Genomic DNA, 144,179 nt, shown 5'->3' with positions numbered 1-144,179 from the left:
CATGTTTCTGTGATTAAATGTGGGAGTGGTAGGTTAAACAAAGGACTTCACTGAATCTTCAAGGTGCTAGGGAACATATAAATCTCCCCTTGTGGGCTATAGTACTGTTTTTGTCTTAGAGCATTCTGATAGATTTGTATCATCGGAAACACAATTTGGGAAATTCCCGTCTAGTTCACTGGTGGTCATGTTCCCATTGGATCAGACCCCATAATCTTTTTCTAAGTCCTTAACTGTTTGTATTCCAAGGACGACTTGATGTCTCTTCATTCTTAATATCATAGCATCACCTGTTTCTTAAACAAGAAACTCCAAGCAGTTATATATTTGATCGCCTTTTATTCTACTTTCCCAGCCAATTGTCAAGTCGTACTTCATTTTTCTTCGCCGAATTTCACAAATATTTCTCACTTTTTAATTTTCTGGAATTACCTCCTCAAGAGGGGGGATATTTTTTTTTTTAAATATTATTTATTTATTTGGAGAGAGAGTGAGAGAGTGCAGGAGCAAGGGAGGGGCAGAGAGAGAGGGAGGAGAGAATCCCAAGCAGGCTCCGTGCTGTCAGGGTGGAGTCAGAGGTGGGGCTGCATGTGGGGGTCCATCTCACCAACTGTGAGATCGTGACTGGAGCGGAAACCAAGGGTCCAACACCTAACTGACCCATTGAGCCCCTCCAGGCGCCCCAGAAGGGGCTTTGATCAACATATGCCTTGGTTGTTTCAGCCCCCTTGACAGGCCTAATTTCTCTCCAAGGAAATTTTTTATTACTGATAAAGATGTCATTCCTTCTTCTTTTGACCATGTTGCCTTTTTGGTTTCCTTGGAGGAAACATCTGTTACCTGATAGTCCTGCTAAGTGTAATTTTTAAAAAGTCATGTGCATGTGCATGATTCTCATACAAGTAAAATGAGTAACATGAATCAAAGACTTTATTCAATTTATTTATTCTTATTATTTTTTAAAAAATTTAATGTTTATTTATTTTTGAGAGACAGAGTACGAGCAGAGGAGGGACAAGAGATACAGGCTCCAGGCTGTGAGCTGTCAGCACAGAGCCTGACGTGGGGCTTGAACCCACGAACTGTGAGATCATGACCTTAGCCAAACCTGGTGCTAAACTGACTGAGCCACCCAGGCACCCCAACTTTGTTCAACTTCTTAATTAAAGGAGAAGCTAGTAAGATGTTAAAATTGGTTCAAAGTTTTATAGTCAGAGATTATATTTTCTACTAGATAAAATTAATCTGCATTACTATAAATATGAGTAATTTGCATTGTGACTAACTGGAATCATTTGCATTGCTACAAGTTTTCTATTACTTAACCTCTACCCCTGTAGCGTTGTAGAATAGCCTCGCCGACAGAAAGTCAATCATGGGTGCAAGCTCCCTTACAATCAGGTAATACCCAGAGTGTCCATTAGACAATGCCCAGTCTCCAACCAGGGCACTCCCAGTAATCTTTTTGCCTATTTTTAAGTACTGGGTAATTTTTTCTCAGCAGTCAGTAATTCTCCACTGACAGTATTTATTTAATCAGTGTTTGTGTTACTTTGTTTCTACAGTGGTGCCACGGCCTGGGTTGAGTAACTTCTAGAGAAGGATTTATGTGGGTTTAGCTTGCCAGGTGAAGGCCTTGCATAGTTCCACTGGAGACAGGAATTTTAAAGCTTTCTGTGAGAACATGAGAGAAAAACTTTTCCTAATTAAAGAAAACTAAAAATAAATTCCCACATAGACGTAACTAGCCAGTGGATTTTAACCTCCTAAATGTGCTCCACTTCCCATTCTCCAGCCTTCCAAATACTGAGCTAAGTATACAGTCCCCTCATAATCACTGCACACTGCAGATGTGAGATGGCCGTGGAAGTGTGCCTTCTTGAACGAGGCTGTGGTCTCGCATGATTCCTCTGTGAGTAAGGATAGCTGATGCTTGCAGAGATGAAACCCACGTATTTGGGCTCTTCCATTACCAAAGTGGGTAGAAGTGACAGCATAGTTCAGTTATAGTGGGATTATTGATTTGAATCAAACAAACAAAGAAATCCTATCAATGTTAGTGAAATCCTATCAATCCTTAGTGAAATCCTATCAATCTCTTAGTGAAAGAGATCAGGTCCTTTCAGTAAGCAGATACCTCTGGGAGGCTGGATTGTTTATGCATAAATCAGTCTTTTAACCAGTGCCTCTTAAACTGTCTGCAATGAATAACCGCACATATAATACCCAATGTTATGGACCAAGATAATAAAAATGAATTTCTTGAAAAACAAAACAAAAACCCCCCACAAAGGCCAAAACATAAGTAAGTTCCAATTTTTTAATTAGTAGATTAAACAGATAAAAACTACATTTTGGTAAATATAATTAGCATAATATAAGAAGAAAAAAACTCTAATTAGAAAAAATGTTTATTGAATATGTTCATGGGAATAGATGATAATCACTAATTACTATTTAAATTCCACATTCATAAGTAAACTAAAAGTTGAATCAAATAGTCATTCCCACATATAAAATGCTTATATGCATACTTTGAATGAGCATAGTGCATATCAGTATTAAAAGTGTCGATATGAGGGGCCCCTGGGTGACTCAGTTGGTTAAGCATCCGACTCTTAATTTTGGCTCAGGTCACGATCTCATGGTTTGTGAGGTTGAGCTCTGGGCCGGGCTCTGTGCAGACAGTGTGGAGCCTACTTGGGATTCTCTCTCATCTTCTCTCATGCTCTCTCGCACCCTTTCTTTCTCTGTTCCTACCCCACTTGCTCTCACTCTCTCTCTAAATAAATAAATAAACTTAAAAAAAAAGTTTCTATCTTATTTTTCCTTCCCTTTCCCTATGTTCATCTGTTGAATTTCTCAAATTCCACATGAGTGAAGTCATATGATATCTTTCTCTTACTGACTTATTTCACTTAGCATAATATGCTCCAGTTCCACTCACATTGTTGCAGATGGCAAGATTTCATTCATCGCTGAGTAGTATTCCATTATATATGTACCACATCTTCTTTATCTATTGATGGACATTTGGGCTCTTTTCATAATTTGACTATTGGTGATAGCACACTGTAAACATTGTGGTGCATGTGTTCCTTCAAACCAGCACTCCTGTATCCTTTGGGTAAATCCCTAGTAGTGAAATTGCTGGGTTGTAGGGTAGCTCTCTTTTTAACTTTTTGAGGAACCTCCATACTGTTTTCCAGAGTGACTGTCCAGTTTGCATTCCCACCAGCAGTGCAAGAGGGTTCCCCTTTCTCCACATCCTCACCAACATCTGTTGTTTGCTGACTTGTTAATTTTAGCCACTCTGACCAGTATAAGGTGGTAGCTCAATGTGCTTTTGATTTGTATTTCTCCGATGATGAGTGATGAGCATTTTTCATGTGTGTGTTAGTCATCTGGATGTCTACTTTGGAAAAGTGTCTATTCATGTCTTTTCCCATTTCTTCACTGGGTTATTTGTTTTTTGGGGGTTGAGTTTGGAAAGTTCTTTATAGATTTGGGATACTAACCCTTTATCTGATATGTCATTTGCAAATATTTTCTCCCATTCCATCAGTTGCCTTTTAGATTTGTTGGTTGTTTCCTTTGCTGAGCAGAAGTTTTTTGTCTTGATGAAGTCCCAAGAGCACTGTGTGTCATATGTATGACATAGTTACTGGGTTCTACTCCTGAAGTCAGGACTACACTGTATGTTAACTAACTTGAAAATAAATGAATAAAAGAAAATATATAAAGCACATGAAAAAGAAGTTTCAATTTGACAAACGAGTTTGCCTTTTGTGTGTTACTTTATCTAAAGTAGGGTGGATTGATAACTTGTGTTACACATAAGGGATAATAGACATCTAAAATGTTTTTATGTTTTGTTTTAATAGCACCATAGTGGAGAAAACAGTCTTATGGAGGTATATTACAAGAGTGGTAGAAAAGATTTTAGAGGAATTTCACATGCTTGGGATATTCATTTTTGGGTAACATTTTATGATGATGTAATTTAGAGATTACAAAATAATTGCAAAAATAACATAAGGAAGTCTTGTACATCCTTTACCACTTATGCTCTATCAAAGACACTATTTAAATTTGAAATAACCTAGTGCCATTATTGAAATCAGGAAATTAACATTATATAACACTATTATCTAATCCACAGTTCATGTCTGAATTTTGTCAGGTTTCCCTTTGAATATTCAAAGTGTGTGTGTGTGTGTGTGTGTGTGTGTGTGCGCGCGCGCACATGCACACACGTGTGCATCTATGTGTGTGTGTATTTTACCCCTCACAGTCCAGAGTCATGCATTTAGCTGACATATCTCTTTAGTCTCCTTTAACATTTTATTTTTTTTTTTATTTTTGAGACAGAGAGAGACAGAGCATGAACAGGGGAGGGGAAGAGAGAGAGGGAGACACAGAATCGGAAGCAGGCTCCAGGCTCCGAGCCATCTGCCCAGAGTCCAACGCGGGGCTCGAACTCACGGACCGCGAGATCGTGACCTGGCTGAAGTCGGACGCTTAACCGACTGTGCCACCCAGGCGCCCCTTTTTAGTCTCCTTTAATCTAGAACAGTTCCTCAGGTTTGCTTTGCCTTTTTTGAAGAACACAGGCTAGTTAATTTTAGAGTATCCTCTTTCTTATTGAGTTTTTGTTAGTTTTAGCATTCATTAATGCTTTTCTAGCTTTCTTGTTTCTTCTGTCTTTATTAGCGGGCATTCTAATATAAGGAAGATGTTTCCCTTCTCCTCTATTTGTTTATTAATTCACTTATTTATATTAAAATGTACTCATGCATTTGTATCTTTCAATGGGTTATGTAATCCATTACTAATATGATTTATTCTGATCCTTGAGGTGTCCCAGATTTTGTGAGGGGCTCTCATGTCTTTCTGACATGTTTCCATTATTTTTTTGAGCAATTTCTTACTTTCTGGAGCAACAAGATACTCTAGGCTTATCCCTGTCCCAGAGCCAGAGTCAGTCTTTTCTCCAAGGAGGTCTGTTTTTATAAATTAAGATTTAGGAGTTAAGTGTGCTAATTGCTTCTGGCATGTAATTGCTTCTGGGCCCTTTCAGGAAGCCAGACTAGAATGGGCACACATATTCCTGTAGACATACCTTCCTGTATTTATTTCTATACATATTAAGATTAATGTGTTCAGGCTGATGTCCCCAATTCCTATCCAATGCCAAGGCCTAGTGTTCCCTCCTTTCCATACTTGTAATTCTCCTTTCTATCTTCTAGCTGTCTGTTGTCATTGATTGCTAATTTAATTTCCTTGCTGACAGGGAACATACTGTGAAAGCTTTCAAACTTTTGAAATTTATTGAGACATTCATACAACCCAGTATAATGTCTGTTTTAGGGAATAGTCCATGTGCACTTGAATATAATATGTATGATGTGGTGTTGAGTGTACTGTTTATAAATATTGATGAGGTCCAGTTGGTCAATAATGTTGTTCAGCTACTCCATATCTTTACTATTTTTTTGTGTAGGTAGTTTTAAAGGTGTTCCATTAATTTTTCATAGAAGGGTATTTAAATGTGCAACCATGATTATAGATTTGTCCTTTTTCTTTAGTTCTGTCAGTTTTCCTTTATGTATTTTGAAACTCTGGTAAACATTTTTTACTGTTATACTTTCCTGATAAATTGGCCCTTTTTCATTTTGAAGTATCTCTGTCTTTTTTTTTAAAATTTTAATGTTTATTTATTTTTGAGAGAGAGAGAGAGAGAGAGAGAGAGAGAGAGAGAGGCAGAGAGAGAGGGAGACACAGAATCTGAAGCAGGCTCCAGTCTCTGAGCTGTCAGCACAAAGCCCAATGTGGGACTTGAACCCACAAACCATGAGATCATTACATGAGCTGAAGTCAGACGCCCAACCAACTGAGCCACCCAGGCACCCCTGAAGTGTCTTTGTCTTTTAGTAGGAATGTTCAGTCTATTTACAGTTAATGTAAATATTGGTTGAATTTACATCTATGCGTTAGCTATTCATTTTCTATTTGTCCCCTCTGGTTTTTATTTTTCTGATATTTTTTTCTAGCTTTCTTTTGGGTTCATTGAATATTTGTCAGTGTTCTATTTTCAGTATTCAGTATTCTTTATTGCCTTTTAATCTAACCTTTGTATTTTTAAAAAAAGTTTATTTATTTTGAGAGAGAGAGCCAGAGTGCAAGGAAGTGGGGGAAGAGCAGAGAGAGAGAGAGAGAGAGAGAGAGAGAGAGAGAATCCCGAGCAGGTTCAGCGCTGTCAGCACAGAGCCTGATGTGGGACTAGAACTTGTGACCTGAGTTGAGCTCATGACCTGAGATGAAACCAAAAAACTGGACACTTAACTGACTAAGCCACCCAGGCGCCCCAACCTCTATATTTTTAAATTGATTTCTTTAGAAATTACAATGTACGTTCTCATTTTACCATTGTCTACCTTGATTTAATATTATGCCACTTTATGAAATGAGAATTTTGTGACCATATAGTTTCGTTTCTCCACCATCGTTCTTTTAGCTATTGTAATCATTAATATTACATCTACATACATTATAAACCACATGATATGACAGCAAATATATGAAATATTATACATCCAAGGCTATTTGTTGCAGCATTGTTTATAATGGTAAACCAAGGAAAACAACCTAAGTCTCCGTCAGTAAAAAGCTGGTTAAATAAACTGTGCCACATCACAAAATGGGATTCTTTGTGGCCTTACATGAAAATGAGGAGGTTCTTTGCGTACAAATATGGCATGATCTGTAGTTCAAGGAAAAAGAAAGGTGTAGATTAATGCATGTAGTATGGTACCTTTCATATATAAAAGTGGAAAAATATAAGTAGGTATTTGTATTTGTGTAAAGAAATACTGGGAGGATACGCAAATCTGCTGAAGTGTGCTATCCATAAATAAAATTTTGGAAATGAGGAAATGAGGAAGAAAATGAGGAAACAGGAAGCCATGGGAGTCCTAATTATTTTGGTTTGACTTTTTGAAAACATTTGAATCTGTTAACTATAAAATTAATTTTAAAGCAAAATGAAAATATTTATGTTCTGTGGTTAGCTGTAAAAGAAATACATCATTTATTTAGAAGTTCTGCTCATTCAGTGTTGAATCAAAAGATGATGACTCCAGGGGAAGGTGGCCCTGTGCTGCTGAAGGTATGTGCCACACAGCTTTCCCCTTTCTTTTCACTTGATCATATCCACCACCTTTTATCTTTGATTTTAAATGACCATCTTGTGTATCCTGGCCTTTTATTCTCTCAGAAGAATATTTATTCAGGAAATAAATGCTACCAACTATTGATGAAGGATGTATATTTACTTTGGGCTATTAATTTTTGTCAATTGCTAGATCTTTTATTCTCTTAACTTTTTTTTTAAAGTTTATTAATTTTGAGGGACAGAGAGTGCAAACTGGGGAGGGCAGAGAAAGAGGGAGACAGAGAATCCCAAGCAGGCTCTGTGCTGTCAGCATGAAGCCCCACATGGGGCTCTATCCCACAAAACATGAGATCATGACCTGACCCCAAATCAAGAGACAGGTGCTCAACTGACTGAGCCACCCAGGTGCCCCTGTTCCCTAAATTCTTAAATGTGTTTTGAGTAAATTGTTCTCCCAAATGTTATCAAAAGTGTATATAAGTACTGAGAAACAAGTCTTATGAATATTTTCTGAATGGATTGTTGAGAAGACTGCTGGTTTGTGTGTATAGACTACACCCATCTCAGCCCTGCATGAGGCATTGTGAGTCCAGGAGATAATGGGTTCTCAGTAAGAGAAACATACAAGACGAGCAAAGAAGGCTAAGCATGACCATGAAAGAAAAGATCTGGGCCACTAGTTAGAAACATGAAATAGGGGGAAAAGATATTCACATTGTTGATAAACTACTAAGGAATCTTGATCGTAAGTTTGTGAAACCTATGCAAAGAGAAAACACAAAATACAGTACAGTACTTGGGCAGCCTGGGTGTCTCTGGGTTGAGTGCCTGACACTTGATTTTGGATCAGGTTGTGATCTCACAGTTCATGGGATCATCTCCCCTTTCCTCCTCCCCCCAACCCCATCAGGCTGTGTGCTGACGGTGTGGAGCCTGCTTGGGATTCTCTCTTTCCCTGTCTCCTGACCCTGCCCCCTGCACGTGCACTCTCTCTCTCTAAAAATAAATAAATCAAACTAAAAAAAAAAAAAATTACTGAAACCACTTCCCTAAGAAGAAAAGCAGACAATTAAAAATGTAAATTCTTTCCATGGGCACCTGGATGGCTCAATTGCTTGAGCATCTGACTGGCTCAGGTCATGATCTTGCTTGTGGGTTTGAGCCCTGTGTCAGGGTCTGTGCTGACGGCTCAGAGCCTGGGGCCTGCTATGGATTCTGTGTCTCCCTCTCTCTCTGCCCCTCCCCTGCTCATGCTCTGTCTCTCTCTCTCTCAAAATAAATAAACATTAAAAAAAATTTTTTTGGGCGCCTGGGTGGCGCAGTCGGTTAAGCGTCCGTCTTCAGCCAGGTCACGATCTCGCGGTCCGGGAGTTCGAGCCCCGCGTCGGGCTCTGGGCTGATGGCTCGGAGCCTGGAGCCTGTTTCCGATTCTGTGTCTCCCTCTCTCTCTGCCCCTCCCCTGTTCATGCTCTGTCTCTCTCTGTCCCAAAAATAAATAAACGTTGAAAAAAAAATAAAAAAAAAATAAAAAAAAATTTTTTTAATGTAAATTCCTTCCAAAATGATGGACACATTTTGTGTAATATCCCTCGAAATTCCAAAGGTGTTCTTGTGGAACTTGGCAAATGATACAATTCATCTGATAGAATAAGAATTAAAAATTTTTAAAAATCCCTAAGACTTTTAAAAAGTCCTAAAACATGGGATGGATTGATTGTTAGTGAGGCACAGGGATGATTAGATAAGAATAAAGTGGACATAGCAGCAGGTGAATTGTGGAACCCACATTATGCATATAGGATCTTTTATGTACAATTTTTTCAACTGTTTTTCTTGTTTGAAAATTTTCCACGTAAGATGGGAAAATCTATGCCACAGCTCCCTACTTTTATCACATTGAGTCTAAATGCCTCTGCCTGGCTGTTAAAACTCAGAGTTAAAAAGTTGTGCTATACCTGTCCAACTTTATTTCCACTGCTCCCTATCAAGCCCTGTGCTGTAACCAAGCTAATTTCCTCACTCTCCCTCACTTGTGCTATGCTCATTTCCTCTTCCACACTTTTGCTCCTGCTCTTTCTCCTGCCTAAGATGCCCTGATATCCCCTTTCCACTCATCCTAATCTTGCAGTCCTCCATTTAGGCCCTGCTGAATGCAGCCCTCACTCTGGTCCATATATGTGGATCTATTGCCATCCTTATGATTTAACGTAAACTCTGTGGTGCCTTACATTGTTTATTATCAGTCTAGTCATACATAATTGTGAATCTTAATGCTTCTTTGTGTTACTCAGTGTCTGGTATAGTACTGAGTAGTAGATGATCAGCCAGTAATTGCTAGATGGCTAATGGATGAGCAGTAACCATAGTCACAAATTCAGTCCTTGAATGATTACTGTCCTTTGTTTTTTCAGGGGCACACTGCCTGCCATGGTTATGGCATCTGGCCCATTGGAGATTTTCAGTAATTTCTGGATAAATAAAAATTTTTTTTAGGTTTCTGCCCTTTCTCTTTTTGAATGCCTGTTTTTCTATACATTATGTCTACTGAATAGGCTAGAATTCCAGTTGCCATATATTATACAAGCATAAACAAACAAATATGTAAGCAAATAAGTAAATAAGCATCCACAGATTCGCTGGGAGATTAGTGAAATTTCAAAGTTGGAAGTACTTTTTCCACTTGTGTCTAGAAGGGATGCTTGCCTGGGGCTACTGTAAAAGAATTGCAGATTATATATTAGTTTCCTATTATTTATGTAACAAATTATCACGAATTTAGTGACTTAAAACAGCACAAACTGGGGCGCCTGGGTGGCGCAGTCGGTTAAGCATCCGACTTCAGCCAGGTCACGATCTCGCGGTCGGTGAGTTCGAGCCCCGCGTCAGGCTCTGGGCTGATGGCTCAGAGCCTGGAGCCTGTTTCCGATTCTGTGTCTCCTTCTCTCTCTGCCCCTCCCCCATTCATGCTCTGTCTCTCTCTGTCCCAAAAATAAATAAACGTTGAAAAAAAAATTAAAAGAAAAACCAGCACAAACTTATTATCTTCTACTTTCTGGAGGTCAGACATCCACAATGAGTCTTCCAGGCCTAAAATCGAAGTGTTGGTGGAGCTGTGTTCATTCTGGAGACCCTAAGTGGACCCAGGTCTGGCACATTTGAGAATAGCAGGGAAGCCGGTGCGGCTGGACAGAGCTAGGAGAGTTACAGAAGATGAGCTCAGAGAAGTAAGAACTGGGGCAGATTTTATAGAACTTTCTGGGCTCCAAAAGGACTAGACCTTTGACTGTGTGAGGTGGGGAGCCACTGGAGGCTTTTGAGCAGAACACTGTTTTCAGAAGGATCCTTCTGACTGTTGTGTTATGAGTAGATTTTTAGGGTAGGGTAAGAATGGAATCCGGGAGACCAGGAAGGAGGCTACTGCAGTCATCCAGGTGAGAGATGATGGTGATTTGGGCCAAGGTGGTGACAGAATGGGGTGATGGATATATTTTGAAGACTGAGTCGACAGGGTTTCCTGATGGAGAAGACATTAAATGTACAGAGAGAGAGAAAGAGAGAGAGAGAGAATCTAAAAGGAACAACAATTGAATCCCCTTTGAACTACTCTTGGAGCACGGAAAGGGTGTGCAGCATGAAAAACTTATACCGAACTGTTGTCAGTGACATGAAATACAAGAGCCTAAATGGCTGTGAAAGGAATCTTCCCATTTTGCTGTGTGCTGCTGAGTATTTGAATCTTTTACAACAACAATATAGTCTTATGTTACTTGCATGATATAAAAAAAAAAAAAGTTACAGATGAGACTGACAACTTTTGTCAAGGACACTTCTCCCTTCATTTGGGCAACATGTATGCAATTTTAACATGAGTTTTATCAGAGATGTAGGTTAATTGAGACAAATAGTTAGCACCTACAATTGGCAAGAACACTGCAAAGTGCCATGGAATCATCTGATAAACAGAATTATAAAGAAAAATGCAATCAAGAGTGAACAATTAAATTCGTTATTGACTCAGGAGATTGAGGTTGAGATACAGTTGAGGTTAACAGATGTATAATTATAGATCATGGTGCATTTTTTAGAAGGGAGAAAAGTTTACTGATTGAAAGAAATAGTGATCAAACCATATTGTTAGAATGCTTAAGGAGAGAGAGGTACAGCCTGCCTTTTTTTTTTCCCTACAGAAGTCCCATAATCCTGTACCATTTGATGAATTCAATATAGATTTCAACATCTTCCACACTGATATGGAAGTACACCAGTTAGACTTCATGTGGCTCTATAGATTCTTTTCCCTAGATTAGCAAGCCTTTCCCTGTACACAGAGGCTTTTCTTATATTCAGTGCATGTTTTCAAACATTACAGATGCAAAAATAAACTGACTGCTTCTTTTTGAATTTAAAGTTCAGCTAAGTCTATGAGTACATTCACACAAAAAATCCCCTGGGGTGGTTCAGAGGGCTAAGTGGTATAGTTATAGGACAGTGCTCCATAATCTCTAAAGCACACGACAATATAAGCAATTACTGTTTTGATTTCATTTATCTAGCTTTAAAGAGATTTGAGATATTCTAGACACATGGATTTCTAGATAGGTGTAATGTGCCCATTTAGACACCATTTTAAAAATGAATTATTTTGTTTTTGTTTTTTATTTTAGGGAGAGAGTGTGTAAGTGGGGGGAAAGGGGCAGAGGGGGAGAGAGAGAGAGAGAGAGAGGGAGGGAGGGAGAGAGGGAGAGAATCTCAAGCAGATTCCACGCTCAGCACAGAGCCTGATGTGGGGCTTGGTCCCATGACTCTGGGATCATGACCTGAGCCAAAATCAAGAGCCGGACACTCAACCGACTGAGCCACCCAGGCGCCCCCAAAATAAATAACGAATTGGAGTATTCCTGAGCCCCTTTCAAGTGTTCCTTGATCTCTTGGTTCCCTCTTCATCATTCTGGATGATGAGAGTTTTTATTGTCCTAGACCCAGGCCAGAAATGAGATTTGTCTCTCTCCATCACATGCAGGTACAAGTCTTGATCTCCTTTACTCTCTTGATGCTGTGGCTGTTTTAAGTCAGGGCAGGCTCTTGGCTCTAGTTTCATAGGGCCACAGCCCTTTATCCAAAATCCTTGGGACCAGACAGATGTGTCTGTGAATTCAGATTATCCTGATTTTAGACAAGGAATCTGGAACTTGAAGCACACATTCCATAACATCACCAGCAGGAGCTAGAATAGCAACGAGGAATTGGATCCTTTAATATTTCTGCAGCAAAACATAAAGTCACACAAAGGGGAATGACTAAACATTATGCAAGATTTATCATATCAGCTCAGGGCTGGTTTTGTCATAAATGACTAGATCAGGTCAGGTTTTGCTACCGCATCAGTCATTAGGAATTCTTTTTTAGTTTTCAGAGCTTTTTGGCTTTGGAATTGAGGGTAATGGATTTGGGACTTACAGTTAAAAAACTCAGTGCCTGTTGTATAATAGTTCCAGGAAAGCTTGATGCTATAGTCCTCCCATCTCTAATTTATTCTTTATACTAGCACATTTCAACATTTTGGGCTTCTCCACCCTTGCTACTATTGCTTTACATAAAGCTCAGGCTTATACCGTTGAAGCCGTCGGCACCCTTAACCTTCAAGTGTGGGCTGCCTACTGGCACCCGAAAGATCAGAGGTACAAATCTATGTGTTGTTTTTCCACCAATTCTGTCAGTGGCTCCCCTCTGCCCACAGGAGAGAGTCCTAACATGACAAGTTTGCAATTCAGGGTTGGCTTTGACCGACCCCCTACCTGTACAGTTGTACCTCCTCTGCTGTTTCTCTCTTCCTCCTTCACTCTCAAGGTTAGACCTAACAGTTCTCACTGTCCTCACTTTTCCAGCTTCGGAGCTCATCTGTTATTTAAATGCCCTTCCCTTAGGTCAGCTTTGTGAATTCATACATGTTCATGGTGCAATTCAAACATCTCCTCATCAGGGAAGGCTTTTCAGCTCTGCCGAGGTAGAGTTGATTGTTCTCTTTTTGTCACCAGTGTGCTTAGAATATGTATAAATATATGCCAGCAGAGTATCGATGGCATTGTTGCAGATTTTATCTACCTGTCTGTATCTCCACCTGGGCTGCGGGCATCCCGAGGGCAGAGGCCATGACTCCATCATCTCTGTATTCCCAGCATCCAGCTCAGGACCTGGTACATTTTAATTTTTTTTTTTTAACGTTTGTTTATTTTTGAGACAGAGAGAGACAGAGCATGAACAGGGGAGGAGCAGAGAGAGAGGGAGACACAGAATCTGAAACAGGCTCCAGGCTCTGAGCTGTCAGCACAGAGCCCGACGCGGGGCTCGAACTCACGGACCGTGAGATCATGACCCGAGCCGAAGTCGGACGCTTAACCGACCAAGCCACCCAGGCGCCCCAGGACCTGGTACATTTTAAAAAAACATGATTTGAAGGAATGAATAACTGGGGTGCAGTCATACCTTCAGTTCAGCGTTCTGAAAAGTGATTCAAGGGCTTACTCTTACAAAAATACCCAAGGTCTCTTAAAAAACTTCAGGTTTCTGGGCCCAACCCTAGATGGCCCCAAAGAGAATTCCAAAGGGAGACTCTGAACTCTGCACTTTAAACAAACTCATGGGGTGTTTTGAAAGCTAAAAGCTGTTATTTTGGGGGTCTTTGAAGCACGTGGGAATTGTAGCAGAAAGAAACTGTGTTCAGGTGATTGTCTTCTCCTACCCGCTTTATAGTTTTTCTGCCTACCACTCAGCCATGGCTGTTCTTTAGATCCCCTTTCCTTCCTATTTCCCAGTCTCCAATTCCTAATCTGTTTTATAACCAGCAACCGGACAATAGTAATCAAGAGCACCTCATCTTCTGATCCTTGCCACAATCCCAAGGTACAAGGAACCGCAAGTTTATGAAGGTGTGAGGGACATAATATTGCTTATTACATAGATTGACTCTGCTTCGGGGTTTGAGGGCATTTTCTGTGGAATAAAGAACAGACTTACGTCGATGGCCTTGATGGAGGTTACTTTGGCCCCTCAAGTCCTTTTCACTCATTTCTCTCTGTAACTCTGTTCTGGAGATCTGAGGTGGCTGGACAGCTAATGCCAAGAAAATGTCAGCCAGTGGTACAAGAATTCCTTTATTAGAACAGGATTTTTCTGCCCAGAGATGGCTTCACTAGAATGGAATGAGGCCTTCTCGTGGACAGTCAGGACTGATAGTCTTCACAGACTCATCATCAACGGACAAACAGACTTCTCATCAAAGGGCAGAGTTGAAAAAGGAAATGGGGCTTTCCTTCCTTCTTCCTTCTTATTGCTACTCTATATAATGACCCCCAAGAGCAACAAAACAAAACAACAAAAAATTACTTAGTTTTCTAAATAAAAACAAATCTGGGCCTGAGCTCCCCTCCCTCCTCTCCCTCCCCTCTCCCTGCCCCCCAGGTTTGGAGAACAGTCCAGTTTGGTCACTGTTGCCAGGGAGTCGATTATTTTACTTTGTAAGAATCCAAAGGTCATCGTCCAGAAACTTGGAGACACTCATGGCTATGGCTGTGCTGAGGAGGGAGGGTGGGAAGCATATACCGCCCAGGCCTTCATCAGGTCTGGAGTGCTTTTTTTTATTATTATTATTATTATTTATTTTTAACATTTATTTATTATTGAGAAATAGAGAGAGACAGAGCATGAGCATGGGAGGGGTGGAGAGAAAGAGGGAGATACAGAATCTGGAGCAGGCTCCAGGCTCTGAGCTATTAGCACAGGGCCCAACACAAGGCTCGAGCTCACAAACCACAAGATCATGACCTGAGCTGAAGTCAGACGCTTAACTGACTGAGCCACCCGGGTGCCCCAGGCCTGGAGTGCTTTTGCAAAGGCATCTGCTTTTCTGTTCTCTGCCATTCACTGGGAGCCAGACAGAAGCGTTCCTGAGTCCCAGGGCCCTGGATGGGGTAGAGGAGAAATCTTTCTCCCTTATAGAAATGCTCAACCTGCACTTTTCCGAAACTCAGGGAACCTGTGGTGCAGACCGTCACCTCCACCTGCAGTTTAAAGCATTAGCTCTGTCTTCTGTGCTTCTGATAGAACACAGTCTTGGTAGGTCTGAAACAGGCCTGTTCACCAACCCCCTTGTGGCAAGGAGCCCACAGAGTTTTAGAGACGGGTGGAAGTAGGCAAATGAAATTATTCCTTTTAAATCCCTACAGGTAAAAAAGCCCCGAACAATCGTGGGTTGTTTTTCTTTTTGTTTGTTTTGTTTTTTTCCTTGCTAACCCACATTATTATATAAACACCAAAGGAAAAGCAGGGTAGGGATAGATTGGTTTGAGAGGCTTGCCAGACCTCAGGTGTAATTTTTGCCTATGACTTGGTAGCTCTAGAGATCCCTTTGCCTTCATTTTGGTCCTCCTTTGTGTGAGAGATAGGCAGGCAGATGCTCTTAATAAGCAGAGTTGTGTCTTTGCTCTCTAGCTGGTGACGTTAATAGTCATCATCTAGAATAGGTCAAATGCTGTCTGAGAATCTACCTTTAGTTCTTACAACACCATGAGGTAGTAGCATCCCCATTTAACAGATTAGTCTCACAGAGGTTAAGTCATTTTCTCATATAGCCCCATTAAATAGTAGAGGCAGAATCTGAAGTAATGTCTATATTAAACTCCTAAACCCATGCCCTTTCTAACATTTTCCCAAGTGTTTTCCCATTAGGTTTAAAACACAACCTCCCCTAATGGCCTTACCATGAACTTTGAATTGGTGCAATTTTCACTAAAATAAAGCCCCCTAGCTCTCTGGTGTAACTTCTTGTTATTGTGAATCCAAGGAATATGGAATAACTCGAACAATGCTTGCTGCATTACAGGGGAAAATATTTTATTAGCTTATTTTTATTAACATCCTGTAGTTAATTCCCTCATTTCTTCTTAGAGTCTTGGTTTGCATATAACTAAACCCATCCTCCTCTCTGCTCATGGGTATAAGCTGGGCATCGTACTGAGGGCTGCAGGCCACTTGTGTCATTCTTTGCCTTTCTTCTCCTAGGTTTGTCTTCATAACATCAGGGTCAGGTGGTTGGAGGACTCTGCTAGCCCAGTCAATAACACAAATGTTTCCAACTCAGCTACTCAATGATTTCCTCCTCTACTGAGGCTTGGCAGATTTATTCTTCTGTGTTGTCTAATTTTCTTTAGATTGTAAGATGGCTATTTTAATCACAGTACACTATGTTACTTGTCGAGGTCATCAAATCACAGTTCCTAGGGAGAGTGCTGGAAAAGCGTCATTGAGTTTGGTTCATCTCCTGTCCATTGTATTTTCTGGGTTTCATATTTAAGCTTCTGTATTTTTTAGCAATGACTGTTTTGCAGATTTCCCCATAAAAGAAAATTGGCTGGCTCGCTTTTTGGTAACATTCTTTAAAATGTGACTGTTCTGTTTTATAGACTAGGTAACAGGTAGGAAATTGGAAATTATTGTATTACAAGGGGAAAAATAGGAGTGCTATTTGAAAGAAATGGCTTTCCTTAACAGAATAGTAAGTCAATAGATTTTTTACCTTTTCATATAAGGTGCTGATTAGACACAGTACTGAACACTTCTTAACCTGTTACATGAAAATTCTTCTTCTGTCCAGGGACCCAATGGAAGTTGGAGGGTACATTCTGCACAGTCCACACAGCTGATTGGATTGGGATGGGCATCTGGCCTTACCATGGTAGTGGACCATAAGAGGGGCTCAGAACAAAATCTCTGCCTAAATAGGGAGAGTATGGACCAACTACCAACTTGATCACCATCTTTTAGAAATCTGAACAGGGTAGTACAGCAAAGGTCAAGTAACTAGTGGCAGGTGTAGAAGATGGAAGTCCATGAAATAGAGAGAGGTTACGGTGGACCATGAGTGAGAGTGTTACGAGTAAGGAGAACCTGGAAAGAAGCCAACTGGTAGGTGCAGGAGGAGTTAAAGAAGCACAGAGAGGAACAGGCTGAGAGGGAGTAGCTGGATCCCATGGATGATCAAACCCTCTAATCAAGGTGGAAGAACTGTTGCCTGCGTAACCTCAGATCTTAGATTTGTTATGAAACTGGGCTTTTCTTTTTGGCTTCTGGGAAGTCTACTTAGCATTTGTGATTCCTCCTTACTCATTTTGTGTGCCTCCTGACAATAAACTCCATGTTCTCTGAAGGAATTTGAGGACATTTTTCAACAAACCAGCATGTCTAACACTCATTTTAAATAGTATTTTTATCATTAGTTCAAATTCATTCTTTTATTCATTAGTGCAAGATATAGAAAGGAAACAGCAGATATGTATTTTTAAGCATAATTCTACTAGCATGAAGGACATAGTGTTTGTTCATTTTAGCCTTCTTTGGCAGGAACTTAACGTGACATACGTTCTCTGGGTATGAAGGTAAGCCAAGAGAAGAGACAGCAATCAATATATGGTGATTGTGTCTTATAAGATCCGGAATGATCCTTTAGGTAAGCATTAATCATGTTAATGATGAACTATACTCACAGGTTAAAATGTTTATTCAGCAATGTCTCCTGTACTCTGCATTATAGATTAGTGAAGTTAGGAGGGGTTGTCCCTCGACAAGGTTAGAGTTCTGTTCACCTTTTTTTTTTTTTTTTTTAAATTTAACTTAGGAAGAACAATCTTGGACATAATGCAGGCATGATGGAGATTTGCTCTTACATTTCTGGAGTAGGGAAGAAATAGAGCAAGTGGCTGAGAATATGGACTGTTGATTCAAAAATCCAGCTCTGCCATTTACTATGTGTGAGCTTGGTCAAGTCCCTTAATCTTGAATTTCCTTATTTGCAGAATGGAGATAATAATAGTATCAAGCATTTAGTGTTGATGCTGTAAGGATTAAATGAAATGATATATTAAAGGACCAAACAATACTTAGCATTCAGTAAGGGTCCAAATGAATAGTTGTGATGGTAGAATATGTCATAGTTATTGTGTTTGTTGTAATTATTACTGTTGCTGGATGGTGTATTCCAGAGGGTGGCTAGCCCAACCCAACAGCCAAATTTGGCCTGCCACCTATTTTTATAAATACAGTTTTAATGGGAGACAGTCATGTCCTCTCATTTGCTTATTGTCTTTGTCTGCTTTCACACTACAGCAGAAGAGCTGCATGGTTCTGACAGATCGTATGGTCCACAAAACCTAAGATATATACTACTTGGCTGTTTGTAGAAGCTGTTTTCTGATCTTTGGCATAGTGGAAAGAGGAAACAGTAAAAGCATAACAGTCATACAGCTCTGAACTTGAATTCTGATTGTAGTCGTTAGCTTAGGGAAACTGGGCCAATTTCCCTTTGAGACCCAGTTTCCTCACTGGTTATAGTGAGATACACTATAGACAGATGGACATACGTATCACTGTGATTACATATGTGAAAGCCCTTAGTACCAAATAGTTGCTCAATAAATAGTAATGTCAGTGTCTTCCTTTTACATTCTTCCTTCTGCTTTCCTTCCTACTGTAAGGAAGAAAGATTGGATAGTTCTGGGTTTAATTCCATGATTTCAAAAAGATGGCAAAACACTGTAGTTTATGTTCATATACACGTTATCATCTACCTACAAGTAGCTGGCTGTACTTTGCATGAATTCTTAGAACCAAGTAGGACCACTCAAAACCCTTAGCAATGCAAGTTATTATTGAATTCAAATAAAAAAAAATTCTTCTCCAAGGGGGAAATAATTTGTCTTTCAAAGTCATTGGCAAATTCAAATTTGTGTTTCAAATTCAAAGTATTAAGCAAATTTCCTAAACCAGAAGATTATATAAATGCACCTATAGCTTCAGTGTTTTATTTATTATGCTTAACATGAATTGAGATAACATGATATTTGCATCATGATTACCATTATAATTCTAAGGGTGACAAGAATTATTCCTTTTGAGTGGTGCAAGTTGGTTAGGTCTATCTGGTGGACAGATGGAGGACCAAATGTGAGTCAGAACTTCACATACTACTGTAGACAAGTACAGGGATGAATTTATCAAAGACGATTTCTCTGGTGAACTGAAGGCTGAGAATAGCATGACATTTTCATGCAAATCACTCTTGCTCTTCAGTCTTGGAAATGTTTAGTTGAATTAAATTTGTCATACTCATAATCACTCATGAATAACGAACATTTCCTATTTCCTGCTAACTCAGAAAAAAAACGCACCATCTCATTTTTAGAAATTAAATACTTCTAGATATTTCTCATTTTCAGAGTATCAGACAAGTTATTAAATGAGTACATGCTGAGCAAATTAGTTTTGAATTTTATCATCGTTTTATTTCTTTTTAATTTTTTTTCTTATTAAAAAAAAATTCTCTGTTTGCTTGTCTATGTTGACTCAGTTCCCAGCTTTTGGATAGTCTTCTTTATATAAACTATTGTGAACCTGTGTTGTAGAATGCAGAACATTGATAGTAGAGCCTGGAGATAATGATATTGAACATTATATCTAGTTTTAATTTTTCCCCCCTTTAAAATTAACTTCCAGTTTCAATATTTTTAACACTTTTGCCAGTGGCCCACATGAATCTGCTTTTCACTAGGGTCTACAGTCACTGAAACATCAGCGTGAGAGAGGTCGCATGCCCTGGGGACACCTATCAGATGCAGTCTCTCAAGAAGAATCATGGGTAAGTGTGTCAATTAGAGAGAGGAAGATAGAGAATCCCAAGCAGGCTTAGGTGCTGAAGCCGGACTTGGGGCTCAAACCCATGACTTGTGAGATCATGACCTGAGCTGAATTCAGATGATCAATTGACTGAGCCATCCAGGCACCCCGGGAGTAATTTCATCTTGAGACTTCCTACACTAGACGATGTCTGAGATATAACATAAACATAGTAGACCCTCACTGACAAGCATGTTGAGAGAGTGTTGCAGCACTGGTTTCTCAACCTTATTTAAATATATTTTTGGTTATATGAATAAATACGCCATATAAACCATGGACCAATGGGCCCTTCTTAGATCCTTTTCTCATATAAAAGGAGAAATCTAGAGATTGGAAGATGTGAGGCCCTGATCCTATTGCTGGCTCTGATCAGCTGCTTGGCCAGGTGGCCTTGCATAATTTCTCTTATTTCCCTGGCTCTTTATCACCATTTCTGCTAAAAGAGAATCCTGGATCAGATGATGTCTAAGCTTATCTAGCTTTTTAATTTATTGAGTATGTTCCTTTTTGTTCCTTATATTTTAGTAGTTTAGAACCATTACATAGGCTAAATAAGTAGAGCTCATACAGAGAATTAGTCACTTATGTATTTGGATGTTAGAGAACTTTTCTAGGTCTTCTGCAGCTCCTGTGGGAATGGTAATGGCTAACCAGAACTGTCTTAGCAAAGCTGGAAGGAATTACTGAGTTTCATTCTATAAGAAATGTGTTTGACGGTCTCAGTAATAATTTTAGACGTGATTGTACAATATGAATGTATGTTCGTTTAAGTATTGTTACTAACCATAATAACAGCATTTTCTGTTCAGGATGCATATTGATTTTTGAGACTATGGTTAATCACCAACTGAGTAAAACCTTCATGCAAGCTCAACCGGTTGCTTTTGGCCCACCTTTGATTTTAGTTCCATCTGCAGTGAAGAGTTCCAAGGCATCTCCTGGTAGGGGAATTGATCCCTAACTGTCTGTGGATCCTTGGTACCATACCCTTAAATAGACTTTACTTATTCCCAAATTCTATCTGCTTCTTGGGATCATGCTCCACCTAAACAATCTGCACTCAAGTTCTTGTCTTGGCTCTGTACTTGGGGTCACCCCAAGTAGACAAGATCATCAGAATAATAGCATATTATTACCTTTCAATATGTGAAATAAATGTAGGACAGGAAGTACAGATTGTGCTGTTCTCCAGAAGCCAGAATAAACACCTTTAAAGATGTTATAATCTTAATTATAAATAAAAACTTAAATGACCTTGGCTCACTTTCAATAAAAATCTAGCAGTTAAAAAGAGACCTCCTCTGCTCCATGATATCTAAATCTTTTTGAGCTTTAAAAATTTAACCCTTTAAGGAAATTGAACTTAAATAGTGAGAATACTCGTTCTTCAGGAAGCTCGGGGGCTGTTATAAAGTGCAACCTGATACCTGGTAGCAGCTAGAAACTGTGCAGAAGGGAGGCTGATTGTAAGAAAAATGCCACGTTAGGGATCATTTATGTTGATAATCTGACTCTTGGTCTCATATCGTAGAAACTCCTTGGATCATTAAAAATTTGATTTTTCTCATAATATTCCCATATAAAACTTAAAACTGTCATTTATTTGCAATTCATCTAAAAGAATTTAAGAGAATGTGAGTATTGTTCCAGAATGTTCTTTGGTCATGAAGCTGTGTCTTGGTTCATCAAAGCCTTGACTGGACTCCGTAGCATTGAGATGAGCATAAACCTAGAAGAGAACTTTTGAAAAGATCAGTGACTCTAGTCCCATAGTATACACTCAAGGGAAGAGAGGCTTTGTTTGTGCAGGTTCAGAAAGTAGCAGCAGACTGAACCTCGGTTTCCTTCCTCAGTCTTCCATGACAATAGGTTACATCAAATCCTGAGGCTCCAATTGGGGGTGAAAACCGCCCATCATGTGTTAGCTAAGGTGGATATACTGTTGTTAAATATCTAAAACGAAGAATAGAGCTAAGACTGGGGTATGTACCACTAGGGAAAATAGGGAAACCATTTGTTTTAGCAAGCCACCTGTTAAAATAATAAAAATTTAACAAAATTTTTGTCTTACTGCATAGCGACTGGGGCAAATGTCCATTGGGTATTAAACTTGAGATAAACTTAGTAATATTATTAGTGTTCTCAGTTAAAATCAAATCTTAGAAATCAGATGTTTTCTTTCAAATCGCTGTTATTACTATGGATTGAAATTTAATATTAAGTTATAAAACTTTAGATAAATTATGGCGTTTCTGAAGGTGCTTGTTTTTCTGTGGGTCATTTGAGTGATACCAGGAGACTATTTCTTGTCCCTAAATTTCTTTCTCACTTGTCTTCCTGGTGCTAAAGTTTTACCTTTTGGATTAATATCATGGTGAACAGCTAAAGGGACCTTGGTGATAGACAATAGTTTATCAGCCTGAATTACTTATTGGTGCTCCAGCAAAGAGGAGAAACCTAATGGAATGGGTCATAGAATGGGCAAGTTTTGATGTGAGCAGGAAGAAAGAGTACCAGCAAAGGGAATTCTGTATCATGGTGAGGACAAAGCAGAAGTAAAAAAAAAAAAAAAAATTAAAAATGAGAGTATTCACAGAATGTGGAAGCTATTGAATAATAATATTGACTATCCCACAATTTGTCTACTTTTTGCTCTGATAGCTAATAATATATAATGGCTGTGGTTTGTTTTCTTTTTAATAACAACAGTTATTGCATTTACATAGTGCTTTACAGGGTATCAAGCACAGCTATAGTCATGACCTCATTTAAGTGATGCTGTCAGTCAGGACAGGTGCTAGTAGCTCCATTTTTAGAGACAATGAAATTGAGACACGGGGTTATTAAGTGATTTGTCCAAGCCAAGATGGGATCTCGCATCCTTTGGTTCTAAACTCAGTTTTCTTTGTTCTCTGCCAGATTGGGTAGAAACAAGAACTTATTTTTCGGAGTCAGATGAGCCAGGCTTGAACTTGCCACTTTTTCTTTTTTTGGCAGCTGTGGGACGTTGGCCACATTGCTAACTGTTCTGAATCTCAGTTTCTTTAGCTATGAAAAATAAGGCATAATAATACCTACTTTATAGGATTGTTGTGAAGATTCCATTAGGTGAAGCAAACAAATCGAACAGCTTAATGCCTGGCACGTGGTAGGTACTCAATACAGGGAGCTATAAACACCTGGAAAAGATACCTGCTGTCCCTATTTCATAAACTTTTCCAACATTTAGAGGTGAAATGACAAATCAAGGCAGCTTTCCAGTTTATTCAATGATACTGTGTCTTGGTTTACTTTAATTCCTGAAATTATCTCCTGTGAAGACGTGTGTACTGTTTGTGTGAATGCACCCGTGCATGTCTTGGGGTACGCCTGTACACACGTGGCCATCAGTACCTGTGTGCATGTGTTGGGGTTACAGCAGCAGTTCTCTATGTTTCTGGGCTGTGTGCAACCAGACAGAGTGACCAAATGTGGAGTGTCTCTGCTGCAGATAACTGGAAGCTGAATCATAAGCAGGTAAGTCCTAGTTGAGTCACTGAACTTCAGAAGAACAGGCTTTGTTCTCTCAAAATATCTAAATGATACATGGAGTTCCTAGTGTGAGTATCTGAAAGGTGTGGGTCACTCCCTTTGGCAGACAAAACTATGGACTCACATAATTGCATTGATTTTTGAGTAGACTTTATTGATAATTATTCCTTCTTTCTTGAAATCTTTTAGAATCACCTTGATTAAAATCATTACACAAAATAATCTTCACCGTATTTATTATATATGGCACAGAATAATTTAACACTTTATGAACATGTTTCATAGATGCGCAAATGGGAAAAGCACCCTTTGCCAAAAGCAGTACAGTAACTTAGTTCAATTTGGCTACGGTAGCACTTTAAAAAATGACCATGAGGTGGCGCTGTGGCCAAGTAGATTAAGTATGTCTAAACTGAGTGTTTCCCCTAATTAGGTATGGCATTTAATTCCTTCCTTTAAATATAGAAGAATCTACCATTCAACTTAAAGTAGAGTAAGGTTGGTCACTGTATTTTAATAGTATTGACTAGGAGTGAGTCCTTTAATCACAGATCCATAAATCATTCAAGCACCGTGTTTCACTGGGGCTGGGGGTGTATTTTTGAAATCCTTAGTAGTCAGAAAGTCCCTAGACTAAACAAAGGGCCCAAAGGTACCATTTTATTCAAGATCACTCAACTGTATATAAGGACTATTGTTTTCACCACCCTTACAGAATTGTGTTAAAGTCTTCCCATAAAATCAGGTGAATTTCCAGTTTATTTAAAGAGCTGATACTTCTGTTACATTTTAATCTGCCTTTGACCGCAATGGAAGGTCATAGAAACATTAGAACATGAATTCACATTTTAATGGACAGGATACAAACATGCACACATGTGTATATATTGAAGGTTTTCATTAATGACTTCTTGCTTTTTCTCCATATAAATATATAAATATCGAATAAAGTGCATGAGAACATGTCTGTACATGTACGCAGATACATGGTTGTCTATATACACTTGAATAGATACTTATGGAAAGAAAACACATACACATTTGTAATATATATGTAGTCAAAAGATATCTGTCAGGCAGTATTTATGTTCATTCTGATCAAGATTGAGTGTATGGGGATAGAATCTGGAATTTTTTCTCTAATATTTAATGAGATGTGCAGAGTTACAAACTAAGGCAAAATACAGTAGAGAAGAGATTTTTTAACATTTGTAGTTTTATCACTTAGTATGGTGTAATCATTAAAGTAGTTCAGTTCAAATGCAGCCTTGATACAAGTGGCTTACTATAAATTCTAGCTTTGAAATACATATCTTTCAATGTATCTACAAGGACATAATTGGATAGCCTTAATACATTTCCAAATTACACAGTGGCATCTCCCACATTCTTTAGTTTTCAAATCCATAATATTTTTCAAATGGCTTAGTGCAAAACACTATTTTTCATTCAATAGAAATGCTTCAGTATTGTAATCTCATACCTAACTTCTATTTTAGTAAGGATATGTAATTTAATCTCGACTGACGTCAAGGTGAATTAACTGCTGTTAGTCTTTCTCTCTTTAGCAAACTTTTTTACATAGCATTATATTATTGCTTTTTTTTTTTATGGAGTCCAGTGTTAGTAAGTAATAAAGAAGTTAGTTTTTATGGAAATGAACCAAAATTTTGCTCCAAACTTTGGTAGTCATAGGTTGGGCCCAGGTTGAGGTGTATATTTCTAAACTAGTTACAAATTTTGACCTCATGTAATATTTCTCCTCTCGGTCATTTGGTTGATATTCATCGACAACCAATCAGGAAACTTACTGAGAAAATTACCCTCAGGGTCAAAACAAGCCTTTTTCTGAACTACATAGAAGGAAATAGTTTGAACCAATTCTCAAAATGTCTGTTAATTAATATTTTTGACAAAGACTCTTCCAATTAGGTCATTTGCTTTAAAAGCAGGGATCTTGTTTTAATTATTTTTATATCCTCAGTACCCAGGAAATTTCTTCACAGATAATGTACACTCAGTAGATGATCGTGAGACCAAAGCTGAACAATTTTGGCAAATAATAGAGATTAATTGATCAGAAAGCATCAATTTACCTGATGGGTGCCAATGGGAAAGTCACCTGCATTTATTTTACAGAGATCTCCTAAGACTGTACTGCTGGCAGTAGCCAAAAACCTGAGTTTATTCCTCAATCTTGACACAGTTACATCAATACTGCTTACTGCTCGACGGAGCGCATGCACGGTGCAGTCATTAAAGAGCAAGTTACCAAACACCACTATGGTGTCGTTTAGGAGAAGCAATTTCTAGAAATGTATTTGGTAATGTTAAGTTATCCTTTTGATAGTTTACCTATGAGAAGAAACACTAAACAAGACCACATTGGAAATTCAGAATAAAGCACAAATAGTAGAAGAGAAAGCAGCAGTAGTTATTAAATAACATTTTAAAACTTTTTCACTTCTTTGAAGAATTAAGTTGAAATGCAGCAAATGTCAGCAACTTTGTGAATATTTCAAAACGACATCTGTGGAAAAGCAGGAATGAAAAAGTTGTCAAGTATTTCATTTAATTATCTTAACAATACAGATTTCATAACACCGTTGTTAGTGTCTTTTTTTTTGTTGTTGTTCAAAATATGTAGCATGATAAGTTTTAAAGAGGATTTTTCTTTAAGAGGTCATTATATTATATTCACCCAACTTCTCACTATTTGTAGCTATTGTTATTTACAGCAATAGGTAACCAACTCATGCCATCAACTAACGTAGGAGCAAGGTTTCCACTTGGAATAGAAGTTAATTTAGACTTATGTATGGCCTCATTATAATTTTACAATAAAAGCTAATTATTTTAAAGATGTATATCATTTACAATGTTAAAAATAAGTATCATAAAGCTCACAGCTGAAATGCTGTCAGAACATTTTTGAAGTGCACATTTTGTGTCTTTTAACCCTGCCTTTTTTTTTTTTCATTGACAGAATAAAATGAGGCATATAAATATTATTGTTGGTTCTACTAGATCGGCCTAATTTTTTTTTCCAGTCTCCCCTTTGTCTTTTTTTTTCCCCCAGATAGGTAAAAATTTGCCCAGTGTGCCCTCCATGGTTGCTATGGCAACCAGTCTATCACACACAGCTAACCTTTTCATTCACTGTGTTAATATTGTCTGTAGGAGCATCTTCTGAATGTTGTTTTCCTAGAGCAACCATACTGTAGTCGTTATCTGTGGTCTTGGCATCTTTCTTTGAATTCTTTTTTTGTCCCATTTGGAGTTGACTAGATTTGTAGGCCAAGGCCGGTATAGTGTTCACTAAAATTAACTGCAATGGTTTTTTATTTTCCTTGTACTGACACTGAATATACCGTGAAAAGGCCGACCTGTAGGTCTTGTTGAACAGTGTATACACAAGTGGGTTGACCGCTGAGGAGAGGTAACCGATCCAAACAAACACATTGAGCAGGGCTCCGATGATATCCTCGTTGCAAGACTCTTTGCAGATGACGGCCATTATGTTCGTGATGAAGAATGGGCACCACATCACCACAAACAGAAAGAAGACAATGCCCAGCACCTTGCAGGCCTTTTGCTCATTGCTGATGGACTGCATAGTCCTTCTGCCATAGGACCCTGGTTCCCTGTGGATTGACCGCTGGAAGAGTTTTTCTGAAGACAGGGAACTCTGAGGGAGGAAGCTGAAAGAAGCTAGTTTGGCCCGTGTGCCAAGATCACTCACACACAAAGTAGCTTCTTTCTGGAGTGACTTGATAGTTAGAAAGTAGGTGATCACCATGATGGTTAAGGGAATGAAGAATGACACAAAAGAGCCGATCAGGACGAAATTATCGTCAGCAAGTAAGCAGCTCCCTTTCTTAAAGACCTTGGAATCATCCTGTAGTCCAAAGACTGGTATTGGCATAGATATCCCTGGAGTTGGACAGAAAACGAAACATGATTATGAAGGAATCGTCTGTGAGTATCGCTACATCATGGTGGCTGTGCAAAGGATTCTGTATTAACATTGTTTAAAATTTCAACATATACCTTCAATGAGAATTTAAAAGTCTCCTGTCTTTACAGGTATTATGTGGTTATTATATAAAATTTAATATATGGTTATAATATATAGTTATATGTAGTAACATTATATGTAGTGATAATATTATACTAATGTATATAATATATATTTACTATATATAATGCATAGTTTCTTAAACTTGTATGTTGTTTGCCCTATAGACATAGTCCTTTACTTAAAAAGAAGTACAATAAATCTAGCTTTAATTTTTCATGTTTTTTCTGATTATAACATAATTCTTGTTAATTGCAGAAAATACAGAGAGTCAAACAAAAATAAAAATGACCAATGATGCTATCACACAGAGATAATCACTATTAACAATATGATGCTATTTATTTTAGATACACACACACACACACACACACACCATTCACACCCATTTTATAACTGAATTTCACATTCAGTTCTGTAACTATTTTTCCCCTAACATTATGAGTATAGTTTATAAAAAGAACTTTCTGAAATTGTAAACATATTTTCTTTTTTTTTTAATTTATTTATTTATTTATTTTTTTAAATTTTTTTTTCAACGTTTATTTATTTTTGGGACAGAGAGAGACAGAGCATGAACGGGGGAGGGGCAGAGAGAGAGGGAGACACAGAATTGGAAACAGGCTCCAGGCTCTGAGCCATCAGCCCAGAGTTCGCGGGCTCGAACTCACGGACCGCGAGATCGTGACCTGGCTGAAGTCGGACGCTTAAATGACTGCACCACCCAGGCGCCCCAAACATATTTTCTTTTCAGAACACTTGAAAAATAGAAAAAAAAAGTAACAATAAAGAATAATAATATATATTCTTGTCAGCCAGGGAAAATTCTGATATACATTTTATGTAGTTTTTCTTCCATTTATATGCATGTGTAAATAATTATGTATCTGCAGTATTTTATGTGCAGTTTTAGATCTTCCTATTCCATTTAACATTCAATCATGCAAATTGCACATATTTTAAAGTATTTTTGAAAAATATAATTTTCTAATGTGAATTAAAGTAAGTCACCAATTATATTTTATATTTTATTTTTTTTAAATCTAGCTAATTTTGATTCTTTTTTAAAAAAGCTTTTTACTATCAAAAAGTTCTCACACATACAGAAAAAGTACCACCGAAAAACCAAAACAAACCTAGCACAATGAACCCATTACCCAGCTCCAGCAATAATTAATTCAAGGGCAATCTTGTTTCACCCATACTCCCACCTGCTGCGACTCCTCCCATGTTATTTTGAAACAAATCCCAGACAGCATATCATCCAATCTGTAAATATTTTCATATATAGATATAAAAGCTATGCATTCTTTTATATTTTAAAGTTTATTTATTTATTTTGAAAAAGAGAGAGAGAGCAGGGGAGGGGCAGAGAGAGAGAGGGAGAGAGAGACGATCCCAAGCAGGCTCCATGCTGTCAGCATAGAGCCTGAAACAGGGCTCAAACTCACAAACTGTGAGATCATGACCTGAGCTGAAATCAAGTCATACGCTTAACCGACTGAGTCACCCTGGCGCCCCAAAAGCTATGCATTCTTAAAAAAAACCCCAAATATTACAGTATCATTCCCACTCTAAATAGAAATTTAATATTTCCTTAATATTTTTAAATATGGAATCAGCGTTCAAATTTCCAATTGGTCCATAAAAATCGTTATATGTTTTTAGTAGTAGAACATTCATAAGGGTGGAATACAAAATCATAAGCAGCCACAAACTTTTCTTTTATTGATAAATACGGGAGTTAGGTATGAGATGAGAGAATACATGGGAACACTAGCCCATGGTCAACTGTTCCATCATTGAAATTTAGAGAACCCATGCAGCTCCCTTAGGCACAGGGGTTAGGCAGAAGAGAGAACAAAGTGAGTTAAAGGAACACTTGGCCTCTAATGGTGCTAATTTCTCCCCCATGCTGTAGGACCTTATTTAAGGGAGATTGAGCCGGCCGCTACCACCACTGTGCAGTTTTGGGGGACTGGGAATGTCTTCCTCTACTGGCCTGGGACAGACCAAGACAATCATGTGATTGTCATAAAGGAAGAGTCAGGGAGAGAGGAAGGAGAGAAAACATGAATCAAATAACTACTTTGTATAACTTAGTTTAAGGTGGCTTCTTTCATGAAAGGGTTGATGCCACAGGGGCACCCTGGGAGAACATCAGAACAAAGTTTCTTCCTACCCTCTCCCTCAGAGCTGTGTAACAGGGAGCATCTTGCTCACTGCTTCTGGCCATCAGTTAGAGCCTAATAAATGGTCACAGTCCAGCCAAGAACACAGGTTCATTTCAGATTTGGAGCTGCTGCTTGTTGGACTCTTCTATCCATCTGGGAAAACTTCCTTTGAGGCTCTGTAATCTAGTTTGTGCATACTCAGAACACAGTTCAGCTCCATCCAACCACACACCTGACTCTCCTAACCTCACATTGGCCATCCTTGCAAGGAGGGGACATTAGCTTGAGTTAATGTTTAATGCAAGTCTTTCTCAGTGGCATTTGCCATTATCTTCACAAACTTAATTGACAAGTATTTGTCACTTGCCCATGCCGGGCCATCCCAGTATTCTTGGAAGGTGGAAATAAATGACATCAGAGCTTGGTCTTAAGGACACTGAGTGTGGTTAATGACTCTTCATTTCCTTTATTCCTCTCTGTCCCTGGCCTGTTGTTGGGAACATTCTATGGCCCGGGGACATCCTCTGAGACTGTATACATACCAGTTTTGTTTAGCCTTCAGAAAACTCTGGATCACAAAAATTAAGAGATGGTTTCTAAGAAGAATGTTTTGTTTTCCAGGTGTTTGAGTATGTACCTGTGACAGGTGTTTCCTGTACTCATCTAGAAGGTCTTTGTTCGACAGTGTAGTTGCTCATTGGTTAGAATGGAGGCTTTGGAGTGAGACAGGCCCTGGATTTGAGTCTGTGTCCTGGCTCTGTGCTCCTGGGCTGGTGACTTCATTTTCATAGTTCCTCATCTATCACCAATGTGCCTCCGTGGATGTGGGGAGGATAAAATGAATCCAGTGTGCAAACACCTAGGACAGTCCTTAGTCCAGAGTGGATGTTCTGCCAATGGTAGATCCACATGGGAGTAGCCTGCTCCACAGAATTACTCAACTTGAATACATTAACTTGATTTTGTTCTATTTTGTCTTAAACCAAAAGAAGTTAAAAAAATTTGGCTACTGGCTATATTGTTAATAATGATGTAATTATTAGCTTCTGCCAGGGTAGACAAAAGTTCTCAATCAATTTTAATTTTCTACAGCTAGAGCGGTTGATTGCTTTTCTGTTGTGATGAATTACAGCCATTACTATTAGTCATGATACACATAAACAAAATACCAACTGTGTAAAAAGGTATATGGTTTTGTTATTAAACTCTTGGGTGTGCGTTTTCCTAATGCAAAGGAAGTTGCTACTGTGAGTCTTTTGCCCTATTTTGTTTGCAGCCTGGTTGGTGGTTTATATAAGTGGCAATTCTCAATTAACCAGAATAAAGTACTACTTAAAACACAAAACCCTTCAGTCATTTGGAAGTCAGGTGAGTGTACTTGTTTGGCAAGAACAAAAGCACACACACCCTCCAGGATGGCTCAACTTCTGTAGCCAGGGAGAAAAAGGGATGATGGAGCCATTTTACAAAGTGGAGATTCCCTCTTTTAGCTGCCTGGGATAAAGAGCCACTTTAAAATGCATATGGCAAGGAGCGCCTGGGTGGCTCAGTTGGTTAAGCGCCCGACTTTGGCTAAGGTCGTGATCTCACAGCTTGTAAGTTGGAGCCCCACATTGGGCTCTGTGCTGACAGCTCGGGGCCTGGAGCCTGCTTTGGATTCTGTGTCTGCCTCTGTCTGTGCCCCTTCCCCGCTTGTGCTATGTTTCTCTCTCTCTCTCTCTCTCAAAAATAAATAAACATTTAAAAAAATTAAAAAAAAAACTCTTTATAAATTGGATATGGAACGAAGACACAGGCAGGCTGTCTGGAAGGGGGACCTTGATTTGGAAGAGGAGAATCAACCTGATTGTTCTTTAAATGACCCATTCCTCTTTACATTTAACACCAATGTCCTGACTATTGTCAATTTACCATTCTTTTTTAGTGCCTCACTTGTAGTAAAGGTCAGCAAGGGTTTATGGAAAGAAAAACTAGACAGTTAAAGCAATACTCTGTAAAAGAGGGGAAAGAATTTTATGTCAAAGAACTAGAACATTTAAGGAGGCTTTGTGGGTAGGAGAGAGTTCAAAAACTCTCCTACCAAGAGAGACGAAGACACTGGCTCGTATCCAAGGTTGCGGTCACAGCCATCTGCAGTGCATTAATTTTCTGGCTGCTTTGTTTGATAATAGCTGCTTTTGGAGACCTGACATCTCCTCTCACTTGAAATTTCTGCATATAAAGCATTTTCCTTTATGAACAAATAGACAGTAGCTTAAACTACGTGACTCTGCATTTTGTTTAATATATTTTTCTGAGGAGCGGTAAATAGCAGTCAAGATTCAATATCAGTACTGGCTCCTCCATGCACATTTTCATTTTGTTTTTTTCATTAAAATTCAGACAATGAAATGCATGGGAAATACTGACACCCAGGAGCATGAAGACTTGGGCCGGTGTCGTGTTTTAGGGTGCCTCTGCTTACTCTGCACATTAAGTTTGCACCTCTGGTTAACATCTAACCATGGTCTGGTGAATGGCCTTAACTCTGGAGCACTGGCTGTGAAAGATAAGCTTTATTCTTAATCCTAGCTTTTTACGCTTTAATATCTTGGGACTGAGTGTGCTTCTGCAGGAGCGTTTCCTTGGGAAGTAAGAAGGTTGCCTTACTAGGTATGATCCTCTGATAGGGAACACGACAGTGGAGTCCGCAGGGCCTCAGGTCTTGTGGGGGGTAGAGGGGAAAGAAACAAATACTTCAGGGCTTTTGTGAAAAAGACTGAATTTTGGTTCATGGGTTTCATTTCCTCTGGAACTACTTCCTTTCCTTTGTATTTTAACTCACACCGAAGGTTCTCCAGTAATACGAATGGCTTTACTATCAGTTTGACAGAAAGCGCCATTCGTGAATACCGCAGGATAGTCATCATACGGCAGGGAGAGAGAGAGAGATGGGGTATCTAAGGGCAACTGGGGCTGGGACTCATCCTTCTAATAGGAAGTGTAAAGTTCAAGAGTTGCTATATTTCTTATAATCTATGGTCTGCTGACCAGGCAGATAAAAGTGAGAGCTAGATCAACATGTCAGTTACCCAAGAAATTATGTTTCTTTTTAGATTAATTCTTAATATATCTAATAATAAATCATAACTTCTCAAAGTACTTTCACATGTATTCATTCACTCTTGACTTTTTTTTTTTTTTTTTTTTTTTTACAAAATCGTAGAAACACTACCCACACTGTCCTATGGGTAGATAAAAATTTCAGTTTGTGGAAAAGCTGAGGGCTAGCAAGCTTAGGTGATTTATTTACACTCATAGCAATTTAGGGGCAAAATCCAGACTCCTATGTAAATTTCTCATTTCTTATGGATGATTTTTTTTTCCTACTTGCTTATTTACAAGAGTAGCTACAGAAGTCTACGACTATACCAGAGGTCCTTAACATTGGTTTCAGGAAGTCTGTGATGTTTCTGAAATCTGCACAATTTTCATATATGTGCTTACTTTTTGACACAGATTATCAAAAAAAGTTCCAGGCCCCAAGGCAGTTAATAAACACTAAATTATATTGCTTCCCTGTGTCAAGAGCACACACACACACACTCTAATGATTCTCTGTATTTTGATACTTTCTTTTTTTCATTATTCTTTGAAGTCAGACAGCTATTCTAAAACTAAAATCCTTATAATCAACACCTAGTTTCCTCTTTTGTATGGTAGTTATTCTTTTAAAAAAAATTTTTTTAATGTTTTATTTATTTTTGAGACAGAGAGAGACAGAGCATGAGCAGGGGAGGGGCAGAGAGAGAGGGAGACACAGAATCTGAAGTAGGCTCCAGGCTCTGAGCTGTCACCACAGAGCACGATGCGGGGCTCGAACTCACCAACCATGAGATCATGACCTGAGCCGAAGTCGGACGCTTAAGTGACTGAGCCACCCAGGTGCCCCAGTATGGTAGTTATTCTTAAATTTGGCTGCATATTAGATTTACCTAGGGAGCTTTTAAAAATTACATTGCATGGGCACCATTCCCAGAGGTTCTGATACTGGTACTTTTAGAAAATGGTAATGTTCGGACCCCACATGAACATTGTTACTCAAACAAAAGAACCCCTGGGTGATCCTGATATGCAACTAGTGCTGTGAACCTGGGATGTATAGGGTGAAAAGCATAGTACAAATGTCTTTATTTTGAAAGAAGAGTGAATAGAGGAAAGTCTTACAGCTGCTCCCTTTGCCTTTATTAAACAACTCTATTAATTTCCAAAAGGCTCGGGCTCACCTCAAGTGGAGAAATGATGGAGAGTTTCCAGGGAAAGAAGCCTGCCTCCACCCCTCCCTCAACTTGGCTATGAGTTATCTGGGGGAAAAAATGTGTTGTGTGAGTTATTGTATAAAGCTACCCATCCTTGTTTTAATAGTTTGACTGTTATGGCTAAATGCCCCCAAAGGCTTAAAGCTTGTGTTCTGTCCCAGGAGATAGGAGATACTCGGAAGAAATACTCAGTCTCCCTGAAGTATAGCCAGTCGGGAACTACCGAAAGCCACTGGCCCAACTGCCCTGTCATGGATTCCTGGAAAGATGGTCTCTTGCTCTTCAGACCCTCATTCTGTTTCCTTTCAGTTTCATAGCCTGGAAGTTGTGCTTTACTATGATGATCTTGCATTGAAAGATAAAGGGACTGAATTCTGACTTGCAGGATGTGGATTGTCAGCTGTCGCTCTGACACCTGGCAGCCCATCATGTCTTTCCTTCCAAGGCAGATTGACTTCCATGTACCATCTTTTCCCGTCAATGTGTTATGTATCCCACGTAGAATCTGAATGATATGTTGGCATGTGGATAAATGATCAGAGCCTCATTTTGCTGTTGGAATCACAATTCATAGAGAAACTTCTCAAATTCTTCAACTTGTCATCCACTGACCCTTTTTTAAATAAGCAGATATTACACTATTCACCAACAATGGAAAAGTTTCTTTTAGCAATATGCTCACAGAGGTTTATTTAGAAAAAAAAATCATCTCTGCTTCGTATTACTAAACCTCATCTTCAAAGTATCACATCCTTTCCTCCATTTGTTTTAAAAGATCTTGGAGTGATTCTTTCTGAAAGCATGGGGAATGGGTCTCACATGTGACGTCTCATTTCAGAGACTCTGGTCTAGAGTGTGTTCAGCCACAGGGATGGTAGCTGGAAAGTTGGCTTGCAGCAGGTGACCACATAATCCAGGCCCACAGGTTGTCAATTCTCCTTCCCTTAGCCTCTCTTATACTTTCCCAAAGCAGCATTTATCATATGACATAATGAAGGACCACAGTTGCCCTAATGCTCAAGCCATTACCGACTACTGAGCCCATCCTACAAGGTCTTTGTGATCTGGCCTTAATGTGATCATTCAACGTTGTCAATTTTTGACATAGTCATGTGGCAGTCTCTCTCTTCTTTATGCCATCTCTTGAACGATTCAGAATGGAGTTACGTATAGCTTGATTTCTCAGCCAATCACATAATATGATCTGAAGAACTCTCAAAATCTGCCGGCTCCCACCTGTGTCTTTTCCCAGTGGCTCGCTTGCTGGAACGTTGCAATGTGCCACTGCTAGAATGAGAGAGGTCCCATTGTTTTGTACCTGTAACACCTCAGACAGTTAACTAATAATCCAAGCCCAAGTTGTAGTGGCACAGAGATGCACAGCCGGGAAGAACCCTGGGGGCATGGCCCTTGGAAAGGAAAGCAGTCACAGGAGAGAAGACACAGGCTATAGCTCAGGGATGCAGGTCAGAGAGGATGTGGTATCTGTGGCATGTCGTGTTTCCTCTGGGGGGACGTGTACTGTAAATAGTAACTGAAAGGTAGACTCACTTCTCCATTTTGCCCTGGTTCAGTTCTGATTCCATCCTCTTTCCTGAAATACTCTACCAACCAGTGGGGGCTCCAGAACGTCTCTGTAGCAGGGCCCTACGGGTGGTATCTGGCTGGGCATGGGAGCCTGAAATAACCTCATTTTGTGGCTCCATTTGCAGAGGAAGCATACTGTTTTTGCTTTGACTCTATGATTGTTTGGGTTTGGGGGGCTGCAGAAGGAGGTTATGTGCCCAAACCGCTCCCTGCATTTAAGCTATATCTCATGACATCTTTAAGGACATGCCCTGTATGAAGCTTTCCTAAAATTCTCCCTGTAATAAGAGCTCTTTTAGTCTATATTCCTTCATCACCTTCATAAATAATTTATGCTGTGCTAATTCACACTTCTAATACCTTAGAATTTTTCTCTGGAAGTGTCATTTCACCCACGAGGCGATAATCTCATTAATGGCAGGGGTATCTTTTACTTACTGGAAGCCACACCAGCATTTTGTGGGATTGATGAGTGAGTCAGTGAAAGGGAGAAAAAAAAAAAAAAAAAAGAAGGAATCATAATCAACTTTAGTGACACAGCTTGAATTTACTGCATTATTTTATAATGTTTCCCTTCATTTTCGCTGGGAAAACACAATAAAATGGGGCTTCCCAATTAGCCCCTGAGGGCAGAAAGAAGGAAAGTGGGTATTGCAATGATACTTAATAATTTGTGTACTTTTCGGAGAGAAGAACATATAAGATTAACTAGCACGTGCACTGACTACTTTGACAGCTAAAATCACCAGGGGAAAGATGCTGTAAAATACAGTGCCTGAGTGGGAATCAGGAGACCTGGGCTTATTCTTGTATGTTTTGGCTCATAGTCTGGATGTAGGGCTGTTATTTTTCTCAAAGCTCTCTTTCAGATAGACTGAATGAGTGTGTGTTGACAAATAAGAGCCTGATGCAGTGAGGTAAGTACAGACTGGGCCACCCCAAGAGGCACGCATGCGCCCTGGCTGACAGTCACCGACTGTGTGACCTTAGGTTGCTTAACTTTGAAGCCTCCCTCTGTGAGGTGCAGATACATAAACAGAGGACCTTCCGTAATTTACATATAGGGCTTTGGTGAGAAAACAGTGGGGCCACGTGTCTGAACTATTTTGTAAACTTTTGAGATGACAGTGATTATAATTTACTTAGTGCTATGCTAGACTCTTGGGTACCTCGAAAGGCCTTTGAGAACCTTCATGGAGCCTAAGATCTTTATCTCCTAAGATAAAATACACACACCTAATCTAGACAGACAGTGGTGCGGAGTAGAATGAGATCAAGAGGGGGCGCCTGGGTGGCTCAGTCGGTTGAGTGTCCGACTTCGGCTCAGGTCATGATCTCAGAGCTCGTGAGTTCGAGCCCCGTGTCGGGCTCTGTGCTGGCAGCTCAGAGCCTGGAGTCTGCTTCGGATTCTGTGTCTCCCTCTCTCTCTCTGCCCCTAACCCACTTGCAGTCTGTCTCAAAAATAAATAAACATTAAAAAAATAAAAAAAAAAAAAAGAATGAGATCAAGGGACAAAAGCAGCCACATGGATAAAGATGGATGGATGTGTGAGCTCTGCATGTGATGCTCATTGTGGGTTACCGTCTCCGGGGGAAAAAGCTGGGTAGGAGACGAGTTGCTGATTCACGTCCTGTGAGTGAACAGAATCCAGATGGCAGTATGATCTGGATGGGGGAAACAGGTGTATGATTGCTGTGCACCCAGGACCCCGGTGCACCTGGCCTTGCTGGGTTGAGTTCTGCTGTGTTTAGCATGCACCTGTGAACTCAGGAGCAAGCACACATGTTACTTCTCAGAGGCATCAAGCAGGCCTCTCTGTGTTAGCAATCAGTTTCAGTTATCCACCCGTTAATCGAATATTAATTGAATATACAGTGAAGTAGGTACTTTAGGGATTTGAGAGGAAGGAGGTGCTTGAGTCTATAATTGCTGCTTTCCATTCCAAGACTTTTTGCTGTCACGCATGAACTCCTCAGTCCAAACCAAGACTAGGGAGAAAGACGGCACAGAGATGTAAGCTGAAAAACTAGGTTTAACAGGGACATCAGTTGGTTAAAAATAATACAATCAAGGGAAATCTGTATTTAGCCTGGATTTTTTTTTAAAGTTTATTTATTTATTTAGACAGAATGTGCATGAGCATGACCAGGGGAGGGGAAGAGAGAGAGGGAGAGAGAGAATCCCAAGCAGGCTCCATGCTGTCAATGCAGAGCCCTACGTGGGGCTACAACTCACGAACCAGTGAGATCATGACTAGAGCCAAGATCAAGAGTCAGATGCTTAATTGACTGAGCCAGCCAGGTGCCCCTGGGTTCTTGTTTTTTAAAGGCAGCTATAATGAGAGATAGCAGTTCTCAAATGTTTTGGTCTCAAGACTCCTTTACACATTTAAAAATGATAAAGGACTCTAAAGAATCTTTATTTCTGTGGATTATACCTATAAATATTTGTGGTATTAGAAATGAAAACCGAGGGCACTTAAAATAATGATGTATCAATTCATTAAAAAAGAAAACTAATAAACCCATTCCATGTTAACATAAATAACATTTTTTAAATGTTTATTTATTTTTGACAAAGAGAGAGTGAGAGAGAGCATGAGTGGGGGAGGGTCAGAGAAAGAGGGAGACACAGAATCTGAAACAGGCTCCAGGCTCTGAGCGGTCAGCACAGATCCCGATGTGGGGCTCGAACTCACGGACTGTGAGCTCGTGACCTGAGCTGAAGTCAGACGCTCATCCGACTGAGCCACCTCGGCGCCCCAACATAAATAACATTTTTATGGAAAAGAATTATATTTTCCAGAACAATAGAAGAATGGCAAATGTCAAATGTCAATAGAAGAACGGCACTATTTTGTAGTTTTGAAAGTTTCTCTTATGGCTGGTTTAATAGAACACAGCTGGATTCTCACAGACGCTTCTGTTTTAGTCTGTTATATCACATACAACATATCCTCCAGGAAACTCCACTATACCCTTATAAAAGGATGAAAGGGAAAAGAGAAGATAACACCTGATTTCTTGCCAGCTTTATGGAGATATAATTGACATATAACATTGTGCAAGTTTAAGCTGTAGTGTGTGATAATCTGAAGCACCTATACATTGAGACGTATTTGTCACAATAAGGTTAGTTAACACATCCTTCACCTCACACAATTCCCGTTTCATTGTTATTGTTGTGGTGAGAACATTAGAGCTCTACTCTCCCAGCAACTTTCCAATATACAATACAGTTTTGTTAACTGTCGTCACCATGCTGTACCTCGGAAACCCCAGAACTTATTTATAACTAAAAGTTTGTACCCTATGTCCAACACCTCCTCATTTTCCCCGCTTTTCAGTTCCTGGTAACTACCATTCTTCTCTGTTCCTAGAAGTTTGATGTTTTTAGATTCCACATGCAAGAGAGGTCATACGGTATTTGTCTTTCTCTGACTTATTTCACTTAGCATAATGGCCTCAAAGTCCATCCATGTTGTCACAAATGACAGGAATTTCTTCTTTTTCGTGGCTGAATAATGTCACATTGTATCTATCTATATCTATATCTATATCTACATACATACACATATCTATCTATCTATCTATAGATATAGATATACAAGCCACATTTTCTTCATCCATTCATTGTTGGGCAGTTAGGTTATTTCCATGTTTGACTATTGTGATACGGCTGCTACAAACATTGAGGTGCAGATATCTCTTTGAGAGAGCGATTTCTTTTCCTTGGAGATTAGTACTGTTGTTGTTCTTGTTTTTGTTGTTATGAAAATAGTATCAATTTCTTGGACATCTTGAAAGCATCTCAGGTATCCCCAGAAATCCCACTGATGTAGGAGGAAAACTATCAGCTTGGGATCAGAAAACCCTCGTTTGGATTCCCTATGACTTTTAAGCAAGCCACTTAATCCCTGTGAGATCTTTCACCTTGAAAATGGGGAATGTTCTATTATTTAATAGTATCCCCTTTAACAACTTACCATGAGGGACAATGAAAATTGCTGTTCTCTTGGTAATAAATACAGTATTGTCTAGTAGATGGAAATCATAGAGAAGAATGCTCCACAGCCTTCCTTAATGTGCTGAGTTCTTTATTCTGTCTAAAAATCCCTTCTGTAGCTGAGACCTCCAATGCCCCTTGTTTGGATGTCATAGAAATCCAAACCAGCCTGATGTCATCTTTACAGTTTAGCTTAAAAATCTGTGCCTCGCTTGCTCATGTAGAAGTCTGTTAATATGGAACCTGGTTATCACTTACCTAGAGGCCTCGTAGAGCAAGACCATCACCCAGAATGGTTGATAATGGACTCCTCAAAGCTGTAATTTTCCATAGCTGACTAGCAAATGATGAAAATTTAATGGCCTCTTCTGTGAATGGTGACAATTAAGTCAACTGCCAGGAGTACTGAGTAACAGGTGTGTAATATGATATTGCTTTAGAAAGTACATGCTAGGATTCACAGAGCAAGGATAAAGAGAGATTTCTACTGCGTACTTCCTCTGTGGGAACAAGGATGGCCTTACAAAATCTGGGGTTTCTTTCACAGGTGTTAGGGTTCACAGATATCAGCGTGATTGGCTTTCTCCCAAGGCACCCCAATGAAAGGAGGGTCTGCCGTTGCTTGTTTTATCAGTCAGGGTGCTTTGGTTTGAAGCAACAGAAGCTGATTTGGGCTGATGTAGCAGAAAATGAGTTTAATAAAATGATATGGAGTAGTTCAAAGAATTCTTGACAGGGCTGGGCTCCAGGCTAAAATTCCAGGAGTAAAATTGCATTACAAATTTGGTTTGATGAGGAAATGTCTGTTTTCCTTGTCCTCTGAGCACCAGGGGCGACAACAACAGAAGGTCTTGCCTCACCAATGCCACTTCTACATCAGGGACTCAATTACGCAACTGCTGGAAGCCGGACACCTCAGCCACCTCCATGCTGGCAAAAATAGAGGTGGTTTGCTCACCTATTTGTTCACTTTGCTCTTTTCTACATCACAGTTTTGCCAGGGTACTGCTATTTGGGTGAATCTAGGCGATGAGCCAATGTTCTAGCTATAGGGAAGGCTTGGAATTTGAGTTCTGCTTCTTGGGAATTTCCCTAAATATAGAAAGGTTAGTTGAAAGAGACAGGCAGCCACAAATATGTCAAGAACCCATTTAACTTGACCTTTATATGGCATGATTTGTAGCTGCTGTAACTGAGCTGGGCCTGGGAGATGCTTCTCCCAAAGATGGCGATGCTAGAATTTCTGACATTTTCCTATGTTCATCTTTTTTCCTGTGATTGTTCTCTTTTCTCTGCCATCTCTGTGGTCAGCGTACGTTCAACTATTTAATATTTTAAAATGAGCCAATCTGGAAATTACCTACCGGTACCTGTGAAATGTTTGTGGGGCTAGCGTGGTCATATAACTGAGCCATGTTGTGGGGTATAAGGTGATAGATACAACAGTACTTGGTAACCTGGGAAGTGTCTAAGGACAATCAGGTTCAGTTAAAAAAAATACACATTATACAAGCCAGAGAAAACATATCTCTGGGCTAGACAAATTTTTCATTATTCAGTTAGCTTGGCACAGGTTTGGAACTTTAAATAAACTTTATTTGGGGTTCTTCTTTATTCATATCTCTTATGGGCTTCTTACCTTGGCTTTGCTCTTGGGGTCACTGGTCCTGCATTGATAGATTGACACTATTTCTATCACAAGGCTCAATCACGTTTTTGTTCTGGTTCCTAAGCCCATCGATCAAGCAGGGTCTTGATCTCAGCATGGGTGTCAGATGCAATCCCCTTGGATTCAGATCCAGTCACACAGGTGTCACAGAGGGTGGATAAGCTCTTGTTCTCACAGTGTCTGTGGAGGAGGGGACACAGAGAGTCCCCAACTAGCAACTCATTTTTCTAACCTGAGCTAAACTTCAGGATCTCCCTCCTGGCTTAGCCACCATCTCTCTGAGCTGCTAGGATTCTAGAAATTTACCTGTAGTTCCACCTTTCCCATCTGGTCTGGCCCAGACCTCCAAACTTCCCATCCAGTTTAGGAAGCCTGAGATGAAGAGCTTTGGGTTTTGATTCCTCTCAGACTGTGTTTGTGGTGAGATTTCATTTACTCCATCTTCTGCATAGTCGTTTGTATCCTGAAATTTTAGTGGTTTGGGGGAAGAACATTTTTGTGACATCGGAGATACAGTTCTCTGGTCTAATTTCTGCTTCTGAATGCCCTGTCTTCTTTGGTCTAAGTGGTTTTGCGGAAAGATGCAGCGATATCAGATTAAAAAGCAGCCTTCACCAAGAAGTGTTATCTGGTTGTTATCAAGACGATCATTTGTTGTTGTTGTTTTCAAAGACCTAACATGGAGCTTAACGATCAGCTGGTGAAGCATCTTCCTTTCATAGTTGGTGAACTAAGGTAGAGAGATATTAAATGCTTCTCACAAGTTTACACTGATAAAAGAGTGGTGTACTGGCAAAAAGAGTGACAAACCCTATACTTACAGGTATCCGCCATATGTCAGACACTGTGTAAGCCTTCCACAAATTTCATCCCCACAAGGTACCCGTAAGGCAAGAGTTATTATCCCCATTTTCAGGTGGAGAAAACTGTGTTTCCAAAATATTCTGTAATTGGCTCTAGGTTTTCAGTTAGTAAATGAATGGACTAGGATTCCAATGTAGACCTCATTGGTTTTCTTCTGTACCTCGCTTTGTGTTAGGACCTTGGCCTTGTGATCCTTAGTCTAGAGGGCCTTTGACTACATCAGCATTTAGTCAGCTTTTTCATTTGCTTTCATTTTATAACAAATACTTCGTTAGGCTTTAAGGATTATGAGTGTTTATTTGTAACACTTGAGATGTTGAGATGCACTTGAACGTTATGTGAGATCTTATACATGGGAGGTAGGAATAGAAACTGGAGATAAGGAATGGAAAACAAATCAAACCTCCACCTCAGGGCTCATGAAGCTCTTCAATAAAAGTATTCTATTCAAGGTCACAAACAACTCTTTAATAAGGAGTAAACAAATATCTAGCTACCTATGTCGCCTCTCAGCTTGGATGTCTTGAATAGGCACCCGTAGCCTTACACGGTCACAATAGAACTCTGGAATGCACACTGCCTCCCTATCCCCTGAATGCCCACTTCCCATCATTTCCCCATCTTAGCTAATGGTGCTACCATCCTTCCAGGTGCACGGCTCAAAAACTTAGAAGTCGTTCTTTCCATTAGCCTCCCCTTGGAAAAACCTCACCCACATCCTATTAATTCTATCTCTGAAATATATTTTCTGTCCAAGTCTGTCCACCTCTCTCCATCTCCACTGCCGTCTCAGTACTCCAAGCCATTAAGACTCACAACTGGATTATAGCAAGATGCAATCCCCTTGGATTCAGATCCAGTCACACAGGTGTCACACCAGGTGGATAAGCTCTTGTTCTGACAGTGTCTGTGGAGGAGGGGACACAGAGAGTCCCCAACTAGCAACTCATTTTTCTAACCTGAGCTACCCTCACTGTTTCTACCCTTACCTGTGTACTCCCACCCCTGCTGAAAACTCTCAGAGGTCCCCCACTACACTCAGAACAATGTCCGAACTCCTTACTTGGTTATAAGGCTCTGCTTACCTCTCTTTCCTTGTCTCCTACACTTATCCCTTCTTGATGAATTGCTCGAGCCACATTAGCTTCTTTCTGATCCTTCAACCCCAAAAGCTGGTTTCCACAGTAGGGCCTTAGACTTTCCTGATCCCACTGCCAAGAACATGCCCTCCACTGACAATCCCAAGGCTGGCTCCTTCTTATTCTTCAGCATCAGTTTTAATGCCCTCTCCTCAGTGAGGCCCTTCCTGAGACCTTCACATAAATTAGTCCTTCCTCACCCCTACCTGAGTCACTCTATAGCACATTTCCCTGATTTGTTTTCTCCATAGCATTTGTGACTCCATGACATTTTTTGTTGGTCTATTTATTTGCTTGTTTGTTGTCTGTCTCTTTTCATGAATGTGAACCCCATAAAATCAAGGCATTCTCCTAAGATAGTGGCTGCCTGGCACATAGTATTTAAATGGTAAATACTAAATAAAGATCTGTGGAATAAGTGAACAGGCAAATTCAGAGGCCTTTGGGAAATAAAAAGAGAAATTGTGACTAGATGGTAGACATCTTCATTATCTTGGTTATAGGGGTAAGGGTAAGAGTTTGCACAGAAAAGAGGTCATTTGGGCCAGGAAAAATTCTGGTAAATTAGGGCTTTTTAGGTGAAAGGTAAAGTTATTAAATATGAGGGCTTTCTACAGATATTACTCTTTCTCTAATATCCTGGAGTTGATAATACTTGATCTTTACAACCTAACTACTTCAGGGACACTATGCCACGGTGGTAGTGATAAGGACAGTAAAAATAGTAACAGCAAATCCTTGTGTGATGTTTCCGATGTTTCAAGTACTAGCCTGAGCACTTTATACCAATTAGCTCACTTGATCCTTAGCAGCAACCCTGTGAAGTACATACTACAGTGTCTTCATTTGCTGATGAAACACTTGAGGCACAGAGAAGTGAAGTTTGCTTCCTGAAGTCACACAGTAACTTGCCTAAAGTCACACAATCCTAGGTAGGAACTAGGACTTTGAGATGCACTCGGCCTGGCTCCACAGTCTGTGAGCTGTTTTGCTGTGTGGCCTCAGCTTAGCCCTCAGGCCCGCAGGCTTGTGTGTGTGTGTGTGTGTGTGTGTGTGTGTGTGTTGGTGTTGGGTGGGGGAGGGATCAAACTACCCTGCTGCAGAGAATCTGCTGCTTGACGAGCCCCATCAGTCAGGCCTGGTTCCTGCACCCTGCAGCCTCAGGTCTGGATCCCGACATCCCTGCCGTGCTCTACTGATAAAGTGAGTGCGACTAGCTTGAGTCTCCTTCTTCCTGTGTTTGGGCACACGTTTCACATTTAGAGTCACACAGGTGCTCTCCACAGGAAGGCCAGTCATGGCCCTGAGTCATGAATGAGATACGATACGGGACGTGCTGTTGCGGGGCTCATGGTTGTGGAGTCATTATGTACTATAAGCCTTTGATATCCACCCCTCAGGAGTTTTTTTCCCCCTAATTTAGCATTTTTACATTAGTATTAACAATGTTAACATTTAAAAAATTATAATTTCCTCCACTTAAAAACATTTTTTTTTACATTTATTTATTTTTGAGAGACAGAGAGGGACAGAGAGTGAGCAGGGGAGGGGCAGAGAGAGAGGGAGACACAGAATCCGAAACAGGCTCCAGGTTCTGAGCTGTTAGCACAGGCCCTGAAGCGGGGCTTGAATTCACAAACTGTGAGATCATGACCTGAGCTGAAGTCAGTCGCTTAACTGACTGAGCCACCCAGGCACCCCTCCCCCACTTTTTTAAAGTGGACACTTAAAACTTATTGAAGTGTAACACCCACAAAGAAAAGTGTATAATCAGAGGGTAGAGCTGAGTTACTGAAGGTGAGTGAATCCATGTGCCTGACACACAGCATTACCAGCACCTCAGAGGCACCCTGGAGACTCCTCCCGGTGGCCACTCCTCCTCTCCCCCTCCCCCTGCCCGAAGATCCCGGGTTTTCTTCCTCTGCAATAGATTAGCTTCGTGTGCTTGTAAACTCTCTATATTGGAGTCACTCAGCATGTATTGTTTTGTGCTGGCTTCTTACTAGCAGTATATTTGGAAGATATGTTTTTAAACATCTGCGAAGTGTTAAACTCGCTCTTATTATGGTTTCAGGTATTTTAGAAAATAATGAGAGTTTACAGGCACTAAATGTTGGAAGAAATGGAAATTTATACCCGTAAGGCACTCTGCATTCTCTTTTTTATTGTGGCAAAATATACATAATATAAAATTTACTATTTTAATCATTATATTCTTTTTTAACGGAATTTTATGCTATATCTTTGAGGCATATTGAATAAGACTTGTTGGCATGATTTCTTACTATGCTTATTTTCTTTTCATGGGTTCCAGAGGATTAGCGTCCTACACCCGTTCTGATGCTGAATGCTTTTCTTCCAACTTAACCTTTATATGATTTCAGGGGTAGGAGTGGGGCAGAAACCCCCTGAGAATGAATAGAAAATTTATGTTGTTGTGACTGTGTAAAATTTTCATTAGACAGGTAATCCCCTAATACTCTGTAATACAAAATTGATTCTGAATCACTGAGAGTGGGTGTACAAAGGCTATGTTGTGTGTGTCCCAAAAAAACCAAAAAGACAACAAAAAAAAAACCATCTCCAGAGTTCTACTTCCCCCGGATAGTTCATTTCTGAAAATGTGGAAGCAATCTGGAGCCTTGCAAGACATTAAGGAGACAATTCACAGTCAAAATATAATGAGCCAGATAGTTTCAAGGAAATGCAGGAAAGTGGTAAAGAATGAGTTCCTTTATGAGTCGTGTATTCAGGTTAAAACCCACAGACGCACACTCCACAAAACACATTAATTCATTCACTTTGGTATCCTGTGGAGAAGTTAACTTGCCAGGCTAGACACATGTTAAAATTGAAGCACTTAGAATAAGTCAACCCAAAAGATACTTTCACACAGGATATCCCTATCTAATGGGAATAGGAACATGTGAAAAATTGGTTCAGCTTTCCACCTGGCCTTATAAAGTTAGGATGGTTTTAAGCTAACTGGGAGAGAAGTCCTCCTTTTAACAGTATTTTAGGCACCTGGGATGGTTGTGGATCAGCTAAATAAGCTGTGAACTTACTCGTGTTGTACTCATCACTTTTCTAAAGTTTGTGACAGTAACAGGGACATTGTTTAACCAACTTCAGCCCGCTAAACATTTGACCCCAATGCATCTTGTGGTAGAAATAACGATCCCCCCCAAAGTTTCCATCTGTCTCCTGGAAACTGAATACGATGTGTTCCACAGCAAAGGGTAATTAAGGCTGCTAATTCGCTGACCTTCAAATAGGGCAAGGATCGTGGGTTTTCTGGATGGATCTGGTTTAATCACTAGCGTTCTTAAAAGTGGAGGAGGAGGGCAGAGAGGTATGTCAGAGTGCTTCTGTCTTTGCAGAGAGTGGCGGGTGTTCTCTGGAGGCTGGAAGTCTCAAGTGGACGCTTTTTCCCTTAAAGCCTCCGGAAGGGATATAGCCCTGCTGACATTTTGAATTTGGCCCAGTGAGACCAGTTTTGGACCTTGAGCTGAAACTGTAAGTTTTGAATTTACGTTTTGTTTTGTTTTTTTAGCTAACAAAAGTGCTAGTGTTTTAGAGCAGCAAAATAAATGAAAGTATGTTGGCTGGCCCCATTCTTGCTCCAACATTTGGATGTTGCTGTAGGTGTGCACACTCCTGGAGAGGGTGGGGGGCTGCTCTTCGGCCTGGGAGGACTAGGTTTGCTTGTGTGGAGGGCTCCCCTGCTCCCACTGTTTTGAATGGCATTACTTTGCGTTTGGAGTGATCTTCACTTTGAGAATCCTTCAAGGGGATGGACTTGGGTTTTTATGACCTTCAGACTTCTGTATTAACTTTTAAATTTTTCTGTGAGCAAGCTGTAAGTAAGCAATGCTTTTCACTTTTTCTAGCCTATTAGAATGTAACTCAGAGCTGTAGACAAGTAGGGTAAAGTGAGGCCCAGTCTGGGGGGTGAGGACCCTGGCTTTTCCCTTGTTCCTTCCTCTGCCCCAGGCAAGCTGTGGTTATTTTCCCAGAAACATCTTTACAGGAATTTCATCAAGTTCAAGTCCTACCGGCATTTGAATTGACACCATCAAAACCGTGGGCTAATTTGGGGAAGAACAAATATCTTAGTCCTGTAACGTACAACATTAAACTATCCCAGTACAAACGTGTTGTATTGAAAAGGCTAAGTCTTTGGTGTCCTATAATCTTAAGGTTTCATTGTTCCCCCCCCCCCCAAAAGATCTTGTAAGTTTTAATGTTAACCTGTCTTTACATCCAGTATTGCTGCGTTATTCTTTTTGCTCATTTTGTTCCTTTGTGTCGTGTATTACTTCTGAATTGTGGGGTAGAGGTTGGTCTACTTGTTACGTGTCTTTTGTAGAGACTTGATTTTCCTATGCTGAAATATTTTTTTCTTGTGTGTTAATACTGTTCTGGGGATATAAGCTACCACAACCAAGTCTATATAACAGAAGAAGGGGCTGCAGCTGAAGCCCTACTCTGTTCCCCTCCTGGTGATTCTGGCTGGAGTGGAAGGAGGAAATGAGGGCAGAGAACACCTCTAGAATTAAAATGTGGGCTTAAGGCTCCCTCCACCCCCACACTCCCCATTTACCTGCATCCTTCCCCGATCCCTCTACGGACACCTGTCTGGGCTGCTACTCTAGATTCCAATTTCTTGGGTTGGGAGGAGCAGGAGGAGAGAAAGCTAAGACCAGACAGGTGGTCTTTCACCCTCCACTTGCCTAAATTCTGTGGTTCTCGACCCTGGAGCATGTTGGGACCACCTGGGAGCTTTAAAAATATTGATACTTAGAATGAACCGAGTCTCTCAGGAGCTGCAGGTGAGGCCTCAGGCATAAGGAGGCCTTAAAACTCCACAGGTGATACTAATGTGCCACAAAGCCTAAGCTTTATCTAGGTGGCTCTGGGCCTATCCTGAAGTTGCTCAACCAGCTGGAGGAGGACCTGGGCCACCACTGTTGTTTGTCTTGGCTTGGTCCTGGGCTGGTGGGCCCCTGCCAAGGGCCTTGTGGAGGTTCCAAAAGGGAGCCAACCACCCTGTCTGTGGCTCTCTGGCTTTTCCATCTGGGTTACGTGTCTGCCATGTATGGATCTAATCCCTTTCTCTAAGGTTTTTTCCCAAAGCTTTTATGTTCCAAGATTCACCAACTTCCCTCTTAGGACTGCCAGTTGCCTCTTGTAAACCTGATCCACTTGCCTACATGACAGCACCTGGAGAACTGAAGGGAAACCAGCCTGAAGGGTCCTGGTCTTCGGTGTCCTGTATATTTTGCTTCAGAACATTATCCAGTTGAGGGGTTATTGGAGAAGACCCAGGCCACATAGTGCCAAGTCTGGGATTAGATACTTCACAAAACAAATTTATCCCTGAGTTCTTGTGAGGATTAAATGGGATAAAATAGAAAAGTATGCACCAGCAATGGGCTCCCAGGAGGTAATCCTAGATATTAGCTGGAGGTTAACTGTTGTGGGGGGAATAGGATAGAAACATTAACTGATGAGTGACCAGGGATCAGTTATCGGAGAATAGAAGAACCATCTAGTAGGTGGTGGTAAAAAATCACAGACTTAGGGGTTCCTCAGTGGCTGTGAGCCACACCTCAGTGCTTCCTTCTGTTAAGATCGCTTATTAGAATTGGCTAGAATTTAGTTGATGAGATTCCTCTGTTAGGCTACAAGAGGGGCATTAAACCTCCTGTAACTTCAGGCTTGGATTGGCTGTTGGTAGAAGGTGATAAAACTTTGTGTCTGGACTTAATGGTTTTTGTTTTTGAGTCCGTATTAGAATATATTGGAATAAAATCTCACTGTTCCAGGTCTGGCCCTATCTGACCTCAAGTCTCTGCAGGCTGGAATCTGCCTTGAGGTTATTAGTCTACCTAACAGAACTCAGATGTGGTAAGAACATTTGAGGCTGAAACTGATGGGGGCTAGTAGACCATAGATGCTTTTCTGTCCGCGCCCCCCCCCCCCACCTCTCATGTTGAGATCCTAACCCCTAGCACCTCTGAATGTGTCCTCATTTGGAAATAGGATCTCTGGAGATGAACAAGTGAAAATAAGGTCATTAGGGTGAGCCCTAACTCAATATAACTGGTGACCTTACAAGAGGTGAAATGATGGTGGGGACCACACAGGGATAACACTATCAAGATGAAGGTAGAAGTTAGATGATGTCCATCAACTGAAGAAATGAGAAGATTGTCAGCAAACCATCAGGAGCTGGGAGAGAGAGGCATGACATGGATTCTCTGAGCCATCCTGAAGAATTGGCCCTGCCAACATCTTTACTTTGGACTTGTAGCTTCCAGAATTGAGACCGTAAATTCTTGTTTGAGTTGCCTAGTTGGTAGTATTTGGTTATGGCAACCCTAGGAATCCAACACCCTATTTCTGTCTGCCTCTCAGGAGCAGGGGTGCCATGGATTGGTTGACTTCAGAGACCCTCATTGAATAGTTTGGAAGGGAAAAGGCTGGTATTTGACCTTCGGGAAGGGTAGTATCCCATGATCCACTTAAAGACTTTTCTAGTGAGGGGACCCTTTTGTGAGACCTGAGAATCTCCGGGTAGGTGGGGGTGCCTGCTGGATTTTTCACTTCCTGTGGGGTGAATGAGGGAAGTGCTCTGAACTGGGGGACATCCTGGCCACCTATTTCTTAGGCTTTCCCTTTTTGTGGGGTTCTCCTATCCCATATGGTGATGTAAAAATCTGGTGGGATAAGGGAGGAGGAACAGAACTCTAAAGCTTTCCCTCCCTGCAAAGGTCTGAGGTGGGTGGGTAAGTGGGGACCTTTTGGTGTTCTGAAGGGCCTAAGAAAATCTTAAGACTTGGAAAAAAATATCCAAAATATATGGAACCTCAAACACTTGAATATCTAAACTATAACCCAGCCAGATCGGTTCAGATAATTACAGATCAGTAGACCACATGAAATCCTATTTAAGCTATGATGTGGGTGAAGTCTCTAAATGTAACAGTAAGCAAAAATCTTCAACAGCCCTGGGCATCGGGGCAAGTGGTTTTTCCTCCTCTAGCTACTGCCGTCTAGCACCTACCCCCCCCTTCCTCGCTCGTACACTGACCTCTGAGATGAGAGACTTTGTGAATGGAGCACAAAAGACCTGGAATAAAGCAATCCTTGGTGCTACTTCATCTCTGATACATGGGGAAAATGGACTGTCATGACAGTGGGCTGGGAACAAGATTCAGGTGATTTTTCTCCCTGCCAGTGCTTCCTTCTTTTGTAAGAGTCCCCACTTGAAGTAGTCGATCTCCATTAAAAAATTTTTCATTAAACAAAAACCCAGCAATCCCCTGTGGCTTTGTAATCAAATATGCAGTTTAGAAAAGATGTGAAATGAAAGCACATACATAGGCACTATCTCCTAAGTGGACAGTGAACCCTCAATAAGTGGAGGTAGCCTCTATTTTTCCTAGGCAGACAAGTCGGAAGTAAAGATGTAAGGTGTTCCTTCATTCACTCTGATCCAAGCTTCTGAAACTCAAGAAGTTAAAAAAATGCAGAGTTTTTAATAGCAGTCCTCGAAGTGGACATGAAGCTTGGTTATCCTATCCTTTTAAGTGGATAGGAGTCTGAGACCCTAAAGCTGGTAAAAGGGAAGATAAACGTGTTCTTTCTTAGCAGGCTTCGACTCTTACTAACAACACAAGGATGAAAGGACCCCTAGAAGAGTAGAGTGATGGTTGTGGGTTTTGTTTTTTTGTTTTTTTTTTAAATGTTCATTTTTTGGGAGACCAAGCATGAGTGCGAAGGGCAGAGAGAGGGAAGATGCAGAATCTGAAACAGGCTCCAGGCTCTGAGCTGTCAGCAGAGCCTGGCCTGGGGCTGGAACTCACGAACCAAGAGATCATGGCCTTAGCTGAAGTCTGACACTTAACTGACTGAGCCACCCAGGTGCCCCATGGTGATGGTTATATTTACGATCCAAGTACTTTGATCCTGGGATCAGTTTCTTCTTAAAATCCTCATAACTTAGGTTAAAGGGATTTCATGATCTAATTACTGACTCATCCTGCAAATCCTTTCTGGATGTCAACTAAGTGTCACGCATGATGCTAAGCAGGGTGGATGCCTGGCCAAAACAGCCAGTCTCTGGCCTCATGAAGTTTATAGTTCAGTAGGAGGCATTAAGAATTCATGGTAACAGGTTCATGGTAACTGGTGCTGTGAAGAAACCATGGAGCACATTTGACTTGAATTTGAGGACTGATCAAGAACGCTTTCTGTAGAGAGGGACTCTAAGTTATGACTCTAAATAAGAAGGGTATATATTCAGGCAAACTGGACAAATTGCCTAGAGGCAGAAAAGCACAGCACATAATAGGAACTGAAAGTAATTCACTAGGCGGATCCTCAAGAGACAAGAACTTGGAGAGGTATGCAAGAAGGGCATTGTGAGCCATTTGAAGTTTTACTTTTATCCTGAGAGCAACCGGTTGCCATTAAATCTTAGTGAAAAGGATCAGAGGAGTTGCCTGGCAGTGTAAAAAAAAAAAAAAAAAAAAAAAAAAGGATTAGAAAGGAATTAGGTTAGTAATGGGGCTGATGCAGTAAACAAGGGGAGAAGTGACCAACAGTGGCAGTGTGGGATACAGGAGCTACTAAAAAATAGAACTGGTAGAATTTAGTGGGTATGAAGGAGAAGCAGAAGACTGAAGTGTGTTTCTGTTTCTTAAGGTTATTAGAGTGGTACACCCCCCTCCCCCCCCCCCCCCCCCCCCCCATGGAACTTGAACTCCAGGAGAAGGATCAGTTTTCGAGAAAAGGAAAGGAAGTTACCTCGAGACACACTAATTGGGAGACAGGGCATATCCAAGTAGAGCTCTCAGGTAAACAGATTCATGAGACCTGGAGAGGGAAGGTGCTAGAGACTCTTGCAGGAGGAGGAGTCGCTCAGAACTGCTGTTGGAGGAGGACCCCAGAAAGCAGTACTGAGCTGAGTTTTGAAGGATGAATAGTAGTAGTTGGGTGGTAAAGAAGGTAAAGGTGCTCCAGAAAGGAGCAGGTTGGTGAAAGAGACCAGAATGCATCGAGGAACTGTACATGGTATAGGGGATTGAGATGGAGTAGGAAGGCAGGAATCATGAGGTCTTCCATGGCCTGTTCTATGCCTAAGGGACTAGGAAGGAGCCAATAAGGTTTCAGACAGGGGAGAGACCTCCTCTCATTTGTGCTTTAGAAACCTAAGTGACTAGCAGGAGTACAGGAAGTGGGAATAAGTCACGCTACTTAGGAGAACACAGTACTACTCCTGTCAAAAAAAGAAGTTACAAACTGAGGCAGAGGGGATGGAGAAAGGGTGAATCCAGGCACTACTGAGACAGAAATGGTAGATGGAGCCATGGACTCAGGCAGGAAGGCAAGAATGGTGCTCCGGGTTCTGACTTGGCTGATGGCGGGTCACTTGGTAAGGACACCAGATGGGTGATGATAAGAGGGAGTTTTAGGGAAAGCAGTGTAGGTGGGTCACAAACCTCGGTTTTTTGTCTGACTCAAGTCATGAGTTACTGAAGCATTAGAAGTGGCAGTCACTATGAGAAAAAGCAACTTTTACTTCCATCTGCAGTAAAGAATTTGCAGTGATGTCCCTTTTACCTGTTTATATCCATATTGAGGCTTCGGAATTTTCACTCTGCAAAATTACTTTTTCTTTTTTTTTTTTTTTTTTTTTTTTTTTTTTTTTTGAGAGAGGGTGAGAGAGTGTGAGCAGGGGAGGAGCAGAGGGGGGGAGAGGGAGACACAGAATCTGAAACAGACTCCAGGCTCTGAGCTGTCCACACAGAGCCTGACGTGGGGTCCAACTCACAGACCTCGAGATCCTGACCCGTGCCAAAGTCGGACACTACACCAACTGAGCCACCCAGGTGCCCCAAATTACTTTGTTTTCTAAAGAGGTATCCGTATTCAACACGTGGAGGGAAAAGTACTAGGGCTTAGAATTGGTAGGACGGATTTCTTTCCCAAGTCAGATACAGATATCGGTAAGAAAAGCTTTTTAATAACTTGTCCAAGGCCTCAAGATGTTATATGGCTGCTCTATTTTTAAAGTTTCAGCTGAAATGTGAAAAGCTCTCCTTGAACACCTTCTCTAAATAGTATCATAATAGTGGGAACTATGGACTATGTGTTCAGAGCACTTCCGTCAGCTTCAAATCCTGCTTTTTGTTTATATAGTTGTCATTCTTACTGAAAGGTCCTTGGTGTCTGTGTTGAATAGGTCAGTGAAATCTTTTGACGGTCCCCTGTGACTACACTCCTAATTCACGGTCAGAATCTGCTTTATGCTGGTTTATGATACATGGAAACCTTTAGAATTTGAGATGGGCAATGGTAACATGAAAAACGGAAGAAAACCTGTAGTGTCAGAAATGGTAAGCGGGTGGGTCTGTGCGTGTTAAGGTTGGAGATGGGGAGGTCTGTGGCCAGGGAGGATTGCAGAGCTATCACCCTTTGTTTTGAAAGAAGGACAAAGTTGCCTTGCTTTCGAAGAGGAGAGCTGTATGGAGTACAAGTTTCTTAAGTTTTTTAAGGTTTATTCATTTTTGAGAGCGTGTGAGTAGGGGAGGGGCAGAGAGAGAGAGGGAGTCGGGATCTGAAGCAGGCTCTGGGCTCTGAGCTGTCAGCACAGAGCCCCATGTGGGGCTCAAACTCCTGGACCTCGAGATCATGACCAGAGCCCAAGTCAGATGCTTAACGGACTGAGCCACCCAGGCAGCCCAGTCAAGCTTAAGTTTCTACGACTGAGAGATCCTGAATGAACCTTCCTCCAGAAGCTGGCTTAATTGGATCCCCACTGGGCAGAATGAGTTCTTAATCAGAACATATTTTATTTGCTTAAAATTAATATTGTTGAAGTTATCCCGTATTTATCAACAAAGTGGTCATTAATGGCCATCAGGGGCTGACTGACAGATTCCATTACTGAAATAGTGAACTATGATGGGTTACTATTAACATATGCTAATAGTTGGACTTGTGCAGAGCACATGAGCCTGGAGTGAAATTCGTCTGCTTACTCAGGTTAACCCACAGGGAGGAGGTGAGGAAGGAAGTAATGAAAAGCACAGGGAGCTTGATGAAAAATGAATGGCTTGCAGGAAGAATTCCTACAAACGAATGCAAATCCAGATATATATCTTTTAATTACCATATTGGAAAGGTTGATTTAAAATTAGACATGCCAGATGTTTTTGTTGGAGGCAGGAATGGGGAGCTGACTGAGTGTGTGGGGGGGGAATAGGAATTTATCCTTTCAAAACGTCCTAGTTATTTCATAACAGCTGGTAGGAAACTGAACTGAAATCACGTTCAGAGGGAAATGGAGGAGAAAAGCTTAGAAGTGAGAAGGAGAATAAATCAAATCCTATGGAGTGTTAGCGTTTCTGAAGTCGGGAAGCTTGGGCTACTGTACACAAGAATGCGATTTTCTTCTCCTAAGCAGCTTCCTCCTCCCTGACATATTTGGAGATGGTAAAAATTTTTCTTCCCTTATCCCCCAGGCCATTATTAAACTTGGATTATCTCCAGGCACATGACCGGCAACAACAAGTACTTAAACGGGTTCCCCTCCTCCCTCCATGGACAACCCCCAGTCAGCTGTGGACAAAGGAGTGAACCTGCTTCTAGGATATAGTTTGGGAGACCATGGAAAGGCCTGTTCTCAAATGAGCTCTCCCACCTTCCTACAATTTTTCAATCAGATTCATTCATTGTATCAAGCATCTTGATTCCCCCCCCCCCCCCAACTTCCTAGTTCTTTGTTCCTGAACACTCCTTTCTGGAAGAGGTAGGAACTTGGAACCTACTAGCTCAACTAAAACCTTAACCCAAATAGAAGTCCTGTGGGGACTGAAGCAGGTAGAATGGATGATTGGGAAATCAGCATATGAAAGAGGGGGAGACTAATACACTCCAAAGGGAGAAGAGTGGATTTTTCTTTTTCATGGTAAAGAGCATTTATTTATACAATGAAAATCTTTTTCATTGGTATCATAACGCACTGGCTTTTTTTTTTTTTTTTTTTAAACTATGGCATTCTGCATAAACGGTATCCCAGTGTGGACCAAAATATTTAAATGCTGATTATATACTAGATAAAGGACATTTGCGCAAACCCCACACTTAACATATTCAGACCAAAAGCCTTCCCCTTAAAATAAGGAATAGGAAAGGATGCCTGCTTTTACTGCTGCTACTCAATATTTGTACAGAAAATTCTAGCCAGAGAAATTAGACAAGAGAAAAAACATCCAAATTGGAGAGAATTAAAACTACGTCTATTCATGGATGGCAGGATTCTATATTTAGAAAATCCCACAGAATCCACAAGAAAGCTGCTAGTGATGGTGTGTTATAGCAACCTCAGAAAAGTCCGTCACATTCTGAAGTGCTGGGTGCAGGTGAACGTGGGATGGGGAGAGGCACTATTCAACCCACTACACTGGGCTTTCAGATTCCTTTACCAACAATTATTCTTGTATTCCTGTGCGTGTATGTGTAGAGAACTTGGTTTTTACCTGCTCTCCTCTGAAGAGGAGGCTCCTTCTCTGGCTCTGTTTCTACTGCCAACTTCCCCAATCACTAATTGTCCAACTCAAGTCAATTTCCATTTTTTTTTTTCTTTAAACTTTCTTTGAACGGGGAGGGGAAGGGGGAGGAGGAGAGAATCCCAAGTAGCTTCTGCACTGTTGACGCAGAGCCCAATGTAGGGCTCAGACCCACAAACTCCCAAGACTCCCAAGCCCTCCCAAGACTGGGGCACACAATTGAGCCACGCAGGCTTACTGATGGCAGTTGTCATACCTTGATATATTACTGAAGAGCTTAAGATGGTAAATACTGAATTTATTAGGGAGGCAACCTCACAGACAAGATTCTGTGTTGCTGTTGCCTGTCCTTTAGTTTCTGGATCAGGGGTCTAAGACCTACTAGTTTATTTCATAAGAAATGAGTTGGTTTAAATGATCTCTATCCAAGCATGCAACAGAGTACTTGATGAAGATGGGGAAGTTTCTTGTCTGACTCTGTTCTAATGAAGGAAATTACTGTACCTTCTGAAAGTATACTTAAAACTCAACAGTTACTACACAGCATGTAGGAACTACATCTAGAGTTGGGAACCAAGCAGCTCAAAGCTCAAGCATATCACACGTTGGAAGAAATAGACTCGTGGCAAGCAGTTCTTAGGGGGCAGTGGTGGTAGGGATTTTGTGTATTAGATCATTTCGAGCCTACTGTGGTAGGTATCACAACCAAAGAGTCTAGAGGTAAGCACTATAAGATCAGTTCAATCCAAATAAATGGGGAAGATAAACTGTTTCACTATACAGTCTAATATAAACAAAAGAAAATTAGCTGGAAAAGAAGTAGAACTATGGTTTTAAATGTGGCATACTGGGACCTAGAAGCCCCTAGTGAGAAACCCCAGAAATAGGAAGAAGAATGAGAATTTGGCTGACCAGTGAGGGGAAATAAAGTTGTGAGTGGTTTCTGTTAAACTGATAATGACTTACGTTGGGTTCACTAACTCCATGTCCTCTAGCTAGTAGTGGCTCCAGTAGTAAAACCTAGTAGTTTAAAAAATTTGGGGTTCAGACCTAAAGGAAGAATAGGAAGTGAAGTGAATAGTGGGTGGGAGAGGAAGTCCTTGACCCCTGAAGCAGGAGCAAGACTGGTGTGGGAAAGTCAAGGCAGGTCTGAAGGGAGATATGGAACAAGTTGGGTAAAAAGAGGGTGGAGACATGAGCAGGTGTCGGGGCGGGGGGTGGGCAGAAGGACTTTCTTAGCATCTAAGCCTAGTGAACACCTCTCAAACTCCTCCTAAAGTCTGGTAAGCCTTTGGAAAAGTTACTAAAAGCTCTTTCAGAACCCTTCCCTCTCAATTCTGAGTACCTAAAATAATCAAACCTCTGGGTGTTTAAACATTCAACTATTCAACCACAAATTAACTGGGTTAATAGGTATATGTATTTAAAGAGTATATAACAATCTTGGTACTGTTCTGACCACTTGATTGTCATTAAGATCTCTAGGAGCATGAAATATGTGGACCATAGCTGACTGCTCTTGAGGTGAATGATGCTAGGACTCCTGACTGATGTTTATCAAGTACTGGAATCAACTGCTAAGAAATAGGGTTGTTTGAGTTTGCCTACACAATGACAAAGCTGATAGGAGTGCATCATTGTTACATACGACATTTTCAATAACACAAGTCAGACCTATAGTAAGGCCTGTCATGCAACCCATCCAAGAAAAATTAGGTTCTTCAGTTCCTATAATAAAACTATCACTACTTCACACAAGTATTTCTCATATATGCAATCTACAAAATGACATTTCTATAACCTCAAATAAGTTATTGGAAATATTAAGATGTCTACACTGCTTTTAGGTACATGGTCCGCATTGGTGTGAATTCACTACTTACATAACTGTTTAATTCAGTGGGAGAAGATATCAAGGACCTATGTTCACTGCCTTCTCTTTGGTATAACCCTAGTTTACTATGTGCACATGAGGGTAAAATTAATAGGCACTTAAGATGCTTTAATTCAGATTTGCTTTCCCAACGATTAGATAAGGTTTCATTATAAGTCAAGATACAAATTGGAAATAGCCTATTGCTTATGAAGACTTGAAGGACAAATACAAGTGAAAAAAGGCTTAATTCCCCTTAATAAGGGGAGAGACCTTCCCCTTCCTTTTCTTAAGGCATTTTCTTTGATCAAATTGTTATGGTATATTCTTTCTTGGCCTTGTTGAATTTTAAGTCATCTTACAAGCTTATTGTGAGTCTTAAAACTAGGGGATATCTTAAGGATCAGGAAGCCATCCTTTTGAAATGTAATTATTAAAGGAGATCTTACAAGAGGGATGCTACATCTACCAGGTTCTGTAGGAAGGTGGAATCTTTAGTTTGGCCAATACCTCCCACTGATGTGCAAAACTGCCTCCTGTCGTAAAGATGAGAAATTCACAATTGTATACAACAAATTAGCTAACACAGATAGTTAGGTCATGTCAATTACCAGGTAAGTCTAGGATGAACTTTGTGAGACAAGTGTTGCCGGCAAATCCTGTATACTTAAGGACCAGTTGCTTCAGACCACATGGGTAACCGGCTGTCCCTGCCTGGCTAAATAAAGGAAAATTCACCCTGTCTCCTCAGTCTTAAGTTGCCTGTGATACAGAGTATGTGCTGACCAATGCTTCTTAGTTAAGAACTCTCGGTTGTTTTGTGGAGAGGTTTTCTGGGTTGGGAGAACCTGTGTTTAATTTCTCACCAAGATCTAAAATTGATGTTCTATTTCCTGCTGTTAAAATATTCTGCCAGGCCTCCAGCAGATGTGAATACTTAAACAAATGACAAGAGATTTTGAGAGACGTTAGGAGACTGGTCTATGGGTTAACCATGAGTACCAAACTTGAGTTCTCCTATTTCCATATCTGGCTACTTGCTATTGGAAGAGATTTTGCTACCCCTCCCCATATTCTGGGATTACAGCTAATCCTGTATTTTGGACACGGAGACCCTGATGCATCAAAGAAGGAGAATAGCAAACTAGATTGTCCTAAGTCTCATGTGGCCAGGAAGTGCCAGCTGGCTGACAAAAACTAGTGCATGTGGGGAGGGAACAGTCTCAGCTGTTGAGGACTCGAGGTCAACAAGAAAACCCTGATGGAGAGTAAAACTCTTGCTGTCCTCATAAGACTGTATGAGACCAAGCAATGCCCCAAAATTCATAAGTGTTGAAGGGACTATTGGGCACAAGTTCTAGCACCAGGACTTCCCACAGACTGCCATACAAAACCATCGTAGCTCTACCAGGTTGACATACAGAATATACCTGTTCACATGGGCTGTACCTGGAATGGTGCTGTCCATTGGAACTTTCTGTGATGGAAGTGTCCTATATCTGCTGTCCTACACAGTTGTCACTGGCCATATGTGTCTACTGAAAAGTGAAAATGTAGCAGTGTGAATAATTACCTCTTATATTTTCAAGTTTAAATAGCAATGCACGGGTCGAGTGGTTCCTTCATGGGTAGCTTTATGGAACTATTTGATTTAATGGAAATCTTGGGTTCACTTAGGGTATATGTGAAAATATACATCACTTGTGCTATGAGGGGGAAATAAGTCTAGGATACTGGTGAGGACCTATGAATGACAGCAGGATATGTAGACACTGGAGTGGAAGTTCTAAAAGTTGTTAGCAGTGATGGGAATATTGGGATGCTCAGACCGAGGTAAACTCCTTTGGGCTTTCCAGCCATCTCATGAGGCCTTTTTGCTGTTGGTCTCACTTCATTCTTTTCAAGTTCTGCTATTTTGTCTACATCCTGGGAATCCTAAGAGGATTCGCTTGGGAGAGTTTTAGAAATTGCTTTGTAGATTAAAATTCAATATCAAGTGTTTATTACTCTGGGCAGTCCTGACTTGGAGAGATTAGACTTCTGAAAGCTCACCTTTGTAGATTTCAGAGATGTGCATCTGTTACTAACCCAGGAGGCCAACACATACATACGGCTGGATCAGGTAGTCTGTTTACCCGGAAAGCTGACTTATCCTTCTGCTGCCTCCTAGTCCCCCCTTTTCCTGGGGTCATTCAGCTCCTAGGTCCAGCTAGCACAGACCATGCCTAGAGGCCTGAGGACAGGTAGAGGTAGAGATAGTAACTGAGCCAGAAGATCTGTATCTGCGTCCCAATCCTACCTCTTTAGGAAATCCTGTGCCTCTGTTATCTCCTTGAACAAACTGAGCATCAACTGTGGTGGATAGACATTGTTGGGGGCTGGAGATTGATCAGGTACTAGATTACAAACTTCTACCCTCATGGAACATAGATTCCAATGGGGGAAGCTGAAGATAAACATAAATACACATAAAAAGAAGGTAATAAGCTGGGTAGGGTGGATGGAAGGGTAGACAGGAAAGAATGTGAGAAGTTCTCCAGATGGGGTCAGGTAGGCTTCTCCAGAAAATGAGCACGGGAGCAAAGGCTTGAAGGTACACGTCCTATTGGCCCATTTCCTATTTGGGGAGGAGCTTTCGAAGTAACACAGTTCTGGATCCAGAAACAGGAAAATACAAAACCTACTTTGTTGTATATAAATGAGTTTTCATAGCTTATATATTTTATATATAGTTTAATGTATTAAACCACACTTTCCTGGACCTAATGACCTTGAAAACAGCTCCTCCAAGATGCTCATTACATGTGAGGCCCAGAGTAGATGAAGTACTTGGCATAGATGATAGCTAAAATAGTGTAGATCTACTTTACAAGCTGGTACCAAGTGACCTTCATCCTAGAAAGTGAAGGCAGCTCTCTTGTCCCCTGATACTGATAATTTGCCATTTTTAATTTGAAATCTGTCTTGTTGTAGCATTTTTTTTCCTCGCCAATTTAGATCAACTTTGTGACCGCCTGGTACATACGATGTGCAATATAGCGTAAAAAAGAGCCGGTCTAACACTGTGGGTTAACTACTCTGGAATTAAAATTTTAAAGGGAGAAAAAAATTAAACTGGGGAGACCATTCTTCACAGAATTCGGAGTTGTCATTCCTCCAGAGCATCTCTTCAAGGCTGTCTGAAAAGTGAACAGCCTTGGATGACAGAGCTAACCTCTTCATGTGGAGCAAGGGGCTGGTTGCTTACTGCTCACGAGGAATGATTTGGGTTTAAGCTCAGTTTCATTTCCTGTAATGCAGTACACTGTGTGGTTGTGAGATGGCTCTCTGGGTGGCACACTGTGGGAACTAGGGCTCGGGCAACAGGTATAAGAATATTCTGATACTCTATGCGAGGAATCTCTGACCCAAGAGTTTAATATCCTCTGCCAGCATCTATAAAACTGGCAAGCTAATTTGTTAGCTTTGCACGTAGAGGTAAGCCTAAGATCCACATTAATTCTTCACATCTATTATTTGAATTAATTAGATTTTGCTAGAACAGAATAGTTAAATTTAAGAAATAATAAACTTGAAGTTACAGAAGAATCTACACCTCATTTGTCCCGAGGTACAAAATAACCAGATCATAAAGTAGAATATAAAGAGGATATTTCATTAATTGTCTCAGTATTGCAGAGAGATGGTCAATTCTTAGGTAGCTTGTTTCCTTAGGCAATTAGAAACCTAGATGATATAAATTGTGAATTTAAAAGCTGATCAGTGGAAATCGTTCCCATTTTAAAATGTTTCCTTCCCATCTCTAAAGCCATGCGGATGTCCTCTCCCTCGAGAGGTCAGGCTTCAGGAAGCACATAACCTTTGCATCATCTGAAAGCTCAGCATCCTTGGATGTGCAAAGCTGCCAGAGCTGGGTCAGAGTCCAGCCGAATGGAATCACCGAAGGCTGCTGTGTGGCTGGAAATGCAATCTGTAGATGAACTAGATGGCAAAGCTCTGACAGCTTGGTATTGAGATTTAACCTTCCTATAAGGTCTTGGAGGGTGAAGCCAAGAACAAGTAACTATTCAGAAGATCATGTATTGGAAGAATCAACCATATGAGGAAGAGCAAACTCCGACTGAAGGAATTAGACTACCTAACACTTGACTAAAATATTGCTCGATTCTTTTTATCTCTTAAATGAAGGAGTTAGCACCATCAAATGTGTAATTATACCTAGTTCTTTTGAGAGTGTTTTCACACAGGTGTAGAATATCTTAATTTCTCTATATTTGACTGCATGGGTATTTCATTGTCTACACCTTATTTTCATGATCTATCATGAGGTACTTCCCCAAAGAAATCTAGGGTGGCTCTTTATCCTTGAAGCATCCAAAAGTGCTCTGTAAACAACATCAACACTTGCCAAGTGCTGACATATTGCCATGTCTGAAAATGGAAGGGTTCACTTCTATTAACAGTGCCACACACGATTTCGACACTTAAATGAGAGGAAACAACTTTTTGCAAATCTATTTAAACCTTGATAATTGATTGACTATATAACAATAGTATAGCTTGTGATAAACCTTAGGGAACATGAAGGGAGGAAGGAAACTAGATGAAAGGAATAAAAAGTGATTAAACCAGGACACTAAAAGGACAAGCAACAGAAGAAAAAGGTAAATTGGACTTAATGTCCTTCCATGCACAAGTGTAATTTTGATTGTCAAAAGGACAACCTATAAGGGAAAATATTTGCAAGTGTTGCCTGAAAGGCTTATGTCCAAAATACGTAAAGAATTCCTAGAAATCAAAGGATAAGCATCCCAATTAAATTTTTTTATTACATTGACTTATTTTTGAGAGGCAGAGAGCATGAGCGGCAGAGGGGCAGAGAGAAGAGACAAAGAATCTGAAGTAGGCTCCAGGCTCTGAGCAAGTGTTCAACACAGAGCCTGATGTGGGGCTTGAACCCACGAACCGTGAGATCATGACCTGAGCTGAAGTTGGACACTTAACTGACTGAGCCACTCAGATACCACTAAACATCCCAATTAAAGGGGAAGAGTTGGGGTGCCTGGGTGGTTCAGCTGGTTAAGTGTCCAACTTAGGTTGTTGAGGTTGTGGTTCGTGGGTTTGAACCCCATGTTGGGCTCCGAGCTGACAGCTCAGAGGCTAGAGCCTGCTTCGGATTCTGTGTCTGTCTGCCCCTCCCCTGCTCATGTGTGCTTGCTCTCTCTCTGAAAAATAAACATTAAACCGTTAAAAAATGGGCAGAGGACTGTACAGTTCGTCAAAGACACACAAAAGTCAACAAACACATGAAAAAACATCGGTCGTTAGGGAAATAAACTTCAAAGCCACAATGAAATACCACTTCACCCTTACTAGTATGGCTACAATAAAAAACAAGGTAACTTTGATACGGGGAAACTGGGACCCTTACATGTTGCTGATGGAAATGTAATGCTGTAGAAGACAGTGTAGCAATTCTTCAAAAAGGTAAACCTAGAATACCTGCAATTCTACTCCTTGGTAAATACACAAAAGAATTGAGAATGTGACTCCGACAGAACCTTGAATGCCAAAGTCCATTACAGCAGTTGGCACAATAGGCAAAAGGTGAAAATAACCTAGGTGTCCGCCACCAGATAAATCAACAAAAAATGTACCTACAATAGGCTACTGAGCTAGAAGGAGGAATATAGTTTCTAGATACATAGCGTAATGAACCTTGAAAACCTAAGTGAGGTAAGCTAGGCTCAAAAGGACGAATCTATTTCCTCTTCTATGAAATGAAGAGACTGATTCAGAGAGACCAAGTAGGTTAGCAGTTAGGGGCTAGGGTAGGAGGGAATGTGGAATAATTGCTTAATGGTCAGCTTCTGCTTGGCATGGAAGCTTGGAAATGGAAAGCTGTGATGGTTGCACAAGATTCTGAAGGTGAAACTGTGAGATTAGATGCTTAATAGTGAAATGGCACCTTGGATGTTAAAACTTGGTTTCGAAAAGTACATGCCTTTGTGACCTTAAAAAAATGAAAACAACAAAAAAAAACCTTGGTCAGATTTGCTTAAACAGGAAAAGAGTGAAGAAATCATTTGGACAAGAGTAAATGCACCTGAAGGAAATATGGGCAAGTGAAACTGAATACTAAACTAAAAAGTAGACAACCATAAGGACAGAATATAGTAAATGCTATTAAGTGCCAAATGAATGTCCTGAATATACTACTGTTGGTCAAAAGTAGAAACCACGGGGAGATTGCTAACACAGTATGCGTTACCAACATGAGGGAATAACTTGTCTCTGTTAAAACCCTGTAACAGAGCCTGTAATGGAAAAATAGAAAAACATCAAAACAACGTTATGAAAGTATTAGGATATAGAATCACATGAAGGGTATTATCTTTGCTAAAATACTTTCTACGTGGGAGACTGATGAAAATAGTTCTAGGATTAAAACTGCAACTGTTTTCAACTTTTTTTTTTCTTTAAAGAGGAAACCTATTGCCTGGCTCAAAACCTTGTGTATATTAATAATGACCTGTTAATTACCTATTGCAGTTTTGAGCCATATTTTAGAGCTATATCAGTTATACTCGATTTTAATCTGGTGAATTCTATCTAATTTGAGCTAAAATGTGAAGAACAGCCAAACTGGTGGTTTAGAGATAATAAATTTTAATTAAGCTTTACTTGGGCTCTCCCTAAATATTCTCCTTTGATACCAAGACTTCAGGGTTCAATTTTACAGACTTTAGGACTGTAGTCCAAACTTGGCACTTCGCGAGTACATGGACACAGCCCACATGCTGATGAAAGGTGGATGGTAGCCTAGGTCTCCTGGGTCTCCATACCCAGCTCATCCTGCCGGTGAAGCTTCCTACCTGGTTGGTGCTCAACTCTGAATGTCAGTGTACCATGGACAGAGGGGCTTGGTGCTGCAAGGCCGCTCTAAAATGTTGAACTTCTTGCTATGAGCCACACCCATCATCCCTACTCTCCTTCTTTTTAACTTTTAGGCGTCTTTGACGTGGTGAGAATTATTTCAACTTAGAGTAATTGGACCTTAAGCTTCTAGCATGTATTAATGTGGAACAATCTTCCTAAAGAACTCTGAAAGCAATCTGATTCTGACTTCTTACTTTATCCTTGGGAAAAATCTGTCAAGAGCCCCTACACCAGTCAATTTTGACCTGACAAACCAAGGGATATCAATCGTAAGACCCTATCTTTTATGATTGCTCTCTACTGAGTTCTGCTTGAAACTGGATCTGGGCTAACCAAAACAAAAAACCCCTTTAGATTCGTTACTCCTCACCTGCTCTAATTCTGTTTATATCCTCTTTTGCGCTGCTGAGCCACTGATTGGGTTGCTAAATAAGCGATGTCTTCTCTGCCTTCAATCTTTATGGAAAAAGAAAAGCAAATCATTCTGAAGCTAGGCTATTTAGCATTACTCTTTCAATAGGGTCTGTAAATTAGTCACCCAAGAGCCATCCCCATTTCAAAATAATTATGAAGAGCTGACACACTTTCCAAATAGGGGAACAGATAGTTGGAGGTAACACTGTCTGGGCAGGCCAGTAAGTGGTTTCAGTGCTCTGACATATTTTGACACACAACTTGTTCTGAGCATGATTCTGAAGGTTGAATGCAGATCTAGAATTAGAATTCTTTGCTACAGGAACAAAAGCATCTTTGTTCAGAGGCTTGCTGACCATTCTAGGTCTTGAGACCCAAGAGTAGAAAGTGGAATTAGAAAGTTAGGATCATCAAAATGTAATTTAATTCTAGACAAATCCCATGTAAGATGTAAAATTTTCTAAACCCTTTCAAAAGAGCTCCAGGGAAATTAGGTCTTAATTGTATTTTACCTCTTAAATTCTGGTAATATTACTGATGGGTCATGATATCTGTAAAATATCATAATCTTCCTTTAGATGTGAGAAAGTACTTTATTACCTTGACAGATTTGAAAGGAAAACTGAGGAAATCGGGATTGGCTCGTTATTGGTCAGTTTTGCAAGAAATTAGTGACTATCTACTGTTATTAGTAAAGAACACAGACCAGTAAGACCTGACCCTACCCCTCCCCCCCCTTGTTAAAAGCCTAGTATGTTCTTCATGGTTGAACAGCTGTGTACCAGTGGAAATGCTGACCTGGTTCTTGACAAATACGTACAATCTGAAATCTTAATACATGTAGTATGATACATGAAAATATACATTAAAAAAAAATTCAAATGCCAAACTGATAGTCCAGGCAGTGCTTCTTGAGGTATACCAATTCCTGGGCTTCTCTGTTCCTATTGAACCAGACAATCTGGGAATGGGCCCCAAGCACGTGCATTTTACAGTAATTTTAAGGTACTTCCATTGTTACAGAAAAGTCATCCTTCAGACACAAAGGAAGTTCTCCTCCAAGGGTGGAAATGGTCTTCAGTTATGGGTTGTCAATTTTGTTGCACATGGTTTCAGAAACTGGTCTGAGAATGGCTACTAGGGATGCTTAGAGAAACATTTCACTTTCACAATTCAGTCATCTTCTTTGAGTCTTTCAGTTTTCTCTAACAATCCAAGTGTTTAGCTAAACCATAAAATACCTCAAAATATGCAGATGAGCAAGTGGTGGCTATGACAGTTCACGGAGAAAAGGGCTGGGTGGGGGGCGGTTCTGAACACCATACCCAGAATCTGAAAGTTTTCCATTCCCTAGAGGAACATTACCAAGTCACACTGTTGTGTGACTGCTGTCAATTTTACGAGAAATCTAAGTCAAAAATGAAACCTCATTAATAACGATTTTTTTGCTTGACTTAATAAAGCTCTCCTGCTGAGTTTAAAGCACCAAGTTATAGAAGAGACCAAAGTGTGACTTTTAACATTTGCCTGAAGTTAGTGTAATGCTTATGGTAGGTCTCTGCTGCTGCTTTGACGTGTCTTTGCCAAACCTGTTTCTATGGTAACAGACCTTACATCTGAATACTGAAAAAAGCTACGCTTGGCTAACTGAGGTCCTGTATGTAAAACAGCTGGCATAGGGGACCTATTACTTTAAATATGACTTGGTATCAGGGAAAAACTATAAGGGCCTCTGAAGAAACCCTATTGCTTTCCCTCCCTTTGCTTCCCTATCCATTCTTCCAGGTCTTCCTCCATCCTTTTCTAGTTGATTTACTTAGTTGAAACAACATGATTGAGCTCCTCTATATGGCTAAATACACTCTGCCTTTGTCTCCTAGGTGTTTGATTCCTTGATAGGTGGCTTTAGGAGACCAATCAAAAGAAATAATGTCTTCAGGCATACGTCGGGGGAGCATGTGTGTTAAGCCAGAATGATAGGGCAGACTTGGTGACTTTTCATCATGGCATCCAAAAGGTAATGCCTCAATATACATCTAAGAATGGTGATGCCTGAATAGTGATGGGAGCCACAATAGAATGCTGGTTGGAATGTAAAGGAAGGTGCTGGGAACTTAGGTAGTTGGGAAATGTAAGAGGACCCTCTCCTTTCCCTCTGAGTAGAGAAACCACAGGTACATGGTTTATAGTACAACATGGGCATTTATGAGGGGTTCATTAGCCAGTGCGTAAGGCAGACACAATAACCACTGGGCCAAATAAGACAACCAATGAGCATCAACTTTCTCCCAGACAGGGTGGAGTATCTTTCATTGGATGAAATGAAATTTTAATTAAAATTAGAAAAACAACAAAAACAAACAAAAAACTACATGGGGTAACTGCTGTATTGGAAGCAAAAAGGATCCCTGAGTAATCAGATCTTGGGTTCCTATATCCTGGGTGGTTTCCAAAGTTCCTATACCAAATGTGTTAACTAAGTGGTATCCTTAAATGTGGTGGGAATTGGTCATGTCTTAACTCTCTGAGTGTAGCCTGTAAATACGATTCCTCATATAAACCTTCACAGTGATTCTTCTGGGAGGTAGTAAAGGAACAGAGGAATTTTTTGAAGAAGAGATTAATCTGAATTAAATACATAAAAGAATAGACAAGGAATGAGAAATCTCTTTGAACCAGGGTTGTGTAGACAACCCTAAAATTCCTTTGATCAAAAAACAAAACGCACAGGTCAAAATTAACTGGAATAACCCACGTAAAGAATGTACACTCATTAGTAATTCACAAATGATGGAGGACAGCAGATGGGATCTGGTTTAGAAAATGCAGAACTTGAAGAAAGAGCCAAACCAGAGCAACTGCAGCGAAGGCCAGCAGGGTTTAGAAGGAACAGCTTGAAGTGCAGAGTCCAAGGAGAGACAGATGAAAGGGGACTGAGGGGGCATTGTCAAAGGGCTTAAATCTGAGGGATCTTTGCTCGGTACTACTCACTTGCTCCTCTCGTGCCTGTGCTCCACGTTGAATGGTAAGGTGAGGTTCAAGGTTACCCCAGTGGGTTCTGGTCAGGAAAGGCAGAAGAGATGAAAGCGACTTTGTGTTCTCTGTAGTCCGAACTGCTTGACTTTCACATTGAGAAGGTATTTACATATTACTTGAGTATATTATTAAAGCCTTCCAGATACAGGAAATGAGAAAGGCTTTGGTGACCTTGGGAACAATGAAAAGGAGGGCGGCCAAAGCTGGATGGTGCTTTGAGGGTGAACAATGTGACAAGATGGAACAAGCAAGGGTGGAATTGTTAAGGAGCTAAATCAGGATGGGGAGGAGTTGAAGACACTTTGGGGAAGGACAGGAAGTAGAGACAAAGTACAGAAGAACATGGATGGTCCTAGAATGCCTATTTGGAAATTGGAAATGGGAAGTAGAAGTAGGGAAAGGGGGAATTGGGCTTGATGGCCTTTTCTTAGAGGAGAATGGGATAAGGTTATCTATATGGACAATGAATGTCTGAGGTTGAGAAAACTTAAATAGGAAAAGACTTGAAAGATCCACTAGGGACAAACCAAAGCACTGACCAGAGTGAGGGTCCAGGCAAAGTTGGAAACCAGGGATCTATGGTGCCATGAAATTCAGTGGGCTACTTTCTCCAAAAGCTCTTGGTTACGTGGGTGCAGCAACAGTGAGGGCTGGTGGTCTGAGTGATCCAGGGTTGGAGTTTTGTTGGGCCAACGAAGAAGCAGGTACTAGGACATGAAGGGTGCTGGTGATAACCTATCAATCAGATGATCTACCATAGTCTCTGACTGGAGGGTTCCTACCGTCTACCCCAGAAGGAATGGTTAGATGTGGAAAAAGTAAAAGCCTCCATACCTGAAGTTTCCTGACACAGCCCATGGGCATGGAGGGGCAGTATATGGATGCTAGTCCTCTGCTTTAAATGGCCAGAAGTGGGGTGCTTGGGTGACTCAGTCACCCAAGGCAGAGCGGCTCTTAATTTCAGCCCAGGTCATGATGTCACAGTTTACGGGATCAAGTCCCATGTCGGCCTCCATGCTTGGGATCTTCCCCCCCTGCTCTAGGTCACCCGCACCTCACGTGTACACGCTCTTTAAGTAAAACTTAAAAAATGGTCAGAGGCAACAAAAGTCCGAGCCCTGTCCCTCCTTTCCTTCCTCATTTTCCTTGAGGGAGTGATAAAAAGAGCAAAAAAGTCCATAAGCAGGCCACAGCAGCAGACAGACAAAGTATAAGCCCTTCTTCTTTACCACCCAAATCAGTTGTTAATGTTCTCACCAGTTTCCAGTAACCCTGGAGAGTATATGCTAAGTGTCATTTTATTGAGCATATTGTCCCATAGCTATGGCTGAGTCTGCCATGCAGAAAGAAGTCAGCTGTTAGTCTGGCAGGTTTTGAGCTGCGTGGACCATTAAATGGCTTCCTATCCATGGGCGAGCATCCTGGAAGGACAATCAAGGACATGTCCTCCAAAAGCCTAGCCTTTCTGTGGTGTTCCTAAGTATGAGAAGTGCTGGTCAGCAGAGAAGAGGTCCCTAAATTCTGCACCTGTGGGCAGAAAAGGAAAGGACTGTGGAACTCAAGGGATAGGAGAAGGTGGGTTGAGTGGGTAGAGGCCCTGCGGGGGCTGGCCACTTGGCAGCTTGTCTGGCACTGTGCTCCTCTTGGGAAGGACAGCCATCTGTGTGTGGCTGTGAGCATCCCTGTTCGTGGACACTGGCCCACTCACCTGCAGGCTGAGGTGGTGCCCAGAGCTCCTGGATTAAGACAATGCAGGATGGCAGAGGCAAAAAAAAAAAAAAAAAAAAAAAAAAAAAGTTGGGGGGGGGCAGTTTCACTTCACCCAGGAGATGAAATGACTACAGAAACCAATGGGAAGGAAGATGTAGATTAGTTCGTCAGGTTTGCCTTTGTGTCCTGGTAGGTGCTAGCCTACATTGTGATCTCCCAGCAGTGGGAGACAGAGCAGGTGACCCATTGGCTTCCTGTCCTGGTTGCTTGAGTCTCTGGACCCCACTTCCTGGGCTGACTCCTGGCAGTAAGGGAGTTGGGCATAAACCTGTCAGGTCCCAGAGGAGAGAAACCCAGGCAGACTCCTTAGATACTTGGTTTCAGGCAGTGGAGCTGGGAATTGGCCCCAGCATAAAGGCCAGCAGAACACTGGTGTTGAGCTCATTTGATTCAGTTAATTCAGTTTGTATTTTGTAAGTTTTTTTTTTTCCCCCAGAAGATAGGATCTGATAGAAAAATGAAGCTTAGTTCACTATTGTTTCTCTTGGACCTATGTGCATATGGCTTTTTAAAATGCCAAATGCTAGAATTTTAGATAGTTATATTTGTTTCTATACGTTCAGTTCATTCCATATTGAATTGGAGTCTGCTTACAAAAACACAGAAAAGTAGAAAAGACCCAAAAGATACACTATACCACCCAAAAGTTCTAGAAAGTTGATTAAGCTAAATGCAATTTCAATAAAACTATTTTTTTCCCCCCTGGAGCTAGGTGTGATTTCTAAAACTCAAAGCAAGTGAAAATGGTCATGGTAAGTCTGAAAGAATGAGGGAGTTGATATAAGATAATAAATGCTATTTATTCTTAATCCAAAATACACCTTGGGTAAAAGAATAAACAGGTGAACAAAACAAGTCCAGAAATAAACCCAAATACATATATGGGAACTCAGATTATGATAAAGTGGCATGTAAAATCAGGGGGAAAAAAGGCATAAGTAGGAATGTAGAAAGAATAAAATTGCAGGTTAAATTCTGTAAATGGCTCAAAGACTTAATCTTCCATTACTTTTATTGATTTTATATTGTTAATAACTTAGGCAATTTTAGTAACTCAAAATTCAGAAGACCTAAAGAAGAAAAGAACATACCCAAAAACAAAAATCCCTGTGGTAAAAACCACCAATGTCAAGTGACCAGTAGTAATGTACTGGGAATACATAGATCAATCCTGAAAAGAGACAAAATGCTAATCCCGATAACTTGTTAGGAAAAAAACCCAAGAACCTTACAGAAAGGTTTACATGTTGTAACACTTAAGACACAAACACTATATTGACTCAATCCCTAAATGTCAGGACATAGGTACTATTACTGTCATCGTGCTTGGGAAACCTAAGGTACAGAGAGGTTAGTAAAAACTTGTTCTGTCACAGAGATTAGGAGCGACAGTTAGATAGCGATACTCCAGGCTTTTACCTTATAACCCAGATCTGTGACCGACTGACCATACCAAACAAGATAGAAAATTGTCTAAAGATACTCAAAGTCCTATACAAAATATTAAGGCTACACCGAGATCCTTCCACTGTCCCTCAGTTTCTTTATCAATCTGCACTAAGAAGGTAAATTTTTGACTTGCTCGAAGGCAAGAGGTTGTACCTAGTGGCCAAGGCATATAATTTGAGGATTTCTGCCTGCTGTCAGTTTGTGAAAACACAGGTTCTGAATACATGTGACACAGCTGGCCTTTCTCCTACTATAAAAGTAGTAATGTAGAGAATACATAGTCAGGCATAGCCTTGAGGAGGGAGGCAAAAAATCTTTCTTTTTGGACCCCTGATACTAAAAAATGATTCCATGAGCTGCAAATAGATTTCTGAAATGCAAGAAAAAATTTACATAGGTGTCTTTGCCTGTCACGTGAATGACTGTGAAAGAGAGTCTATTTCACTTTTTCCATCTAATCTATACTTAGACTTGTTAAAGACAGTTGGGGAATAAAGTATTTTCTCTTGTTACATGACATAAGCAAGGCAATCATTGAGGGGAAAGGGTTTGCTTATTTTATACGTTGTAGCGAAGTCATGGTTGCCTCTGATCATGGGAATTGGGTTTATGAAGGGATGATGAAATCCAAAGAACCCTGGGATCATTCTTAATCTAATGCCTCAATCTTTTCTGTCATCAATTCTTGACTCAAAGAAGCTCACGAATAGAAAGTGCAATTGATTTGTAATTACGTTCATTTGCCTCAGAATTGGATGAAAGCCTTGGCAAGGGCAAAATGACCAAGCTGGTAGCAGTAAGTAGGGGAGGCAGCAGCAAATCTCAGCAACACCAAGTGCAGGAGAAAATGAGCTATCTAGGCTGTGGTTCCCAAGGTTTGCCGTATGCTAGATTCGAGCCAGCTTGGAAGGTCTGCCACCGTCTCCATGAAGCCCCTCCCATGCCACAGATGGAAATGTTTCATTCTTGATCATCATAACAATATTTGGGACAAAACTATACAGAAGAATACAAGGGAAAATACGATAATCCTGCCATTTTTCCCCCCCTAATTTCACCTTGTTGGCAAATGTGAAGTCCTCAGATTCTCCTTGCTAATAGATCTCCATAAATTCCTACTTTACCAGCAGGGGCTCATATCGTCCACACCATGCTGAAATCTTTTTTCACTTAGAACCATGGCCAGTTTTCCAGTTGAATATCCAATAACCCCACCTCTGTATTCTTAAGAGCTATAAAATGTTCTGTAATTAGGATAAAAACAATACAACAAACCATAATCCAACCTTCTTTTCTGCTACTTCCCAAGACTGCTGCACCTCTTAATATTGTAGGCATAGATTCTTACATCTACTTTGTTTTTTTTGTAGAACAGATGATCTGAAGTAGGTAAAATTCTAATAACTTTGGCTAGACTGTCCAAGAGCAATTCATATTCACACAAATGTGAGTACACGTGGCAACACCTAGTGTGGTGCCCTACTCATTTTAACTTTGAGACAGGTGAACAATGGTAATGCATTGTTTTAAGTTACAGTTCCGTGATTATTACAGAAGCTAAGCATTTTCCAGTCGATTTATTGTCCTTTTTTCCCCAGAATTTATCGTCCATTTTGTTCCTGTTCATGTTTATATTTTTCCTAGTTTTTTTATGGGTTGTCTTTTTGTTTTTCAAAATGTAGGTACTTACTGTAGGTTGGAAATGTCAACCCTTGATCTCTTCATACACACAGAAATTTTTCTTTTGACTGTTCATATTGATTTTTTAGCCATAAAATTTTTTCTCAGGTAGTCAGTTATGTCTGGATATTGACAGTTTGTGCATTTTTTTGACTTAAAAAGCTATTTCACTACTAAGTTCTTTTAAAGTTATGGAAAAATCTGTGATTTTGGCCTCAGGGTGAACGAGGAAATGAAACAACCTTAGAAGGATTATTTATGATATATTAATAGAAATATCAGTGAAATGATTTGGGATAATGAAAGGAATGGAAAAACCAGCTAATCCAAACTGCTGGGATGGGGTGAAGGAAATGAAGGCCTTGTACAATTGAGTAAACCTAAGAAACAGGGAAAATGAGCTACTACAAAGGAAAGCATATGAAATAGAAGAATAAAATTGTCAATTGTGACAGTAACATAGGCTGAATTTCTTCCTCAAAAGGCAGAGGTAGGCAGATGGTGTGTTAAGCACAAGTTGTGAAAATATAAAAGGAACAATGACAAAAATGAGAGGAGAAAAGATGCACTGGAGAATTTCAAATGAGGAAAAGGTATGGTAATAGTAGTTTGAAATAAAGCAGAACTAAAGGCCCAAAGCCTTGTCTCAGGAGTTAGGGAGATCAAAAATTGGAGTTAGGGCTACTAAGGCAGCCAGGATTTCAGGAATTAAGATTCAGGAGTGAAGGGAGCACAAAGAATGTATTAACGTTATCCACTTCTGCCAAGTAGTCATATACCAGTTAGTTAGAGGAATAGACTGAGAGGCTGAGTAACTGAAGAGTCAGCAGCAGTCCTTAAAGTGCTGAGAAGATAGGTGGTCAGAGTTGCGCCAAATAGAAAACGCTTGAGGCTTTCATTTGAAGTCATGAAGGACTATACCCTTAGGTATAAGGGTAAACTAAAAATAAGTGCTTATGAAGTCAGACTAAAATAAACTCAATCCCTGATTGGATTAAGGGGATTATTGTAACTGCCTGCTGAAGCTAAAGAACCCCTATCAAGAGAGAATATTCACAATTTTTCTCAGTGTCCAGTATTAAAAAAAAAAAAATTACCAGGCATACTAAGAGCCAAAGGGAAAAAAGATCCCAGAAAATAGAAATCCCCAGGTAACTCAGCTATATAGACACCTGTCATTCAGTATTTAAGAAAACTGTTAAAAACATGGAGAATTATTCCAGAGAACTAAATACATACAAAAGGAATTTGATGGAAATATCAAAACTGAAAACACAGTGAACTATTAAGGCTATAATACGTAGGTTGAACAGCAAATTAGAAGTAGCTGGAGAGAGGATTAATAATCCAGAAGAAAATGCAGTAAAACTGCCCAGACTAAAGACTTAAAGATGAAAAGTAGAAAAGTTGAGTCCTAACCATGAAAGGTCCACCATCCATGAAACTGGAGTCCAAGAAATGTGCTGGGGGGAGAGAATGTGGCAGAAGCAGTACTTGAAAAGACAATGGCCAATAGCGTTGCTAAATTAACAAAAGACATTGAGTAACAAATACAAGAATAGATAAAAGGACCATGCAGGACAAAACCAAAGTTAAACCTCATGTACGCCCATCATAGTAAAATTGCTAAGATACAAAGAAAAAATCCCAAAGCAGCAAAGGGTAGCAAGAGATATGGTGGTTTCTAAGGAACACCGCTAAGTCAGACAGCTGAGTTCTCACAATCAAACAAAATCCTAAAAGCTAGAATTTGAGAATGCCACTTCGAAGTTGCTGGAAAACTAGAAACTTGGAATTATTGACTGGGCAAAAATCCTGCTTAAAAAAAGACAGCAAAATAAAGGTGTTGAGAATAATAAGCTGAAAGAAAACTACATCCTTAGGCTAAAAGAAATTCCTCAGAAGTAAGGAATGTGAAGGCCAGCAGAATCATGGAAATGACCAAAGTAATGAACAGCAACAGAAATGGTTAGTATATGGGAAGTAGGGAGAAGAACGCTTAAGTCCTAGGGGTTTTAAAAGGATTCTTGAAATTAGGAAATAGGAAAAAATAATAGGAAATCTAGGGGTACGTGGGTTAAACTATTCCAAAGGTTTTCCACTATCCAACAAATACTAAGGTAATTTGTGTTGTACTCTATTAGGTAAAAAAAAAAAAAAAAAAAAAAAAAAAAAAAAAGAATATTAAATCACTAAAAGGATTTAAAAGAAATAACAAGCTTATAAAGGGAATAATGAATGAATAATTCTTGATGAGGCCACTGAAGCAAGGATAGAAACCAGAATATAGAATAAATGTGATAGGGTGCCTGGGTGGCTCAGTCGGTTGAGCGTCCAACTTTGGCCCAGGTCATAATCTCATGGTTCGTGAATTTGGTCCCTGCATCAGGCTCTGTGCTGACAGCTTGGAGTCTGGAGCCTGCTTCCGATTCTGTCTCCCTCTCTCTCTGCCCTTCCTCCACACATGCTCTGTCTCTGCCTCTCAAAAATAAAGAAAACTAATAAAAAAATTTTTTTAGAATAAATGTGAAGATACAAAGAAAAATAACTGGGTAAATTTAAACCCAAATACTGCATATATGGGTTACACGAAATATAAATGGAGTAAATACTCCAATTAAAAGGTAAAGATTGGATTACAAAGAAAACTATTTGCTGCTTAAAAAGCAATATACTTTATTAAATCAAAAAAGTAACAGTAGTAAGATGGAATAAGATAGATCCAGAGTATGATAACCAAAAGGGAACTGGCATAGCTATACTAAGATCAGTTGACTTTGATGTTAAGGCAAGAATTGCATTTAATAATAATCAGTATGAAAGAAAATTTTAACTTTGTAATTACTAACCCAAAGCAAGGTAGAAAATGTAAATAACCACTGAAGAAAGGTTAGGGTTGCAATTAAAGATAACATTTGGAAGGGTAGCAGGAAGAGAGATTTAGAATTAAATTCTATATAACTTTTAAAGAATGTTCCTACTTAAATAAAGACCATGGTGGAAGGAGGGAGTAATGCCCCAAATTTACTTACTGTAGCTAGAAAAAGAATCTAAGAAAAACTCACTAACAAGGTCCTCCAAAAACAATTTCATTTAGGAATGTATTGCAGGAATGCAAGGGCAGTTCAAATTCAAATCTAGGAAGAAAACAAGATACCAGTTTTTCCCCTTCAGTTTATTGATCTATCAATAGATGCTGAAAAGGCTATGTTCATTGGTACAAGAACCCTACGACCCAGTAATTGTGCTACGAGGCATTTATCCGAGGGATACAGGTGTGCTGTTTCGAAGGACACATGCACCCCCATGTTTATAGCAGCAATATCATAATAGCCAAAGTATGGAAAGAGCCCAAATGTCCATCGATGGATGAATGGATAAAGAAGATGTGGTGTATATATATATATATATACAATGGAGTATTTCTGGGCAATCAAAAAGAAATGAAATCTTGCCATTTGCAACTACGTGGATGGAACTGGAGGGTATGATGCTAAGTGAAGTTAGTCAAAGAACCCGTTATTTTGTATACACAAAATTCTATCTCAACTAAGTATCTAAATGTAAAATAGAAATGGAAACACAAGAAAATTCAGAAGTTAGGCTAAGCTCCTTTGGGTTCTTAAGAATTTTTTCCCCCAACTGTCCTCTACTCAGCCTTACATCTCAGACCTGCGATATAGAGCCTAGGTAAACTCCATTTTTGTCTTCTTACCTGCCTTCCCCCACCACCTTGTTGGAGGTCTTCAAATACATAACTTGGTCCATTCAGTGCTAAGCACATAGTAGCTATGCTGTAAGCATGGCTTCATTGATGATGACCCCTACTAGCACTCCCACAACCTTTGCAGCCTGCCTTCCTCCTGGAGTGATGGCTGAATGGAGTGATGTCGTCCTGTGCAACCTCTCTGCACTTGATTTCCTGTAAGGTGCTTTAAACGTTGCCGGGTTGGTAGTCTTTGCTCAGAAACAGCCCTTACTTCTAGTGCTATTGAGCTTGACTAAGATGGGGCAAGGGCTGTTAGTACAGCAGAAGGTAAAAGATGGGTAGTGCTCCTAGTGTCTGTCTCACCAATGGGACAGTGTACAAGGGTAAAACTTGACTATAGCATGGTTTACTTCATTTGCATTATTGCCTACTTTTGCTAATTACCTCTTGCTATTTGTTTCAGTCCTCCTCAACCCTAGTTGTACTCTTAGAATCACCCTCCCATAGAAGAATTAAATCACAGTGCTCCCCAGGGGTGCAGCTGGGATTGAGAGTCACTAGTCTTTCCCTTGAAAGAGAACGAGTCTAAGATTGCATAGATGCAGAAACAACAAACTTTGGTAAAGCAAATATGGTTTTATAAAGAAGGTGGTCATTCAGCAGTAAGTGCAGGGCTTGGTGCCAGAAGGGTGGGAGTCCCAGTCCCGCCATTAGTTGGAGAGCTGATCTGGCAAGCCCACAAGACCTTTCATTGCTCTGGCTCCCTAATTGATCAAATAAGCTTCATGAGATCTATCTAGTTCAAACTGCAATAGGAAATTTAAAATGGAAAATAGAAGACTCTACACAACTTAAAAAATCATGCAGATTGTTAGCATTTCCATCATAATTTGGCACGGTCCTATGTGCTAGCTGTGGGAGTCCTTTTGGCTAGCTGTGCAGGAGTCTTTTCACTTGTTGAACCCTACTTCCCTCATCCATAAGATGGAGTTACCTATTCTGCAGAGGAATCTGTAGCAGCAAGGCAAACAATGGGAACTCAAAAAAAAAAAACCCATCCTCGTGTTAGCTATGAACTAGGATTTCTATTACACGCTGTGGGGTAGACTCAAGCCTGCTATCAAATCCCATAGTCTCTCATGTTAGTAGATGCTGGTACCCATGTGACCATAAGCAGGTGCAGTGTTATTGCCTGTGAAGTTCTGCAGCTTTAAAGTAAACCCCGGGGGAATCTGGTTATAAACCAAGTCTGCTGAGGTGACAGGTGCAACTGACTTAGTTACCTGGGAGCTGCCCCCCTGGCTTCCATTACCGGGCTTTCCTGTTTGTTGGGTGTGTGACAGAACATCAATCCTGGTGAGCGGTGAATGTGTGTGATCAACATAAGGGGGTTGAGATCTTCTGGGGTGTGGTGACATAACAGGACCAGGGTTTACAGAGGCATGAGGCAGGCAGAAACGTCTTGACCCTGAGCAAGTACTGCCTCTGCAAGTCTTCTGTCCTCTGCCTCTGAGTTACAGAATCCAGCACCTTTCCCCAGTTTCCAGAAGCTGTGTGTTGTTCAGCGTGGGGATCTGTAGTCTTAAACTGACCACAGTCTGGTGATGACAAATGCTGAGGTCTCCGGGGGAATTGTAGAGAACTGAGTTTGAAAGTGTGAGATGGGGAAAAAGCATCTGGAAGTGGCTTTGGCACAGTTAGGTCTAATTTTGGCACTGTAGGTATGTATGGTCTTAACTGTGAAAGCTTGACATTGTCAGCTAGTGACGTTAATAGACTTTGTTTCCTAAAGCAAACCTGATAATGACTACATTATACCTTCTCTCGCAACAACAACAGCAGAAAACACCCAGAGATTCAGGGTGTCAGGTTTCAGGGCAACAAAACAGGACCAGTCCCTCTGGAAGGTGTGACCTGTCCTTTCAAATGAGACCCTGAAATCCTGTACCCAACTTACCCACTGATATGGTCCAAACAGCAATTATTTTCAGGAACGCCTTAGTTCTGGAGTTGAATCGGCTGTGATGGATGGGATTCTGGATGGCAACGTAGCGATCCAGCGAGATGGCACAGAGGTGCATGATGGAGGCCGTGGAGAAGAGCACGTCCAGGTAGATCCAGACAGCACAGAGTTTGCTAGGTAGAGGCCACCGATAGCCTGTGATGCAGAAGGTTAGCGTTAGTAAGGGACCTCTGGCGCCTCGGTGGGTGGCACTTACTGTGCCGGAAGGGTTTCCATTCTGGGCAAAGGCACAGGTGCTGGCAAAGGGCAATTACCACAGATTTTCAATATATTAAAAAGCCTTAAAAAATTGTGTTTACAATAAGCCCAGACTAGCTGAGGAACACAAGGTTTGGAAATTTCTTGTGGCTGCAGTTAGGCCAGGGTGTGTTGTGGTTAACGTGGGTTGTCTTCAGGGTTTCTCTTGATCTATCTCCTCTGCCTAACGGAATCGACCTTTATTGTCTTTAATGAGCTAGCAGCCTCAATGTATTTTGAGCCCCTCTATTGAAGCTCCTCTTGTAGTGCACTGCCTTCAGTTCACCTCTTACACATGTTGTAGGGTCCCGGAGGTTCGACCCACCTGCGAATCACTAGAACCCCTCAGTCTTCCACAGTGATTGCATTTGGTGGTCTCCCGATAAATGCTATTGGTGTGAATGAATAAATGATTAAAAGGTCCAGATGGACAATATTTTTATTTGGAAAGACAAAGTAATCACATAATATTTGGGGATGTTTAACTCCAGTTTGGGACGTGCCTGTGGGTAGGGGAACCTGCAGAAAAGCATGGTGTTCTTGCTCTGACCATTGTTTCAGGGAAGTGGCTCTCAAACTTGAGGGAGCCTCAGAATTTCCTAGATGGGGTCTTAAAGTGGTACTGCCGGACCCCACCTGGGGGTCCTGATGACGTGAATCTGCAGTGGGGCAGAAGAGGCATTTCTAACAAGTCACCAGGTGGTGCTGCTGGTCGAAGGATCACATTTGGGCAGCAGCTGCTACCGGCAGTGGTTGTCAGCCCGCCCCCCCCCCCCCCCCCCCGCACCTTGCAATCAGCTTGGAGAGCTTTTCTCTAGGGTCCCGGGGCCTAGGGGTGTGGGTGGAGGTGGGCCCCAAACAAAGTGTTGCAAATCTGCCCCTGATGATTCCAATATGAAGAGCTCTGCGGGAGGAGGGTCCATAAGGCATATTTGAAGTGCCCTGTCTTTGTTGGAGAGGGGTTCAAACAGGTAAACCTGTATTAGTTTTGATAGCTGTGTAAGCAGTGATGTTGCATCTGTGTGCTTGTGAAAAGGCAAGTCCTAAAGATTGCCTTTCTTTGCGATATTCCAGACTGACAAAGCTGAATGAACTACAGTCTCAAACAGACTCTGTGAAAATGCCATCACCTATATTTAGGAAAGTAAAGGGTGCAGGATACCAGCCTAACATAATGCTGTTCACTCTGATTATTTGGAGGGGGGAAAAAACCAACAACGAAAACCTAAAACAGGAGCGTCTTCATTTGCAGTGCCTGGAGGGAAGCCCCGCTTCGTCTGGTCGGAACTGATGTTTGCCTCTGGAGTTTGCTCTGCAGGGAGGAGGCAGTTGGGGCGGGCCTAGTCTGGTTTCCGAGGCAAGGATAGGGAGGGAGCATTTCCTCACCCTGCGGTGATGGGTTCGGGGAGAGGTGCAGCCTGCTGGAACAGGCTGCACGCGGAGTGGCCGCCGCCAGGGGGCGCAGTTGGATCCCGAGCGGGAGGCCCTGGCCAGGTCCTAGCTTCTTAACCCAGCTGGCGGGTGCCTGCCCCCCACCTGCCACTGGGGTCACCCCCCCCCCCCCGCGCTGTGGTTTTGGTTCCCTGACAGAACCTCTGGGAGTCGTGCGCAACTCCCAGAGTTCGCCTTCCAAGGGGGTGGGGTTTGAGGAAGCCAGAACCTTTGCAGCCTGTCTGGGAAATGACGGCGAATTTAATGAAATCATCCCGGTGTGACATTTGAGTGGCCAAACGGAGGCTGGCCTTGCAAGGAAGCATTATCGACCCTGTGCAAACCGGCGCCTGCTCTGCGTTGCCCATCTCCCTCCTCCTCCAGACTGGGCGCTGGGGTGATACATATATAGCCCCTAAGACCTGGCCAGAAAAATCCCCTCTTACACTGACCGTAATGTATTTCCAGCTCTGAGTGACTGTGTGCCTATGTCAGTCTAAATATTGTTTTAAAAAGAAACCCGGCTGTGTTACTCCTGACTTGAAAACCTCACATTCTGCTTTCCGCTGAAGCCGTCCCGGTGTTTGCTGACTTGCTAAGAGGTCTGACTCTTTGAAACTGTTGGAGACAGCAGGATTAATGTCTTCCCGTTTGTTTTCTACCCTCCAAACCAGACGGGAGGAGTTGGTGTGGCTATGTTTTTAAAGAGCGGAGGGCATAATTCAGAGGCACACTTCCGAATTAGCTTCTCTGGGTAGGAACAACTGACACTGGAGTAATTCATTTATTCTAAAGGAGATTCTGCATATTTTAACATCACACCCGCTGCACCACTGAGATTGTCTCTGCACATGTTCTAAGGCAACTGGGAAGGTTTTACCACTCCAGTAGAAGTGCTGAAAACTGTGACAAAGATACCACTGTGCTTTGTCCCGGAGGCTGGAATACTTGGGAATCTACAGAAGTGAAAATCAAGGGGATTCCGAAGGACAGATTACTGCTTTATGACTTCTTTGGGGGCATTTAAAATTACTAGATGAAATGTACGTGTCCCAAAACCCCGAACTCTCCAATAATAGGTTGTCAGATCGTGTAATATGTGAAAGTTCACTTTAAATTTAACGAGTATGACACGGTAGACCCTTGACTATAAATAAACCCTGGTGTTGAGTTTGTCCCTTGAGCCCCAGCTCATCTGCTCCTCACATGCACATGCTATTACCAGGGTGGGTATAGCTGGGAAACTAACGCCACTCACCATATAGGATGGTTAACATGGACACGGGCATGACAAGGAAACCCAGCAGCATATCAGCTATGGCAAGTGACATCAGGAAATAGTTGGTGGCGTTCTGCAGCTTTTTCTCTAGGGACACTGCCATGATGACGAGTATGTTTCCAGCAATGGTTAGAATAATCACTACAGCTGTCAACAAAGCAGACCAGTTTTTTTCCTGGAGATGAAGTAAGGAGAAGCAGGGTGGTGAGAGGCAGCCCTCACAGGAAAGGTTGGTTCGATTTTCCGAGTCCACTGTCCAGTTAAACGCATCTGAAGTGTTAGCTTCTCCGTTGTTAAAGTCATTATTGTAGAGCCTTGTGTCGTCATGTAATTGCACTAAGGAGTTTGTAGTGGAGCTCAAGGAAGCATTTTCTTCAAAAAGAACATCCATTGCTAAGCCGGAATTTGTAGCAGCTGAAGTAAAGGAAAACTAACAAGTCAGAGCCTCAGCCCGCCATTCATCTTTCTGTCCTCACGCTCTGTCACACGGAAGCTGGTGTACATGCTGGGCTCCTTGGGTTGCCTTTTTTCCCTCATGATCACAATGGTTATTGAGGAACTGCAGTGGCTTCTTTTTCTTTCCTTCACAATGTCAGGGGAGTCTTGTTGGTTGCATTTTTTTTTTTTCCTTCAAAGCAAGGTCAAAAAAGCAGAACGAACTTTTTAACAGAGGTTGCAGAGTTTTGAGGATTCAGGAAGAAACAAGGTGATCCTGGCCAGAAAAGAAAAGTTTGGTGATTACCAGGAATCTCCCTGAGCTCTATCTCATTCTGTTGGTTATGTTGATCACACTAGTTTAGCCACAGCAGTATTAAAATAGCATGCAGTCCAAAACAGTGGGGCGGGAGGCATTCTACATTAAGAAAATCCATTAAAAATACATCCAGTGTTAATCCCATAGTAATTGAATCTAGTTGGGGTTATAGTTCTAAGTCTGAGGCTGAATGTCGGGAATTTCCCAGCTGCTGTCGGGAATTTCCATTTGCATTATTCTTAGTTAATAAAAGAAGGAAAAAAAAAAGTCTTAAGCAAAGATCAGACAACTTTCCACGCTAGCAATTCTCATGGAAATGGTAACATTTTGGCCAAGCACGATTTCAAGCCAGAAAGGAAATTGCACGGCAGTAAAATACAGCAGCATGAGAACTTACATTTGTCTTCAGGGTCCCCACGTTAGACATACTTTGCTGTTCTGTGACTTGCCGCATCTCTCATGGTAATTAAGCGAGCGTAGAGTCCCTTCTTGAGCCTCGACCAGCATAATAGGGTAGTAATTTGATTTCTGTTTTGCTGACTTCAAAAACTGCATGCACGAGTAGAACCACTTCCAGCGCTGCGCGGTCTGTGTTTGCTGGCTCTGCCCCCACTCAGCTGGGTTACTCCCTCCCTGTGCGGCTTGCCTGAGCCAGGCACACGTTGAGAAATCATTCATGAGCCCCTCTCAAAGTCGCACAAAAGAAATCCCGCAGGAAAGTAGGGAGAGCTGCCTGTGCCCAGGGATTCGTGGTTTCCACGGGAATGGACCAGCTCTCCGGCTGCCTTGTTCACTTCACCAGACCTCCCTCTATCTGCATGTCATAAACTGCAAGGTAGCAACAGCCAGGGAGGGCGGACCAAAGAGGCTTTTTTTTTTTTTTCTTTTTCTCTTGTTTCTCCTTTTTGCTACATGTTAACACTGGGAAGTTTTCTATTGTTAGAAACGGGAGAAATCGCCTTCTGTACAGATGGCTAAAGCAGGTAAGCTGCTCTGTGGTGTTTTTAGGGTGAAGAGCTAACATAAATAAGGCTAGAAAATGGCATATCCCGGGAGCGCTGTAAGCATGCCATGCTTCCGTCCAGAGCCCGTAAGCGCTTATGCCCGAAGCGCAGCTACTGACGTCAGTGACTTGGGCTCAGAGTGGCCAAGCACCTCTTGGGCGATACTCAAACCGTTTGTAGCATTTTTAGTTCTTAAAAGCATAACGCCATTCAACTAACTTACTTTGTCCAGACTTGTACCGCCTAGAAGTAATTAAAAATCTCACATGTGGAAGACAGAGTTAGTTTCTCAGAGAATTTTGAAGGCCTCCTGCCTTCCTTGTAAACCAAACAAAATGCGCCTTCTATAGTTTCTAAAGAAAGCAGCTATATGGCAGACGCAGAAGCGTATATATGCATACACACGCTATCTGCTTATTTTTACAGAAGAAAACAGGAGTCTTTGCTGAATAGCACAGTTTTCTCGGTTTCTGTCCATTGTCTTCACATTGTCTCTGGACACATTCCATCACTTGGGTCCCTTCAACATATCTTGGGACAAACCTGTACCTTCTTAGCAGATGGTTTCTCTCAGCTCTTGACTTGGACATTCAGCTGCCCGACTCCCTTCGTCTGTGCCCTAGAAGACCTTGACTCTGCACCTTTCTCCCTACCCCGTGCCCACTTCTTGGTGCTTATCTCCACCCATTCTCTTAGTCACAGAATCAGAATCTCTTCAGACAGCTGGCTGTTAGCAAGACTCTTCGTTTGTGCTCACTACCAGAACTTTGTCCACAATGCCACTTGGGTGGACTCAGATGTCCTATCCTCCGGCCCATGCCCTACAAGCTTGCTGGGCTGGAGCGTCTCCTTAGTGGGAATTTTCCCTTTCTGCCACCCTCCTCCCCCTCTGCATTCCTCAGAGAAGGAGGGGGGGTGATGCCGAGCACCTAGAGCAGGCAGCGGAGAGCCTGGGCTCTGGGTCACGACTCCTTGGTTTTGAATCCCGGCTCCTTGACTCAAACAGCAGAGCCCTGGACAATCCAGCTGTCCTCCTTGTGACTCCGTATCCTCCCTTGTAAAAATGGGATAATTGTAGTACCTCCCTCAAGGTGGCAATGAAACTAAAAGGAGGTCGTGCATATAAATAATTAACCCAACATGCTTAAAGGATGTTGTTAATGTCCGTGGCTTCTATTAATACTAGTGTTGACTTTATTAAAACAAAATTGACCTCACTCCCAATCAACTTGTGCTTCCATTCGTTCAGTCTCTCCCTTGTGAGGCACAACTCCGGTCTCTTCTGCCCCCACCGTTCTCACTTCCCAGGCCTGGATTCCTGTTTCCTTCTATAGGCAGCCTGAGTGCAAGTGAACTTGCAGGTTTGATCCTTTCGAAGCATCTGTACTTGCAGTTCCCTGTGTCTGGAATGCTCCCCACCCCCCTCCTAGTATCCATCTGGCAAATTCCTACTCCATTGTCAAGGCTCCGTTCCAGAGGTAAGTCCTCTGAATCCCACTCTTGACACTCACTACCTGTGTGACCTTGAGAAGCTGCTTCATCTTTGTGCCTGAATTGCCTCATCTGTAAATAGGGAAAAATCGTATCTACCTTAGATAATTGATGTCAGAGTTAAAATGTACCAGGCATGGGGTACCTGGGTGGCTCAGTCCGTTGAGCATCCGATTCCTGATTTTGGCTCATGTCGTGACCTCTCAGTTCATGAGTTTGACGCTGCATTGGCTCTGTGCTGATGGTAAGGAGCCTGCTTGGGATTCTCTCTCCCTCTCTCTGCCCCCTCCCCTAAATGTGTACGTACGCATGCTTGTGCGTGTGCACTCTTGCTCTCTCTAAACAAACAAAAAATCACCAGACACGTGTAAACTTAAGAGCTCTGTAAAGGCTGGGTTGTTGGCTTACAGTTATCAAGCTTTCCATGGCTCTCCTCCCATATGTAGGTTCCTTCAGCTTTCTATTTTATCAGGTCTCACATTGCATGTAGGCAAAGACTAGGTTTGTCTTGTTGATGGCTGTACACATAGTGCTTAGATTTGTTTGTTGAAAGAAACGTGTGACTGATAAATACCTGTTCACATGTCTGTCTTTATTAAATGGTGAACTTCTTACCTATCTTCAAGGCTAAGCATGGTATCTCCCACTGAATTTTGAAAGAATAAATGAATTGACAGCCTGTATTAAAAAGCAGAATCAGGGGGAAACAAAGAATCTCTAGTTCCTTTTTCATTACTTTGTCCAATGAGATACTAATTTAATCTTACTCAAGAAGGCAGAGACAAGTGTGATTGAAAAATACTTTGTTACAAAATTAAAGCTTTCTGATGATACATTTTGTTTTATGGATTACTGTGTTTTTGGAGAAATCTGATCTCAGGCTTCATGTCTTCATGAATAGGTAGGTTTGCAATCATGGCAAAGCCAGTCCATGAATTTCTTGGTGTACGATTTATATTGCAAAAATAATTGTCAGTAGCCTTTGGGGTTGTTCACAACTGTATGAATACTTGTGCAAAACTCAGAGCCTTGGCTACTGTGCTTAAGCAGAGCTTGTGTATTAATAGGGTGGGGGTGAGATTTGGTAGGAATGGTTTCTTAAAGGTCAGACACTGTTGAGTTGGGAAGAGGGTTGTAGGTTGGCTGCTATGGTGAACACTGATGTGCAGCCCGGCTTCTCCTTCAGAGGTACTCGTTTTCCCTGTTGCTGGAAGTGTTGATAACTGATGGCTCTCAGTGGATTCTCGTTGTGAAAATTAACCTCCACCAAAGAGGCCATTTTGCCCGTAGTCATGCCTCTCCCCTGGGGTCTGCTGTGAGGCTACAAAAGTCTGGCTCCCTTGCCTCAGGACTGAACGATGCTGAGGGACCATCCTGGTACCACAGCCTCCATGGCATCTGCTGAGGCCTCTGTTGGGACTACACCATAGTTAATCTCCTCCCTCTCCCTTGTCCTGCCTCCCTCGCTGCCCTGCAGATACGGATCTGGAGCTCTAGGCAATCCTTCTCTTGCACACAAGTGTGTCTCTTGCACACAAGTGTGGCTTCCTAGGGAACCTAAAGCTTATATTTAAAAAATAAAAAAAATTTTTCAGCGTTTACTTATTTTTGAGAGAGAGTGAGCAGGGGAAGGGCAGAGAGAGAGAGGGAGACACAGAATCCAATGCAGGCTCCAGGCTCTGCACTATCAGCACAGAGCCCGACATGGGGCTGAACTCACGAACCTCGAGACCAGACCTCAACCCAAATTGGCCGCTTAACTGACTGAGCCACCTAGGCACCCCCCTAAGGCCTATATTTTTTTCTAATACTTATTTATATTATTTAGTCGTCCCATTTTATTATTTTTAATATAATTTATTGTCAGGTTCGCTTACATACAACACCCAGTGCTCATCCCAGTAAGTGCCGTCCTCTATGCCCATCATGGGTGGGGGTGGGGGAAGAAAGACCTATGTTTTTAAACCTGTGTTTTTAATGCTTACTCTGGATGAGCTTAATATCTTAGAGAAAATAGAAAAAAAAAGTATGTTGACGAATATACTATTTTCCGGGCACCTGGGAGGCTCAGTTAAGCCTCCGACTTTGGCTCAAGTCATGATCTCACGGTTTGTGAGTTCAGCCCCACGTTGGGCTCTGTGCTGACAGCTCAGAGCCTGGAGCTGCTTCAGATTCTGTGTCTCCCTGTCTCTGCCACTTCCCCCCCTTGTGCTGTCTCTCAGAAATTAAACATTATAAAAATACATTATTCTCATAATCTAGAAGTTCTTTATTGAACAACTGGCTTTACTATATACTTCCACAAGGAATTTAAGGCCAATAACCCCCAAAAGAAACTTCCTTGGGGCACAATTACTTGAGTCCCTAATTGGGCCTTCTTTCAGGATATGTTTTACAATGTTCTGTTTATTCTGGGAGGGTTCACCAAAAGATGATTGCCTAAATCAGATGTTGACTTTTTTTTTTTTTTAATGGTTGCAGTGGTATTGCAACCTTGAATTTTCCTACAGTCAAAAGTGAGTGGCTTCTGAAACATGAGTGCCTTACAGATATTAGTAGATGTGTGAGGGAAATTGTTGAGCAAGTAAATCGGGAGTAGAATGCATCTTATTGCCTCCTCTTAGATATCTGCAGTGTACTGTAAACCTAATATATGCAGTGAGGGACTGTGCAGTGAAGAGATTTGCTCACAATTACCTTTCTCAATTCCGATCTGTCCCCCACAACACTCATTTCAGGCCCCTTTCGCTCATTTAAGGACTGTAAAACTAAAATGTAAAGATCCTAAGCATATAGTTCAAGTTTTGACGAGCATCCACCAGTGTGACCATCCCACAAATAAAAAAGCCACCATTGCCATCACTTCGGAAATTTCTCTCCTCCTGCTCTTCTCGTCTTGATTTAAATGGTAACCTATAGTATATACTGATGTTCGTTCTGGCTTCTTTTGCTCAGTAGCATGTGAGATTTACCCATGTTGCTGTAAACTTTCTGTGGATCGTAGTCTGAAAAACTGTTAAATGACTTGTATGTTTGGGAAGTCATTTATTTCCTCTTGTTCAAAGAAACCTAGGCCACATCCTTGTTGCAGTCTTCCTAGGTTTCTCTTCAGGGCCATGTCAACCTTCACCTCTGCTCAGTGGACTATGTCTGGTTTTATTCTGAAATGGCTGCCTAGAATTCTTCAACTCTGTTCTTAAGAATATATCCTTGAGATTTAGGCTGTCCAAATCCTACTAATAGTCTGAGAATGAGAACAATTTTCTTTAAATTTTTACTTAGAAAAATTTTTTAACATTTTTGAGAGCGAGAGACAGACAAAGCGTGTGCAGGGATGGGGCAGAGAGAGAGGGAGACACAGAATCCGAAGGGGCATCCAGGCTCTGAGCTGTCAACATGGGGCTCGAACCCACGAACCGTGAGATGATGACCTGAGCCGAAGTTGGCTGCCCGGCGGACTGAGCCACCCGAGTGCCCCGAGAACAAATTTTAACAGAAGATTTCCCAAATGATAAATGATCCACCCCTTCCTTTGGATGCCCTAGTTCTCAGGTTTAGAACAAACCAGACCACTTGATGACTGCATGCTTGAAAAGCAAGGTCTTAAATTGTCCTCCCTTACACCATTGACTTAGGTGAAAAGAAGCAATTACTTGGAATTAGCTAATCACTGTTCTCTATTAAATATTTGCACAGTGGTGTTTAGTTTAACAATACTCCTAACAGACAACCTTTGAGTGCTATGTCAAGCCCTGTTGTAGTGCTGAGTAGAACATTGAAGATAAGATTCCTGCCTTAATTCATAAACTTAAATAGTTGGTGGGAGCAAGTTGGAGTTCAGGGGTATAGGGAGGAGGTATAAACTTGGTGATCCGTGGCATTGTGGTGGTACTTAAAGTATGAAACTTGGTGGGAACGCTGAGGGAAGGAGTGGAAACATAAGGGAAAAGAGGTTTGAGGAATGGGCCCTGGATTATTCCAATATTTTGATGTTGGAGCAATCTAGGGGGGAACTACTCAAGCAGAATGAGTAGCACTCAGTGAATTCTATCCCAGAAGTCAGATAAAGGGGTGAGGGGGGAATATACTCAACTGTCCAGTGCTCTGATTAGCTGAGTATGGGATAGAAGAAATGACAATCACATTTGCCAAAATGGAAACTTTTGGCTTTGACTGTAACTGGAGTAGTTGGGAGTAAGAGCCCAACTATGTGGATACAAAAAAAATATAGGAAGACGGGAAGAAGTGATAAATATAGACAGAGATAACTACTTTGATAATCTAAATGGAATTGCAAATGACAGGATATGAGGCAAAGGGAATTTTTTTTTTCAAGATAAAGATAAATTATACTGTGGTTTTGTGGTGATAGGAATGATCCAGAAGAAAGGAAGAAATTGACTATGCAATAGAGGCAGGAAATAATTGCTGGAATGACAGCTTTGATTTAGAGACAAGGGATGGATTTTAAAGATTTTAAGGAGGTAGAGGATTCAACAAAAAATCTTTAGAGAAATGGTAAGACCACTTAGGAGAGTATGGTGTCTTGGAACCCAAAAGAAGAAAGTCTTCTCAAGAAAGAGGCTAAGAGGTCCGTGAATACTGAGATGTCTATTAAGATGAAAGCACGGAAGAGTCCATTGGATTTAGCAACATGAGTTTGGTGATAACCTTGATAAGATCGCTTTCATTGAAAATGTTAAAATATACACGAACAACATGGGTTGATAGCAGGGGGTGAATGGGAGGTGGAAGGATAGCATGTGACACGTGAGAAAACCAAGTGTCTAAAGGTGACTATGAGGTTTTAGATCTGAGCAACTGGGTGGGTGGAGTGGTCCTTAACCGAAGTGGGGAAGGCTTTAGGAGGTACAACTTTTAGAAAATTTCAGACCAGTTTGGGGCATGTTAAACTGGAGATGAATTATAACAAATAACAATGTCCTAAAACACAAGTGAATGTAAAGGTCTGGAGGAGAATGAGGGAGATTGAAGTTGGAGATACAAATTAGGATATTGTGAATATATAAGTGATGTTGAGAGTCATTAAATACTTGAGAAATCATCCTATCTAAGGAGAGTAAGAACCTGTCCAAGGACAGAATCCAGAGATTCTTTAACATTTAGAGGTGAGGGAAATGAGGAAGAACCCACAAAAGACAGTGGGGTGGAGGTGATGACGAAGGAGAAAAAGGCAAGAATGTGGTGTCCTGGGAGCTAAGACAATAGAATATATTTTTTAAAAAATCTATTTACATTGATGGATAACATAGAGGGTGTAACATAATGATTTAAAAACTGTAGGGGCACCTGGGTGACTCGGTTGAACATCGGCTCTTGATTTTGGCTTCCGGTCATGATCTCACGGTTTGTAAGACTGAGCCTTGTCTCAGACTCTGCACTGAGTGTTGAGCCTGCTTGGGATTTTCTCTTGCGTGCTCGCACACGCTCTCTCTCTCTGCCCCTCTCCCCTGCTTGCATGCACTTCTGTCTTTCAAAGTATATAAACTTTAAAAAATACTTAAAAAATTCTGTACGTTACCCAGTGCTCATGATAAATGTACTCTTAATCTCCTTTACCTGTTTGATCCAGCCCCCTCCCAAACTCCCCTCTGGTAACCACCAGTTTGTTCTCTGTGTTGTAACCATCTTTATGTTTTTGTTTGAGATTACACATACGAGTGAAACAATACGGTTTGTCTTTAGACTCTGTCTGACTTATTTCGCTTAGCATTATACCCTTTAGGTCATACATGGTGAAAATGCAAGATCTCAGTTTTTTTTTGACTGAGTAATATTCCACTGAATACATATAACACTGTCCATCTATTGATGGACACGTGAGTTGCTTCCATTTGTTGGCAATGGTCAGTAATGCTGCAATAAACATAGGGATGATAGATCTTCTCAAATTAGTGTTGTCATTTTGTGTGTGGGGGGGGAGGTGGGTAGATACCCAGTAGTAGAATTCCTGGATCATATGGCATTCTCATTTTTAATTTTTTGAGGAACTTCCGTACTGTTTTTCAGAGTGGCTGTTCCAATTTGCATTCCCACCAACTGTGCATGAGTTCCTTTTTCTGCGCATTTGCACCAACACTTGTTATTTCTTGTCTTTTGGATGCTAGTCATTCTGCCTGGTGTGAAGTGATATCTCATTGTGGTTTTGATTTACATTTACCTGATGATGAGTAATGTTAAGCATCTTTTCATGTGTGGTCCTCTGTATATCTTGTATGGTGAAAGGTCTATTCAGGTTCTGTGCCCAACTTTTAATCAAATTATTTGTCTTTTTGGTGTTGAGTTGGAGTTCTTTATTTTAGATATTAACTTCTTATCAAATACATCGTTTTTAAACATATTCCATTCACTATGTTCCTTTATTTTGTTGTTGGCTTTTACTTTGCAAAAGCTTTTTATGTTGGTGTAGTCCCAATAGTTGATTTTTGCTTTCATTTCCCTTGCCTTAGGAGACCTTTAGAATAAGTTTCCGTTGATGTCCAAGAGATTAATGCCTGCTGCCTGCTTCAAGATGTTGGATGGTTTCAGGTGTTCAACCTATTTGAAGTTTCTTTGTATATGGTGTAGGAAAGTGGTCCAATTTCATTCTTTGCCATGTAGCTGTTCAGTTGCCCCAGTACTATTTATTGAAGAGATTGTCTTCTCCCCAATGGATACTCTTAGCTACTTTGTCCTAGATTAATTGACTAGATAAGCATGGCTTTATCTCTGGGTTCTATATTCTGTTCCATTGATCCATATGTGTTTTTGTGCCAGTACTATCCTGTTTTTATTACTTCAGCTTTGTGGTATGACTTGAAATCTGGAACTGTGATACCACCAGCTTTGATTGCTTGGCTAGTTGGGATCGTCTGTGGTTCCATATAAATTTTAGTATTCTAGTTCTGCGAAAAATGCTGTTGATACTGCATTGAATCTGTAGACTACTTTGGGTAGAATGGACATGTTCCCAACGTTCTTCCAATCCATGAATGTACAATAGCTTTCCATTTGTGTCCTCTTCAGTGCTTGCTTTTTCAGATAACAGGTCTTTGGCCTCTTCAGTTAATTTTATTCTTAGGTATCGAACTCTTTTTGGTGTAATGGTAAATGGAATTTTTTCCTTAAAAAAGAAGGTGAAATACTGTGAAGCTTCTAGGAATCATGCACTTGAAGAGTATTTCATCATGTGGAAAACTACTCATAAGTTAACATTAAACAAGAGTAGGATATAAAGACCTCTCTAGAATATTATTGTTACTTTTTTAATTTTTTTTTTCAACGTTTATTTTTTTTGGGACAGAGAGAAACAGAGCATGAACGGGGGAGGGTCAGAGAGAGAGGGAGACACAGAATCGGAAACAGGCTCCAGGCTCCGAGCCATCAGCCCAGAGCCTGACGCGGGGCTCGAACTCACGGACTGCGAGATCGTGACCTGGCTGAAGTCGGAGGCTTAACCGACTGCGCCACCCAGGCGCCCCTATTATTGTTACTTTTGAGAACATGTATGCCTTTCTTAAATTTAAAGCAAACACATTAAAATGGTCAAAACCATCTGGGCCAAGAAGTTCATCATATTTTGGACTTTATAAGCTTTCTGAGCCATGTATATGCTCCTAGAAATATTACTTAATGATCAAATGTCCTAGGAAGAGAGCTGGGGATGATCTTACATTCTTACTATGGGATACACTGACTTTAAGGTGAAATTTTTTAAAAAATAGCTTGTACCTTTAAGACATAGTAGTTGTGGTATTCAGGATTTTATTGGCAAGGGGAAAATATCTAAGTCAAAGAAACCTCAGAAAGAGAGTCGGGTAATTGACAAGTCCAGGAATAGAACTGGAGCTTAAGGCATGGCAACATCTAGAAGCTAAAAAGATGGAGACAATATTTCTCTCCCTAGAACTGGCTTTCCTTTGGGCTGAATTGATTTTCTTTTACTGAGATGGCTTCCTTCATATAGTTGTGAAAGACAGCTGCTGACAATGCCAATTTTTGCATTATTGAAGCTTGCGAAAAGGATTTAACTGTCATAATCCTTTTATCACACGGAGGGAAGATCCTGATTGGACCTGATGTTCAGATGCCCATCTCTGAACCAATCATGGTGGCTGGAAGAATTGAGTACTTGAACTGGCCAATATGGGTCCTGCCACCCGACCATCCTTGTGCGGAGATACCAGGACATGTGATTAACCAGTGCATTAGAACCCCTTTCCTGAATAAGGACTTCTACTCAGAGTAGTAAAATGACTATCTAGCCTATTAATTGAATGACACACTTGATTTGCCAATTTCTTCTTTATTCAGTCAGATTAACTGAGGTGCTTCAAGGTACATTGCCTTTATTTAAAGTCATAAGGAATCCACTTGGTACATTCTTACTAGATGTGCTTCCTGAAATACCTAATTTACAACCAGACACAATGCAGGTTTGGGGATAAACATATATATATTCTTTAGACTAATTATACGGCAGGGGGATAACCTCTTATATGAAGAGCACAGAACTATTTAAGGCAAATATTTTTGCCGGTTCCAAAGGATTGCCTCATAAAATCTTGCAGATGCTATTAAGTGAATCTCCAAGACATTTGGGCAGGATCCCAAATTTTGTTCTGGCACCAACTGAGGGTGGTGCTACCCTGGTAGTTGTTTGTGATATGTGCTGGAGGAATATTCCTGGCAAATACACATATTCCTAACTAGGACGTGTAGTGAACCACATTGGACCATGTGAGCTGTGAGGGTTCTATTTGTGTGATCAGAGCCACACCTAACAGCCTGTTAGACCTCCCTTCTGTGTCCCCATTCCATTTCCAATTTTGGGGTAATAGGGAATATGGGTAGCTGATGGTTGAGGTACTTTCCAAGGGAGAAAAACCCTTGGGGACAATTTTACTGAAGGAGCACTATGAGAAAAGCAGCCTATTAGAGGAAATGCATCTAAAAAGCAAATCATGACAGCTCATTGCTCAGAGGATAGATTTTTAATGTCTTGGCTTCTTTCAGGGAAGGCTGTATCTTTTAACATTACAGCCTAGTTGTGCCCTTGGGTTTGACCCACATTGGATCTCTACCTCATCTTGAATTTTGGTAGAATAAGATGGGTAGACCATATACTTGGTTCCTCTGTATTCTAATGGCTGAGATAATCATAGATTAGTGAGTGTGAATAGTAATTATTGACCTTCCTCAGGAGTAAAACTGTATATCAGAAAAGCCAAATTTTCACCTTCATGAGGCCCTTGTTTATTTTTATTTTTAAATTAGGTAAATTACAGTTAACATCAGTGCAGTATTAGTTTCAGGTGTACAATATAGTGATTCAAAACTTGAATAGATCCCCTGATGGTCATCACAACAAGTGCACCCCTTAATTCCCACTACCTATTTAAGCCATTCACCCACTCATTTCACCTCTGGTTACCATTGGTTTGTTCTGAATAGTTAAGACTTTAAATCTTGCTTTGACTCTTTCCCACCCCCCCCCCCCCCTTGCTCATTTGTTAAGTTCCACATGTGAGTGAAATCAAAGGGTATTTGTCTTTGTCTGACTTATTTTGCTTAGTATAATACACTCCAGCTCCATCCACATCATTGAAAATGTAAGATTTTATTTTTTTAAAGTTTATTTTTGAGAGAGCGCGTGAATGGGGAAGGGGAGAGAGAAAAGGAGACACAGAATCCGAAGCAGGCTCCAAGCTGTCAGCACAGAGCCCGACACGGGGCTCAATACCTGAACTGGGAGATAATGATCTGAGTTGAAGTCTGATCCTTAACTGACAGAGCCACCCAGGGGCCCCAAGATTTTACTGTTTTTGATGGCTGAGTAATACTCCACTATTTGTATGTATATGTATGCATGTGTGGTATGTATGTTTATATATACCTTACCTCTTCTTTATCCATTCATTAGTCAGTGGACACTTGGGCTGCTTCCATAATTTGGCTATTGTAGATAATGCTGCTATAAATATTGGGGTGCACGTATCTCGTTGAAATAGTATTTTTGTATTTGTTGGGTAGATACTTAGTGTGATTGCTGGATGGTAGGGAAGTTCTATTTTTAACTTTCTGGGGACCCTCTGTACTGTTTTTGCAGAGTGGTTGCATTCCTTTGCATTTCTACCAAAAGTGCAAGAAGGTTCCCCTTTTTCCTCATCCCTGCCAATGCTTGTTTCTTGTGTTACTGATTTTAATCATTTTGATAGGTAGGAGGTGATATCTCATTGGAGTTATTGATTTCTATTTCTCTGATAAGTGGTAATGAGCAGCTTTTCACATATCAGTTGACCATTTGTCATCTTTGGAAAAATACCTATTCATGTCTTTTGCCCATTTTTAATTTGTATAATTTGTGACTTTTTAAATCCAAATATCCCTTCTGTCCACCTGACATTGCTGTTTCTGGCAGTTAAACCCCTCAGGGTCTTTTATCAAAACCTCCAATGGGGTTCCAGAAATAATTGAAATGGACAAGAATATTACTGTACATTAAAATTATTCCTTCAGGAGAGAAGGGTTTAAGATGGCAGAGGAGTATGGAAACCCTAGTTTTGTCTGGTTCCTGGAGCACAGATAAATATAAATATAAAATCGTTTTGAACACCCAAGAAACTGATCTGAGGGCTCAGCAAAAATGTACAACTAAAGGTGAAAATAACCCATTGTGGAAGGTAGGAACTACAGGGAGTTGATTTGGGGGAGAGAAGAGCTGTAGGTGCTGCAATGGGGAGGGAACCCTGATTGGAGAAAGGGAGAGTAAAAGCACATGCAGGAAACTGCACAAGGAAAATCTTCCTCTGAGCGCTTGGATGGCTCGGTTGTTAAGCTTCCCTCTCTTGATGTCAACTCAGGTCATGATCCTCTTGGTTCATGGGTCTGAGCCCTGTGTTGGGCCCTGCACTGAGAGTGCAGAGCCTGCTTGGGATTTGCCCTCTCTCTCCCTCTGTCTCTGTCCCTCCCCTGCTTTCATTTGACTCCCTAGCTCCCTCCTAAATAAATAAAAAAGCCTCTTCCCCCAAACCATTAACTGTGGAAAAAGCAGGGCTAAATACCACAAATTTCATAAACAGTGGAGTGCAGAGTCTGAAATTGGGGAGGTTTGGACCATCAAAGATGTTGTCTGGTGGGTTTAGTGTTGTTCCAGTGGGGAAGGAGGGCAGAGACCTGGGAGTGGGTAGTATGGGCTGAGGCTCCCCTGGGTTGCATGGGGGAGATGCTCCCCTGCTTGAGATACATTTGGGAGATGGGACACAGCCTCTCTGAGAGCAAAAGACCTGGCAGGTGCCACTGAGCTGCCCTCTTCAACACAGGACCAGGGACACTGGCTGAGGGCAGTAAGCCTTCTGTGCTTTACCATAAACTCTGACCCACTGCACAGCTGTACAGCTGATTTCTTGGACGAGCCAACACTTGGCACAGCTCAGTGAGAGCCTCTCGCAGAGGATCAGTGTGATCCGTGCTGCAGGAATCTCTAAAATTTGGAGAGACAGAACGCAGGTATGTTGTGCCACCTGGCAGGTGGGCAGGTCAGATGCAGGCAGGGATCTGGTGAAGCTGGGGACACAAGAGAGGTGAGGGCTTCCTGAAGAGTGGTGGCCCACACTTCCCACTCCAGGGACAAACGAGCTTGGGGATGTCTTTTTCATCCTGTCCATCAGCACTGACCAACTTCATTGAGCAAAAACAGTGCTCTGTCCCTCTCCTGCTCATGCTGTTTCCTTCAAAAAAAAAAAAAAAAACATGAAAAAAAATTTCTTTTTTAAAAGATATATTCTGTTCTTGCATGGCATGTTCTGTATACATGTTATGTCCATCTAGTGTAGTGTGCCATTCAAAGACATTGCTATGTTATTGATTTTCTGGCTGGGTGATCTATTGATTGATACAAGTGGGATGTTAAAGTCCCCTACTATTCATTACCATCCATTTCTCTTCCTGTTGATTAATTTTTGCTTTATGTATATAGGTGCTCCAGATAAAATGCAGTTAAAAATGCATTTTTTTTTAGCTCCAGTTAAAAATGCTATATCTTCTTGTGGGATCAATCCCTTTATCATTGTGTAGTGCTCTTTTTTTCCCTCTTGTTATAGTATAGTTTTGAAGTCTCTTTTATTGGTTAAAAGTATAGCTTGGGGCCTCCCCTCTCCCCAAGAAAAAAACCAAAACGTTTCTGCTTCTATTTGCAGGGTAAATGGTTTCCCATCCCTTCACTTGTTGTCTGTCTGTGTCTATAGGTCTGAGGTAAGTCTCCTGGAGGCAGCACACAGATGAGTCTTGTTTTTAATCCATTCAAACTGTTTTTTGACTGGACCATTTAGGCCGCTTACAGTTAATTATTGATAAGTATGTACTTACTGCCATTTTGTTATGTTTTCTAGTTTTTGTTTATTTTTTGAGTTATTCTGGTACCTTGTGGGGATTGACTTTCTACAGTGTTACATTTGGCTTGATTTTTTTTTTTTTTTTTTTTTTTTTTTTTGGGGGATCTATTACAGGTTGTGAGTTTCTGGTCACCATGAGGTTTATTTGTAATAACCTAAGTACATAGCAGTCGATATTAATTTGACTATCATTTAAGTTCAAACACATTGTAAAAAACATGCTTACTCCTTTTACATTTTATGTATATGCTGTTAGATTTTACATCCTTTGATTCATCATGTTCTTATATCTAATTATGGCCTTTTTTTTTTTTTAAGATTCTCTAAAGGTTTTTGTAAGCATTCAAAATTTCTTTGAAGTAGACATATCCTGTTAGTTTCAGGTGTATAATACAGTGATTTGACAATAATATACATTCTAAAATGCTCATGATAAGTATGATTACCATCTCAAGATTTAAAGTTATTGCAATATTGTTAACTATTCGCTATGCTGTAAATTTTACATCCATGACTTATTTTATAACTGGAAATTTGTATGTCTTCATCTCCTTTAGCTGTTTCACTCCATCTTCACTCCTACCCCTTGCCCAACAACCAGTTCTCTGTAGTTGACTCACTTGTTTTGTTTTTTTGTTTTGTTTTTGTTTGTTTTTGGTTAGATTCCACATGTAAGTGGAATCATACAGTATTTGCCTTTCTCTGACTTATTTCACCTAGCAAAATACCCTCTAGGTCCATTCATGCCCTTGCAAATGCCAAGATCTTATTCTTTTATACGGCTCAGTAATAATCCTGTGTGTGTGTGTGTATTGTATCTTCTTGATCCATATATCTATTGATAGGTACTTGGGTAGTTCCCATGTCATGGCTATTATAAAAAAAAAAGCTGCAATAAACATAGGGGTGCACGTATCGTTTTCAATTAGTGTTTTTATTTTTTTCAAACAAACACCCAGAAGTGGTAATGCTAGCTCTGTAGAATAAACTTGGAATCATTCTTTTTCCTCCTTTTATTATTATTATTATTATTATTATTATTTTTTTTTTTTTGCAATAGTTTGAGAAGGATAGGTATTAGTTTTCTAAATGTAGTGTGGAATTGATCAAAACACAGGTTTCCTTTAAATTATCAGCTCTAACATTTTTACATTTTTAAAAACTTTTTTTTTTATACATCTTATGAACCACCAGTTGTTAAAACTTATGCCTCACTGTTAGACACAAAAAAATTTAAGTGACACATAAAAATATTTAAGAAATGTTTATTGTACCTACAATTTTTTTTTTCATTTATATATAAACTTTCAAGGCCTAAAAATGAAGCAGTTTGGGGAACCTGGAATCTTTGTAACTGAAAAACCCTGACTTTCACTTGGAACATCTCTGTTCCTTAGTTGGGAATTTTCTGCTTGTACCATTTTCATCAAAGTTAATTTTAACTCTGTTGTAGTAACTTCGTTCCAGATACCTTGTTAACAAAGGTCAAATGTCTTTCTCTAGATCATTTTCCACAAAGAAAAGTCAAAGACAGGAGAAAATACTTAACCTACTCAGGCAATGTGAAAGTGTAACGCCTAGTACTTGTGAAGATCTGTGCCTGTGATTGAGGTTTTTACATCTTTTGTAACTTTTAAGTATATGTGTGTACCTTTACTAGAGAGCTTTAATAAACTATCAAAAGAGAAAATCAGCATGCTTATATTACTACTTTTTTTCCCCCTGGTTTCCCTTCCGGTTTTGTTAATAACAATACTAAGAATTTCTGGGGTTTATAATGTTAAATACTATTTTGTGACCATAATCCCCCTATCTAATCTAGGCTTAATCCTATGGTTTGCTGGGATGTACCACCATGTAGTTGATCATTTGTCTAGTTATCTTTTGGTTGATAGAAGATAGTTCTGTAGTAGTTTATTCAAAAACGACACCTGAAACTATATGACCTGACTTTGAAAAGTTAAAAAACACCTCTGTAAGTATACTTAAACGTTTAGTCAGATTCTTGCCATTTTCTTGAACATTGTACATAAAGTCTTTAATCACTCAATTCAGGTATGCTTGACAAAAAAAACTACATATTTAATGGATACAGCTTGATGACTTTGGAGGTAAGTACGCATCTAGGAACCTCTGAACACATTTTTGTCATAAACATAATTATCACCTTCAAAGGTTTCCTCACTTTTTATTTGTGGTAAGAACACTTAACATAAGATATACCCCCTAAGCAAATTTTGAAGTATGCGATATGCTATTAACTGTAGGAACTATGCCAGATAGTAGACCTCTAGGACTTAGTCATTTTGCATAACTGAAAGTTAGTCCTCTTGAGCATCTCCCTCTTTTTCTCCCCTTGCCCTACACCAAGTCGTAGCATCCGTGATTCTACTCTCTGCTTCTGTGTTTAGCTATTTTAGAGTTCCTCACGTAAGTGGTATCATCTAGTATTTCTCCTGTATCTGGCTTATTTCATTTAGCACAGTGCCCTCCAGGTCCACTTAAATGATCCCAAATGGTGGGATTTGCTTTAAGGCTGAATAACATTCTATTGTGTATATATCACATTTTCTTAATCCATTTATCGATCATAGACATTTAGGCTGCGTCCATGTCTTGGCTATTGCCAATAAAAGGACACCATGTATATTCTTAGTATCTTCTGTTGAATATGGCTGTGTAGAAATACGAGTTTAGTGAGATTTTTCGCACTGTTTTAAGCGTTTGATTCCTCGTGTTGGAATGCTCAAAGGGCTTAGGTGTGTTTTTTTAATTTTTTTTTTTAAAGCTTTTTGATGTCGAGTAAGTTTACCTGGAAATGTACTGCTATTGATCCTTGTCAGTTTTTCCTGGAACATACTGTGCCCTTTCAATGTATAGATGAAATTCCTCTTGAAGTCCTCCTGAAACTTTCCTGAATTATAGCTTAATATCTTTTTTGTGTGGCCTAAAACAACAAATACTCTAATAGTTGTGGAAGCCAGATGCCTAAAACCAAGGTTATGACAGGGCCATGATCTTTCCAAAGGCTCTTGGAGAGAATCCTTAAAAAAAACTTTCCTAGTATTTGTCCCTTCAGGACACCAATTATGAGTTTGTCTTACTGCTTTAATTTCATGGCCATCATCTTCTTTGTAATGCATCTTTGTATTCAATTTTATTAATCTTGACTGTCCTACATTTTAGTGTTTTAGCAGTGTCTATTTCTGCTATTTTCAGTATGGTCTACATTTGTGAAACTACTTCGTATTTTCTGTTGCCATGAGCCAGGTCCTGCTATATTTCTTGATTTCCCTGTTAATCTTACCTGAGACTGCCCGAGATCTTAGAATCACTGTTTCAAGCTCTTGATTATAGAGGAGATTGATTAATACCTTTACATTCATGACCTATGTTTGGTCAAAATTTTAATATTCTCCCTGGAAATGTTTTGAGAAGAGCATATAGTCTTGGTCTGCTAGTTTTTCCTCAACCACTCCCCTTATATTCTTCCCCTTTGCTTAGAGAATTTGTCCATAGGTCTGGAGCAATTTACATCTTGTTTGCTCAAGTTGCTGATCATACACTGTGAGGTTTACAGCTTACTTCTCTCTAGCTGTGAGAGATGGATACTGCAGGACAATGATGCAAGTATTGGCCATAGATACCCTGCCTCACTGCTACTTGAAGATTTTTCATTCAGCCTTGCCTTCTCTATCCCAAATTGGATTAGGAAAGCTCATGTTAACATGCTTATTCTATCCTGCATATTACAAAAAACAAACGCCAAAATGGTTTGTTGGTCCTCTCTCTCATAGTGGACCATTTCCTGGGAACGTCTATGCTGCCAGCTTTGAGATACGAAGCCACAGGCATTCTCTTGGCATGTCCCATACCTCTTTTCTCCTGAATTTGGCAGCGTTTTTTCACATATGGTTGCAATGCGTTGCAAGGTTGCAATAAGCTATACAGCCTGTATTTGCTTCTAACTCCTGGAGTTTGTATGGTGCCACTGAAAAAACAAAGGGGCAAAATTGTCTTAAGTACATATATTGGAATTGTCTTTTTGTTGCACTGGATGAATTCTGTTGGAGTCAGACTGAATTCTCTTTTCCTACCAATTCTATTGTGTCAAAGCCTTATGTTTTAAAGTTTTGATTCTATAATTCCTGAGCTTGTGAAAACAGGTGAAATGTGTTTAAATATCAAGAAGAGAAGGTCGTCTTATTTTTCTCAGTGTAAGGAGATTTGAAGAACTTAATGTCTTCCAAAGTATGCGTGCTCAAGCTTTTGGCCAAGGCTTTGAGGACTGTTATCTATTCATGGCCAGTTTGAGGAAAAGGGTGGTTTGCCATATTCTACCACATCTTTCTATTTAAATTTTTTGTGTATTTTCGAGAGAGAATCCCACTGCCAGTGCAGAGCCTGATGTGGGGCTCAAACTCCCGAACTGTGAGATCATGACCTGAGACGAAATCAGGAGTTGGATGCTTAACTGACTGAGCCACCCAGATGCCTCTATTTTTTTGCTTTATTTTAATCCTATTTAGTTGATACAGTGTTATATCAGTTGCAGGTGTACAGCATAGTGATTCAGCACTTGCATATATCACCCTGTGCTCCTCACAAGTGCATTTCTCAAGCCCCAACACCTACTGAACATCTCCCCTCTGCTAACTAGATCTTAATATTCTAAAGAAAGGGTTGGGGGTGCCTGGGTGGCTCAGTCGGTTGAGCGTCCGACTTTGGCTCAGGACATGATCTCCTGCCTTGTGGGTTCCAGCCCTGTGTCAGCTTCTGTGCTGACGGCTCCGAGCCTGGAGCCTGCTTCGGATTCTCTGTCTCCCTCTCTCTCTCTGTACCTCTCCCCTGCTCATGTTCTGTCTCTCTCTCTCAAAAATAAACATTAATTTTTTTTTTTAAAGAAAGGGTTGGGCCACCTGTGCTGTCAGCACAGTCTGCTTAGGATTCTTTCTCCTCTCTCTGTCCCTCCCCTGCTTGCCTTGCTGAGTGTTGATTCTCTCGCCCTCTCTCTCTGTCTCTCTGTCTCTCAAAATAAAAAAACAGGGACACCTGGGTGGCTGAGCCGGTTAAGCGTCCATCTTCGACTCAGGTCATGAACTCAGGGCTCATGGGTTTGAGCTCCGCGTCGGGCTCTGTGCTGACAACTCAGAGCCTGGAGCCTGCTTCAGATTCTGTTTCCACCTCTCTTGCTGCCCCTCCCCTGCATGTGCACTCTCTCTCTCTCTCCCTCAAATATAAACAAACATTAAATTAAAAAAAAAAAAAAGAATTGTCAAAGTATGGCTCTCAGGCTAAATACTGCCCCCTGCCTGTTTCAGTCAAGGCTTATTAGAAACTGACCATGCTCATTTTCTTCCATGTAGTCTATGACTTCTTTTGAGCTACAACAGAGTTGAATAGTTGTGGCAAACCATTTAGCTTACATACTCTAAAGTGTTTGTTTTTTTACAGCAAAAAACAACTGATCCCTACTTGAGAAGAACTAGTTGTCTACCATCTTACAAGGCTCAATTTTTATTTTTTCTATTACAGTCACTCTAACAGTAAATCAAATTTCCATTCTTCCTCTCCTATCTGAGTAGATGGCATGTGAAAGTTTGGCATGTAAACAGTGCTTTTAAAGTATTTCTTAGCCATGGGCCTGATCCCGTATTTGTAAGCCATCGTTCATTTTTGGGGAGAGGACAGAAAACTAGATTTTAAAGATTTAAAGGTAGGGGCGCCTGGGTGGCGCAGTCGGTTAAGCGTCCGACTTCAGCCAGGTCACGATCTCGTGGTCTGTGAGTTCGAGCCCCGCGTCGGGCTCTGGGCTGATGGCTCAGAGCCTGGAGCCTGTTTCCGATTCTGTGTCTCCCTCTCTCTCTGCCCTTCCCCCGTTCATGCTCTGTCTCTCTCCCAAAAATAAATAAACGTTAAAAAAAAAAAATTAAAGATTTAAAGGTAAAGAGCAAAGTTACAGGATTTTACTCTTGAGTTACCTTTTGTGATACTCAGGTGTGTATCATTTATCAATCTCTCATGGCTATATAACATGCCATAATTCCCTCAATTTAGTTACGATCTATTTTGGGGTGCTCATGATTCATGACTTACAAAGCCATTTGCAATTCACCTGGTAGCCAAGTAACATAAAGATAGTGGGATATAAAACCACCCTATTCACCCAGTCACTCCTTTCCCTTCCGTTCTACTTCCTCCATTTCCAGGCATGGGTTCATTATTGTAATCAGAAATTAAAGGAATGATATCCTAACTGCACATACTACTACTCTAAAACAAGGCCAGTGAAGGAGCCATCGTTTTGTCTGGGGGGCAGAAAGGGGTCCAGTAGGCATGGTGCTAAAAACATGCAGTAAGGTTGAATGACAAATAGGTTTGATCTTATTGACCATGTATTTGTAACTTCTCTCAATCTGATCTTTTGATTCAAACACAGATTGTTGAATTGTGCCCTGCTTTTCTCTTCTTTGAGTAATGTTGGTCAGCTGGAGTTGTGCTTGTATGTCCTAGTCATCAACCTTTGCTGCTGTTAAGCATCTTCAACCCTTCCCTAAAGCCCAGATGAGGACTGGGTGGTGAGACCAGAGTCTCCATACACAGCAAATGTTCTGTCAGTGTGCTGTGACTAACAATAGGCCAGTTCGTGCTACATCTGATGATTTGCCTTTTAAATGGAAACATGCTAGTGCTAGCTGCCATTCAACTCAAAATCGTTCAATACCCAGATCTCTTTTTTTTTCTGCTGCATTTGAATTTGGCTGCTGGAATTTGATCATTTTTTCCTTCAGTGACACATTTTAGCGATATCCCACTGAGTTAGAATCACAGCTCCTGGTTGTTGAAAACTGTCAGTGTTTCAGATAGCACATTATGCACTCCATGGATTTGGTTGCTGGAGATGTCTGTCTGGTAGCTTAGTCATCACCTATCATTTGCTTTCCCACCCCAGAAAAGCATGCAAAATTAGAATTAGAGTGAACCCTAGAAATGTGAGTAACTTGTTCTGTGACTGTTCCGCAAGACGAGCAAACATTTCTAATAAATTTTAATTTGAGAAATGAGTGATTTCTTGCAATCTGAGTAGTACATGATGCCAAAAGCCACATGATCATAACTGAGCCAATGGTTGTTGAAATTTGCTTTGATACACAAATGCTTTGGATTACAAGCATGTTACCAGAACAAATTGCTCTCAAACCAATGTTTTACTGTATCTAAAAATACTCTGCAATTACTTACTTCTGAACTGGCTTAAAATTTCTTGGTAGTTTTTCCTGCATTGCTACTACATTTAAGAATGCTAAGAATTGATTTTTATGAAGCTTCAATTTTTTTTATAAAATCAAGGAAGGAAGAGAAATGATGTGTATGGTGAACCAAATGCCAAATATTAAGCTTTGTTAGTGTTACATAATCCTAGAAAAAAACCTTTGCAAGAGGTGAAATATAATATGTGACTGAGTCTTCAGAAGTTTAGGGATGACAGTCCATTGAAGTCCAATAGGCTGATGGTCCTGTTGGGACTTGAACCCCTATCTATTACATCACATTTTCTTTGTATATTTTAAATCATCTTGGTTCTTAAATTCTAAACTGCCAAATGACTGCTATTTTATGGGCGTTTTGTATTTATCATTAAGGTGCTATATAATATAGCAAAGTGCACATAGCATCTCTGTACCATTTGATTAACCTTCCTAAACTGAATGTACCCATGTGACGAGTTGGAGAAACAGAACAGTAGCAGCATACAAGAAATCCTTAATCTCCCTGTCAATCTCCCCTTCCTGCAGCCTTACAGGTGGCTGCCATCTAGACTTGTGACAGCAAAAATGAGTTTCCTCAGATATGCGTTTTAGGGCAATGGAATTACACATGGTGTACTTTTTTTGTGTCTGGCTATTTTCAACATTTTGTGAGATTGATCCTTACTGCATGTAGCTGTTGACTGCTTTATAGCATTCCATTGTGTGAGTAGACCACAGCACTTATTTATTCTGTCACTAGGCTTTTGGTTAGCTTCTAATTTGGGACTATTGTCAGTCGTGCTGTTACTAATCTACTACATGTGTTCTGGTAAACATGAGTATTCTGTCGGGCATATGCCTAGAAGGAGGAATTGCTGAGTTTCTGTTTTTGTAGGAATTCTGAGTCACTGGTCCATTCAACAGATATGTGGAGATTTTTAAAAATGCATATGCCTGAATTCTACCTTAGGTTGAGATTCAGCTCCTCTGGAGTGGGGCCAAATTTTCTTCACTAAAACAAAGTCCATGGGGATGAACCTGTGCTTTGAAAGTTGAGAATCAATCATATTCAGGAGAGAAGAATGTTAAATATTCTTTGGGCACATTAACTATATTTGATATAAGGGTTTATGTATATTCATATATAGTATAATGATACGTCATAAATGATAAAGATGTATGTATAGTTGTTTATCTTCAATTTTTAAGAGGAATCAATTTTAACTGACTTTATTTATACCCCGTGTTTGCTCTGTGTTCAGCTCTCCAGGGATTGGAAATTTTCGTACAGCATGTGTTTGAACAGATCAAGGAATTCAATAGCTTTTATTATAAAAGATAACCATTCTCCTTGTTTAAAAAAAAAAAAAGCAGCAGATTCAAACTCTTGTTTAGCCACCATTTGTCAGGCTCAGTTCCCAGAAGCGAGCACCATCTTCGTTTTTCCAAGCATATGTGAGGTGTTGGACTTGTGTTGGCAATATGGTGGCCTTAGGCTAGCCCAAACGTTCTGAGTCTCAACTTCTTCCACTATAAGATGGGGTAGTAATTCCTTTGAAGATTGTGAGGAATAAACGCAGTTTCTGGAGAGTACAAAGTATGGTACCTGGCACGTAACAGACATTCAATAAATGGAACAATTAGGATTAGAATTATGAGAGTCAACAAGTGCTTTGTTGTGAAGAGAGATGAAGGTCAGGAAGGTGCTTCAGGTTTTACTCTCAGGCAGCATTTGCTCACTCTATATGAATCGTATTTCCACATACAGAGGACAAGTTAAAAGCTTGTCTCATTCAAAGAAAATAAGGATGGTATGTTTGTAATTTGCTGAGTTAAAAATATGCCAAGCTGCTTTAAGTTATATTTTCTGGGGTCTGGACAATCTGTGACTGTTGGAGATAAAATGATGTTTTCATCCTTAAATTCATAGTTTGGGCATAATGCATTTTACTTTGTCCCTATCAGAAGTGCTTTTTAGGGTCAAAAGTGTCTAATTTCTAAAATACAGTGTTGATCTTGGTTTGAATTTTTCATTCTTCTTAGAAATAGTTTCTGATACTTGTGTAAAGTCTCCACCTTACCTTTAGTTGCCACACAACAATGTTTGGAGATATGTCCTCCGAGGACATTCTGTGCTCAATTTCATAATGTGCTTACATTTACACACAAAATGCAAGGTTTTACTTGGGATGGACTAATTTCTGTTGACTATATCGGTACATCTCAGAATATGCTTCTTCGAAATCATGAGATACTCTGCTGTTGAGAGAGGTTGTAACACTGAGTGCCATAATTGTGTTGAATAGATAAATAATGGATAAATGGGTGGGTGAGGGATCCTCATTATAATAAAAGTGTTCTGAAACAGTTCCAGCTAACTTTACTAATTCTGAATTTTAGGAGATGGAAGGGTAATTGCTATTTTAAAGAAATCTGACACCAATGCTTTTTAGAGGATTATTTAGTTGAATGATTTCTCTGCTTGCTAAGAAGGGATCTGAATCACCTGTTGCATTTAATTGTCGGCCCCATTAAAAGCATAAAATGAACATAAGCCTAATGATGTTTCGCTCATAGTGCACACAGCCCTGTAGTATAAATTAATGACTGCTTATGCTATCCAGCTTGAAAAATGTCCAGCAAACAGTGGTTTCTCTTAACCATTTCTTTGTTTTTAAAAACAATTGAATATGAGCTGATCTAAAGAGAAAAACAGGTTGTATCAGAACACCTTGCTTTAGTGGAAAAACAATTTGAAAATTTCCCACCGAAATGGGACATATAAGTGACATTATAAGGTTATATATGTTACTTGGCAGATGCCTTTTTACAATTAAAATTAACCTATAACATCAATATTTGCATACACTTAATACTTCACCCTCTATTAGTCTTAAAAATACAGAACCCTGGTGCAACCAAACAAAATGAAGTGTATGTCCTGTATCCTTACTTTCCTTATGTTTCTTTTTTCTTAGGAGAGTTGAGGTAATCTGAACATGGCTGTCTTGTTAGGAATTGTTGCGTAGCAAGTAATACAACCCACTCACACTGGCATAAGGCCAAAGGAACCTGACCTGGAAAAACACAAGGACACCTGTCTTAGACATCTCAGAATTGAGAATTGCTGCTATGCCTTGCATTAATGTGGAACCAAGAACTCCACTGTCAGGAGGAATCAAGGCAGCTGTCCATTTAGACTGCTCCTTTTTCATAGCTGCTCATTCTTACCTGCCTTGTTTGCTTTATTCTCCAATCACTTCAAACTTCTTTGCCTGCTTCACTTGGTCCAACATGGCCTCCCAGCCTCCATTTTAAATCCACTCTCAGCTCAAGCTCCCAACAGACTTGCTGTGTTTTATTTGAGATGGTTGTAGATTTACATGCAGTTTCAAGAAATAGATTCTGTGTACCATTTACACATTTCCTCAACATGGTAACCTCTTGGAAGACAATATTACCTGGATATTGACAAGGGCACAGTCAGGATACAGAACATTTCCATCATCACAAGGATTCCTTACGTTATCCTTTTATAGCTACACCCAATTTCTCCTGTCTCCACTTCCTCCTGATCCCCTGACAACCACTAATCTGTTCCTCATTGTAATTTTGTTATTTCAAATGGTACATGAAGGAAATCATGCAGAATGTGATGTACTGAAAAGGGCTTTTGCACTCAGCTAATTGTCTGGAGGTATATCCGGATTTTATGTGTACTGGCAGTTCATTTTATTGTGGAATAGAGTTCTGTGGTAAAAGTGTACTGTAGTTTACCTATTGACCTGTTGCTCAACAGGTTTCCACCTTTTTGCTATTTTGAATCAATTATAAACATTGATGTTCGGGTAGCTGTGTAAACATAAACGTCCATGGGATGAATATCTGATAACACTGCTGGGTTGTAAGGTTGTTGCACGTTTAGATTATTACAAAAAGGCCAAACTAATGTTTACAGTAGTTATAAAATCTTATATTCACATGAGAAAGGTGTGAATTTGTTTGATTTCCTTCCCCGCATTTGGTGCTGTCACTATTCTTTATTGAGTTTTGACAGGTATGTAGTGATCTCATTGTTTTAATTTTTAGCTCCCTGGTTGTTCATAACATTGAATATCTTTTCCAGTGCTTATTTGCCACCTGTATATCCTTTTCAGTAAAACAATTGTGGATGTCTGTTGGCCATTTTCAGTTTGTGTGGGGTTTAAAAAATTTTAATTTTACACTGAGGATTTTTTGTATAGTTTACAAACCAGTCCTTTATCACACGTGCACCTTATAAACATTTTCTCTCATTCCACAGACTGTTTTTTCACCCTCTTAATCTACAATTTCACAGAGAAAGCTTTCTTAGTATTAATTGATTAATTGATAAATTGATTAAATCCAATTTATATAGTTTTCCTTTCATGGGTTGTTACTTTGGTGTCAAGTTGAGAAACTTTGTACCTAGCCCTAGACCCCAAAGATGAATCTGGGTTTATTTCCGAAGAAGTTTCATAGTTTTATGTTCGGGATTGCTTTAAAGGAATTTTTGTATAAGGTGTGGGACTTAAACGGAGGTTCATTTTCTGGCTATAGATGACCAGTTGCTCCAGTGCTATTGAAAAGGCAACTTTTTCCCATGCATTGTTTTTGCACCTTTGTCAAAAGGCATAATTGCGTGGGACTAATTCTGAGTTTTTTATTCTTCAATCGGTATGCCTGTTCCTCTACCAAAACCACACAATTATGATTACTGTAGATAAATAATCCTTGAAATTGAGTAACTTGATTTCCTACTTTCTTCAAAAAAATGACTGCTATTCTAGATCCTTAGACTTTTCATTGAAATGTTCAACAACTTCACTTGTATCTATAAAATTGTTGTTGAAATTGGGAATGGAGTTAACTCAATTTGTGCATAAATTTGGAGAGAATTGACATCTTTAATATGTAGAAATTTTTACTCCATGAACATGGAATGTCTATCCAGTTCAGATCCTTGATTTCATTTTGTTTTAGGTTACAGTGAGTTATGGTAGTTTGTACTTTTCATGGAATTGGTCCATTTTATCTAAATTGTCAAATTTACATGTGTAGACTTATCATAATGGTCACTTTGTCAATATATACAAGGTTTTAGTGATATGCTGGATTTTTTTTCCCTTGACATTGGTAATTTGTGTCTTTTTCAATCTTGATAGAGGATTGTCAATTTTTTTATTTTCCAGGAACCAGTTACTTGTTTAATTGATTTTACTCATTTTTTTTCTGCTCAATTTTCTTGATTATGCTATTTCATTACTTCATTCCTATATTTGTTTATTTTTGCTTTTTCTGGATCCTTGATCCAGAGTTTTGATTATTGACTTGAGACTTGTCCTCATTTCCAACCAGTGTCTTTTAAATGTTAAAAAATTCTGTGTTCATATTAGCTAACTTATATTGTTCGCTCTCTCCATTTACTGCCCACTCACTGCCTGGCCCCATATCTTCTCCATTCTGCTGTTGAACCCATTGAGCATGTAAAATTTTTGTAGTTTTCAGTTACGAACTTTTCATTCATTTCTTTATATCTTCCTTGACACTTGATACTTTGCATTTGTTGCAAGTGTGTTTGTGTTTCTTGGAGAAGTATTATAATGGCTAGTTGAAAATCATTGTCATAAAACTCTAATACACTGAGTGTTTATTGATTATCTCTTTTCAATTAGAGGTCTTGTTGCTTTGTATAATTTTTTTTCAATTGAAATCTGACATTTGGGTATTTTGATTTGAGATTCGGGATCTTTAGTAAACCTTCTGTTTTTGTTGGCTTCCTCTGATACATGCTTTTGCAGGGAAGTGGAGGGGAGTGCCTCTGTTACTGCCATGTGGACATTAGAAGTCCAGGTTCCCCATGCAGTTTCCAGTGACACTGAGTTAGGGCTGTTTGTCACTCAGTAGAGGTAAGTGTCCTGGCAACCTACTCAGCCTTCTCTAATAACATCTTAGGTCCTTTAGGTACCTCAGTATAGCCTGGAAAGAGTGGAAGTCTAGGATTTCCACTCTGCTTTTGCTTGATGGGACCACAGTTTAATCTTTTGATGTTGGATTGGAGGAGAGTTGTTATTAGTTGAAAAAACATCTTCCTAGGCTTGCCTTTTTTTGATCCTTTGGCTAGAGAGAAGCTTTTAAAGTTTTTTCTTGTTGACTCCTATTGGTGTTTTCAGGTTTCTGCCTTCTCTAGAAGTCAGTCTGGAATCGATGAGAGAAAAAGAAAACCCAAGGAACTCACCACTGTGGTGTTCCTTGGATTCCAAGGACCGTAGCTGGTCTGCCTCCTTTCCACCATTCAGAATAGTCTTACATTCATTTTACATACAACATCTAGGGTTTTTAGTTGAATTCCATGGAAAGAATAAGGAAAAGTATGTCTCTATTCCTGGAAGTGAAGTTTTATTGCTGAAGGATTTTGAAGACCATCTCAGAATTAAAGACCATCTGAATGGCCCAGTTAGGGCCAGTTATCCACTTCTGTTTTATTTATCTATAAGGAGAGCAGTACTGTTAGGGACTTAGTACCTACTCCGTTGGCATGCTGGAAGCAGAGCCTGTGAAAGGGGAATTAGAATAGGCTGTTGCTCTAGGAGATAATTATTATATAGGTTTTTTAAGGGTTTGAAAAACCACTATCTTCGTCCTTAATTGTGTGCCATTCGTGAGAAAAGATGCCACTTTAGCACCACTTGGGCAGTCTGAAAACTATTTATAAATGGACAAATTAAGTATGAATGGATATAAGAAAATGGACTGAATATTTTAGATCGAGACAAAATTTAAATGATAAATAAATCATAGATATTAATAGTCTTTAATATTAAATGAAGAAATGCCATACAACATGGATTTACAAAGATAACTGGACACTATCAAATTTCATATGCATTACTTAAACATACTAGTTCTAAGATGCAATTTATTAATCATAACCTACTTAGTCAGAAGATGTTCATTACATATTCCTAACAAATCTCAGCTGTCATTTTCTTGTCAGAAGTTTGACATTCTCAATGTTGGTACTTTTTTTAACAGTATTTAAAAATCACTTATATTCCTGCAAACATAATTGGGTTAGTGATGTTCTGTCACTAATAAAAACTCTCTAATTAAACAGAAAGATGTTTTCTGTAATCTCTTTCCAGTTCCAGTTACCCTGACAGCTAACATTTTCCCCCAGTTTCTCTCCAACAGCCTCTGACATTTGCCTCACTTACTAACTATTCTGGGTCTACCATTTTTTCCCCAGTGCTCTAGATTCTGGGTAAACAGATGTGTATAAAGATTCCATTCTACTTGGGAAGATAAATCACGGTATACAAATTAGTATATAATACTTGGCCAGGTGATGGTGAGTGCCAAAGACCATGACACAGTGTAGGAAGATAGGTGGGTGGGAAGTATTTAGAGAGGGTTAACATCTTTCAGAGGATGCTATGTTACAGCTAAGATCTGAATAACCAGGGGGATCGAGCTCTGAGAATTGGGACAAGAGGTTTCCAGGCAGAGGAAAAGTAAATGTGAAGACCTTTTGAGATGGATTTGGGATATTTGAGGAATAGAATCATGTCCAGCTTAACAAGGGAGAAAGTGAGAGGCAGATGGTTTAAGGAGGTGGGAGAAATAAACAACTATCAGATGATGTAGGGTTGCACAGATCATGGCAAGTAGGTGGATGCTTCAGAACACAAGAGTGTTTGGCAGTGGGGTAGAAAATTGTAGGAAGCTAGAGGGTAGAAGGAAGACAAGATGGAAGTTGTTCAAATAATCTAGGCTTGGGATACCTGATTTTGGTGAAAGTGAGAAGGTACTCATTGGATTGAGGATATATTGTGAACGTAGAAGCAATAAAACTTGGTGATGGATTGAAATATGGAGTGTGACAGGAGTCAAGGACAACTCTGGCTTTTGATCTAAGCAGTTGGATGGAGTTACCATTTACTGAGACATGAAAGACTGTAGGAGAAACTTATTGTGGGGTGGAGGGTAAATGTTACATTCGATGTGCCCCCTTAGGCATGCAAATGGTGATACAGTTGAATGTACGAGCCTCACATTGGGATTAAGACTGGAGTATAAATTTGAAAGTCCTCAAATTGTATACAGTCTTTGAAACTATGGAATTGGCAGACTTGCCTAAATGGTGAACATAGATGAGAAAAAGATAACTAAAGGCTGACCTCTGAGGTAGAAGTCCAGAAGATGAGGGATCACTGGCAAAGGAAACAAGGGGAGAAGTCACTGAGGTGGGAGAACACTAAGGAAAGAAAAGTCTTCTGAAAGCCAAGAGAAGGAAATCTTCATAGGTGACCAGATAGTGTCAAATGTTTCTGAGCAATGAATCAAGAGAAGACTGATAATTGATTGTAAGTCTTAAAAAAGAGATAACACTTGAGGACTTTGTTGACTAAAGGTTTGAGGAAGTAAGTAGGATGAAAGTCTGATTGGCATAGATGGAGAACAGGATTAGAGGTGAAAAAGAAGGATAGTTAATAGGCAGTTCTTGAGTTTTGCCATAAATAGGACCAGAGAAACAGTGTGGGAGCTGGAAAAGAAGGTGGGGTTTAAGGGGGAGACTGTGATGGAAAATGTTGCAGTATGTTTCTATGCTTACAGAAAAAAATACTATAGCAAGGGAGCAGGAAGTGCTAAGGAAGAAGAACTATAACTGCATTAAATATAAAGTGGAATAAGATGGGAATTAAAATCTAACAAAAATAATAAAAGTAGAACAGCATAGAATATAATAGTTGTATTTTAAACTGTTAGATTACTTTCAAGAGTTTGTTTTACCATTGCTTTTAGCACGTGCTTTTCAGTTTAACCAAACCCAATTGATCATGTGAGATGGACATGTGTTGCTTTTTTCAGCCCAGCATCCCTCTTTGAGTAGTAGGGAAACTGTCCTCTCAAGTCCAGGGTTCTGATAGACCTGTTGTTAGGGCTTTCTGACTTTCAGGGTGAGAACAGGACCCAACTAGTGTGATCTGGATTCCCATCTCCTTCACCGCTGTGCTTGGTCTAGGAGTGGACATGGCATCTAAGAAGACTGAGGTAGAGTCCTGTGAGATTAGAATTAGAGATTCTAGGAGACAGAACATCTCACTTTTGAAGAATAATCTGTAAGCTTGAGGTAGGAAAGAATGAGGTAAATACACAAGGAGAAGCAGAGCCCAGGTAGAGAGACAGTGTGAATGACCACATTCAAGCCTCTAGATCTATCTGTGCTTGAAGTGTATCCTCCCTTGAAATTTCCAGTTGCCTAAGTCAATTCCCTTTTTTGGCTTAGGGTCGTTGGATGAATTTCTACAAGTTGTACCTGAAAAAGTCATAATAATCCTTAATACTACATGGCACAGGTAACAGAATTATATATTTTCAGATACTGAATCCTGAGCCTATTGGAAAACAATGATGATCAAATCTTTTGGTTGTCAGATAGGATTTCCATGTCTGCATGGAATGTGGATGGGTAGTCTAAGAAAGGAAATTAGTGGATAAATATATTGCCTATATCTTATTGTTGAGCTTCCTCGTTCAGATTATTTACCACCTACTTTTAACAAAGAAACTACATTGTCATTCTAGTTGCCAGCATATGCCCCAATTTTGGTTATGCTGCTGAGTTGTATGTAAAGTAATTGAGTCTGTGGGACTAGGGAAGTGGACCACGTCTGTTTAGTGAGTATATTCACATTCTTCTTGGAAGCCCACCATGATGCATTGCCATGAACATGAAGGAATGTCCTGCAACAAGAAACTCTATATCCCTAACATTTATTGCAGTATTTGAACAGAAGGAGTGGCAATAATGACAAAATATGGAAGAAAGTCATGATGTACTAGAAATCTCTTATTTCTGTAAATGTTCATTTTGAGAGCATGTGTGAGTTGTGGGGAGGAAGGGGCAGAGAGAGAGATTGAAGTGGGCTGCACACTGCCAATGCAGAGCCTGATGTGGGGCGTGAGCTCAGGAACCATGAGATCATGACCTGAGCCAAAATCAAAAGTTGGATGCTTAACCAACTGTGCCACTCAAGTGTCCCAGAAATTGCTTATTGGTGTTCATGCAGTATGTAGAAGTCCCCATAGAGGCCGACCTTCGTTCCACCTTCTCAGCAACATATCACAAATAAATGGGATGAATAAGTGGCATCTGTTTGTCCGGGAGAAAAAGGGGATCACAAGAGTAGGAATAGACATGTATTCTCTCATTCTCCACCTACAACACCGTGGGACTTGGTCCCCTTCTCTCTGATGCCCTGGAGTTGACAGGCACGTTATGTGTGTGAGGGTATGTGGTGGCCATGGGTGTTGACTATCCCTTGTCCTCTCCTTAGGCTGTGGTGGAGGCTTCTCTGAGGCTGTGATACAGAAGGGAGGCTCAGGGCCTTGGTGGCTCCTGGCCTGGTGCACATCTGACATTGACAGGTGATCTGCCCCAACTCGGGCTAATCAGTCTCCTCAGTTTTCTACTAAAACTCAGATGATGTTCTTTTATCTCCTCTCTGCACTGCAGCTCCCTTTTGTAAAACCTGGTGTATATGCCTGGGTGCCTCAGTGCAGACTGAGAAACACATACTGTATGTATTCAGTCATCCTTCTCCTTGGAAAACAGAATTGTTGGTGTGCTAAACTTGTTTCTCTGACAGATTTAAGGATGCTCCATTGGAAGGTGGGTCTACTTTTCCTGAATTCAGGCTGGCCTGCTATAGCTTTACCAATGGATTTTGGAAAAGCAGTGCTATGTCACTTGTAGGCCTAACTACTAAGGGGATAGCAGTTCCTACTTACTGTCTCTTGGAGTGCTCCTTGAGAGTTCTGGGCCATACGTCCACAGTCAAGTCAACATGCTGGGAGGTACCCTGGAGTAGTTCTGAGTCTAGATGGAGAAATTGAGGGGCCCATCCAAGCCCAACCTTCCAGCCTCCCTCATCTGAAAGGCCTAGGCACATTGAGTGCAGACATTTTAGACATTTTATTCAGTCACCACCTAAATACAGCTGAGTGATCCAAGGTGATACTACCATGGTCCAGAATTGGCCAGCCAAGACTCGTTCAAATTCCTGACTCATAAAATTGAGATAAACAGTTGTTTTAAGCCACATAATTTTGGACATAGGTTGTTATGTAGTGATATTCCTGTAACTGGAATGGCTTCTGACTTTCCTCAGGATGTGTTGGTTCTTTTTCCTTTGGCAACCAAAGGGTCTCAGATTTTCAGTGCCAATGTCCCTGCCAGTTCTGCGCACAAGTCTGATTTTACAGGGGCAAACAGTGTGAGCTCTCCTTCTGTTGGTCCATAGGAGGACCTCACACAGCTTGGGTGAGGCTGGCTCTATGTGTTTCACCTTCACTGCTTCCTACCTTCCAGCCAGACTTAGCACTTCCTCACCTCACTCTATTGTTACCGTAACAGCCAGAGTACTCTTTGCTTAGTTTTTCTGAAGGTACTTTCTTTGGGAGTGGATTAGAGGAGACCTCTGTATCCTACACCATACAGAAAAAATTAAGAATTTCCCATTACACAAATATGTTCTTTTTTTCTCATGTGTGTGCCCTGCCATCTGTCTAAAATCCCTCCTATTATTCAAGAAAATGGGCTGTCCCCATTAGTTTGCCTACCCTTCTGAGTTTCAAAACAAAGTAACTTTTGCTTCTTGCTAAGCCCCTTGTAGCAGAGGAGGAAGATGACAGAAGTATTGATGGAAAAATCCTATGTAATATTCACTGTCCCTTGATTTCCCTTTTGACTAAGATGCATAGTTGAGCCCCATCTCTTAGGCTCAGCCACCCACCTCTTCCCTGTCTCTTCAGGATTGAGCATGGCTAATCTGAGGAACTTTATTAGGTATCTCTCCTTTGCCTGGACATTAAAGTGCTGGGAGGATTTGTGCTCTAACCTCTGGGTGCAGCTCTCCTGCCATTGCCCAGGCAGATGAGTGCCTTAGAGGTAAGCCGGTGCCTTAGGGAACATGAGGGACTGGGGATTTGAGTATTGAGTCAAACTGAGTCACACCAGTGATGGGGCAGAATCCCCATCTGGGCTGCCTTTTGTGTTTGCTTCAAATGGAATCCAACCATACCTGGGTTATCTGACTCTCCTCTTACTCTGCAAAGGATAAGGAACACTGTGTAGGTTCCCTCCCACCCCTCTTAAGTATCTCTTTTCGGATTTCCTCTGATAAAGACACGTGGCTAAGTCACTAAGTATATTTCTTTGTGGTGGCAGTCTGCACATGTTCCTTCTCATCACAACTGAAATAGGTGTATGTTTCTACCCCTCAATATGCTGGACAGTGCCAGAATTGATCTAGAATCTTCCCCACATGAATGGTGTCTAAGAGGAGCTGGTAGTTGTTACATACTTGGTAACGGCTTTGCTGTTGGTTACCATCCTTGTGAAGATAGTGGACTGGGTGGCTTGGAATCCTGCCTGACTGCAAGGGCCTTACTTGACAAGGATGTAACCTTTTAAGAGGCTAAGCCATTTCTCTTCTCTACTTCAATGCTATCCTTAAACTCCTTGTCTCATTCCCTCAGGGAGCCAATTCTTCCCTGTTGCTTCCCACATTTGCTCTTCTGATAACATGAATTCAGTCTCTCAAGTCTGAATTTTTTTCCACATGAACCTCCCTAGGATAGTACCTTCTGAGTGCTTCATCTGTATTCCTTTGCTGCCAAGTTCTCTGGATTTTGAACCCATGTATAGAGTTTGCAGTATTGTTTTGGTTTGAGATATAGCTGACCTATAACATTGTAAATTTAAAGGGTATGATGTGTTATAATACATTTTTATGTTGTAATATGGTAACCATTACAGTTACCATTAGCTAAGAAGTGATCATGTTAATTTTTTTGTGTGTGTGAGAAAAATCTATGCTTACCAACTCTGAAGTGTATAATGGAGTATTACTATAAACACGATACTGGGTATTAGGTTTCCAGAACTTACTCATAATTGCAAGTTTGCACACTTTAACAATCATCTCCTCAATCATCCCACCTCTCAGCCCTGATGAACTACCGTTCTACTGTTTCTAAGAGTTTAGCTTTTATAGATTCCACATGTAAGTGAGATCATGAAGTATGTTGTCTTTTTTCACTTGGTGGTTATACCCTCCAATTTATATTTCAAATGTCAGGATGTCCTTTTCTTGGTCATGATTAGAAAAATACATATCATGTACACCATATCTTCTTTAGCCATTCATTCATTGATAGATACTTAAGTTTTTTTCCATATCTTGGCTATTGTAAATAATGCTGCTATAGATAAAAATAAACAAAAATACATGGAAGTGGAAATACTGTTTGAATATCCTTTATTCATTTCCACCAGATATATATCTGGAAGTGGGATTGCTGAATCATGGTAGTTAGAATTTTTTGAGAAGACTCGAAACTGTTTTCCACAGGGACTGAACCAATTCACATTTCAACCAACAGCATAGAAGGGTTCCTCTTCTGCCACATCCTTCCATGTAGGTACAAAGGCTGATACACTGAACACAGACTCTCAGACTTAGTTGAGGACCCTTTCAGAGGAAAAATTTGGCAGAGAATATAATGACCTTTAAGAACAATAACCTGAAGCAGAGAACTATAATACCAAGCAACAGAGAAGACAAGAATGGGAAACTCTAAGATGGTATCCTATCCATAGCCAAGAACCCAGATGAGCTGAAAACACCAAAAAGAAAACTGGCTAAAAATTAAAGCTTTGAAAATAGACTAGATACACCGTTCTAACCTTCAAATCACTCATTGTGAAATAGGGCAGTGGCACTGGGTATCTCAGAAGTTGAGAGAACTAAATGAGATACTACCTGTGAAGTGCTTTGCATGGTGTCTGGCACATAGAAAGCATAAATGTTAGTACGCTCTTCCTAATGTTTATAATACCTATCGGAGCTGATGGGTTAGAAATTGAATTAGGTGGGGCTTGGTTGCAGTGAAACATTGGCCTCTGTGTACATGTTGACACAGACTCAGTTGGCTTTAGAATTACTAGGGGATATTGGTAATCATTTTCTTAAAAAAAAGGATTTAAATATAATAAGGATCTTGTGGTTTGTAGCTGCAAGAAGGTAAAAAATCATGGAGCTTGGAAGCCTATGTTTGAAGGAGTTGTGTCTATCTTTTAGTAGTTACAAATATGGACATAGTAGCCTCCAAGCTGGGTTTATTCTTCTAATATTATCTTTTAGTGTATATACAACTATATTAATAAGTGCTTAATATGATTTTTTATTCATAGGGGGTATTGTAGTTGCCACCTCATAGTTAGTATGGATAGGTGCAAAATTGCCAAGATAGACTTACTTAAGCTATACTTTAACAAAGACAAACCATTTCCTATGCTAAAACAGCTTCCCTTTGAAGATCTTAGGGAATGTTAGGGAAATACGTGAGCTATTACATAGAGGTTAAAATGACAAACCTTAAACTAGATGCTAAAATGCTGCCATGCTGAACTGCAATACAATCTAGTATAACTTGATCAAAGCATCTGACTTATTTGCAGCACATGTGCATTGTATTCATGCAACCAGAAACAGTATTGTGTTTCTGCTATGTGCCTTAGGCCAATAACAGGAAAGGTTTTATACAAAATACGACACTTAAGTCAAGATGGCTTTCACCAGATAAAGGCTTTATTAAGTATTTGTTGTATGTCAAGTATTAGGTTGATTGAACAGCATTTAATTGTCCCAGCAACACTATGTAGTAGGTACAAAGGAACCAAGCACAGAGGCTGAAATAACTTTCTCAGTGTCACACATTAAGCAGCAATGGGAGTGTGACTCCAGAGTTCATGCTTTCAACCCCAACATTGTACTGCTCTCTGATACCCTAGAGGCTCTTTTATACCCTTCAATTTATTTCTATGTTTTGCCTCATAGCATTTATCAGCTTGGGTTGTGCTAACATGAATGATGGAATGTCTGATGTGGGTTAGTTTATTCTTGATGCCTAATAAAGGTTCAATACATAGCAGGTAATTAATAAATACCAGATGAATGAATGAACCAGGTTGACATAAGGGAAGGGCATTCTAGGCAGAGGAAATAGTGTGACAAAATCATGGAGGCATCAAAAGGACTCGGGGTGTTCTGAAAACAATAGCTACCCATTGTTGAACACAAATATGCTACAAAATTTCAGCATGTCCCAGGCATCCTCATAAAAGTCCTTCTGGGCAGGTGTTAATCCCATTATTACAGATCAGGAAATCAAGGTTAGAATAAAGTAACATGTTCAAGATCCCATAGTAACTGAGGGATCTGGGTTCAAATGCAGGTCTAAATCCCAAACACAAGTTCATAACGTGGTAGTATCCCTCTGGTGGTAGTTGAGGATAGCATTAATAACAGATGAATTGTTCTTTGGAACCCTAAAGCCTTCAGAAATCGTGGAGATCAATATCTAAAATCATTTCTAGCCATAGGGTCTACAATCAAATTAGAAACCAGAGTAGTTCACATGTGTATAGCACACACATACTTCTAATGGTCTGTTCTGGATGCTCAAATGCTTGAATTACTTTTGGCAATACAGATTACATGTTTTACCTAATATACTAAATCAGAATTTCACGTTAAAATTACTGTATTGTACTAGATTCTGATATGGTTGTTACTAAGGTCTTGGGGATAAAATCGCTTCTGTCACCCATCTATTAAAGAAAAAGCTCATGAGAATTTAGAAGGAACACACTTAAGGCTAGAAGAAGGAATTGATGACTTCCTTCATTGTTGTTTTCTTGGATTTTTCTTTGGCATTGTGTCATGATTGTGGGTATTTCTGGTGTGTAGGGAAAAAATGATTGTTCTATGGAAGCAAATAGATGCATTAGAGCCTTCTTTGAAGATGAATGGAATGTATCTTGTGTGTAAGCCACTCATTGGTTCTTAATTTGAGCTGCTCTTCAGTGTCATCTAGGGAATTCTTAAAATTTTTTTGTTTAATTTCAAGAAAGAAACAGAGCTTGAACAAGGGAGGAGCAGAGAGATAGGGAGACACAGAATGTGAAGCAGGCTCTAGGCTCCGAGCTGTCAGCACAGAGCCAGACATGGGGCTAGAACTCATAAATGGTGAGATCATGACTTGAGCCAAAGTCAGACGCTCAACTGACTGAGACCCAGGTGCCCCAAGGGAATTCTTAAATAATGATGGCTGGGTTATGTCCCATTCTAGACCAATGATTCGCAAGTTTAACTGCACATTGGAATCCTCTGGGAAGTTTTAAAAACTACTGATGTCTGGCATCTACTCCCAGAGTTTCTCATTTAATTGGTTTATTGTAAGCCCTGGGTGTTAGGACTTGTAAAATTCCCAAGGTGATTCTAATGTGTCGTCAAGTTTGAGAAAATTATTATCATAAACCAACCTAATAAGAATTTCTGGGGGCTCTCAAGTTTAATGATAAAAATCAAAGCTTTTTATAGCATGGAATTGTGCTCTGTATCCTCAGATCCTTTAACTCAGTAACTTGTGGTGGGGTCCGTGCGTTTGCATGTATATTAGACCCCTAAGTGGTGGTGATGATGCTGGTTCAGTGGCTACTTTTCGTGGAGCCCTGATCTGGTTATATTACTCTTAGTACTCACTTTTTATTCTCAATTTTCAACTAAAATCTAGTGTGTAAATTTGCCGCATTACCTCAGTTTAGCTTGAGTTGTAAGAGAAGGTTCCTATGTTGTGTCTTAGGCTGAAATATTAAAGGTGTGGTGTTCCCCCGGGAGACAGCTATAGTCAGTAAGAAGATAAATCTCTGAGAGGGAAGGTTATGAGGTCCAGTGATGCTTTCTCTTCCACCTGACCTTCTTTTCCATTATCAATGGAAGATATGGGGTTTAATTTTTTTTTTTTCAGAGAAGGAATGATTTGACTTTACAGTAAATAGTAAGACATGTGAAACTACAAATGCAAGTGATTGCATTAAAAAGAAGACAATTTCCAACTCAAGACAGTTGTCCCTTTAAAATAATCACTTTGGAAAAAAAAGAAGAGGTTAGAATGGAAGAGAGCCAAAGCATAAGAGACTCTTAAAAACTGAGAACAAACTGAGGGTTGATGGGGGGTGGGAGGGAGTGGAGGGTGGGTGATGGGTATTGAGGAGGGCACCTTTTGGGATGAGCACTGGGTGTTGTATGGAAACCAATTTGACAATAAACTTCATATATTGAAAAAAAATTAAAAAAAAAAATCACTTTGGGAAGACAACCGTATGCTTAAAAGAGGCTGGTAGTGCACCCAAATCTTCTATTACTTTATCAGAGATAATTCTGGAACTTAGCTGGCAGACTTGGAAATATCTTTATGATCTGAGTGACTACTCTTAATAAAAGTTTTTTTTAAACATAAAAACATTAAACATACAATAGTACACAGGCTAGTACTTGAACATGCTCAGCATCAAGGTTTAAGAGTTAGGATTTTTCTATATTGACTTCATAACTTTTCTGAAGTGTCAGACAAGTATCAGACATGTCATTTTACACCTTCATGCTTCTAAATTTAATTACGATGCTATTATACCTAATAATTCATTATAACCTAGTACCATGTTCTCAAAGAGGTCTCTTTCTCTAAAGCTAGAATCCAAACAAGATCTATACATTGTATTTCATAATTGGTTCCTAAGACTCTTTTCATGTATATTGACTCCTTCCCTATTTCTCTGGATGACCTTTTGACTTGTGACAGCACCAGGTCAGTGACTTGTTATAAGAAACGTGTAAAAAGTCCTAAGTATAGAATAGTTGGCTTCCTTGTGTCATTTAACTAAATGATAGCTTCCATCACCTATATTTCTTGTTACTTATACTAATTTTAGGTACTTGATCTGACTTTTGTTCAACATTTTTGGCAAGAATACTTCATAGAATGGATCTTGGGTGCTTTTTATTGTATAACATCAGAAGGCAATGTCTGGTTGTTTTAATCCTTGGGATATTAAGAGTCAATTGCTGAAGCCTGACTCTTCCATCGTAAAGTTGCCATTAGCATATGTCTAAGGGTTTCTTCTTAATGTTGTCAGAATCAATTATTTTACTTAGGGGCTGCAAAGTAGTGTTTTTCTTATATATATATACATATATATATATATATATATATATATATATATATATATATATATATATATATATAGTAAATTTACATCCAAATTAGCATATAGTGCAATGATTTCAGGAGTAGATTCCTTAGTGCCCCTTACCCATTTAGCCCATCCCCCCTCCCACAACCCATCCAGTAACCCTCAGTTTGTTCTCTATATTTATGAGTCTCTTCTGTTCCCCTCCATTTTTATATTTTTGTTTCCCTTCCCTTATGTTCATCTGTTTTGTCTCTTAAAGTCCTCATGAGTGAAGTCATAGGATTTTTGTCTTTCTCTGACTAATTTCACTTAGCATAATACCCTCTAGTTCCATCCACGTAGTTGCAAATGGCAAGATTTCATTCTGATTGCCAAGTAATACTCCATTGTATATATATATACCACATCTTCTTTATCCATTCATCCCTCGATGGACATTTGGGCTCTTTCCATGCTTTGTCTATTGTTGATAGTGCTGCTATAAACGTGGGGGTGCCTGTGTCCCTTCGAAACAGCACACCTGTATCCCTTGGATAAATGCATGGTAGTGCAATTGCTGGGTCATAGTGTAGTTCTATTTTTAGTTGTTTGAGGAACCTCCATACTGTTTTCCAGAGTGGCTGCACCAGCTTGTATTCCCACCAACAATGCAAAAGAGATCCTCTTTCTCCACATGCTCTCCAACATCTGTTGTTGCCTGAGTTGTTAATGTTAGCCATTGTGACAGGTGTCAGGTGGTATCTCATTGTGGTTTTGATTTGTATTTCCCTGATGACTGATGTTGAGCATCTTTTCATGTGTCAGTTGGCCATCTGGATGTCTTCTTTGGAGAAGTGTCTATTCATGTCTTGTGTCCATTTCTTTACTGGAGTATTTGTTTTTTGGGTGTTGAGTTTCACATGTTCTTTATAGATTTTGGATACTAACTCTTTATCAGATATGTCGTTTGCAAATATCTTTTCCTGTTCTGTCGGTTGCCTTTTAGTTTTGCTGATTGTTTCCTTCCCTGTGCAGAAGGTTTTATTTTGATGAGGTCCCAGTAGTTCATTTTTGCTTTTGTTTCCCTTGACTCTGGAGACGTGTTGAGTAAGAAGTTGCTGGGACCAAGATCAAAGAGGTTTTTGCCTTTCTCCTCAAGGATTCTGATGGCTTCCTGTCTTACATTGAGGCCTTTCATCCATTTTGAGTTTATCTTTGTGTATGGTGTAAGAAAGTGGTCCAGGTTCATTCTTCTGCATGTCGCTGTCTAGTTTTCCCAGAATCACTTGCTGAGGAGACGGTCTTTATTCCATTGGATATTCTTTCCTGCTTTGTCAAAGATTAGTTGGCCATACGTTTGTGGGTCTATTTCTGGGTTCTCTGTTCTGTTCCATTGATCTGAGTGTCTGTTCTTGTGCCAGCACCAGACTGTCTTGATGATTACAGCTTTGTAGTATAGCTTGAAGTCTGGGATTGTGATGCCTCCTGCTTTGGTTTTCTTTTTCAATATCGCTTTGCCTATTCGGGTCTTTGCGGCTTCCATACACATTTTAGGATTGTTTGTTCTAGCTCTGTGAAGAATGCTGGTGTTACTTTGATAGGGATTGCATTGAATATGTAGATTGCTTTGGGTAGTATCGACATTTTAACAATATTTGTTCTTCCTATCCAGGAGTATGGAATCTTTTTCCATGTTTTTGTGTCTTCAATTTCTTTCATAAGCTTTCTATAGTTTTCAGTGTATAGATTTTTCACCTCTTTGGTTAGATTTATTCCGAGGTATTTTATGGTTATTGGTGCAACTGTAAATGGGATCGATTCCTTAATTTCTCTTTCTGTTGCTTCATTGTTGGTGTATAGGAATGCAACCGATTTCTGTGTGTTGATTTTATATCCTGCAACTTGGCTGAATTCATGAATCAATTCTAGCAGTTTTTTGGTGGAATCTTTAGGGTTTTCCATCTAGAGTATCATGTCATCTGTGAAGAGTGAAAGTTTGACCTCCTCCTGGCTGATTTGGATGCCTTTTATTTCTTTGTATTTTCTGATTGCAGAGGCTAAGACTTGCAGTACCATGTTGAATAACACTGGCGAGAGTGGACATCCCTGTCTTGTTCCTGACCTTAAGGGAAAAGCTCTCAGTTTTTCCCCATTGAGGATATTAGTGTTGGGTCATTCATATATATGGCTTTTATGATCTTGAGGTATGCCCCTTCTACCCTTACTTTCTTGAGGGTTTTTATCAGGAAAGGATGCTGTATTTTGTCAAAAGCTTTCTCTGCATCTATTGAGAGGATCATATGGTTCTTGTCCTTTCTTTTATTGACATGATGAATCATGTTAATTATTTTGTGGATATTGAACCAGCCCTGCATCCCAGGTATAAGTCCCACTTGGTCGTGGTGAACAATTTTTTTTAATGTATTGTTGGATCCAGTTGGCTAATATCTTGTTGAGGATTTTTGCATCCATGTTCGTCAGGGAAATTGGTCTATAGTAGTGTGTTTCTACATCTCGTATCCCTCTTACATACTGTAGCTAGAATATTTGGGTTAAGAAAAATAAAATAAAAATTTCCATCATGAACTAAAACTATGCTAAAACACAGTTCATGTAGGGAAGGCAACCTGATGGTCAAATTCTTTCCTATTTAATTTCCAATAGCCAACCTCCAAAATAAGGCACTGGTGACCTACTTACTTTCAGAGATGTTCAGTTAGTTTTTTTCCCTTGCTCTCTTTAAATTGCCATTATGAATTCATGGGTTTTAGTATTGTGTTTCTATCAGCATTCATTCTTTGATAGCCCTTTCTGATAAGCTTCCATATCCTCTTGGCACAACACACTTGTCTTTGATATTTTTTTGTTAATGGGTACAAAGTGTTTCAGTAAATGTGCCAAATATTTGATAGGTGTTTGCCAGAAAACATTGCATTTGATGGAAAACTGAACTCGGTGAAACCAGTTTCATTTAACAAGCCAAAAATACATATATATATATATATATATATATATATATATATATATATATATATATATATAAAACTGTAAAATTAAGTTTCTCAGCTACAAAAACTTTATCTTAGAGGTAGATCAAAGGAGTAATGATAGATTTTTTTGAAAATATAGTTTGAGATCTAGAACTTGTAATTGTGCTATTTGGTGAAGGGATGTTTTAATTTTAATTCTAGTAGTTAATATGCAGTGTTAAATTAGTTTCAAGTGTATAATAAAATGATTCAACAATCCCACATACCACCCCAATGCTCACCACAACAAATGCCCTCCTTAATGGCCATCACCTATTTCCCCTATCCCCCCAACCACCTGCCTCTGGTGACCATTAATTTGTTGTCTAAAAGTCTATTTCTTGGTGTGTTTTTGTCTTTTGCTCCTTTGTTTCATTTCTCACATTATACATATGAGTGGAATCGTACAATATTTGTCTTTTTCTGACTTAGTTATTTCACTTATACACTCTAGCTCAAACCATGTTGTTGCAAATGGCAAGATTTTATTTTTTGGTGGCTGAGTAATAGTCCATTTGTATGTATACCACATCTTCTTTATCCATTAATCAGTGGATGTACACTTGGGCTGTTTCCATATTTTGGCTATTGTAGAGAATGCTGCTGTTGACGTAGGGGGTGCGTGTATCCCTTGGAATTGGTGTTTGTGAGTTTTTTGGGTAAATAGCCAGTAGTACAATTACTGGATCCTAAGGTACTTTGATTTTTAACTTTTATAAAGTTTATTTTTAGAGAGAGGGAGAGAAAGAACAAGTTGGGGAGGATCAGAGAAAGAGGAGAGAGTGAGAGTCTCAAGTAGGCTCCGTGCTGCCATCACAGACCTTGACACAGGGCTTGAACTCATGAACTGTGTGATGATGACCTGAGCCAAAGTTGGATGCTCAATTGACTCACCCAGGCACCCCTTTAAGTTTTTGAGGAACCTCCATCCATGCTGTTTTCCAGAGTGGCTGCACCACTTTGCATTCCCACCAAGAGGGTTGCCCTTTCTCCACATCCTTGCTAACACTTGTGCTGATTTTAGCCATTCTCATTAAGTGTGAGGTGATGCCTCATTGTGTTTTTGATTTGCATTTCCCTGATGCTGAGTGATACAGAGCATCCTTTCATGTGTCTGTTGGCTGGATGTATGTCATCTTTGGAGAAATGTCAGATCCTGTCTTCCAATTTTAAGTTCTGTATGTATTTTGGATACTAACCCTTTATTCCATAAGTGATTTACAAATATCTTCTCCCATTCAATAGGTTGCCTTTTAGTTTTATTTTTTTATTTACTGTGCAGAAGCTTTACCTTTTGATGTAGTCCCAATGGTTTATTTTTGCTTTTATTTCCTTTGCCTCAGGAAAATGATGTTATGGCTGATATCACTGAGCACTTGTGAGCAGAGATATCACTGTCTCTGCTCTCTGCTAGGATTTTTATGGATTTAGGTCTTTAATTCATTTTTAGTGTTTTTTTTTTTTTTTTTGTATGCTGTAAGAAAGTGGTCCAGTTTCATTGTTGTGCATGTAGCTGACCAGTTTTCCAAACACCATATGTTGACAAGACTGTCTTTTTCCAATTGGGTTTGCTTGCCTCCTTTGTGGAAGATTAATTTACTATACAATTGTGGGTTTATTTCTGGATTTTCTATTCTTTTCCACTGATTACATTGAATATTATGATAGAATTGTGGGTTTATTTCTGGGTCTTCTAGTCTTTTCCATTGATTATTGATTATGTGTCTACTTTTGTCATTACGTCAGCTTTGGAATAAAATTTGAAGTGTAGAATTGTGATAACCCCAGTTTTGCTTTTTGTCAAGATTGCTTTGGCTATTCGAGGTCTTGGGTGGCCTCATACAAATTTTACGATGGTTTATTCTAACTGTGTGAAAAATGCTGTATTTTGATGGAGATTGTATTAAGTGTGTAGATTGCTTGGGGTAGCAGAAACATTTTAACAATATATTCCAATCCATGAGCATGGAATGTCTTTGCATTTCTTTGTGTCTTGTTCAATTTCTTTCATCAGTGTTTGATAGTTTTTAGAATGCAGGTCTTTCAACTCTCTGGTTAAGTTTATTCCTAGGTATCTTAAGTTGGCTGCAATTGTAAAGGAGATAGTTTTCTCAATTTCTCTTTGTGCTACTTAATGATTAGTGTATAGAAATGCAACATATTTCTGCAGATTGATTTTTGTATCCTGTGACTTGACTGAATTCATTTACCAGTTGTAGTTTCTTGGTGGAGTCTGTAGGGTTTTCTGTATGGAATATCATGTTAGCTGCAAATAGTGAAAGTTTTACTTGTTCCTTATTAATTTGGGTGGCTTTTATTTCTCTTTGTCTGATTGCTGTGGCTAGGATTTCCATTACTATGTTGAATAAAAGCAGTGAAAGTGAACAGTGTCCTTAGGGGAAAAGCTCTGTTTTTCCTCACTGAGTATGATGTTAGCTGTTGGATTTTCATATGTGGCCTTCATGATGTTGAGGTATGTTCAATCTAAGCCTACTTTGTTGAGGGATGTTAATATGAATGCATGTACTTGGTTAAATGCTTTTTCTGCATGCACTGAAATAAGCATACTGTTTTTATCATTTCTCCTATTGATGGGATGTATCATGTTGATTGGAAAATATTGAACCCCCCAGCCTTGCATCCCAGGAATAAATCTCACTTGGTTGTGGTGAATGGTTTTTTAAATGTGGTGTTTATTTTGGTTTGCTCGTACTTTTACTGATTTTTGTATCTATCTACACCAGAAAAATTAGCCTGTAGGGTTTCTCTGTGGTATGTTTATCTGGGTTTGTTATCTGGATGATACTGGCCTCTTAGAATGAATTTGAGAGTATTCCGTCAATTTTTTTTAGAATAGTTTAAGAATAGGTATTAACTCTTCTTTAAATCTTTGGTAGAATGCACTGTGAATCCATCTGTTTCTAGACTTTTGTTGGAGTTTTTTTCTTTGATTATTGATTCAATCTCCTTGCTGATCATCTGTTCAACTTGTCTATTTTTTTCTAGCTTCAGTTTTGGTAGATTATGTTTCTAGCAATTTATCCTTTTCTTCTAAGCCGTCTAATTAATTGTCATACAGTTTTTTTTTATAGTTCTTTCATTTGTGATTTTGTTCATCTCTTCTTGCCTCCCTCCTTTTTTTTTTTTTTTTAAGATGAGTCTGGCTAGAGGTTTATCAGCTTTGATCTTTTCAAAGAACCAGCTCCTAGTTTCATGGATTTTTAGTTTCTATATAATTTATGTCTGCTCTCATCTTACTTCTTCAGCTTTTGGGTTTTATTTTTCTAGCTCCTTTAGGTGTGAGGTTAGGTTGTTTGTGATTTTCCTTCTTGAGATAGGCATGTATTGCTACAAACTTAAAAGCACTTTTGTTGCATCCCAAAGGTTTGGGACCATTGTGTTTTCATTTTCATTTGTTTCCATGGACTTTTGGATTTCTTCTTTGATTTCTTGCTTGGTGCATTTATTATTTAGTAGTATGTTTAATGTCCATGTATTTGTGGTCTTTATATCTTATTTTTTTCTTGTGGTTGATAGTGTCACAGCTTTATGGTCAGAAAAGTTGTATATATGACTTGAATATTTTTGAATTGATTGGGGCTTGCTTTGTCCTAATAGTGATCTCTTGTGGAGAATGTTGCATATGCACTTGGAAAGAATATGTATTCTGCTGTTTAAGGATGGAATGTTCTGAGTATATCTGTTAAATCAATCTGATCCAGCATCATTCAAAGCCACTGTTTCTTGATTTTTCTCTTTAGATGATCTGTACATTGATTTAAGTGGGGTGTTAAAGTCCCCTATTATTATTGTATTATCAATTAGTTTCTTTGTTACTAAGTGTTTCATGTATTGGAGTGCTTCCATATTGGTGCATAAAAACTTAAAATTGTTACATCTTCTTGTTGGAATATCCCTTTTATTATTATATACTGTCCTTCTTTGTTGTTAAAGTCTTTGTTTTAAAGTCTATTTTATCTGATACAAGTATTGGTTCTCTGGCGTGCTTTTGACATTTACATGATGTTTCTCCATCCCCTCACTTGCAATCTGCAGATGTCTTTATGTCTAAAAAGAGTCTCTTGTAGGCAGCAAATAGATGGGTGTTCCTTTTTAAAAAAATATTTTTTTAAACATTCTGTCACCCTATGTCCTTTGATTGCAGCCTTTAGTCCATTTACACTCAAAATAATTATTGATATGTATCTGTTGCCATTTTGTTACTTTGTGCTTGTTTTTGTTTTTCTCTGATCCTTCTCTTGCTCTTTCATGGTATGCTGGCTTTTAGTGATACACTTGAATTGCTTTGTCTTTATTTTTTGCATACCTATTAGTAGCTTTTGATTTGTTACCATTCGGTTTGTAAATAAAATCTTCTGCATATAGCAGTCTAATATATTAAGTTCCTTTAGTTTAAACCCACTTTTTACTCCCCTCCCTCACAGTTGAGGTATATGGTATCATATTTCACATCCTTTTATTTAGTGAATCCCTTGACTGATTTTCTTCACAGAGACTTAATTTTACTGCTTTTATTTTTCCTACTTTGCATACTGTCACTTAAGCTCTTGCTTAAATATTAGAGTACTCTTTAATATTTATTGTAGGTTTAGTGCACATGAACTGCTTTAGATTTTGTTAGTCTGGAAAACTCTGTATTTATCCTTCTATTCTGAATGATAGCCTTGCTGGATATAGAGTATTCTTGGTCGCAGATTTTCCCCTTTCAGCACTTGGAATGTATCCTGCCACTCCCTTCTGGCCTGTAAAGTTACTGCTGAAAAATCTGCTGGTAGCCTTATGTGGCTTGTCTTTTACATTACTATCTTCTTTTCTCTTGTGATAAAATTTTTTCGTTAGTTTTCTCCATCTGGATTACTGGGTGTCTTGGTGTGGACCTCTCTAGGTGGATTTTGTTGGGTGATCTCTGTGCTTCCTGGATCTGGATGTTTCTTTGTTGCCCTAGATTAAGAAAGTTTTCATCTATTATTTCTTCAAATAAAATTTCTGCCTTATTTTCTTTATCTTCTCCTTCTTGGGATCCCTATAATGTGATGGATACTATGCTTGATGGAGTCACTGAGATGCTTAAATGGTTGTCATTTTGCATAATCTTTTTTTCTCTCATTTCAACTTGATTATTTTCCATTACTCTTCTATTTGATTCATTCCTCTGCTTTCCCAGTCTACTTGTTCTACCAAGTGTACTTCTCTCTCTCTCTCTCTCTCTCTCTCTCTCTCTCTCTCTCTCTCTCTCTCTCTCTTCAGAGATAGCATGTGTGAGTGGGGTTTAGGGGCAGAGGGAGAGAGAATCTTGAGCAGGCTCCACAGTGCAGCAGAGCCTGATGTGGGGCACAATCCCATGACATTGGGATTGTGACCTGAGCTGAAATCAAGAATCACTCAACCAACTGAGCCACACAGGCACCCCATCTATCAAGTGTATTTTCAATCTTATTTATTGTGATTTTCCTCTCTAGTAGTTTTCTACCTCTTGAGGGTCTCTTGAGGTCCTGCATTCTTAAGTCCGGTGACTATATTTATGATCATTATCTTAAATTTTCTATCAGGCATGTTACTCAGATTGTTGCCTAAAACTGACCTTTGTGCTCTGAAGCTGAAATGCTTACTGTGAAGACCGAGTTGGGTATAATAGAGGACCAGTAGCTTTATTGCTTTCCTAGGCAAAGGAGACTGCCCCAGGCTGAGTACTTGAAAACTAAAGCCCACCTACAGTTAAGGGCTGGGAGGTTTATGGGAAAGTCAAGTATCTAGCTTCTTTTCACAGGGATTTTTTTTTAAGTGCTGCTAGCCTCATTTATCATGTCTTTAGGTTGGTACCAGTATCCTAAGACAGAAGTGTAAGAAGGGTGGAGGGGAGGTTCCAGGAGGGAGGGAAAAGGATACTTAGTATAAAATGAAACCTTACTGAAGCATTAGTACAGCCATTTTGATTTTTGTTCAACTTTATGCTTTTAAGCAGTTTTAATAACTGTTTTGCTTAGGTTTCCTGCTATGGTTTTGCCATTCTTTAATTTGTGACCTATTCCTCTGTCTCCCCATTTTACCTGTGCCTGTTTTTGCATGTTAGGAAAGTCAGTCAAGTCTTTCTCTTGAAAGTGGGTGGGATGTGCACTACTAACTAGATGGTGCTGGTGGTCCTCCACAGGAGACTTGGAGCCACTGCGAAGACTGGGGTATTTGGGGCTGCTCTTCACAGCACCCAGGGCAGTATAGGTCTAACAAAGTGAGGGCATCCTCCATGGGAGGTCAGGAGACCCAGCGTTGGTAAGGTTTGTGTCGGTTTTGTGGAGGAGGGGATCCTCAGCCCTGGGACTGACAGAGGCCTGGCCGGAGGGTGTGGGTCATGGTGTAAGTAAGTTAGGTAAAGAATGCCAGTGGCCTGCTGGTTCCCACAGGTGGTTGGGTGTTTATGTTGGGGTTCGGGGGAGGAAAATGGTGCCAGCCAACTCCTTGGTTTCTGGAGAAGTCCCTCAGTGAACTCTGAGATTAGTAACTCTCCCTTGCCTAAACCCCAGGTGCCTTTCAAACTGCTGCTTGTGAGCTGTATTTGTATTTATGCAGGCTGTTTGCTGTGCTATTTAAGGGCAGGGACTCAATTTCCTATTGCCCTTCAGGCTCTTAGTGGTGAGCCTGCTGATATTAAAAGTGCTAGGCTTTAAGTCCTGCTGGTTACACGCACTCATAAAATTAAGCCCCTATAATTTTCAATGCTAAATGCTCTGGGGATTGCTCTTCGTGTTGCAGGATCCCTGGTAGGATACTGCTTCTGGCTTCTCTCTGTGCCTATGGCTCCCTCTTGCAGTCAGACCTACAGGACTTAGGTTCACAATGAGTCCTCACCCTTCGTACCCTCTTAGCTGTGACCTCTTATCTACATTTAGTTGTGGAGTTTGTTTGGTTAGCTTCGGGTCCTTTTCTGGGTTGTTTGCTCTGAGTGTTATTTAGTTGTATCTGGGATGAGGTGAGTTTAGGGTTCTCCTCCTCTGTCATCTTGCCCACTGATGAAGGCATATTTATATGGGTTAAAAAAAATTATCCTAGTGGCTCTGGTAGAGCTTCATCTGTTAGTCATTTGTCTTGAATTTCTTATATTAAGTTGTAAAATTTCTATTTTGTTCCTTCATTTATTGGCTGAGACTTGAGTTTTTTTGTTTACTTCAATAGTGTTTACAATTGCTTCCTGGAACATTTTTATAATTCACCACTTTAAAATCTTTGTCAGATGGTTCTAGTATCTATTTAATCTCAGTGTTAACATCTGTGGGTTGTCTTTACTGTGTGACCTAGGAATGGAGAATTTGCTGATTGGGAGCATAGTAATTTATAAGTATTAACTTAAAATACAGTTAATAGACACTGCAATATTAGTTTCAGGTGTACAATTTAGTAATTCAACATATAGAAAACAAAGTGCTCATCAAAAGTGTATCTATAGAAATTTTGCATTAAGTATGACACAGTTTGAATATTAGGTTGCAAGATGCTGGGTCTTCTTTAATCCTATGGTGAATATTGACATTTTGTTTTAGCATCCTGATCAGCTTTAGGCTGCAGATTCACAACTGCCTTCAGTGTGCTATGGTTCCGATATCAGCTCAGGTTTCAAAGTCTTTGCAGTGCTGATCGTGTCTATCCGATGTTGCATCAGCCAGTGATGGCCAGTCTGGGATGTGGGTGGTAGTCTTAGTTCAGTTCTCAATCTGTTATACTCTGTTAAGATCCTGTCTACACATGAATGGCTCAAGGATGAACCCAGCTATTAATAACATACTATAAATAGTCTTAAATTTTTAGTATAGTTTATATTGTAGATAATTTAACTATAAAGATCAAAAATAAAAATTAAAAATTAAAAAAAAATTAGATCCCTTTATGAAGTCACAAGCTTCTCTACCATTGAAATCTTCTCGGTACTTTCCAGCTTCCTGGGGATATCCTTTTCAGTCTTCGGGCTAGATACATGGGGCTTTAGTTATCCTGGTTGGCCATGGTCTTCTGCAGCTGTGTCCGCTTGTTGGGGACAAATGGGAATTCTGAGAGGAGGGAAGAAAAATGGCAAACTCACCATAGGTTTGGTGGTACTTTGAATTAGGCTCTTTCTCCTCAATCCACCTGCTGGTAATTTTCAAAGTCCTCTCCTAGTTTCCCTGTGCATTTTTTCCACGTTTTATAACTGAAGCAAATGGGAGGACCGCTGAGGGTGGGATGGGGTAGGAGTACTTTTACCCCATCGTACCCAGGGCCAGAGACTTTTGCCCAGAATTTAGATTAAAGGTTGACAAATTCTTTTCTTAAAGGGCCACAAACAATTTAGGTTTGTAGGTCGTATGAATTCTGTTGCAACTACTGAACTCGGTTTTAGTACAAAAGCAGCCATAGACAACATATAAATGAATGGGTATGACTATGTTCCAGTAAGAATTTATTTATAAAAACAGGTGTTTTGCCTGTAGACTACAGTTTGCCAATCTCCATTGTAGATAATGAGTGAACTGTTTACTGAGGGAAGGATGTTTACTAGGAATGTGGAATGATAATAGGAAATGTAAAATCTCTCTTCAACTCACTGAGAAAACCTAGCAGGGATGATAACTCTGAAAAGTTAATTACCTCATCCTGAATTAAATACTATGACACTCCCACCTGTTGCAATGTACCCTACTGGGCATTAAAGTGTTGAGGATTTACTTCCTGAATTACAGACAATGTTCTCTTACATTCTTCTTGTCACTCATTGCTTTGCTTTTGTTCTTTAGAACTACTTGGTTCTTGTCTGAGATTTAGTTAGCTATGTCTTTCCTCAATGTTGATTTTTGACAGGATGAGGGTGGGATGGCAAATGGTCTCATTATCTGAACTGGATTCTGTAAACATACTTGAAGGCAGCAGTACCTCTGCAGGTGTCAGCCAAGAAGATGACAAGCAGGCATGATGCTTTAATAGGACAAGGCTGACATGTATAACTAACTCTAGTGGGCATATCAGCACAGGCTTTATTATTTACCACGCAAAAGATTGCTGATATTATTCCTGGTTAAATAGAAGCCTTCTCTTAGACGTTCTCCAAGGCTACACAAACCAGTTAGAAGTACATCTTGACCAAAGAAACTTAGCCAGCGTGCTGGTATAGAAACAAATGTATGTGAGGGTCTATGAGGGTGATGGGCCTAGGCCTAAGTGTTATCCCAGAAAGTCCTTTTTTTTCTTTTCTTTTTTTTCTGTATGGGAAGACAAGACCTCTTGGCAGAACTGCCATTTTCAATTTTGTATTGCTGACTGAAGTCTGGTTACTCTGGTAAAAGCAGGCATCCCTGGAGTTTCTGTTACTTGGGTCTGCCTAAGGTTTCACATCTAGAAGACGCTGTTGGGAGGCTGTATCCTGGGGTTCCTGTTGACACTTCTAATGAATTTCTGTTACCTCTGCTCAGCACCTCTCATTGAAGAGCATTGGGTTTTGCCATAATACCGTTTGAGGAGCTGATAGGAGAAAAAGGAAAAAAGAAATGGGAGAAGGAAGGAAGAGGTGGAGATAAGAAATTGAGAAACCAACATGTCTTTTAAAAATAATAGCTTAATACTTGAAAGTGTATCATTGAATCATTACAACCACTCAGTAGACTGTATGGTTTTTTTTATTTTTAACATTCATTTTTGAGAGTGAGAGAGCATGAGTGGGGGAGGGGCAGAGAGAGTGGGAGACACCGAACTTGAAGCAGGCTCCAGGCTCCGAGCTGTCAGCACAAGAGCCCGAGGCAGGGCTCGAACTCACAGACCACGAGATCATGACCTGAGCTGAAGTTGAACACTCAACCAGCTGAGTCACCTAGGCACCCTGAGTGTATGGGTTTTAATTTGCATGAAAGTAGTATTGATGATAGGAGCTTAGATTGTGGTGCCAATGTCTCAGGATTGGAATCTTGGGTCCCCTACTTTATTACTTTGGACAAGTTACTTAATATACTGTTGCCTCAATTTCCTTACCTGGAAAACGGAGAAGATAACGGTGCCTATTTCAAAGGATTGTTGTAAGGGTTGAATTAGTGTAGGAAAGCACTAAGTACATTGCCTGCTGTGTAGTAGACACTATATAAGTTTCACCTACTTGGGAAAAAAAAAATCTTGTTACACGGAGCTCAAGGGCAGCCTTCTGGGTTTCAACCAAGGTGAAGGATATTTCTGGATACCGAAGGAGCTGCATGTAAGGCAAAAAGTCTGAACATAGAAATTTGGTCTGGAGATAGTCCCTGTGAGTTTGAAGGAAGAAATGTCGAACATGACATATGATCCCTTGGGTTATTTTTCAAATTCCCATTAGGGAGATAATAACAGGTTGCTGAGGTGGACCTACATTAAAGCTTTAAGGAGGCAAGTTAAAGAACCGTGTATAGTCTCAGGACTGTGTTGGTGCTGTGGAATGTAAGATTGTTCTATATTATAGCTTAAAAGTAGATTTCAACCCAGACAGGGGTTTGCATTTCTCCCTTCAGTATGACCACAGGTAAAATACAGATGAGAGGCAACACCCATGGTGTGTGATATAATAAGAAAAAATAGTAGGACTTTTGTTCAAACTCCTGGCATAGACCTCTTGAAATCCTTGAAATTTCTCAAAAGGATGATAGGAACTCCTTTCAACCATACCTGAGTTTATGTTAATAAGGCACTTCTTGGTGGGTCCCCTAAATAGCTTCAGGATGGAGGCTGGTTGCCCGAAAGACCTGGCCTTGATTAGAAGCTTAGAACATTCAACTCTACCCCTCAATATCTAGAGAAGGGAGAGACTGGAGAGAGAGTTTAATGACAGGTCAATTAATCATTCATGCCAACACCATAGAACTTCTATAAAAACCCCTGAAAATGAAGCTTGGGGTGGGGGGGGGGCTTCCAGATTAGTGAACACATAAAAGTGCTAGGAGGATCGTTGACCCAGAGAGTGCATAGTAGCTCTGTACCTCTTCTATTCTCTGTCCTATGTATCTCTTCAATTGGGCTGTTTTAAGGTATATCCTTTGTAATTAACCAGTAATAGTAAATTGAAGTTTTCACGAGTTCTGTGATTAAACTATCAAACCTGAGAAATGCATGCGTTTATATTAGCTGGGCAGAAATGTGAGTAGCCTGGGAAACCCATTTGCAGCTGGTATCTGAATTGGGATTAGATCTGTGGGACTGAGCTCTTAACCTGTGGAGTCTGAATTAATCCCAGGAGTAGGTATCAGAATTGAATTGTTGGACACCCAGTTAGTATGGAAGAACCAGTTAATTGGAGGAAAAATCCCAGATACTTTGTGGCAGAAGCAAGTTCAGAAAGAACCTCTCATGTGGCCAAATGAGAAATAACCACTGGTGAGTCATTCTATTGACCACAGACACAGCTGTTATCTTGAACGAGGACGTGGGCCCCTAAAAGCCTCACAGAGAGTGGAGATGGCTTGAGAGAGGTGCTTGGATATTATAATAAGGAACAAAAATAACTGCTACTTCATATTTATATGATGGAAGGTAGAGTCACAGACTGATTCAGGAGTAGCTTCTGGACTCAATATAATTAGGCTTAAAATTTTTTCATTCAGTAGTAATGTTCCTCTGTTATATACCTACCATTTTGTTAAGCATTTGACAAGGCGCAATGATGAGACAAAATCCTTCAGTTAGCTTATCTTGCAGAATAGACATTAAGCCAATAATGGAATAACTGAAGAACTGATAAAAGCTAAAGCTAAGGACTATGGGTTGTTGTTTTCCAAATCAGAAGCTCTCAGGGCTATATGAAGGAGATTAGATACAAAAAATAAAATGCTGTAGGATTACCTACCTACACTGTATTGTGTGATACTTTATCCTTCATGAAAGCTTACCATTATTTCACTCTAGGATATAGAGAGGATGGAAAGGAAGATGAGAGGTATGAAAGTTTAAAATTCTTGTTAGAAACTCCTAATACACTAACATAGGTCATAATTCAATAACCTCTACTGTGGTAGAGAGGCCCCTACTCAAGACATTCTGGTCTGTTCTTAGGTCTTCTCCCTTAATAAAATGAAATGATGAAGAGTAATAATAATGAATGGTGGTCCCAAACACATGAAAGGATAGTTATCTACCCTAAGGGTGTTTCAAAAAAGACAAGACCAGGAAGCAAGAGGGATGTGACTTTTGAAGTTGGTATGAAGAGAGGAAGAATTGTATAAGAACTTAAAATTGACACTTGGAGTTTCGATTAGGACTAATTGTGAGTCTTTTTTTGTTAAGGTTATATTTACATTCTGAGATGGTACTAAAATGATAGATTCTGATTACCCAAACTTAATTGTCACACCTATAGAGATTGACACTTGAAGGAACTCAAATGGTTTGATTTGACTGTTCAGACTCAATTTTCAGGTTCTAAGGCCCTTCTTGACATAGTAGAGGAGTGTGTGTGGCTGGTAGAACATTGCCAGGGCAACACTGATTTTGGGCCATGGCCTTTGAATCCACACCCTGCTTGCTCATCCTAGGATATCATTCATCTTAAGACTCACTGTGGCTTTAGGACTAGCTTCTGGGGGGGGGGGGGGATGCTGTTAAACATGCGCATGGATTTTCTTACCTAAAACATTATAAAAAAAGTAAGAAAGGAAATAAAAGGATACTTCATTATTTTTCTATGCTTATGTGGCATGCTTACATATGAATAAAGGAGTATTTGGAGATATTACTATCCTTTGCAATACTGCATAACTAGTTAGGCAAACCTATATATATCTACTTTATACTGAGTGGTTCCAAATGGCAGTATGCATCAGAATCACCTGGGAGAGGTTTTAAAATCTGAACATACCTGAATCCAGTAAATTTTGAGTAAACCAGAAAGTCTGGAGTTGTCCTCAAGCATGGGTATTTTTAATCTAGGTGATAGATACAGCCTTAGGTAATAACTCTCCTGATCCAAGGTAAATATTAGTGTTGAATGAATGATGCTCATTTATAGCTACACAAACAACAGACTTAGAGAAGAAATGTGTTTTAGCTTTTAGCAAGGCAAACTTCCATGTATTTTCTGGACTTATTAGACAACATTTGGATTGTTAGGTAGAAGAATTCTGTTGGAAACATGGTAATATACTTGAAAATAAAATGTGTAATAGGATAGTGTTGATTGTGATTTTCTGAAAAAAGGACAAAGCATCATCTGTTTTAGGAATTAGCTCTTTTGTATGATCCCTTCCCAAATTTCAGCCATTCCTAAATTTCATCCAAGGATTATTGGTTTTCATTTAAATAATTTACATAATTCCTATAAGCTAGTGTTTCCTATAAGCAAGTATTTACTCCATTATTATCGTTCAAATTTTATTAAAACAAAAGTAGTAATCCTAGCATAATCCAGAAAGTTGGTATGGTCTATTGACTACAATAGTCTCTGATTTCTGCTGTATTTTAAATACTTACCATCAGTCTGCTTTGGAGAATATCACCCCAGATCAGTAAAGAGGCTCTTATTATTTGTACTAGAAGACTTGATAATTTAGTAACTAGTAATCTTCACAAAAACAACTTGTTAAACACTTTTGTACAGTCATATCTAGGAAATGGAACCTCTATTTTAACTGATGTTTCTGTTAACATCAGAGGGGAGAGACTGTAACTGGTCAGCCAGATTCTTGACTTGGCTTAGGTCAAGTAAGTCAGGCCCTTATTTGTGAATCTAATGAAGGATCTACATACTGTGTTCTTACTTAATTAAATTGTCTCTCTACTCCTTGAATGCAGTTTTCAAGCTGCTGAATTGTGCACCTGTAGCAATTTTTGGCTGATTTTCAAGAAAGCCCAGGAAATGAGAAATTACAGAGTAATGTGCCTGCACAAAAGTTTAACAACATGGCCCCATGTAGTCTTTGCATTAAACACATCAGAAATTAAAGAAAATGAAGATGTATAAAAGAGCAAATGGTAAATTGCATTGCTCTCAGCATGTATGGAGAATAGGGGTTGAACAGTTATTTGCTTACTAATTCCATATATGGATAGAACCTGATTTATTTCCTACCACTTTCTAAAAGCCTGATAATAGGTGTCTGGAATAATTATGTTCTGGTTTTTATAAAAACAAAAACCATTGATCATTATTTAATAATGAAATCTGAGCAAATAATTCAAACATCAGTGCTCTCAATCAACAGATCATCTAAGTGAACAGATAATTGTCCTGTGTGTTGTTGCAGGAAAATGTGTGGGAAAGTGGGACAGTTAAGCACTCTGTAGTCAAAAGTCTAGTGTCTGCCTAGATAGTGTGACTTCTAAGTTAGGTGAAGATTTGTACTATCATAAAAGTAGATGTTTCTATATGTAGGGATTGAGATAAGATAAAGAAAAACTACATGTTAATGCAGAAAGTGGTTTTCTAACTTCATTATTCTATCTTGGCACCTCCAGCAGAATAACATCAATAGATGTTAAAATTAGAGGGCAAATATTGTTGAAAACAAGAAACTAACATTATTTTGAAATATCCTTTCCTAGATAACTATTTGTTTTGATTTAATCCCATACTTGAAGATGTATTACAAAGCTGTAATTGTCAACACAGTATGGTACTGACACAACAACAGAAGCTTAGATCAATGGAACAGAATAGAGAACACAGAAATAGACCCACAAATGTATAGCCAACTAATTTTTGACAAAGCAGGAAAGAATATCCAATGGAATATAGATGGTCTGTTCATCAAATGGTATTGGGAAAATTGGAGAGTGACAGGCAGAAAAATGAACCTGTACCACTTGCTTACACCATACACAAAACTAAACTCAAAATAGATGAGAGACCTAAATGTAAGACAGGAAGCTATCAAAATCCTAGAGGAGAAAGCAGGCAAAAACCTCGTTGACCTTGGCCACAGCACTTTCTTACTGAAAATGTCTTTGGAGGCAAAGGAAACAAAAGCAAAAATGAAGGGACCTCATCAAGATAAAAAGCTTTTGCACAGCGAAGGAAACAATCAGCAAAACTAAAAGGCAACCGACAGAATGAGGGAAGATTTTTGCAAATGACATGTCAGATAAAGGGTTAGTATCCAAAATCTAGAAAGAACTTATCAAACTCAACACCCAAAAACCAATCCAGTGAAGAAATGTGCAAGAGACATGAATAGACACTTTTCCAAAAAGACACCCAGCTGACTAACATATGAGAAAAAGCTCAACCTCACTCAACAGGGAAATAAAAATCAAAACCACAATGAGATACCATCTCACACCTGTCAGAATGGCTGACATTAACAACTCAGGCAACAACAGATGTTGGCGAGGATGTGGAGAAAGAGGATCTCTTTTGCGTTGGTGGGAATGCAAACTGGAAAACTGCTGTTTTCAATAATGTCTGTACCATATTACATTTCCACCAGTAGTGTATAAGGCTTCCCTTTTCTCTACATCCTTCTTAGCATTTACCTCTTTTTGATACTAACCTTTCTAACAGGTGTGAGGTGATTGCTCATTATGGTTTTGTTTTGTATCTTCCTGACAATGAGTGATGTTGAGCATCTTTTCGTGTTGGCCATTTTCATATATTCTTTGGAGAAGTGACGATTCGGGTTCTACACTTATTTCTTAATGGATTCTTTCCTTTGTTGTTACTGAGTTGTATAAGTTTGTCATATATTTAGGATATTAACTCCATTGCAGATAAACATTTTGTGAATATTGTCTTCCATTCTGTAGGATGCCTTTTCAACTTGTTTTATTGTACAGAGCTCTTTAAAGTAATCCCACTTATTTTAGTTTTTGTTGCCTGTGCTTTTGGTGTCTTTTCCAAGAAATCCTTGACAAGGCTAATGTTAAGAAATGTTTCCTTTTGCTTTTTATGTGTTGCAATCTCAGGTCTCACATTTAAGTGATCCATTTTAAGTTAATTTTTGTGAGTAGTGGAAGATGAGGGTTCAGTTTCATTCCTCTCCCTGCAGATAGCCACCTTGCCCAGCACGATATTTTGAAGAGACTGTTCAGTCCCATTGTGATTTTTTTTTCAACCTTGTAAAAATTAGTTAACCTGATATTTGTAGATTTATGTGTGGGATTTCTATTCCACTGACCTATGTGCCAGTTTTAATGCCAGTATAGTACTGTTGTAATTACTAGGCCTTTATAATATGGTTTGAAATACGGTAGTGTGATGCCTCTGTCTTTGCCCTTCTTTCTCAGGATTGCTTTGATTATTCAAAGTTTTTGTGGTTCTGAAAACATTTTATTTATTTATTTGTTTATTTATTTATTTTTTTCAATATATGAAATTTATTGTCAAATTGGTTTCCATACAACACCCAGTGCTCATCCCCAAAGGTGCCCTCCTCAATACCCATCACCCACCCTCCCCTCCCTCCCACCCCCCATCAACCCTCAGTTTGTTCTCAGTTTTTAAGAGTCTCTTATGCTTTGGCTCTCTCCCACTCTAACCTCTTTTTTTTTTCTTCCCCTCCCCCATGGGTTTCTGTTAAGTTTCTCCTGAAAACATTTTAGTAAAACGTTTTTCTATTAAAAAAAATTGCCATTGGGATTGCATTGAATCTGTGTAGTTCACTTTGGGTAATATGGATGACTTTACAGTGTTGTTCCAATCCAAGAACACAAGAATACCTTTCCATTTATTTGTGTTGTCTTCAGTCTTTTATCAGTGTCCTATAGTTGTATCATGAAGATCTTTCCCCTCCTTGGTTAAATTTATTTCTAAATATTTTATTGACTTTGCTATTGTAAATGAGATTGCTTTCTTAGTTTCTCTTTCAAATACTGTATAGAAATGCAGCTGATTTCTATATGGTAATTTTTATATCCTGTAACTTCACTGAATGCATTTATTTATTTTTAGTGGAATTATTAGGATTTTCTTTTTTTAATTTTAAGATGATTTATGCATTTTGAGAGGGACAGACAGTGTGAGCAGGGGAGGGGCAGAGAGAGAGAGGGAGAGAGAGCAACCCAAGCAAGCTCTGTACTGCCGGCACAGAGCCTGATGTGTGGCTCAAACTCATGAAACTGAGATCATGACCTGCACCAAAACTGAGACTCAGATGGTTAATGAATGAAACACCCAGGCACCCCTAGGATTTTCTATATATAAGATCATGTCAGCTGCAAACAGATAATTTTACTTATTTTCTGATACAGATGCCTTCTTTTTTTCTTGCCCAATTGGTCTCGCTAGGACTTCAGGACTCTGGTGAATACAAGTGACAAGGTGGGCATCCCTGTCTTGTTGATCTTAGAGGAAAGGATTTTAACTTTGAACCATTGAGCATGATGTTACCTGTGGACTTACTGTATATAACCTGTGTTATACTTGGGAATGTTCCTTCTATACCTCATTTGTTGAATTTACCTCGAGTGTTTTTTTTTTTTCCCCTACATCTATTAAGATGATCATGGCAGCTTTTATTTTATTAATGTATATATGACATTTATTTTTAAAAAAATTTTTGATGTTTACTTATTTTTGAGACAAAGAGGCCATGAGAGAGAGGGAGACCAGAGTCTGAAGCAGGCTCCAGGCTCTGAGCTGTCAGCACAGAGTCTGATATGGGGCTCAAACTCATGAACCTGGAGATCATGACCTGAGCTGAAGCTGGACGCTTAACTGACTGAGCTACCCAGGTGCTCCATTTATCACATTTGTTGATTTGTATATGTTGAATCATATTTACATCCTCACGATACATCCCACTTGATCATGATGGATTCTTTAAATGTACTATTGAATTCAGCTTGCCAGTATATGGATATTATACATTTTTCTTTAACTGGTTCCTTTTTTCTTCTTTTCAAATACAATTAATGTACTGTATTATATTAGCTTTAGGTGGATAAAAACAAATACCGTATGATTTCACTTGTGGAACTTAAGAAAATGGACAAAACAACAAAAACAAACCTTTAAATACTGAGAGGTTTCCAGAGGGTTGTGGCTGGAGGGGAATGAGATGGGCTAAATAGATAAAGGGAATTAAGAGGTACAAACTTCTGGTTTCAAAATAAGTCACTGAGATGAAAAGCATAGGGAATATAGTAATACTGAAAAAAAAATTTGCTGATATTTTGTTGAGAATTGGATAACTTAGGGAAAATTCAACTTTGTAATGGGGACGTATGCCTGTGATCATCTTAAGCAATTAAACTTAGCATCCTTAATAGTGGGACAATGGCCATCATGTACATCCTGATTAAATGAAATAAACACCTAATATTGCCTCTAATGTTTTTATAAAAAAAGTTGGCTGAATTTATTAATGAACCTTCAATCAGACAAATTATGTAGGATATTCTATAAGATCGTCCTGGCTCTGGCTTAAAAAAAAAAGCCATTAAAAAGGCCAAGGGACAATTCTATATTAAAGAAAAAAGAAGAAAAAAAACACACAAGAAAACTCATTCCTTGAATCCTGTTTAGATCCTGGGTCGGGGGGGGGGGCGGGAAACAAACTTGAAAAA

The 144,179-nt window shown here is 39.9% G+C and overlaps 1 protein-coding gene and 1 long non-coding RNA gene across 3 annotated transcripts; one reads left to right on the top strand and one right to left on the bottom strand.

Moving 5' to 3' along the window:
- Positions 1-23,559: 23,559 nt before the first annotated feature.
- Positions 23,560-83,470, bottom strand: HTR2A (5-hydroxytryptamine receptor 2A). The gene is made up of 4 exons (XM_003980393.6): positions 82,819-83,470; positions 81,647-82,379; positions 78,655-78,855; positions 23,560-27,364 (listed from the first exon to the last, which is right to left on the bottom strand). The coding sequence occupies exons 2-4, from the start codon at positions 82,056-82,058 to the stop codon at positions 26,565-26,567; spliced, it is 1,413 nt and encodes a 470-aa protein (XP_003980442.2). The 5' UTR covers positions 82,059-82,379; positions 82,819-83,470; the 3' UTR covers positions 23,560-26,564.
- On the top strand, positions 44,893-49,589 carry LOC123384077. Of its 2 annotated transcripts, XR_006594679.1 has the most exons (4): positions 44,893-46,598; positions 46,686-46,762; positions 49,075-49,156; positions 49,292-49,589. It is a non-coding gene; the product is annotated as an uncharacterized LOC123384077 (long non-coding RNA). The 2 variants fall into 2 exon arrangements; XR_006594678.1 differs by lacking the exon at positions 44,893-46,598 and having other exon boundaries at positions 46,605-46,762.
- Positions 83,471-144,179: the final 60,709 nt, after the last annotated feature.

The sequence above is a fragment of the Felis catus genome, chromosome A1, assembly GCF_018350175.1.
Source record: "Felis catus isolate Fca126 chromosome A1, F.catus_Fca126_mat1.0, whole genome shotgun sequence".
Lineage (NCBI taxonomy): Eukaryota > Metazoa > Chordata > Mammalia > Carnivora > Felidae > Felis > Felis catus.
The sequence above is the reverse complement of the archived record's forward strand: the minus strand, read 5'-3'. Positions and strand labels throughout refer to the sequence as shown.

Excerpts from the sequence above, each read along its gene's own strand:
- HTR2A (XM_003980393.6), bottom strand. The coding sequence starts at position 82,058 with ATGGATGTTCTTTTTGAAGAAAATGCTTCCTTGAGCTCCACTACAAAC. Across the intron at positions 78,856-81,646 it reads CATGTTAACCATCCTATATG|GCTATCGGTGGCCTCTACCT; the intron begins GTGAGTGGCGTT and ends TCTGCATCACAG. Across the intron at positions 27,365-78,654 it reads TGTTTGGACCATATCAGTGG|GGATATCTATGCCAATACCA; the intron begins GTAAGTTGGGTA and ends GTCCAACTCCAG.